Source organism: Choloepus didactylus, chromosome 6, assembly GCF_015220235.1.
Source record: "Choloepus didactylus isolate mChoDid1 chromosome 6, mChoDid1.pri, whole genome shotgun sequence".
NCBI lineage: Eukaryota > Metazoa > Chordata > Mammalia > Pilosa > Megalonychidae > Choloepus > Choloepus didactylus.
The window spans coordinates 150,545,630-150,688,758 of NC_051312.1; the positions used below are offsets into that span (position 1 = coordinate 150,545,630).

Here is a 143,129-nt window from a genome sequence, read left to right on the forward strand (position 1 = left end):
TGTCCCTTTGACTGTGGAGCTGTTGTCAAAGAGCCTATTGAAAGTTGAGCATTTCTAATACTTCCTGCCCAACTTCTACCAGGTGCTGTGGGAAAGCACCACTTTCTAGTCTATCCAGGTTGAAGAATGAATTCCTGCTTTGGCCATTCAGACTCTTTAAAATCAGGTCCCAAACTACCCATCCTTCCTGTGTTCTGACCACTGGGCCATGGCTTTTGGCCTCTATTCTGAGTGGTTTGGTCTGCCTTCTGTTCTCCGAGGCCACTGGGGCCCCAGTATCCTCACCGTGTGGTCTCCTCCCCTAGAAGAGTGCCTCTTTCTTCCTAGCATGGCTTTTCTATCCCTCAGGACGGGGGTTTAATTCCGCTGCCTCCATGACCACGCCCAGCTGCAGGTATCTCCTCATAGCCTGGAAAGCATGTGTTGGCTCTACTATTTACACATGAGTAAGGTGTGGATTGTGGTATATTCTTTATAGCCTTACATACTGATTGGAAGTGACCTATGGGTCCATCTGTCCCCTAGACTGGAAATCCCATGAGGTTGGGGTCATGCATTCCCTTCTTTGTAACTCCAGTGTCAAATACCATGTTCCCTAAATAAGAGGAGTCAGGAAATCCTTGGTGATTAAATGAATAATAATTCACCCTTGAAAAAAGTAGACCATTGACAGCACTGAGTGAATTCAGTGAGCTTCTCTGGCTAGGCACTGGAAAATTGGAATATATGGTAATAATTAAAATGATTCTCAGGTCCAGAAGGGAGCCCAGAGACTGTTGCTCCATTGAGGTTCCCTGCAGCCTTCTAGAATGTCAGCTTAACTCAGCTTCCAGATTGCGTTGCTTCCAAAATTTTGGATTTCTCAGGATTCTATGCTGTGGACTCAGAAGACCTGATTTTTTCAACTGTCATCCCTCAATAGGGCTTCATCTTCAATAAATACTTGATTTGAATTAAGCAGGGAACTATATGTCTAACTTTTTCTAGATATTGTGGAGAACATTTGGGATGTTTGTGTAAGACACAGATGCTTTTTAAACAAAAATTAGTTTTTGAACAATGCCTTTGGAATTCCCTAAGTACTTGAACCATATAGTCAGTGGTTGCAAAACTTTTTCTCAAACAATTGGATTTGATTTTTGAAAACATCTAAATATCATTTTTAGCTCAATCTGATTAATAAATTGGAGACATCTATGGTAATGTCATTTCAGTAGAAAACAAGGAATACCAAAACACAGAAGAAAAAAAAAGCCCTAGTTTTTGCTTGTGGCTTATAAAAAGGCCTTGAAGGTTAATTCCAAAAGAGAACTTTCAGAAGTGTATTAAATTATTAAATCATGGAGGCATAAGAGCATCCACTTATTAAGCCTTTGCTGCAGGTCAGATAGACATTGAGTACTTGATGTTCGAAATCTCATTTAATCCCAGAAACAACCCTTTGGAGAGGGATTTTGTTAGCTCAATGTTAGCAGTATGGAAACTTAAAGGTTAGGACAGCTGGTTGCTTGTTCAGCTGGTAATGGCAGAGCCAAGACTTCAACTTGGATTTGTCAGATTCCAAAGTCCATGTGCCACCCTGATGAAGGAAACAGTGGTTCGAAATGTTCAACTCAGTAACAACTCAGTGTTTCCTCCCTCCCTCCTCCTTCCTCCCTTCCTTCCTTCCTCCTTCCCTCCCTCCTTCTTTCCCTCCCTCCTTTCCTTCCTTCCTTTCTATAAATTAACCCATTTATTATAGGCTAGATATGTTTCAAATTGTGGTGCTTCTACTGGTATTTCAATTCCTTCGGTCATCTGATGGCCGACTTTCCTGTGACTGTGGAGGTGGGGTTGTAGGTGCAGTTTAAGGCCATGTAGGGCTGTGGGTTGCACAACCCTAGGGGGTGCTACTCACCTCCTGCTCATAGCATATTTGGATAGTTTAATAACACATTTCTAGCAGATGGTAGTAAGTGTTTCACAGTTGTTGAAAAACCAGTGTCACTCCTCAATACTGGAGAAATTTGAAATCCTGAGCAGCCTCTAGAGGAGCCACCTTGGAACTGACCAATGAGAGCTCTTATTACTGAGAGTCGGAAATGATATCTCACCTCCTGCTTATCCCAGCACTGCCTTTCTCTGTCTTTAAGGGAACTGTATTCTGTCCCTCATCTTAGTTATTAATTTATTTTAATGGAATGAACAATGTGTTCATAACCTATTATGTGGGAGATGCCGTGATAGGCTGGGTTGGTCGGGGTGTGTGTGACGTGGTGGAGGTGGGAGTTTCAGGGAGAGCACAAAAATGAATAAAACTGTGGAGCAGACAGAACTAGGGCTATACATAGTGTTTTAATGGCAGGGGCCATTAAAGACAGAAATCCTTTGGGAACATTTGGGAGAGAATTAATTCTCTCTGGGAGAGCTAGAGAAGCCTTCCTGGAGGAGGTGACATTTGAGCTAACTCTTGAAGGATGGGCAGGCCCCTGACAAATGGAGAAGGAAGGAAAAGTTGCAGAAAAAGACTTGAGGTGAAAATGTAGAGTGAGGTGTGTGTACATGTGTTGAAGCAAGGAGGAGTGGGGGTAGAGACTGTGGCTGGAGAGGTAGAGAATGATGAATATCTCCTTAGAGGGTTTAGATTTTATACGGGCAATGGGGAGCCACTGAGGGTTTTTGAGCAGGGGAGTAGCATCTTTTGATCTTTTGATTTTCTTGAGGAGGCTCCTTTCTGTGTATGCAGGTACTTGGTAGGAGTGTTGGTTACGTTATGTGGTATGAGATTACACATTTACTTTTCCTTTTCAGGGGAGCCCTCTCAAGGAAAAGGACAGTGCCAGATTGGATTTATTATGTCCCCCCAAATGCCATGTTCTTTAATGCAATCTTGTGGGGGCCAATGTATTAGTGTTGATTAGGTTGGAATCTTTGGATTAGGCTGTTTCCATGGAGATGTGACCCACCCAACTGTGGGTAATACCTTTGATTAGATTATTTCCATGGAGGTGTGGCCCCGCCCATTCAGTGTGGGTCTTGATTAGTTTACTGGAGCCCTATAAGAGCTCAGATAGAAGGAGCTCAGTGCTGCAGCTGAGAGAGACAGTTTGGAGACGGCCATTGAAAACAGACCTTTGCCAGTCCAGAGTTTGCCTGGGAGAAACTGAGAGAACACCCCCAGATGCCTAGAGAGAAACGTACTGGGAGAAAGCCATTTTGAAACCAGAACCCTGGAGCAGACCCCAGCCACATGACTTCCCAGATGACAGAGGTGTTCCAGACGCTATTGGCCATCCTCCAGCGAAGGTATCTTGTTGATGATGCCTTAGTTTGGACATTTATGGCCTTTGGACTGTACACTTGTAACCAAATAAACCCCTTTATAAAAGCCAATCCATTTCTGGTATTTTGCCTAACGGCAACATTAGCAAACCGAAACATTATTGTGCTTCTATTCTCTTTCATCCCTCTGTTTTCTTTCGTTTTTCTCTTAACATGTACTTAAATCACATTACCAAATGACTATTCATTTCAATGAATTAGATGAGCCGGTAACTAAGTTGCCCTCACTGTCCATGGGTTGAAAACCCAAGGAAATTTAGGGGTAAAAGAGTTGAAGAAGCAGATAGACAGAGAGGTGGGACGTGCACCAGTAAGCCGTGGATTGAGAGAGGTCTCAAAATAGCAGGTGCTGTTCTTGGGCTTTGGCTGGCAGCCTGTCCTTATCACCATCAATTTTCAGAGTTCAGAAATGGGCACTGCACGCTGGTGTTAAGCTGTTAACCTCCAGTATCAAGAAGACAGCTGCTGGGAAGAACTCTTTTGGGCTGTGGCACCATCAGAATTCTTTATCTGGACACACCACAGAGGGTAAATGTTCCATCCAGTCCCATGATTTGGGGACTAGCTGTATATTTGGACATCTCCTGCTCCTGCACTTGCTGCCACTGGCACCTTCTCCTGGACACACACACGTACACACAGAGCAGAGGTTTCCTGTAGAGGACCATGGGCTGTAATTATAGAGTGTGTGTGTGTGTGTGTGTGTGTGTGTGTGCGCGCAGGAGCACGTGTGTGCATATGCAAACATAAGTGGGTAGTCCTTTCAATGCATCGAGTACGAACCCCATTCCAGAGCCTTTTTCCTTCTACAGACTGAAAGAACAGAACCCGAAATAAGGTGAACAGTTTGACGGAAATTAAGCACATTTCTAGAGCCTGGCTTTTTATAGCAAAAGCCTACTCCAGCTCGAGAGACAGATTAAACTTTAAAGGTTTGGGAGGTCTTCAGATTTTATCCAGTTCTCCTGCTACATGCTCTGAAGTTATACCCAAGCCACCGGCAGAGGGCACCCTCAACCCTGTAAGGCGCTCTTAATGCTTGGAAGGCCAGGCAATGTCAATGAGTTTCTTCACCCAGAGAAGAAATGCAGGTCTGACAGTTTAAATTTCAAATGCCCCGAAGTACTCTTGTAAGCCATCCTGAAAACGGACCACTTCAGCAAGAAGGTATTTGTTAGCGTTTACATTAAATGACACTGTTTAAATTCCTGGATCGAGGTCAGCAGAGTGTTTATGCTTGCAGGAGCACATGGCTACGTTACCCTTCAGAGAACCGAAGGAACAGGGCAACTCCCCAGCCAACGGTTTAATCGTTTCTGGACCAGTGGCTGGAAGGTTCCTAAATACTGAATCACAGCCCCACTGGTCACCAGGTCTGGACCAAAGCTTGCAGATATCAAAGCTCTAATTTGGAGATATTTGCCCAGCTTCATGCTGGCTGCACTTAGAGAGCTTGATTGATAAAGCACCTAATGCCTAATATCTGTTAGCGTGATTGGAGCTGATCAGAGCATCCTCCGGACGGTGGTGGTGGGGTTGGAGTTCCACTCTGCATACTAAATTAAAACTGAGAAGCCTGCTTGGTAAAAATGGAATCAGGAAAAGGAAATCGATCCAACAATATCTATCTCATGTTAACATCTCTTGGGGATGGGCTGATTTTCCAGTTCTGTAGACATAGCCGTCTAGGATCCAATATGAGAATCAGGATGCTCTCTCCCTTGGAATTTGCTGGGCAGCCATGGTCCGACTTTTACACTTTCACTCTTTTTTATCTTAGCTCTGGGCAAATAATCACTCTCATTACTATAACATCATCTGAGACATGTTGCAATGAATGACACTGTTGACTCATTTGACATTGGGTATGCTTTTCTGAGGAAATTACCGAGCACCCCAAATTCCTTGACTACATTTGGGAGGTATCTTGGTCTTTTATTTGGGGGTGATGAGGACATACCAGGTCAGTGGGTGAGGTTATCTGAACATTTCAAATTTCATGTTGTGAACAAAATCTACCTCCCACCTATTTCCTATAAAAACTTATCAGCATATTAAGAAAGATAAACAATCACTGGACAAACTACACCCAAAGTGCTGAGGGGGCTTGAGGGCGAGCAGGGCTTGTGTTGTGAGGGTTAATCTGTAGCATCTGGAGAAGTTTCCAGAAAGAAGGTTGTGTCCTCCTTGGGACAGCAAGACAGAGGCGTAAAAGTCAAACTTGGGGGAAGTCACTGCAGCCTACAGCAGTGGGAAACTCAATTGCTTCTTGTACTGGCTCCTCACATGCAGATGTTTCTCATCAGTTATATTCAGATTGATTCCATTTGCAAAACTCTCCTGGCAGTCCCGGCGGAGGAGATTGGTGGCAAGATCTCTGGCGTTTTTTGATCCTGCCTGCGCCCTGTGCAGTTTCTTGGCACTTTAGCTCCTAAGCAGAAATTGACTAAGCAGAGGCTGCTGCTGGCCCAGCCAAACATAAACCAGAACATTGGAACGCCCCCCATGAAGTGCTCTTTCTAACCGTGGGTGGCAGGAATGCAGCAGAAGACAGAGAAGGACGAGAAGAGGGAGGAACTTCCTTAGAACTGGATTGAATCACACCCTGGGAAGCTCTGTCCTCGTCCATCTCGTCTGCATCCTTACTAGTTGTGCAAGATCAAAAGTTGCATCCCTTCTACTTTTTGGCCTCGCTATTGGACACAGTATCAAACGCCATATCTGGCAGCATCTGTTACTTTGCTGGCTCTCACCAAAGTTTGTGACCCATGACTCCCTGACATCACTTGCTTTCTCATGATCCTTCAGCTCAGTCTCGCTGTCTCATCAGCTCCTTCTTGGCATCTACCTCCCAGCGCCACTGTTCCACACATGAGGCCCATCTTAGATTCCTCTGCTGGGAGAAGGCTCACCACCCGTGAGGACCTCTGGGTGGAGAAGGCTTACAGTCCCCCACTTCCCACTGCCAAGTGTGGGAAAGCGCGCTGCTGTCCACAGCCCTCAGCTTGCTTTCCTGGGGCCTGGCAGCCTGTGTTCTGCTGTCTGGACCCAATTTCCCCACATGTGGTCATGAGGTCTGAATTTAGGGTGGGGACCCAAGTTAGAAACTAGCAGGAAGGCCATGGACTTCAGGTCCAAGATGTTTGCCCACTCCACTAAAGCTGGTTTTATAGCTAAGACAGACAGACAGAGAGATAGACAGACAATGCAGTCTCGTAGTCCCTGTGGCTCAAAATTCAAAAGGCACAAAAGGGAGGATAGTAAAGTCTTTCCCCCAGTTTTGTCCCCTAGCTTCTGAGATTTCCTCTGTGGAGGCAGCCAACATTTACAGTTTCTTGTGTGTCTTTCTGGAGATGTTTTATACACATAAAAACAAACTCTGTGCATCATTTGCACACATATTCTTCTCCATAATCTGTAGCAAAAAATTTATATATATGTATATATGTAGTTCAGCACCTTCCTTTTTTCACTTTTTAAATGACTCTGTAGGATTTCATTGAATGAATTTGTATACCTTATTTACTTACTCCCACACTGATGGGCATTAAGTCATTTCCAATCTTTTGCTCTTATAAAAATAATAGAGCTGATATTTTAATCCCCCTAAATTGTGTTTAATTTCCCAGAGGTTCAGAACCCAGAAGGGGGTGACTGCCGTCTACACTCCACCTCTCTGCCAAGCCTGGTATGGACTGAAGTTCCACCGGGTTGAACACTCCAGGTTTGCTCTTTTGTTCTCAATTCTCTCCAGTTTGCCATCATGCACTGGGGGGTTGGTTGCAAACAATTTATGCAACCGATCCTGGTATTCACAGAATTAGGGAATTTTATGCTTTTCTTTCTCCTCCTCTACCTACACCCTCCTTCAATCCAGGAATTTGGTCCCAGCAAGTGCCGTTCTAATCTCCTGCTCTTTAATTTGTGCAGCGTGTTATAATTTGCAAACACCGTCAGATAATAACATTTCATTTGCTTGCCACGCAAATTCTTTGAGGCAGGCAGGGTAGGCAGTATCCTTCCCATTTTATAGATGCAGAAACTGAGGCTTATGGCCCAAGCTCACTACTTGGTAAATAATTGGCAGTGGCAACACTCGGAAGCAGATCATCTCACTCATGTTTTATTGCTTTTCTAACATACACGGTGACCCTTTTGCCATGTACATGATGTCAAAGTCAGCTTTCCATTTGCAGTGGGGTGGGAGGCTGACATGCTAGCAAATCCTCCCCCACATTTCATTTCTATGCGCAGATGGAGTGAGGATACTCAGACAAGAGAAATTATGGACTGGTTTATCTATGTACATCTCTAGCTGTAAACTGGGTTAGTGCATAAAACAGCTGCTTTCCTTCTGGAAGACTTGGATTTTGGTAGCTTCTGGGCAGCAGGTGTCTATGTGACCAGTCCTCATCAAAACCTCGGGTGCTGTGTCTCTAGGGCAAGGCCAGTGGTCCAGGGGGCAAGAGTGAGTGTGTTGGTGAGAAGCACCGGGGCCGGGAGCCTTGACCTTGAAGTCAGGGGAAGGGCTTGCAAGGTGGGAAAGGAGAGGAAAGGAATTTCTAGGTAAGGGGTGTCTGTTAGGTGTCTGTTCACCACGAGTCCCTCCCACGGGGGCTGGACTTGGGAAAGCCACACACAGAGCCATGACAAGGCCTTGCTGATCCTCTCAAGACTTCCACCTCTGCTCTGTCCAACGGCTCAGGGGAGACACCCCCAGGGTGGAGAGACACTGTGCTGGTCTCAGACGACCTCCTCCTTCTGCAGCCCAAGATTGGGCTCAGTGTGTGCAGCAACGTCCCCCTCAGGATGAGTTTCCTCATGGGTAGCTGCCCAGCTCTGAGGGACGCAGGTTCTGGCCATGCTGCCTCGCTGTCCACGGGCCATCCTCAGATGATGGCACTTGCTCAGTCATCTGCGCTGCAAGAGGGATGAGATCAAGCTCATGCCACCTCCCCGGGAAAAGTAGCCCCAGGGAGGCTGAGGTTGGAAGGAAGATGTGGCCACTGGGCAGACCCCAAGAGGGAAGAGGCCGCCTTCTGGGTGGGCTAGGCAAGTGGGAGGCAGGGTCCGGGTTATCACGCACCCAGGTGCTGGGCTGAGGACTTCAAGAAGTACCCCTGTGGTAGAGGGACTCATGTACCCCCTCAAAAGTCATGGCCTTAATCTTAATCCTCATTCCTGAAGCTGTGAGCTCTGGGAGATGTTGTTTTTGTTTAAGGTAGGTGAGTGATTATGGGTTTTTATCCATATGATTTATAAAGAGAAGAAACAGGAAGCCAGAAGTTAGAAAAGGCCACAGAAAGGAGCAGAAACCAGAAGAGGTGAGGCAAGGGGAGGGTGGAAGCAGAGATTCCAGTCAAGGAACCCTGAGGACAGCAGCCAGCCAGAGGCAGAACAAGATAGACTTTGGGGAGGAAGCAAGCCCTGCCAATACCTTGACATTGGACTTCTAGCTTTCTGGATCATGAGCTAATAAATCCCCGTTGTTAAGCCAACCCATTGTATTAGTCATAGCAGCCTGGCAAACTAACACAATCCTACAGGCAGTGGAGAATTATTGAGGCATTTTGAGGAGTGGAGTGGCATGCTTAGATATGCATTACAGATATTTGGTCTGTCAGCAATTTACTAATTTGCTGCCTGAGCCCTTAGAGTGTACAAACCTTGTGGCAGGCAATAGTTTGGCTCTGAATGTACAGGGGTGAGCAGAAAGTACTTGCTTTTGTGGAGCTTACACTCTTTGAGTGGAGGGGAGCAAAGAAATGAACAATTGACACAAGATAGATTTAATTGGTAATTGTGAAAATGAGAGTAACGGAGACCTCATCTAAGATGGTGTGTTAGGGTTCTCCAGGGAAACAGAACCAGCAGGAAATATCAGTAAATATTATGAGATTTTATAAAATTGTTTCATGCAACTTTGGAGATGCATGGGTCTAAATCCCACAGGGCAGGCTGCAAGCTTGGAACTCCAATGGAGGTTTTTGATTAGCCAGGAGAAGCTGGCTAATTGAAGTAGAGATGGAAATTCTCTCTTCTGACTGATGGAGTCATCACTTTTCCTTTTAAAACTTCATCTGATTGGATGAGACATCTCTCACTGCTGACGGCACACTCCTTAACTGATTGTAGATGTGATCAGCCACAGACACAATCAACTTACTGATAATGTAAGCCCACGAAATGTCCTCACAGTAACAGGCAGGCCAGGGCTTGCTTGACCAGACAGCTGGCAACATCGCCTGGCAAAGTTGTCACATAAGAGTCATATTTACAGTTGGGAAATGCACGGGGCAGTGAGGGTGGGTGGGTTGGAGGGGTCCTCCTGAGGATGTGACCTTCAAACCAAGCCATGAGGATCAGTAAGGGTGAGATGGACAGTGAGCAGGGAAAGAACATTCCAGGCTTGGGAACAGCCTAGGACCTAAGTATGATCTGAGGGGAGAGTGACAGAAGATAAGACTGGGAGTCTGGAGGGGAGAGCTCGCTTAGGAAATTCTAGGTCTTGTGACATGTTTGGAGTTTTATTCTTAGTGCAATGGCCAGCCATGCAGGGTTTAGCGGAGAAGGGCAACGATCCAATCTCCCTGTTTACAAGATGACTCTGAAAACAGTGTGAGAACCAGATTGAAGGGATGGTCCTGCAGGGACATGGCCATGACACCCCCCCCCCCCCATTAAGGAAGAGGCAGTGGGAATGGCAGGGTTTGAGAGTCATTGAATATGATGGGTGGGGAAGAAGAGGAAACAAGGAAAATAGGCCACAGGAGGGGCCAACTGGAGGAAGAAAGTGACTTTGAAGTTGAGCATGTTTAGTCTGGTGGGAAGTTGGAAAAGTATGGGCTTATGGCTCAGGAAACAGATCAGGCATCTGGGAACCTGGACTTCAGGAGGGTTCTCACTGTTCCCTAACTGATAGGGTGGCTCCCTGAGCCAAGAAGGTGCAAACAATGTGGCCTTTGCAGAACATCTGCTTTCCTTCTGGAAGACTGGGATTTTGGTAGCTTCTGGGCAGCAGGTGCCTATGTGACCAGCCCCCATCAAAACCTCGGGTGCTGTGTCTGCAACATGTTTAGTACATGTGTTGCTGCAATTTCCTTGCTGGGGGCAGAGTATATTCTGTGTGACCCTTTATGGGAAGGAGAGAGCATAAAGATGCCTGTTCATGGAGTCCTCACCATCCAACTGTGTGTCCTTACTACCCACTGTAATAAATCTGAGCCATGAGTACAACTTGTATGCTGAAATCCGTGAGTCCTTCTAGCAAGCCTCTGAATGAGGGGTGGTCCTGGGGACCTCTGACACCAGCCTCAAAATTTAAATCAGCATGTAGATGACTCCCAGGGTTGTAAATCTCCCTGGCAACGTGGGACATGACTCCCAGGGATGAGCCTGGACCCAGCATCATGGATTGAGAAAATCTGCTTGACCAAAAGGGGGAAGCAAAATGAAACAAAATAACATTTCAGTGGCTGAGAGATTTCAAATGGAGTTGAAAGGTCATTCTGGATGTCATTCTTACGCATTATATAGATATCCCTTTTTAGTTTTTAGTGTTTTAGAATAGCTAGAAGGAAATACCTGAAACAGTGGAAATGCAACCCAGTAGCCTTGATTCTTGAAGATGACTGCGTAACTATGTAGCTTACATGATGTGACTGTATGATTACGAAAACCTTGTGGCTCACACTCCCTTTATCCAGTGTATGGACAGATGAGTCGAAAAATGGGGGACAAAAAGTAAATGAATAATAGGGGGGAAAAAGAAGTATGAGATGTTTTGGGTATTCTTTTTTATTTTTATTCCTCTTATTTTTTGGAGTCCTGAAAATGTTCAAAAAATTGTGATGAATGCACAACTATGTGATGATACTGTGAATAATTGATTGTACACTTTGGATGACTGTATGGTATGTGAACATCTCTCAATAAAATTGCATTAAAAAATAAATCAGCATGTAGAAGAAACAGAACCCATGGAGCAGATGAGATCACTCAAGAAGGGTGAGCAGAGGGAGGAGGCAAGACTGCTCAGAATAGCACCCCGAGGAACTCCACACCATAAAGGAGAACCATGGGGGGAAGAACTAAACGAGGCCCAGGACTCAAGCCATGGGGCTTGAGGAATGTGTGCTGGATGTAGCACAGGGTCACTGAAGACCCGGGCACGGCAGTCCCAGTGGCTAGTGAGGGGGAGGAGTGGCTTGTGGAGGTCACAGTTGTTAGTGGAATGAGCAGAAGGGAGTCATTCTTTCAGGAGGTGTGACTATGAGGTGTGGAGAAGTGGCTATAGAAGAATGCTGGGGAGGCTTAAAAATATCTATTTTACCATGTGAAAGAAATCATTTGTCTTCTCATAAAGTGTCTACTGTATGCCAGGCCCCATGGTAGACAGGATCGGAACAGTGGAAAAGAGACATGGTCCCAGCCTCATGGATGGACAGTCTGGCTGAGTATTCGGGAAGCCAAGTGCATGGGGCCATGGAGCGATTAGCCTAACCCGACGGAAGTGACCTTTAACCTGGGACTTAAAGAATAAGTAGATTGCTGAAGTGGGAAGAGGAGAAAAAAAGAAAAGGGCCATTTCAGGAGGAGGGCAGAAAATCCATGAACATCTGGAGGGAGAGGAGAATCTGTACTTTGGAGAAACAGCTGGAGCTTAGTGTACAGGGGGTGGGGTATGGGGAGATAAGGCTGTGAAATGACAGGAGCAAGATTGTGCAGCACCTTCAAATAAGGATGGGGCTTTATACTGAGAGAGAGGGAGAATTGCTGAAAGACTGAGGACTGCAGAATGTCATGGAAGGCTGTGGTGTACAAAATGAATTAGTTTTTTTTAAAATTTAATTTTGAAGTAAATTCAAAGTTATAGGAACAGTTGCAAAAACAATACAAACCCCATACACAGAGCTCCAGCATACCATGACCCCCCTCCCCCGATACCCCGATCCACCAACTTTAACATGCTGTCACACAGCCATTTCTTTCCCTCCCTGTCATCCATCATCTATTGCTCTGTCTTCTGAACATATGAGAGTTAGCTACACACATCCTTGAACAAACACTATAATTCACGTATACGCTTCCCATGAACAAGAACATTCTTTTATGCATGGATTAGTTTTGACAGGAGGAAAATACCCCATCAAATAACAGGAATGGATGAATGGATGGTGTGCTGGTTTGGATCTATTATGTGCCCCAGAAAAGATTATGTTCTTTTAATCCAATCTTGTGGGGGCAGACCGATTGTGGGTGGGACTTTTTGATTAGGTTGTTTTCATGGAGATGTGACCCCGCCCATTCAAGCTGGATCTTAATCACATTGCAGGAGTCCTCTATGAGAGGATAAAAGGCAGGGACATTTTGGAGAGAGCTCAGGGAAGCTAAGATATGTAATACAGAGTTTGTCCCTTGGAGAAGTGAAGAGAGAAGTTAAGACAGAAGCCCAAAGACATTTTGGAGAAAGCCATGGAAACCAGAAGCTAAACCTGGGAGAGAACCAGAAGACTCCAGCCATGTGCCTTCTCACATGACAGAGGAACCCTGGATGCCATCAGCCTTCCTTCAGAGAAAGTATCCTTCTGTTGATGCCTTAATTTGGACATTTTCATGGCTTAGAACTATAAATTTGTGAACTAATAAACCCTCACTGTAAAAGTCAATCCATTTTTGGTATATTGCATGCTGGCAGCTTTAGCAAACCGGAACAGATGGAAAAAAGGATGTATTGAAAAAATGATAGATATAACTACAGGTAAGTTAGAGTTGGTGGCAAGAGCTGGGAGAGGTTTTGTATGACGACATTGTTTTTCTTGTGGGGCAGGTTCCCCTTGGGCCTCTCTCCCCCATCTCCCTTCCTGAGATCAGGCACATTTGGAGGTTAGGAGGGGGTTTTGGTAATGTAACTCAAGGTGGGGATGAGGGGACATCCGTTCTGCATTGCAACACACCAGGGAAATGCTGGCAGGAGGCCAAGGTTAGCTTTGTGGAAAGTCTACTATCTATGAGGCCCTTTCTCCCCTTCCCTTCCTCCACCCTTGGGAGCTGAAGACCTCACTTCATCTGGCAGTGAGACTGGATGAACTGAACGGCTGGTGATCATGTCAAAGGCCAAGCCCAAGAAGAGGCATTGCTCTGGGTCGGTGGTGGAGATTGGAGGGGTCACCCAGGGCAATGGGGAAAGCTGGGCCATGGGGAGTCCCAGATGCCTGGTCCTAATGTTCCATGCCCTGCAGGGGAGCTGGGAGAGTCATTTAATGAGGTAGAGGAATCACAACTAGAAACTTCACCCTCCCATGGATTTGGTAGAGATAGGAGTAGGCCTCTCGAATCCCAATTAAGCTAGAATTCCAGTGTTCCTCTAGGTTTTGTGTCTGTGCTCGACTGGTTAATGGTGAGTGCAGAGGTAGACCGACTGTGTACCTCTCTCCTTTCCATTGGGTTCCAGAGACCCGTAGGAGGGCAGGTCATCTTCTCAGAGCCATGGGGCTGTGGCAGGGTTGTGAGCTTGAGGAGAGTGGAGGCAATGTCAAATAATCTCCACAGAGCACTAGGGAAGGCCACTTGGGTTGCTTTTCAGAGCTGACACTGGACACCTTAACTTCAGTCATGCCTGTGGCTCAGGGGTGTGATTTTCCTTAACAGCGTCCAGCCTGGTTGTTGGCACAGTGATAATGAGTGTGAGACAGAGAGCCAAGCTGCCAGGAGTGGGCTCTGCTTGCTGAGTTGGTCAATGGAGCAAGGACATCGAGAATATCGGCAAGATTGAGGTGGAAACATGGGGACCTGGAATCCAAGCAGCAGGGGGAGAGTAGGAGGAGAGATGGATGGTGCAAAGTGTGTTTATGAGGGTGGTCAGGGATCTGGGGGACCCAGTGTGGAAGAAGGAAACGTTTAGTGGGAGCTAGTGAGAGGCCTGAAAAGATAGGAAGTTGTGGTCATTGGGGAGGAAGATATTTAAATTTACGACTTCAGAGGCAGAGAAGTTCTGAGTAATGAGCAAGTTCAGGAAGTGGCCTTGGGGGGTGGGGTGGGGCATCAACTGAACTTTGTCTTCACTGGGACCCTCCTTCGATCCAACGTTGCACATGGCTTTTCTCTCTCCTTTCAGCGTCACATGCACCTCCCATCTCTGTCGCCCTTCTCCCACTTTCTGGTCCAGCGAGAGGAACTCACAGCATCTTTTCTTACTTCCGGTGAAATTTATTCCACATGTGTCTGATTCATTTGCGTTTTTTACAGAAACTCGAGATCTCCAGTGTCCAAAAATCCTTTCAACTCTTTTTTTTTTCTTCCCTTTCTTAGAAACAGGAAGTTGTGTTTGGCAGAGCACAAACCCTTCCAGTGCCCTGGGATGGACAAGATGTTTGGAATGAGGAATGGTGAGGTCTGAGGAAGGCTTCTTTGAACTCTTCTTTCCTGGGGCAATTGCATTCCTGCCAGGGGCAGGCAGGGAAGCTTGTGGGGATAGAGGAGTAGCCAGGACTTCCCTGGCTCTGTTGGGGAAAGTAAGTACTAAAGGAGACAGGTGGCTTTAAAGGTTTCTGCGTTTCTGTCTCCCGAGCACACTTGTACACTGGGGTCATCTGCCTCTTCCCGACATATTAGGCATGTCAGGAGGAACCCCGCTATCTACTTTTTTGGGAATGTGGGTTGGCTGACACTCAATTTTAAGCAAGGCCAACGACTTCCTAAGTGGAATGTCAGAGAAGCTGTCCATCTGACAAAAAATGTCATAGGGGGATCTGGCACAGGTTTTAAAGGGACACATCAATTTTGAGAAATCCGACCGATCATTCTGAAGCGTTACCTGGAAAGCAGACAGGTGCCTGGGCGTGGCTGGCTTGCTGGGATTGTGGTGGGAAAAGGCACGTGAGTCACGACCCAGTGACTCTACTCACGTGGTGCTCAACATCCAGTCCCAGTGTCGTGCATTGTTTTTGAGTTTTTTCATATGTAAAGTCAATATGACCACAATATTTGTCGCTTTGGTGACCACCAGCAAAAATGGCCACTAAGATGGGTGATTTCTTTCTCTTTCCTGAAGCTGCTAGCTGAGCCAGAGGACACAGGGAACTTTTCCCTGCTAGAGGAGAGCGTTCCAATGTCCCTGGAACCAAATGACAGCAAACCCCTACTTCCATTAAGGCAACCAAAGGACCTTGGTTCTCAAGGGCAGAGTGCTGCTGGGCCTCACCCTTCCTGTTTTCTGTCCTGGAACCCATTGACGGTGGAGGTGCAGGGCTTTGGGGGGCTGGTTATCTAATCAATGGTGGAAAAGGAGTGGGCAGTGTTGGGACAGGGATATCCTTTTCTTCACTTAGGGAATGACCTCCCATTCTCCGTAAAGCAGAGCCAGAGTGGAGAAGGAGGGGCGTCAGGGACTTCCACCTTACCAAAAATGTAGTCCTTACTGTCTTCATCTTGCTCACCTTATATCATGATTCTTTTTGTGATGTATTTGGTAGTTCAGCTTTAACTCCTACACGAGGCTGTAGCAGCAGAAATCTGGAACTCCAAGGACAATACCGTGTGTGATTCTCTTTGGTAAATTCCACATTTCTGCTTCCTCCCTCTTATAAAGAACCTGTTTCCAACTCCCAACAATACAGGGGACACTATTGCTTCCTGGAGGGACCCACCAACATGGGGCAGGTCACAGGGCTTGGAGACGGCTGCAGGCCCCGTGGGCTTTGCCTCCTATGACCAGGGGAGACCTGGACTGTGTGTGAAAGCCTGAACACCAGCCCCCACTGCCTCATCAGCTGGCAGACCCCAAGCTGCAGAGGCAGCGGAGCCTCTCTTTTGATGTGCTCTGGGCTTCAAGTTGGACACAGCAAGACAAAGCATGGGAGTTGAACATGCAATAGCCAACACGCTCTTGAGAACTTTCCTTTGGCTCTTGCCATTTGTTATTTTCTCTTGGGGGAAGGGGATGGGGGTGTTGAAAAAATGAACAGGGCTCCAGAGCAAGAAGAACCACATGTTTGGACACTAGGAACCAGGATCAGTCCTCATGAAGAGGGCCCAGTTGGTTACAAAGCCCAAATGTGAAGGATACAGAACCCAGCGGGCATCATCCGAGAACAAGGCGTGCAGCTAGTGGGACGATGGTCCCACTACACCTGGGGAATGTTCCTGGGAGAGGGGGGTGCTTTGCTAAAGTGACGCAGTGTACTTCTGTATATTCCTAAAAGCCTCTGGTCACCTTCAAGGGGAGGGAATCCCAGACTAGGAGCTGCTCATCTTAAGGATGAAAGCCTGGAAATGAACTTTGATGCTGATGCATCACTTTTGAAATATCCCTGGCAGGTGCAAGGAGGAGCCAGGTGAGTGTCCAAGTCACCTGCAAAGTTAGGGCCTTAGGGGATTCCCAGGAGAAGGCACCTGTCCCTGGAAAAGGCAAACTCTCAGCAGAGGGAAGGCAGCCTGCCCTTCTCTGGTTGGCTGGAGGGAAATAATGGTGTGGGCTCTCTCTGCAGATCTGTTTTCTGAGTCCCTGAGCTGCAGCTGCCGCATTTCCAGACACAAACAAGTACGTCCTCTGTGAGCCTGGCCGAGCCCACACGGCGCAGGACTGCCAAGCTGGATTCCATTCTGCTGTGCACATAGCGGCTCGGCTGCCAGCTGAACTCTGGGGCGCAATTTGTGACCGGGAGTGACGGAGGCATCCGGGGTGGCACAGCTGGCCTGGCGGGGGCCGCTATGGGGGAATACACTGGAACTTGGCTACTTTGGGGAGAGTGAGAATTGGAAGGAGATAAAGAGTTGCAGAAACACACACCAGCCTCCACGAAACTGGTGCACGGCGAGGAGAAATCTGGCTTTACGCATAAAACAGCAACGGCATGTGTGTGCGTGAGCTTGTTTAGGTTTAGTTAAGCCCAGTCTCCCACTCGCTAAAGAAAGGAGGCAGCCAGGGAAAAGCAGTCAACTTGACGTCAGCCACCACTGTGCAGAGTGGTGCAGTTTGGATACCAGGGCCCTCACCAGCCAGGGGGTGAGCAGGGGGTGAAAACCCCTTTGTGCTCCAAGGGGCTGGGGCACCTTTTCTTAATTCATACAAGGGCCCCAGAGAGCATCTTCTCTGCCCAGATCACCGGATATGCTGGGGGTCTTGAGAGGAACCTAAAGGGAAGGACAGAGGGGTCAAAGGGGGTGAAAAAAAGCAAGATGTGTGTTTAGATAGTTTCCTTCTTTCGCTAGAATGCCATTTCTTGATGTTGTCTGTTTCTTCTCACTCATCTGCGACAAAGGACGATGTGCCTGCCACACCAGACCCTACAGAAGCCCCAACCAGAGGGTTCCTGAGCCAAGGAAAAGATGAGGAGATGTGTCGTCGAATATGGGACTTGGGGAGGCTCTCAGGTAGATGGCAGGTGGCTGATAGGGGATGTCCTTCTGTGTGCATGGGTTCTGAGTGGGATGGCTGCAGCTTGCTTGGGCCAAAAAAGATGTGGAAGGGGGATGAGATTTGGCATGGGTCGGGCAGAGAGAAGGGTCTGAGGTCACTGGATGATGTTACTTAGACACAGGCTTCGAATTCCTGAGATCCTAACAGTGGGGTCCCCAGACCAGTGGCCTTAGCAACACCTGGGAGCCTATAGATTGCCAATTCTAGGGCCCCACCCTGACCCTCTGAACCAGAAACCCTGGTGGCAGGACTCAGTCCCTCCAGGCGACTGTGATGCAGCTAAAGTTCCAGAACCACAGGTGTAGATTAGGCAGATGAAAAGTTGCCCCCGTGAGCTGGGTTCCGTTGAGATCCTAGAACCCAAAGTGATGACATTATTTGCTCAGAAAGAAGGTCTGAAGACTCAGGCCAGAGGTGGCTTCCCTGAGAGTGTTCAAGCCAATCTTGCTGGGCTCTGCACCCCCTTTCCAAAGAAATGACAACCGCGGTGAGACCACTGCAGCAGCACCAGATCCCACTTTTGTTCCAAGACACGTTTGCTTAAATCCTTGAAATGGATCTGTCCCTGCAGGCGGAGGGCGGCCTGAGCCTGAGCTCCCACCACCCTGCAACCCTAGGGCCCCCGTGGCAACTGGCAATGGGTTTTAATCCTGAAGATGCCGCCCTTTTCTAAAAAAGCAGCTTGGGGGGGGGGGGGTTGGTGATGGCGATTGCTTCGGAATGCACCAAGACACTCCCTCCCCAAACTTCTCTGTGCCTAAATTTTCCCTCCGTTGGAGGTAGATTATTTATTGGGGAAACCAAATAGAAACAAATTTTCATTTAATAGTCCTTTGCAAAGTGGCTGACTCCACGTCACCTGCTGGGGTCGATACATGTGCTTTGACCTTTAGCCTAGGCCCTCTTCTTGAACCCAAGTCAGGTCCAACCAGATGGCTGGCTTTAGGAACTGCAGCTGCACCCCCTCCTCTGCTCCCCTGTGGACTCACGCAGGGCCTGAGGGGCCACGGGGGCATGGTGGTCCCCGCCTTTCCCCCAGCAGCCCGACTCCAGAGCACCAGAGCAGCCCCCTGCCACGTGGTCACAGGGGGCACGGCTGGCTCTCGCAGGCCTTGGTCACCTCGGGTTTCAGAGCCTCGTTGCAGGCGGTGGAAGCCTCACCACTGGGGTCCCGGCACTCCACTGTCCGCCGCTGCCAGCCGGTGCCGCAGGTTCCAGAACATTCCGACCAGTCCCCCAACACCCACTGCGCGCTGAGCAGCGGCTGGATGATATTGGTGGTCGCTTTCTCTCTGTCCATGTCGTTGGGGACGAAGAAGGTGTATTTGACTTTGGGGGGGAAGACCTCTCCGGGGATGGTGAGGAGCTGAACGGTCAGCGGCTCGGGCAGCGGCCGGACGCTCTGCAGCCGCTCCAGGGTGGCCATGGAGCCGCTGTACTTCAGGACGGTGTCCTTGACCAGGATGTCCTGCTCGATGGCTGAGATGGACATATTTCCGTTCAGCAGGTATTGCCCGTCGGCCGTCTTCAGCGCCAGGTAGTTGCCGTCGTACTGGGTGCCGGGGTGGCTCCGCTGCTTCACATCGATGTTCGTGGCACCAGCTGGGATGGTGACGATGTCACTGTAGCCATAACTGCGGAAGGGATAGAAACAGGCACCTTGAGGACCAGCGGCTGCCCGGCCAGGGTCGGGAAGTCAGCACCACGGGGTGGGCAGATGAAAGCAACTAGCCAAGAGAGAGGCGAGGGTCCTGATGTTTTAATCAGCCACCTGCAGAGTCAGACAGCAATGCTCTGTGTGCTGGGATTTCAAAGGGGGTTGGCTTTGCCTTGCAGCTCTATTCCAACTGTCTGGAGTTTGGCTTTTGGATCTTGACCATAGCATGGGGAGGAAAAAAACTCAGAAGGGTCTGCAAAGCTGCCTCAGGGCTGAGCTCAGATGAGCAGGTGCATTTAGTTCCTTGCACTGGTATAAAATCCTTAGAGCTCAAACCCACATGGAGAAAGCTGCTCCACAGATCCCCTCCAGAACTCTGCAGGGGTCAAGTATCACTTGGCCTCTTTGAGCCCTTCAGCTCCCATGCTGGATGGGCCCCTGTATGGCCCAGGGCAGGCACCAGGGAGATGAGCTTGTCTCTGGGCCGGGGGGTGGGGGAGGGACTTCACCTGGGTGCGGCCACACGCCATGCCCCTGTGGGTGTCTGGGTGCCACGAGCCTGCTCTGGGGAAGGGTCTCAACTCTATTACAGGAACAGGGCTTTAGGTGGGGTGGAGAAACCTTAGTTCATGGTCCTTCTCTTCTCGGGGGGGGGGTGTCTGGGTCATGTAGGAGTATGTAGGAGGACCGTCAGCCAGGCCCTTTGCTTGCTGCTCAGACCTTAGGCCCAGCTGGGGCCACCTGCTTTGTCTGGGGCAGCTGTGAATGTGCCCAGGCCAAAAGCATCTCATGCCTGAGCGCGCCAGCCAGTGTATAGCTTAGGAGGTTTCCTAGGGCCTTGGTGTTTAAATTTGAGAAGATTCCCACTTTGTCTTCTGTCAACAGATTATGTTCTCTGAGCCTGGTGGAATGACACAGGGAGAGAGAGGGAAAGAGGGAAAGAAAGAGAGAGAGAAGAATGGGAGGGGTGAGGAGAGAGGGGGAGAGAGATGGAAAAAAGAGGGAGTGAGAGAAAGATGGAGACAGAGAGGAAGAGGGAGAGAAAGTGGGGAGAGGAAGAGAAAGAGGGAAGAGAGAGGGTGTGGCGGTTTGGATATATTATGCCCCCCAGAAAAGCCATGTTCTTTAATGCAATCTTAAGGGTGCAGATTTATTAGTATTTTGATTAGGGTGGAACCTCTTGATTGAGTGTTTCCATGGAGATGTGACTCCCCCAACTGTGGGTGATACTTTTGATTAGATTTTTTTCCATGGAGGTGTGGTCCCACCCTTGATTAGTTCACTGGAGTATTTAAGAGAGAAGCTAAGAGCCGACACACACCCAGATGCTTGTTGACGCTTGGAGATGCTGGGAGATGCAGACAGAAGAACGTTTGGAGATGCTAAGCTAAGAGATGAAGCCCAGAATTTGCCCTGGAGAAGCTAAGAGAGGACCCCCAGATGCTTAGAGAGAAACATCTTAGGAGAAAGAAGTAAGGATGCACCGGAGCTGATAGAGAGGAGCGAAGACAGAAGCCCAGAGACATTTTGGAGAAAGCCATTTGAAACACAGCCCAGGAGCAAAGGACCAGCAGACGCCAGCCACGTGCCTTCCCAGCTGACAGAGATATTCTGGATGCCATCGGCCATTCTTCAGTGAAGGTGTTCTCTTGTTGATGCCTTAGTTTAGACACTTTTATATACTTAGAACTGTAAACTTGTAACTTAATAAATCCCTTTATAAAAGCCAATCCATTTCTGGTATTTTGTATAATGGCAGCATTAGCAAACTGGAACAGAGAGGGAGGAAGAGAGAGAGGGAGGGAGAAAAAGATGGAGAGGGAGAAAGGGAAGGAGAGAGGGAGAGAGTGGGCAGGTGGGGCAGGTGTTCTCTAGGTCGACACTAGTAAGAATGTTCTTTTCAAGGCCTTGGGAGGACTGTGGGTAGGAGGAGTGGGGGGAGGGGATGCTCACACCCCCTGAGGGACAAATGTACCAAGCGTGGCCACACAAACCCCTGACCTTGCCTTACTCTCAAGGAATGGCAGGGAAGAGCAGGGAAAATGGTTCAAGCATGAGGAGACCTGGGTTTTCCCCCTGGCCTTGTCATTAATTCCCAGTGTGACCTTAGAAAAGTCACTTAATCTTTCTGTGCCTCAGTTTCTTCATCTGTAAAATGGGTACTAACAGGATTGGCCTTGCCTGCCGCGCTGAATTCCTCCCAGAATCAAATGAGACCACGGAGGTGAAAGACCTTTGGAAATCCTAGGAGCTCTATGAGCACAGGGTATTAAGAGTTGAGAAAAGCCCCTGGAATTCTGAGATTTGCCCAAACACTGAGGCTCCCCCCCCCCCCCCCAGTGCCTTCTACCTGTGGAGAGGCCAGGCCTCACCTGGTGCAGGTGAGACATCTTGCACAGGACAGGCCTGGGAGAGCTGCTTTCCAGATCTGGGCCAGGTCACCCGGAGCGGCTTGACTGCTAGTTGTCACAGAGACCACTGGCCTGTCCCAGGGCCTCCGGTTCTAATAAAACCCCTGGTGGTACCTCAGGGAGCACTTTCTCTGGTCCAGAAGCTGGGCTGAATATTCTGCACGTCCCCTCATGAAATCCTTACAAGGACCAGTATTTTATTGAGAAACTGCAGCTCAGAGAGTTTAAATACCTTGCCCTGTCCCCTGGGGCTAGGAAGGAGCAGCCACGGTTCCAGAGGCCCCGTGGAGAGGCTCACCTGGAGGGGCTGTGGGACCCCGAGACCTTCCTGCAGGTGTTGCCTTTGCCACCGCACACCCCGCACTTGTCCAGCTTCCGGGGCGAGTCCAGCACGTGGTCGCAGCCGGCCTTGACGCACTGGCCGCGGACGCAGATGGCCAGGGTCTCGGGCCCGCACAGGGTGCCGTCGATCACCTGCCGCAGGGAAAGGACAGACGAGGGAGGGCGCGGTGAGCCCGAAAGCAGCCGCAGGTGGGGGGTGGGGAGAAGTGACGCCCTCCCGGCCCCCATCCCCCATCTCCGGACCGGGCTTCCGGGGGGTGGGGTTGGGTCTTGCCTTGGCCTCGAACACTTTGAACTCGCTCCTCCCGCGCGCGCGGCAGAACAGCTTGCAGCGGTCGCGCGGCGACACCCCCGCGTACTTGGGGACCCACTGCAGGAGGTTCCCGTCCAGGTCGGTGTAGTTGTAGGCGTTGTACTTCTCACACTGCTGCTCTCTGAAGCTTCTCCCTGAGAAGAGGAAGAAGCGGCTTGGATGTGACATCACGCTGAAGCAGGGTTGGGGTACAGAAGCACAGGGACGTCCTGGGGGTGGGGTTGGGGGGCCTCGATCCAGGGCACCTTTCTCCCTTTTGGCTTTGCACCCCGCTCAAGCACGTGGGGCCACACTTGATCTGTGTGTGATGCAAGGAAAGGAGCAGCCGGGCCTCCATGCTGGGGTCTCTGGGAGAAACAGCCTTTCCCACGTGGGAAAGCTGTTAACTCTGTTTTACAGGTGAATAAACTTGAGTGGGAACAGGGAGTGATTCAGTGAGCTCCGAAGGCACCGAGGGATGCCTGGAAGTTGGCCCTCTTCTCCTTATCCTCTATCATGACTTCCTTGGTGACAGTGAATAAATATCCAAGACCCCCAAGTCTATGTCTCTGGCTCAGGTCTTGCTCCTGCACTCCACTTCCTGTAATTCCAGATGCTTGGGGGAGAACTCCATTTGGGTGTGCTCCTATCTCCCCAACTCAGCAAGGCCAAAATCCCAATGGCTTCTCCACTAACTGGTTTGATTTTCATTTGGTGAATTCCTGCATTCTGCCGGATGTCTTAGCATCGGTATCCCCTATTTCTAAGCTGTCACTAAGTCTTATGTTATACTCAGGACAACTTATAACTGACCATGTCTCCCTCCCACCGCACCAGCCTCAGGGTCTCCCAAGTATACCCTGCCTCCTCTCTAACCTGCCAGTGTCTGAAAAAAGACTTGGCTTGTTTCTAGCACAATCCTACAATGAAGCATGCTCCTACGATGGAGCTTCTCCACTCCAGCTGTGCACTGGACTGACTGGGGAAGAGTTTTCAAAACTCAGACCAGCTGCACCCGAAACCGGAAACGGTACATCTGAGGTGTGTCTGTACCTCAGGCTTTCAAGAAGCTTCCCAGGGGACCTGACAGTTAGGTCAGAGAACCCCCAGTGCTATTTCTAGCTTGCAAGGACCTTCAGGGTCTGCCCTTCCCACGCAATTACATTCTGCTTTCTCCACCTAACTACAGCTCTTCTAAAGCCTTGCCCTCCATCCTGGCCTCACACTTCTGCATCTCAATCCTCCTAGCTCTGTCTTAACTCTGCCTTGACGCTTTTGACTAGCCCAGGCTTTTCCTTTCCCTGAACTCCTCATAAAACTAAAGTTTGTGCCACGTGGATTAAGCCTTAATTGGTGTGTAAACGGGGTTTGTATTTCAAACACGATTGCCTGCATCTTTTAATAGCACTTATAATATCCACCATACCAGAGGTACTGAGAAGTTCTAGATGCACAGGAGGTACTAAAAAGCACTTATTAACTGAACTGGCTTATCCTTGTGCAACTGAAATTGCCATCTTTTGCCCTGCCTCCCTTTTACCCTGTATTCATTTGCCTTCCACCAGCTCCCCCGAGGATCAGGAACCACCCCCACCCCGCCTTGTGTCAGGCAGACACTCCCAATTTCCAGGCAGATTTTCTGGAGCCTCATACCATTCCTGATTCTTCCCATCTTGCAAAACTGCAGAACCTTCAGAGTCCCCTAAAGTCCTGCTTGTCTTTTCATGCCAGACAATATGTCCGGAGCTACACAAAGGGGGCATTGGAGGGGATGGTATGGAAAAAACTCAGGATTCTCTCATATGAGTTATGTGGTGGCCCCTCACTGCCTCGAAGTTAGTATGGGTGCTACCTGGTGGGTGAGTGGGAATATGCTGGGGGGAGGGAGAGGTGGGCTTGCTTCCTGGGAAGGTGCAGTCAGGCAATGGCCAAGGCCAAGGGAAGGAATATGCATGGGACTCAGACTTGGAAATCCTCCCCCAACCTTGGGCTGAGTGGTGGCTAGAAAGACCTTGGCTCTGGCTCTGAAACTTGCTTTGGAAAACACTTCCATCCTGCACATAGATGATGGCTTGGATGCCTGCAGGCTGGTGCCTCTGCAAAGGTATCCTTGGATGGGGGGTGATGACTTCTGTCCCCAGGCCTTGGAAGACCAGGACAGTTTCTCCCCTGGACTCGGTCAGGCTCCTCCAGCATGATGAGCTGGCATGGGTCCCCAAGTGCTGCCCAGCAACCTCGGTGCCTTGCAGCGCCCCTCTGGGTCTGGATCACAGGCAAAGCCACACCCCGGGATACCTGGCCTCTGCCTCCCCTGGGGAACTGCTGCAGCCACAGCGGCAGTGGCTCCGGCTGGGGTTACCGTCAGGCGGGCACTCCTCCGTGCGGCACGACTGGTACTTGGCTCTGCGGCCCAGGCAGTAGCTGCCTCCGTGCTGAGGCATGGGGTCCTTGCACTCCCGGCTGGAGAACTGCACGCCTCCACCACAGGTCCGTGAACATTCTCCCCAGGGTCCCCACGGGGTCCAGCCTCCGTCCACAGGAGCCTGCAGAACACACACACACACACATATCCGACACTCAGCTGGGGGCAGGGCAAGGAGCCTTAGCTCTCACGGCCCTGATCCCCTCACCTGGTGAGGTTTGGCATGTGGTGTCGGTCACCAGCTGCCACTATTTGTCTAATGACCAATGGCCTGATTGGAGGCAGGCTTCGGCAGACTTGCTGACTCCTCAGCATCTGAGACTGTGTCTTGCTCTTGTTAAAGGGCTCGATGGAGTATTTGTTGCAGGAATGAATGAATGAATGAATGAACTTGTATGGGAGTCAGGCTGGGTCTAATGCAGCGATTCTCCATTGGGGCTATAGCAATGATTGGAGACATTTTGGTTGTCACAACTGGGGGGGAGGGCTGCTCCTGGCTTCTAGTGGGTAGAGGCCTGGGGTACTGCTTACCACCCTACAAGGTGCAGACAGCACCCCACAATCGTGAATTATCTGGCCCCAAATGTCGAGAGTACTCCTGTCGAGAAACCCTGCTCGAGAGGAATAATCACCAGAAGGTTTTGCTGCAAGTCTCCCGGCTCCCCATTCCAGTGGTAGCATAATACTTGGGAAACAAACAGAGTTGCTTCCAATTTTATCACTGACCTAGGACAACAAAGCTCTGCCCTTGGTGGGTTCGTCTTGTTTTCAAAAATGCAACTACTTAAAAACAATTATTAAAAGAAATACTTCCGCATGTGAAAAAAATAAGTAAAAATAGAGAAAAGCATATTAAAAAAAGCCCATTAAAAAAATATCACTACCCTGATAAAACCATGGACGTGGATTTTTGTCAATGTGCTGTCATATTATCTATGCACATAAAATCATAAAGATCTCTTTTTTAAACAAAGATATGCTTCCATCATATACGTAGAACTTTACGAGCTGCCTTTTCCCCTTAGGAATCCAGCATAAACATCGTCCCCACCTTATCTGGCTTAGCTCTGGTGCCACAGACTGTGGGGCACATGGAGGGCATGGGAAACACAGGGGTGGGTGGGTACCTCGAAGTGGGGCTCAGGATGCATCCTCTCCCTGATGAGGCTTGGAAACCCGGCCTGAGGTTTGTCAGACCTACTCCGTGCAAAGCTGGGGGGCTGCCCTCTGGTGTGCCCTCGGGCCACTGTGGTGATCCAGAGCTGGGTGGGGACCAGGCTGGGAAACTCAGCAGATGCTGTTTCCCGGGGATGGCTCAGGGACATGCAGCCAGAAAAATGCTATCAGCTTTGCAGTCTTTAAGTCTTCAGAGCTGGGCAAAGGAGCAAATGGTTTAAAAGCCTGCCCTGGCACTGCCTGATTTCTCTTGCAAGTTTGCCTCTGCAGTTCTGGTTCCTTCCCCCACCTGCTCTGAGTTCCCACAATACTCTCAACGAGAAGTAAGTACAGGTTCCACGGATGCTCCAGACTCACTGTTTGGGAGATGCATGCTTTGGTTTGTTGCTAACACATCAGGGCTGTGGCTTTGAAGCCACACTTGCAGCCTGGCTTCAGGGCTCTCTCCGGCCTTGTCCCCTCCCTCCTGCCCCCTGCAGCCCCTCACCTTGGGCTTCTCCACATCGCCCTCGGGCACACAGCTGCCATCCCAGCAGAGGAGCCCGGGCCCGCAGGGGGTCCCGTCGGCCCAGGGCAGGCTGCCATTCTTGGTGTGGCAGAGGGGCTGCGCGCTGCTGTTGTGGCACCAGAGCTGGGTGCAGACGTCCTGCACAGACGTGTTGGGGCAGTGGCGGAAGTGCGGCCCAAAGATCTGCTTGCACTGTTGGTCCAGCTCGTAGAGGGGCTTGCGGCCTGGGAGGCCGGTTGGGAGGGGCACGGTCACCGAGGGGATGTCCAGGAGACAGTCTCCTGAGCAACGGAGGGAGAGGAGGACAAGAATCAGGCCTTCCCCTGCTCGAGGCCCTTCTGCAGCTGTCCCCCCCCCCCCCCCCCACAGCTCCCAGAAACTCCTATGGACAGGACTGAAGGTCTACACAGCATGGCATCCTTGACCTCAACCTAAAACCTGCCAACACTCAATCACCTCTCGGAACATACCCAATTTTTCATTATCGACAGCAAATGCATATTTAGGACTCCCTTTCTTTCATCATCCAGAACACCCAGGGTGCATTTCCCCCTGACCATCAGGGTGTATCTAGGTTAAAATTGCAATTAAGCTGGCATTCCCTAAGTCACAAGGTAATTGGGGATGTGAATCTGCTCTTCAAGCCACAGCAGGCTACACTTAAACACAGTTAAAATGGCAAACTTTGTTTTCTATATGTTACCACAATCAAAAAAAGAAAACTGCACCAAACAGAAAATGCATATACAGCACGCAAAACAAAGCCATGGGACTGAAGTTTGCATAATCTCTTATTTTTGCTTCTCCTTCAAGGGGAAGAATCAAGAATCACTCGTGTTTTCACTGCTCTTTACTCAGCAACTGTTTTAACCAGTGCCCCCCACTTCCATCCCCTTCCCTCTTGTGACTCGTTTGGTGCTGCTTGGCTGCTTATGAGCTACCATAGGACCTGCCACTCCAGCCCAGAACATTCTCTTCTCTCTGCTATACTGCAAACATCCTTCTGTCCCTTTGTGCTCCGTTCCAACCACCTCCTCCAGACACCCTTCCCAGACTAATTCCATCTGCTTCACAACTAGTAATCTTCCCAGTCATCCCAGATACAAGGTTGCTGGGAGATGGGGCAAGGCCCCCACAGGGAAGCCTGGGAAATGCATGTGTCCCTGAAGTCTCCCCTAACCCTAACTGTTTAAGACGCCTTAGGGTGCAGCCTGCTGGTGTCCCCAGGAGTGAGCCCAGAGGCTGACAGACAGCAGCCCCAGGAGGTCCCCGGGGCAGAGCTCGGACAGCGGCGGGGAGAGGGGCCGCCCGAGGGGCCTACCGTGCCCGCTGTCGAGGAACTCCGTGATGTACATGGCGCTGCAGGGTGACCAGGGCAGCGTCTTGTTCAGGTGGACGAAGAGGGGTGCCATCATGTGGTGCTTGTCCATGGCTCCGAAGAGCCGCTCGCAGGGCTTGGAGTCATCGTGGGGCATGCTAAGGACGTGCCCTGGGGGAGGAGAGGCTGTTCTCAGCGCCCTGACCCCACCCCAGCTGCCCCACTCCCCCCCCAGCCTGCCTTGGCTTGAGCACGCCCCCCAGGGCCGATGGGATGCCAAAGTGAACCAGTAGCAAAAGGCAGCCCCTTCCTCCCTCAAGATTCTTATCTCAGGCTTTGCATGCACCCTCTTCCAAGAAGCCTTCTCAGATTACTCAGGAGCCTTTCTTTTTGGCCTCAGCTGGTTCCCAACTTGCATCCAACTCCATCATTGTTTTCCCACATGGCACTGTCTTTACAACTGACCTTCCCCTCCAGTCCTTACTGCTTAGCTTTACCCAAACATTTGCCTCATGTTTGGGCATTTTCCAGGTGACCTTTCATGAGGGGCCAGGGCGATAAATTTTAGTGTTTTGGCCTTGAGCTCTGGGTGGGGATGGAGTTATGTCCAACTCCCTCTGTCAAGATCAGGAGGGCGAACGGCTAAGCAGGAGGGTGGTGGATTTCTGAGAACCCCGAGTCCCAGGGATTTGGAGGGTCAGCTCCTTCCGACAGGGAGAGCGGGCCTCGGCCCAGCACAGCTTACCCAGCTCGTGGGCCAGGGTGTAGGCCGCCTGCAGGCCCTCATCCTCAATCACCGAGCAGCTTTTGCTGGGGTCGCAGATGGTGCCAATGTCCGCCACGCCCAGGGTGTCACACGTGCCCTCCTTCCCACAGAAGTTCTGCTTGTGGGGTGAGGGGAGCAAGAGAGGGATAAAGAGAGCAGAAGCAGGTGAGAACCAGTGAGAACAAGTGAGAGTGGGAAGAACGAAAAAGAGAGAGGGAGAGCAAGCCAGTATGAACAAGGACAGAGACAACAGGAGTGAGGAGAGAGAGAGAGAGACAATGAGAGTGAGTGTGTGTGAGAGGGAGAGCAAGCCAGAATAAGTAAGAGCAGAAGGCAGGAGTGAGAAGAGAGGGAGAGAGTGAGAGAACCAGAATGAGCAAGAGCAGAAAGTAGGAGCGAAAAGAGAGAGAGCAATCCAAAATGAGAAAGAGTAGAGAGATCAGGAGGAGAGAGAGAATGCAAGCCAGAATAAGTAAAAGCAGAAGGCAGGAGTGAGAAAAGAGAGTGAGGGAGAGAGAGAAAGTGAGGGGTTGGTGGGGGGCAGGGGGGAAAGCAAGAGCAAGTGGGAGTGAGCGGCAGGGAACGAAAGACAGCAGAAAGGGAGAGAGCAAGAGTCTGTGTGTGTGTGTGTGTGTGGGGGGGGAGGGGACAGCAGCCCTCAGGAGGGTGAAGTGGGTGCTGCCACGCCTCTAAACCCAGACACCCACAGTCAAATGTTCCAGAAAGCACCTGCCTGTGCTGATGAAACTTTTTTAGGGAGAGAGAAGGTGTAGTTGGGTTTCACAGGTCTGGGTGTTAGGCCCCATAGCCCTGTATCGTGGGATTTTCTGCCTCATTTCTCTGGTCTTTGGACAAGCCAATTCACCCACTGCCCTGTCTCTCTAACTTGGAGAGTGCCTCATGAAATTCACTTGTTAAAAAGCAACATACACAGCGACCCAAGCACAGAAAACCTTCCCCTTTCTGCTTTCCTTGAGTTGAAGGAGAATTTTTAAGCCAGGCCTGTTATTTTTTCACAGAGGCCGTGCATGTAAGATGGCCCTATTTGAGGGCTGGCCGGGGCCTGGGGGCAGGGGACACAGTGGCTGAGAGAGCTGACCCTGCAGTGAGAGGCCGTGTGGTGTCTTGGTGCCTCAGTTTCCCCAATTATAAAAGACAGATAATTACAGAACCACCCCACGGGTTGACTGCGAGGACTGAAGGAGGGCCTGGCATGTCTGATCATGTTCTCTTGCCTTCCAGAAGCTGTCCGTTTGAGTCACACCACACAGATGGGCAGCCCTCCGGGTGTGTGGGAAATCCTGCGCAGGCCCCCTCGGTTACCTGCCCCACTGTTTAACAGCCACGAAGATGGAGCTTTCCTTAATCCCAACTCTGGGGCTCTCGCTTGGCAGCCTAAGCCCCTCTGCTCTTGCTATGACCTCAGAAGACAGCTGGTGACAAGCTTTTGGAAAAGAGCCCTCATGAGATTCTTCTCCTTCCTCGCAAATACCTCACACTCCGATTCTTGTCCTCATGACCTCCTCCTCCTCCTCCCCCACTCACGAGGCTCTGGCGTCCAGCTGGGGCCAGCGGGGAGCCATTTCCCATGTATGGTAGGTGGCTGTGGCCCTTCCTCTGGCCCCACACCCCGCACTTCTGCCCCCGGGTTTCCGGCTGGCCCGCAGACCTGTCTGGTGAGCAGGATGGCCGTGTCGTAGTGCTCAGGGTGGCGGTCGCTGGGCTGGTTGAAATGCTGCTGCCAGCTGCAGAAGCTGCGCAGTGTGAGCCCCCCATTGTTGGACACCTCCGGACCCCATTTCTCGTCTTCCACGATCAGCACTTTGACCACCACCAGGGTGATGGAGTTCCGGATGCTGGGGTGCTTGTAGATCTGGGCCGCCATGGATGCGAGCGTCAGGATGTGGGTCTGTTGGGAAGGAGGGGACAGGCAGAGGGATGTGTTACCTCTGTGGTTCTCCCCGGCCCTGCCGTGGCCACCTCTGGTCCCGGAGCCCTGGCGGCTGCCACGTTCAGCGCCGAGCATGTGACGTATGTTACCTCCTTTAACACCCACCCAAACTTTGAGACCTCGGTCGTATTCCCCTTCAGTTATATAGATGAACAGCGAGGCTCAGTGACTGGTCCAAGATCACAAAGTGAATAAGTGCAGAGCCAGAATTTGAACCCAGACTGCCTGGCCTAAAAGCTCGTGCATTTAACCTCTAGACCCGAGCTGTCTGACACGACAGTCACCAGCTCCATAAAGACTGCTTAAATCTAAAGTTAGTTGAATTAACAAAAATCAAAATTAGGTCCTCAGTTGCACGCAAAGAGCCGAGTGCACAGGTTACAAGAGTTCCCCTCTTAGGATCCAGCCCAACATTCTCCTGATGTCTGCTGGTAAAACCACCACTCTTGAGGAATGGGGATGGGGATGGTTGCCCCAAAGGCTTCACTCAAATAATCACCACTCATAGTAGCTCCTTTGCACCAGTTACAGGATGGGCCCTTGGGATACGCCACCTTAATCCCTTTATTATGGTGCTAATATAGCATCCCCCAAAGAACGTCCACCTCCCCCTAAAGAGCAGGTGGTTTGCCCATCCCTGGGCAGGTGCCATGATCTCCCTTTTACCAATGAGGAGGTGGCTGCTCAGATCTTGGAAAGCTGGGGTGCCGTCACAGCTGGGTCTGCCCCTGAAGCCCACACTCCTTCCGGCAAGTCTCCTGGAGCTCGGCTTCCTGGTTGTGCCTAGGCGGCCTTGAAGGGTTTATTCCCTTCCGCTAGGGGCTTGAAAGAACCCAGTGGGGGGTCCAGGACCGCCAATGACACCTGCTGCCAGTCCCACCCAGGCCCCTCAGAAGGAGCCTACACCACTGCTTGGCTTCCGGCCTCCCCTTGGGCTGCCAAGCGCTCCCATGCTGGATTCCCAGGTTTGGAGAGGATGCCACATGGGAGCTTGCTCTCCTGCCTCGGGGACCCTTGAAGTGGGCCCTCTTGGATTATTTTGCAGAAGGGGAGACAAAGGGGCAGAGCCAAGTGTTGCCTCCCCCCCACCTGGCCCTGGGCTGGGTTGAGCCCTCGAGCACCAGCTCCTACAATCCTCCCTGCTCCTCTATCCTGAGGTCTGGAAGGTGGGAGGGAAAGACGGGGAAAGGTGAGGAAAGGCTAGAGAGGGGCATTCCATGGGGCGAGGCCATGTGTGGGAGTTCCAGACGAATCCCATTATTTGTGAATGGGATCTGTCTGTTCACCCCGCAGGCAGCCAGCCAGGTATTTGGTGATCCTTACAAACGGGTTGGCAGGTTACGTAGCCTGTCAAGCACTCCAGCTATGTTTAGGCTGATGTAAACATCTTATCAGCAAAGCTGAAACCTGGCACTGGCTCCTGGAGTCGGATTCCTGAGGAAAATAAGCAATCAAATCATTATGCAACCGGGGGGTGGGGGAGGGGGCGAGGGCTTAGGAATGGCAGCTTGCTGAGGCCAATTCCTGGCCCAGCCGTCCCGTCCCTGCTTCCAAGGGGTGGAAAGGCTCCTGCTCTCTCATCTTAGGAGGGGAAAGGGTCTGGCGGGCCAGGGACCAAGCCCTGGAATTTTTTCTGAGGCAACCTGTGTCTTCTCTTTGCTTCTCAGTTTCACAAGCTGAAAAGTGGGGAAGCTGATGTCTTACAAAGAAAGTGTGAAGACAAGAGATGTCAGCTGCCAAAGCATTGATCTGAGCAGGGCCAGCACTGAAGACATGAGACTGGAGAAGGTTCTGTGCTCCAGAGGAGACCATGGTGCATCCTCAGCGAGGACAAAAGGGTGTCAACTGCTGCACTATCATCCGGGGAGGGTGTCGGCAGCTCCCAACACTAAAAACTTTATAGAGACTAACTTTTTTTAGGGCTTCTCCTCTTCTGTAGTTCAGGGAGTTCCTACCATCACCTGTTCTACGGTGACAGGTGCGAGAGCTGTTTTGCTTCAAGGCAGTGACTTGAACTTGAGGACACTCCCAGGTCCCTCCTGGCTGCCAACTGTCTCAGAAGAAAATTTGCATTGCAAGAGGGTGGAGAAGACTACGTGGTCCCCGCTCCTTTTAAAATCCCAAGTCCTGCTGCCGTTGACCTCCACCTAGGTCTTTTTGTCTCTCTGAGCTTTCAGGGGCTGGTTGCACTGCTGCCCACCATCATCCCTCCCTTAGCTCTTTCGAGAAACAGTAGCAGGAAGGCCCTATGTTGGCAGCTCAAGGTTCCCGGGAGGCAAGAAAGCACCGAGCCCAGGGCAGGGTGGGTGGCACAATTCCCTGAGACTCTGATTCTCTGCCAAGCCCTCGAGCCAACAGGGCAGGCCTGACGTAGGGTCACTGGGAAGTGGGCTCAGAAGGAGGTCAAGGAAAAGGTCAGATCACTAGCTCTACCATCTGGTGCCTATTTATACCCTCCCTTTTTACCACACAAGTGCCCAGTGCTGGCTGAAGCATGTGAATGTCCACTCCCTGCCCCTAGGAGGAGAGGGGGCCCAGCTCTGGGTACAACCTCCAAAAATCATGCTGGGGGCAGGGGCAGAGCCCATCTTCAGCCCTGTCCAAGATGGTCAAACCACCCTGCTCCTGCATGACTTTAAGTCTCTTTAGGGGAAGGTGGGCATTCTTCTTTCCTGGGAAAGAGAAAAATACCCTGGCCAGCTTGATTCTTTGACATACAAAATGGGAGATTCCTCCCATGGAGCCCCCGGGGCCACCCAATCCAACGTGCTTCCAGCAGGTCCTTCTCCCAGCCATTTTGCTTTGCTTCTTTGCTTTCCCCGCTGTAGGTCCCACCACTTTTCCCTGCAGCCCTCCTGGAGAGGCTAGGATGGGAAGAGTGGCCCAATGGGGATGCCCTGACCCCAGCAACTGTCACCGTTGCTTTTCTTCCCAGGGTCTCTCTGGGGCTGAGACCATGTTGGGAGAAGGTACGGGAGAAGCAGAGGCGGAGAAGGGCGATGGGGGAAAGAGACGGATGGGCAGCGATGTCCTGCATCTCTTCTCCTCTCTCCCCTCAGCAAAGGGAGATGTCCCTTCTCCAAAGCAGACTCAACACAGAACAACAAGGAGCCATGAGCCTTAAATACTGCAAGCTGGGGCAAACTGGAAAAGACGCATCCCTGCCATGCTGGACAGCAGGGCTTTAGCAGCTGGCCCTCTGAAGGTGTGTGACCATGCCACCTTCCAGGGTGACAAATGGTTCCTATCAGCAGGGGCAACTGCAACTCAAAGAACGGCTGTGCTTTGTTGAGCACCTACTATGGGCCAGGCACCGGGGTGGTGCTTTCCATATTTTATGGCCTCCTCAAGACAATGCTGGGATATTGGTATACTTGGTCCCATTTTGCTGGTGAAGAAATAAAGGTCCAGAGAAATGGGTGACTTGCTCAAGGGCATTTTTCTATTTCCCCCCAAACTCTATGCTGCTACTCGCCACATCAGCTGCTACGCGTCTCTGCTGCTGTAAGGAAAACTATGGCATAGCCCAAACAAACCCAAAGCATGCAAGCAAGCAAGCTTGCCTCTGCCTTGTCTATGTTCCCTTGGGGGTGGTGATGAACAAAGCGACCTTAGGATAGTAAGACATCTTCCTTGGGAAATATCCCACCTCTTGATCTTTCTGATTGTGGCAGACACAAGGGATGGAAAAGACCCTCACAATTTTGCCAGTGGGCGGAACATAATTCACACAGATATGATACTTGTCTTTTGCCCATGCAGACCTGGGCAGCTACAGAGCTAATGGTTGAAGCAGGGTGCCTCTATGGTTTATCATCCAAGCCAGCACACTTTTGAGAGCAAAAGAGGATGCTAATAATAATTATGCCAGAACAGACATAAACTGGGACTGTGTGGGGCAAACCGGGACATAGGTCACTTTTGTATCAGGGCTTGTGAGAAACACTTTCCCCGGAGGATGTGGGTAAGGGGGAGATGAAAAGGCTGTGATGTCTCCCTTCCCTGGAATCCCCTAGCAGCCCAGCATCTCAGGAATCTTCTGCTCTGCTTTGGGAAAGATGAGCCTCTGTGCTGAGAAGAGAATTCTGGAGCTCAGCTCAATGCCTGTATAATGGCAGGACAGACTTTCCAAACCCAGTGAGGGGCACTGACCAGCCCACCACCCACTGCTTTCCTACTTTGGTTTCATCCAGGGTTCCAACTAGTGGTGACTGGATGTAAAGAGTTAATGGACTTGTGCAGTGGTCCCCTCCTTTCAGAAGGCCCCTTTTGTCTGAGCTCCTTAACTCTGAAAACCAGATAAGAAGGTGGGAAGCAGGGGCTGCTTTTCAAGGGATTAAGTGAACTCAATGGTACAGGGTTCTGGAAAATGTCGTGGTGGCTCAGCAGTGTGAACAGCCTCGAGTGGCTTATCCTCCTTTCTCTCATCTTCGGAGGTGGTTTCTTTTCAGGTTAGGGACTCATGTTTCAGTTGGACATCTTTGGACTGCTGGATTTAATGACCCATTTCTGAAACACAGACGGGTGCCAGAGGGTAAACAAAGTCCCAGAGTCCCAGTCCCTCCTCATGCTACACCTGCAGCACAGAGCAATAAAAGGAGTGCTGGATTCTGAGTTGGGAGGCTTGGGTCGCTGTCCCAGCCCTGCCAACTTCCTAGCTGTGTGACCTTGGGAAAGTCCCATGTCCTTGCTTTTTTCCTCTGAGCCCTCTGCCTCCCTCGTAGGCATTTCCTTTAAGATGCAGTGTGTGAAGCCACTCTGCAAAGTGTGACCTCCTACATAGTGTTGGGTCTTCCAGAAGGTTCATCATGAACCAGTATGGAAGCATCTAGAAGCTGTGCCAGAAGCTAAGGATAAAATTGATGAATTGATTATCTAGTCCAGTTGTCTCACTTTACAGAAGAGGAAGCCCAAGCCCCAGCATCTCTTCTCACCCTCACCTAGCTGCTCATTGCTAATCCATCACTAAGTGCCTTCCTTTTGTGTGCATGAAGTCTCCTTGGAGAAGTCTCCAGGAGACGCCTTGGAAAACTACATACACAGAGCAGGATTCTATGGGGGAGATGGTCTGGGCAGGCAAGACCCCTACCCAGCAGCCACTTGAGGTTTCAGGACTTGATATTCCCTCTGTTCATGGACCAGATTCAGGAATCCTACGTGACTGAGCTGAAGACTCAAGACTACCTTGAAGCATCTCCAGAGCTGGTGAGGACATCAGTCCCAGTAACCACTGTGCCTCAGCCCTCCCTCCTCCTCAACCCAAGGACAGTAAGGGGGAGAGGTGAGCCAGGACCTAATGACATCAAGGTATGGGGGGGGGGGCGTATTTTTCTTTCTGGTGAAAGCCCTAGAAGTAGACTCCTACAGAGAGAAACCTATCCGGATCAGCCCTCCTGCCCCACATTGACGGGCTAGGTGCGGAGGTGCCCGTGAATGTGGCTGTGAATGTCTGAAAATGTGTGTACGTGGGGTTGGGGAATGGGCAATCAGAGCCAGCCATGAGTCGCCAAGGATGGCAGTGCTCCTGGGTAGCTATGCCCAGGGAAAGCTAGCCTCTCTGGGGCAACACCTGGGTCTCAAGCTGAACCTCATGAGGCCTTGTGCAGCCCGGTGGGTGGTTTCTGCAGAACCCGGCATGGAAGCACGCCTGCCTGGGGACAGCTGTGGTGTCTGCAGAGGTCAATATGTCCTTGAGACACACACCCCGGATGAGTGTCTAGGTGCTGAGATTGAGAGAGTGAGATGATAGGAAGGTTGTAGGGAAGATGCATTGGCCTGAAGACTGGAAGGCAATGACTTCTGCTGCTGTTTCCCCTCTCCTTGTTGGCTTTCTTATGTCTTCGGTCTCAGGCAGATGTCAGAAACGGGTCTAGATATGGGAAGAGGTCTAGCATTGCAAGGCCTGGTGGCTGGGAAAAGCCCTCTCCTCATCCACTCCTACTGTCCTCTTGCATTAGAGAAGGTGGGTGACAGGGGGACCTGGCGCCCAGTGGCAGGGAAACATATTAAATCAATGTAGACCAAAGCCCGTGGGGCAGATTGCCTGACACCTCAGAGCTGCCTCGCAGTACCCGAGAAAAGCGAAGACCACAGGAGTGAGAATGAGAGAGAGAGAGCGCAGGTGGGTCTTCTCTGGGTATAAACTGTGCAGCAGCCAAACGAAGTAGCTAGATGCACATCTCGCCCAGCGTTTGCTAAGCTGCTCCATCCAGAAGGCATTTCCCAGTGGCTGCAGGGTGGGGAAGATTGAGCAAGTGGCAAAAGGCACACTACCCCTTGTCTGACTATTCTGCCTGGGTGGTGCCCAGGCCTTTGGGTGTCTCTACCAGGTGGGCACAGACTGAGCTGGGAATAGGGACCCCGGCCAAGGATGCTATCATTGAACACGTGCTAATAGCCCTGAGGTGGCTGCCAGGTCTCCTGTTTCAGGCATCTCTACCCCTCTGGGTGGGTCACTTCTGGCAGCCCTCTCCTGGAGCCCTGAGACTTCACCGAGTCCTCGGAGGAAAGGGAAGGCTCAGGGTGACCCGGACAACTCCTGCCTAGCCTGAAGCATCTTCAAGTCTAGTTAGAGATGGTCTAGCACCAGGACTCATGTCTTGGACGCAGGTTTCCTGCGCCAGCTCAGTAGACAGCTGTGTCTCGGTCGGCTGAGAGCAGATGGCCTGGACCAAGTGCCCTTCTGGCTTCACCAGAAACATTCACTGAAAGAGTTAATCCCCAGCCCTTCTCCCCTCCCCCTTTCCACTGAGCTTGGGTTTCCTGGGCTGAGCCCCCAGGCATAAGTCCTAGTCCCCTCCCTTCTTGCGCTGGCTGCTGGCACAGCCAAGTTCTGCCAGGGCTCAGTGCCAGGTTGGGGAGGTAGTCCAAACCCCTTGATCAGAACCAGCCGGGTACAGAGAGGACTGGCAGCCCCTTTCCAGGTTCAACTCCCTCCAAACCATGTCTTTTACTTATGGCAGCCTCGGTCCTGTCCCTAAAGGGAACGAAACAGCCACAGCTTTCCATCGCGGCTGCCTTTCCTTCAGAGCCTCTCAGACCTGGGGACCTTAGAGGAGTCGGGGGTGGGGGACTGCTTCCAAAAGGTGCCATTTCAATCTCCATGGGGAGAGGCAGGTGCCTGGGGGGTGCTTTCAAGCCCTCTTTCAGTTCGCTTTGCCACGTGCTGCAGGAGACACGGGCGAGCCGCAGAGAAGAGGGAGTGCCAGGATCCTCGCTCTGAATTGGAAAGGACACTTGGGAGGAGGTAGCCCGGGTGGCGGAAGGGCTTTTTCAGAAAGCAACTGCCTTGTCTGGAGTCAGGCTTGGGAGGTCGAGGACCGTGAAGGTGCGCCGGGGAAGGGAAGGCTTTGGCGACGCCGGGGAAGGCTCTCGGGGTCCTACCTGCAGGTCGGCCCCATAGAAGGCGGCCATGGACGCGTCGGCCACCAACAGCGTCTCCACGAAGCGAGCCTCGGACACGAAGCGCGCCTCGGACACAAAGCGCTTGGTCCGATTCGTGGCCCCCAGGGGCGGTGGGAGCTGGCCGGCGTCTTCTGCCTCTTCTCCTCCCTCGTCCCCCACGGCCTCGTTCTTCCGCTCGCGGTCTCCAGGGGTCCCCCCCGGGCCATCCGGCGCTCTGGGCGCGGTGCCGTCCCCCCAGCGCTGCAGGAGGTGCGGCGCCTCGAAGGGGCCCCCGGGGTTCTGCGGCTGCACCGTGAACTCCTCGCCCGCCACCAGGAAGACGCCCCACAGCCCGCCGCACAGGCTCACGGCCGCTAGCGAGCCGGGCTCCCCGTTCACCGCGCCCGAGAAGAAGCAGCCGCGCAGGTTGTGCTGGGTGCTGACCGACCGGCGAGGCGTCCCGAGGTGCTGCACTCTGAAGGCGGGCGCCAGGAAGCGCGCGTCGGGGACCAGGCGCAGCTCGAAGGCCCGGCCGAAGGCCGACAGGTGGACGCTGAGCTGGCCCTCGCTGTCCTTCCGCAGCGTCGGCACCACCAGCTCCGAGGCCGGGCTCTGAGAGCCGGCCCGGGCCGGGGCGCCGCGGGTGAGCGGCGGCAGCAACAGCAGCAGCAGCAGGAGCGGCCAGCGGGGGCCGGCGGGGCCGCGGGGCATGGGGGCTGCGGGCGGTGGGACGCGGGGGCACTGGAAGGGCACGGGCAGAGCGAGTCAATGATCCGTGCGGCCACGGGGCGCGCGGTGGTGCGCGCGGGGCGGCCGGAGCTGCGCGGGGCTCTAGGAGTAGCGCGGTGCGCGGGGAACAGCGCCGAGCGCCGGGAGCAGCGCGGGGCGGCTGGAGCTGCGCGGGACTCTCCGAGCAGTGCGGTGCGCGGGGAACAGCGCGGAACGCCGGGAGCAGCGCCGGGCCTCCTCCAGCCCGAGCGCCGCGCGCGCCGAACGGACAGCTGGAGCCGCGCGTCCTCCGCCCCTTTCCTGCGCTGTGCTCCGGCCCCTTCCCTAGCGGCTCCTCCTGCTCCTCCCCACTTCGCCAGCCCCGAGTGGGCTGCCGACCTCCGTATTTATACTTCCTTCCCGGCTTTGACATAAGAGGTTTATTTTTGATCTCTCACTATTCCCGTTTCCCCTCCCCTGGGATCAGAGGGAGAAACCGAAAAGAGGGAGCGAGAGAGAGGAGGAAAAAAATTGGGACGAAATGTAAAACCAATCAGGAGTCAGCGAGACCCGTCCTCCCCCGCCCCCCCCCTCCCCTTAAGTGTCAACTCCGGTTTGTTTCCCCTTTCTTTTCCGCGCGCCACCCCACGTTAACTCCTCCAGTGCTGGGCTCCCTCCTCTGGGCCAGCGGCCGAGGACACTTCAGCTGAGAGGCTTCTGCACTGGCCTCAGCTATAGTGTTCTGCTCCCTGCAGTCACTCCAGAGACCCAACTGTGTCAGAAGAGAGGTCTAAGGAGAAGTTTCCAGAGCTTTTGAATGTAAAGCAGAAGAGGGATGTGGGAAAGGTCACTCTAGAATCATGGTCTCCACTAAAAACCAAGGCAGAGCTTTCCGGATTCTCTCCCCAAGATGGAGATCGGGGGAAAAAATACCATCCGGGTAAGGCTACCAATTACTGTCAAGTCCGGGGGCTGGTGGGGCAGCCCCGTCTACAAGTAGAGGTTACAGCTCCATGGGATCACTCAAGGGAGAATAAATGTTTCCCACGGAGGGAAGCAGGCCCCCAGGAACTGCATGGCTGGAGCCCCCAAACCTGTTTTGTCTTTTGGAACAACTGTTCAGTTGCCTGGGGCTGGAGGAAAGAGTGGAGGGGTGAGGTCTCCATGCAAGGTGGTGGCAAGCTCCTTTTCCCTGCCTTGCCCAGAGTTCCAGGTACAAATGTGTGTGAGGGTTTATTTATTCTGCTCCCACCTTGCCACCTCCCCCTTGGGTGTGGACGAGATGGTCTTGGAACCCAGCAACAGAGGGATGGCATGTTCTAGTCTTCTCTTTCAAGACATCACAGCCCCTGGAGCCAGTCTGGATGGCACGGCTTTGGCTTGGATTCTGGCTTTCCAAACACAGGGCCTAGGGTCACCCTCTCTGCCCTTTCTCTGAGTTGTCAGTGTGGGAAACTCCCTGAGGTCATCACTTAGGAAATCCAGGACTCCTTTTAGTCCTTTGCCGTCTCACCCACTCCTGGGCACTGACAGTTGGGGTCATCTCTGCTTCTTTTATAGCCCATGTGACTCCTTTGGGTAGCTGGTGAGGTTCAGAATTCATGTGAGACTCGGGCTCGTTACCATTAAAGAGGAGGCTAGTACAACCCCAAAAGCACTTTTGCTGAAACAGGACCCAGGGGAAGTCTTGCCTTGGGTTTCAGGAGGCAACCGATTCCCATCTTGTGTCCCTTCTCTCTGCTTTTTCAGAAACACTGCAGGAAGACTTAATACGATGAAATGCTGCAGAACCTCTTTTCCTGGCTAACTTACAGGATAGGAATAACTCGAGTAGATGATGTTTTGGGGAAACATTTCTGGAGGCAGAGGAGTGGAAAAATGGCCTCCTCAACCTTTTCCCAAAGATGAGCAAAGCGCTTCATCTCAGCACAACAGTGTGCTAGCCCTGGGACAGTCTGACCTGGTCGGGCAATGAGTAATTCCACTTTCCCTCAGGGCTCTTGTAGCATTTCAATCATCAGTCTTGGCTTCTTGAAGCCCCTTAGTCGCCATTTTGCAGAGTAAAGCTCCTGCATCTTCAATAGCCATGAAATCCTCTAGATTTTCCTACTTTATCCTTTGTAAGCATCAGAGAAGAGTGGGATCGAGGCGGTGTTTCCAGCCCCCCAACCCCCACTCTCCTCCTGAATGTGTATTAATGGGGGGAAGTGGGAGACTTAACCAGACTAGTCTCTGGAAATTTCTTTTTTTAATAGAATGACATGTTCCCAGGGACACTCCTTTGGAAGTTCTCTTTGGAGAGAGATGTCAGTTGGCGAACTCTGGACTTTATCCTGTCTCATTTCAACAGCAACAACAACTATAATTGCTGGCTGGTTCCCTGCATGGCTGCCCCCACCCCCGCCCCAGGGATTCACCCTCTGGGGGAAATGTGCTCTGCTGGTACCTTCCGGGGGGGACACCTGCCTCACCCAAGGCAACCACAAGGTGTCAGGCTTGCCTTAGCGATGCTTAAACCGCGAGCCCTTGCTGCTGGGCCTGAAAAAGGGTCTGTGGTTTGTAGGGAAAGCCCTTGGAGAAATAGCAGATGAAACAGTACAACCAAACAACCCCCAACAAAGCAGCCAGTGACAAGCCCAGAAGGGCTGCCAATTCTGGGTTTCCCACATTTCTGCTTTTTATCCCTAAATATATAATTACAAAAGAGGTTGTCAAATTGTGGCCTGCAAGCTAAATCCTGCCGGCTGCCTGTCTACTAGCTAAGAATTTTTTTTTTTAATGGTTGAAAAAAAAAATAGAAAAGAATAATAATATTTCATGGCACTTGAAAACTGTATGAAATCCAAATTTCTGGGTCCATAAATAAAGTCTTACTGGAATGCAGCCATGCCATTTGTTTATGTCCTGGGTGCTTTCATGCTACTAGGGCAGGGATGAGTAAGCCTAAAATATTTACTGTCTGGCCTTTTAGAGAAAACGTTTGCGGACTCCTGAATTACAGTAAAGCAGCCATTAACTTGGATTCCTCAAATTTGGAATGTGGGATTATTTAGACTCAGCGTATATGATTCTGATGGAATAAGAAGCTTGTAAACAATTTCCTGTTCTGAATGGGAAGGGGAAACTATATAAAAAATTAAAATAAAAATATCTTTATTTTGTCTTTAATTCTGTACGTAGCAATTCATTTTTATTTAATTAGTCCTTAAATAATTAAAGGACTTTTATGTTTATGGTGTTTATTGTGAAGTTTAAGCTTTTAATGAACTTGTATTATCTTAGTTTATAACTAGAGTTAGATATAGTGTACATTATAAATTTATAGTGGATACTTGGCTTTGGTATTCTGTAGAATTTGAAACTCTTTAAGACTGGGAGAGACATCTAATCTAATCTATTCCCACCCACAATTTGCAGGGAAGAAACAGATCCAGAAGTTTCAGTGTCTTGCCCAAAGTCACATAATCAGTGGTGGATTTTCTCCTAAAATATTATGGAACCTTCTGCATGAAGATACAGAAAGTGTGTTGCTTTAAAATTTTGTGATCCATACCTTCTCACTAACACTGAGTGCTTACTGTGGGCCAGGCATTGCTCTGAGTGCTCATTCTCATTTAATTTCATTTTCATTTAATCCTCAGGAATAATAGCTTCCACCTTTTGAGTGCTTGCCGAGGGTCAGCTCACAAACATCATTTCACACAATCGTTGCAGCACCAACTGAAAAACACATCTTACTGATGAGGAAATAAGGTTCAGAGAGAGTAGGTAACTTGATAGGATTTTTAGCCCAGGTGAAGATCCATAAACATGCCAATGAAATATTTTTTTGGTAAGATTGGCCTACCCTGAATTAGTTTCCCTTTAGTAGAACCAAAGACAAAATCATTGGATTACAGAGCTGGAGGGACGGACACTTGGAGCTCATGTCAGCTGGTCTACTTCAAGATCTCATAGAAAGGAAGTGAAGAGCTTTTCTCAAAAGCCTGTTACAGCACTTAAATATAAACACAGTTGTTCTTTCTAAACAAACCAATACCCTTTAGGCCACAATTTCTGTCAGTTTTCTGGAACTTTGGCTACCGTGCAATGCCTGTGACCGCCCCCCCACCGCCTACTGAGAACATGTCCCAGCCAGGCTGTGCTCCCGTTTGGACCTCCCAGTTGTGCAAAACCATTCATTCATATGCTCGAGCCCCCTTTACTTTCAGGTCTGTAGCCCCTGTGAAGTGGCAGTTACTCTGGTTATTTTTCCTACATTCCTTTGGCTGTTCCAGAGTTCACAGAGAAAGTCTTGGCGTGCCATCCTGTCAGCTATATCATTGGTGACCAGATGCAGTTCCAACTTTAGTGCAATGTTGTCATTGACATTTCCAGCTAAAGAGATTTTAATTGATTCGAATACACTGAGAAACTCACTCACACGCACATTTTTGTTCTTGCAATTTGTTTTATCAGTGACCAACTGGCAAGTATGGGGCACCCTGAGGTTGGATGCCTTATGTTGTATAGGAAAGGATCCCTACCCTCCCAACGTACTGCGCGAAATGCACCTGTGAGGACTACTGTACCTGGCCAAGGAGGGCCACTTGCTCATTTATGAGTGTTCCACGCCATCAGAATGGCCAGGGAGATGACAACGGAGAGGCGTGGCCACACGCGCCTAACCACTTTACGGCCAGCAGGTGTCACTGTTGGAACTTATCTTTTTTTTTAAACTATTTTCAGAGAAACTTTCTTGAAAGTTAGAAATCTCTACTGTCAGGCCATGCAGGTCTGAAACAGCAATCCTTCACAACTAGACAAATAAACAGCTAAGTGTTCGTAATGTTTCTTGCAATCCCTGGAGACGGTCGCAGGAGCCATTGTCTTATTGAATGTAACTTGGGTCTCTCCCCTTCCTATGGCCCTTTCTTCCCCTCCATGTCTGGTCTCTGTTAGACCAGTTTTTCTTGATTCAAATGACCAAGTAGGCTGGGGGAGCTGGCCAAGCTGAGCGGTCTCCAAGGCCTGGGACCCCCTTAATCATGAGAATAACTTAGTTTTTATCTACCCTGCTTAATTATTAACACAAACAATATACTTTCCCTAAATATTTGCTATTAGTTCCAACCACCAGATGGGAGTCTCGTCACATTTACCTTTTATAGCTGATAAAAGAAGAGGGTCTGAAATCGCTCTAAACCATTGGTCTAAACACTTCTAATAACATATTTTTCTTATTGGATCCACTTGCAAAGCTGCATCCATTTCTCCTTGTTTTGGAAAGGAAGAAAAGAAGGGGGAAGGCAAGGAGCTGGGATCTTCAGAAGGGAGCTGTGCTGCTTTGAAAGTGTTACGTACTGCGGGAAAGACTATGTGCTTTAATGCAATCTTGTGCAATCTTGTGCGTGCAGACTTACTGTGGGTGGGACCTTTCAATTAGATTGTTTCCATGGAGATGTGACCCACCCACATTTTGATTAGATATTTCCATGGAGGTGTGACCTTGCCCATTCAAGGTGGGTCTTGATTAGTTTACTGGAGTCCTTAAAAGAGCTCAGGGACTGACACAGATCCAGACGCTTGCAGATGCAGACAGAAAGATGCTTGGAGATGCTAAGCTTGGAGATAAAGCCCAGAGTTTGCCCAGAGTTTGCCCAGCGAGGCTAAGAGAGGACCCCCAGATGCTTAGAGAGCAATGCCTTAGGAGAACAAGGAAAGATGCACAGGAGCTGAGAGAGAGTTGCTAAGAGAGACAGAAACCCAGAGACATTTTGGAGAAAGCTATTTTGAAACCAGAGCACAGGAGCAAAGGACCAGCAGATGCCAGCCACATGCCTTCTCAGCTAACAGAGGTGTTCTGGATGCCATCAGCCTTTCTTCAGTGAAGATATCGTCTTGTTGCTGCCTCAGTTTGGACACTTTTATAGCCTTAGAACTGAAAATTTGTAACCACACAAATCCCTTTTCTAAAAACCAATCCATTTCTGGTATTTTGCATAATGGCAGCTTTAGTAAAGCAGAACAGGAGGGTAGTTTCTCAAGGCCATCAAGAAACTTACACCTCAATCTAGCAGTGACACTGAGTAGAGCACTGTCCTTCAACTCAACATATGAGAAAAACAAGTGTTTCTATGTGCACGTACGTGTGATATATCCAGTTTTTATAAATGACATATGTCCTCACAGGGAGTTGGAATGTGAAGTGCTAAGAAGAGTGCAGGGTATGTAGCAAGCACTGTATAAATGCTAGTTATTTCTGATCATCATCACCAGCAACGTTGTCTCCCACCTGACCTGGTAGAATAGTTCGTTGTAAGGAAGCTGCTGTTTGTGTTGGTGTTTCAGAGTTACCAGGCCTCTCAGCAGCCTGACCTTCTGCTCTTATGGGCAGAAGCAGATCCAATAAGTCATGTGCACTTTGGTTTGAGAGCAAGAACTACTAGGAATGCTAGAATTTTTAGTGACCAGAAGGAAGGGCACTAAAGGAAATAAATAACTGATTATAGAATTTCAGACATGGTGACAGAGAATCTGGGGTCCCACCCATCCCACCTGTTCCTGCTTGTCTCTCTGCAGAACTCTGTGGAGGTAGGGCGTTCCCATCACTCCCAGGCACAGGCAGGGGTGTTAAAAGCGGATCCTAGGACGGGTGATGATATTATAAGACCTTTATGGCCCCATCTGCTCTAATTTTCAAATATTCTTGAGTAGTGTCAAAAAAGAGCATTGTTTTGATCCTAGCTAGGAAGCCCAGCTGTTTTTGATTGTTTGTTTGTTTGCTTTCAGACATCTAGGCCCAGGGCAAATTGTACAGCTGCCCACCGATGTCACTTCCTGAGACTTCTGGAGTGTTCTCTTTTTTTCCCAGAACATTCTTCCCTGCACTCCCCTCTGCCTGGGGTCTCTTCATGCCTCCTGGCAATATCAGCATTAGAGGAGAAGGAACCGAGAGGGCCCCTTCTCTAACCTCTTGCTTTACGGATGGGGAATTTGAGACCTAGTGGAGTTGGCACTTGTCTGGAGTCAACAGCTGGTTAGAGCCGGAGATCCAGGGCCAGAGACCGGGTTCTCAGCTCAGTGTCCTCTCCATGTCACGTTGCCTTCCACTCTCTCATACCGAGCTGAAACTGTGGGTTCGCGGGATGTGGCCAAGGCCACAGGGTTCTCTGCAGCAGGCTGGCAAAGGAATCGAAGCCCACCAAGTGTGTTTCAGCATCACAACTGATGAGGCTATTTTCATCTGGACCTCTTCCTCTTTGTTTGGTTTTATTATTCAGTTAAAATACCTTCTACTATGGAAGCATTCAAAGTATGTAGAAGTTAGGCATATTTAGTGACTTGCAAGGAGCGTTTCATCCTGTGTGAAAATGTCAAAGAATGTGAAGTTTTTGTCACGTGGCCTTAAAAGACGATGGTGCCAAAGGAAAGGCTTTAGGAATGGAGTGGGATTTAGGGCCCCATGTGGTGGGGGTGGTGGGGATAACATGACCTGGTGCACTGTGTGAAAAAGCTTTTCAGTTAGTATTGAAGCTTCCCACATTGAAGGCTTTTTTCATATCTTACTGTGTGTACACGTGTGTGTCCGTGTGTGTGCCTACACACATATTTCCATGGGGTGGAGGGAGAAGTGGTAAACCCTTTCATTTCTCCTCTTCCTTGTACTTCTTTTGTTCCCATCTCTGTGGCTTCCTCCCTTCAGTCTTCTGAATGTTATGCAACTTCCTCCTCTTTTTGATTTTTCTCCTTTCTTCCTTACCCGTCTCATCTCCCCATTCCCTGTCTTTACACTTTGAGTAAGTAATTCTATGGACCTACTAAGTGCCTTAAATGGTCCTGAGCATCAGGAGCAAAGAAATGCAAAAGACCATTCATGTGTTTTGACCATCTCTTTCATCAAGACAGCTCCTGGTCTGATTGAAGAGAAAGTTAAACAACCTAATAATTTTAATATCATGTTGTAAGAACTATAATAAAAATAGGCCAAAAGCCCAGTATACAGAATAGGAATTCAGTAAACATTTGTTGATTGAATTAATTAATAAGTTACCAGAGTCCAGGGAAGATAGTGATATTTGTGTTTTGGTGGGCAAGGAGTGGGTTGGGAAAAATTCCATTTGAGTAATATTTTTATTGGATTTTAATAAATGAGTAGGAGTTCTCCAGGCAGTGCAGGGGGAAAAAACCATTTCAGAAAGGAGTATTTGAAATACACTCACACATACATGTTTCAATCTACCTGTATGTGCCATACATATATACAAATACACACATACATTCAAAAATGTCAATCCATATATGTATATATCTGGGCATGAAGACAGGAAAGCCTGGTGCATTTGGGAAGGGGAGGGAGTTGGGTGCTGATAAAGCTGGGAAAAGTCAGCTTGGGCCACTCTAAGAAGGGGGAGTACCTTTTACCCTGGGTACTGTGAGTTTTCTTCCAAAGGGCAATGCAGACTCGTTAAAGAATTTTAAGCAGGGAAATGACATGACTGTATTTGTCTTTTGGAAAGACAAACCTAGCAATTATGTAGAATAAGAATTGCATTAAGGGAGAGCTTGGAATATGGGGATCTGTTAGGACAGGATTTTAAGCGGTGACATGGGCTTGAGCTAAAGAAGTGGCAGTGGAGGTGGAGAGGAACCCTCTAGGTTTTTTTTGAGTTAGCGCTGTGGGGACTGGGTGATGAAGGTAGGGCTGGGTGCAGAGAGGGGGTTGATTGGTTAAGGGGTGAGACAAATGGACATGCCATTGGCTGAGCTGAGGAAAATGGGAGGAAGGAGGCAATGTGCATATGTTTGTTTTTTGGGGTATAATCATGGGGTGTGTATAATAAGCTTGGTTTTTTTACCTGCAAGGACCTTCTGGGCCTCTAGACTGAGGTGGGCCCATGTAAACGAAGCCCAGGCAGTGATGGGGATAGAAATACAGATTTGGGAGCCCATGTCAGGACGGTGTAGTTGAAGTTGTGAGCGGGAGCACGTTCTTTCACCCAGATTGGGCTCTCTGGGCCACACGTGTCCTCCCGTTGGGCTGTTGGCTGATTCAGAATGTCAGGGAGGGATGTCCCGAAGGAGGAGATTCTTGACTAACTTGGAGAGGAAAGGCGGAATCTTGACTTGAGTGACTTGACTTTTGGAACTTCCCCAACCACAGCTTGAAAGTTTTGGACAAGTTACTGGGCTGCTTCTGCCAGGTTGGCTAAGAAGTGACATCACTGGATCCCATCATGTCTTGGCTCTGAAGAGTGACAAAAGAGGCTGCGCAGAGGGGCAGAGAGGAGGAAGTGAGGAAAGCAAAGCAGGGAGAGACTTTATGGAGGAGATAATGTCTGGCTTTTCAGCAGAGCATTGGGGAACCCAAGGTGGGAGAACAGCAGGGTCTGCTGGATACCTGGGCCCCGGTCTGTGAGCCACATGCAGCTGGGGAGTGGGCCTGAGCTAGGGCAGCCAGAAGCAGCTTTTGTCCTACCACTAGCCTGGGTTGGGGGCTCATGATGTGTTCTTGTTAGTTAAGTACCAGAGTTTTCTGCCCTCTAATTTGGAATGTCCTTGAAGATCAGAGAAAACTCACACCTTTAAGCCTCATATATATTGGGTTGTGGAGGTGCCGTTGGAAATTTTATTTGCCATTTTGGGTTTACTGCTCTTCTCTCTGCTGTCATGATGCTCATTTTCATTGCTCGTTCCCTTCTCTACTTCCAGAGTGAAGCAGAGAGGAGTGAGGTCTGGAGCAGGGCAAGTACACTAACTCTAGGTGAATGAAAGATAGAAATAGATGAGGCAAGCATTCTACAAAGCATTTCTAATCAGATGCTGGACAAAAAATTCGAGGGCAATAACATAATAAGTGGAAGCATTCCCATGCTGGCACTGTCGGGATGAGGAAGTGGGATGGCTGAGAGCAGGTTGAGCAGATGCAATCGGTTGCTGCGCATGTGGTTTGTCTCTGGGGTCTTCATTTATGAGAACTGTGCCCCCCAAGGCTGTGCTGAACACAACCTGCACAACCGCTAATGGTGTTCCTGTCTGGGAAGGGCTTTCTGTCACTCTTTTGTCCCTCCTCTCCACCTGAAGATGCTGCCCTTGTTGGCTGTTGGCTGAAATTCTACTATCAGAACTTTGTTTTTTTTAAAAATTTGATCCTTTGAAGGTAAAGATATATACAAAAGGGAAACATTTAAAATCTGTTATCAGTGATTTTTACCTTAGTGTTAATGAAGGTAAACTTCCCATTAATTAACACTAATGAGAGAGGAGAGTGAGGATGCATGAGAAGAATTAGAGAGAGGAACAGAAAGGGTGGTGGGGGGTGGGGGGGGCAAGGTGGGGAATGCAGTGGGTGGAGGGGAGATGAGAACAGAGGGACGAGGAAGGATTTGAAGTCTCTGGGTTTCCACAGACTAAATGCCTACCCCATCATTTTACCTAGATGAAGAGAGTGAGAGTCCACAGCTCACCTCAGTTTTTCTTGGCAAATCAAATCAAAGAAATTGCAAACTCCTGAAGGGCAAGAAGTGTATCATGCTTTGTAATTACAAGAGTCCCAAAGAATGCTATGCACTCTGTGGGCTCACTGTGCCCTAATGGATGATAATAAGGACATTCTTCCTGTTTCATAAACAAACAATGCAAAGCTCCAGGAGACCAGGTCATTTGGCTTGCATCCCCAAATAAAACAGCATCAAATGGAGCTGAGGCTGGGTCCTGCCTTGGGACTCTGCAATTTGGGGAAGCAGCCGGACTGATCTCTGCTTCTGATCTCTCAGTCATATAAGGGCTGGTGTTTCAATGCAGGAGCTGGCTCAGCCTTATCTCATTTTCGAGCATTTTAATAACTCACTCTCTGTGTGAGAGGGGCCCTTCCCTCCTCTTTGGGCATGAGCAGGGCTTGCTGAACCTTTAGGAGTTGGGGAATGGGTCTCTGAGAGACAATGGATCTCCCAAGGTTGTGTGCATTTGTGTGAGCACACGTTGCTGGTGTTTTCCAGGGGGAGGTTCCATGGTGTTTATGACATTCTCAAAGGCCCCTAAATGGCTGAGAAATGCTTTATTGGGGCAAACTGTGATCTCTTCCATAGCTGGAGAAAGGGAAGTGGAAATGAATGAAAGAAAAAAAGCTATCTTAATGCAAAGTAAATAATCCTCCCCTGTTCTGGAGAGGAGACTCAGTCGTTTAAGGACCATAAAGTTAATTGTTGGCCCAGAGTAGGCTGAACTTAAAGGCAACTCACTGGATTCTTATAAATCCTGTTTAAATGAATTTGTGAGTATGTGTGCAAGGAGTGTGAGAATGAATGCGTGTATAGAAGATTGGGGTAGGAGCTAGATGTACATGGGAGTCAATAATGGGACAGGAGGGGGCACCACGATGTGAATACTAAGGATTTTCTGCCAATGGAACAGTCTTTTGAGAAGAAAGGCAGCTGTGAGATGGGCAACTAGCACTGGGCTGGAATTTACTACCGGACAGGTCTCCCATCTCCCTTCTGCTACTCACCAACAAGGTGATCTTAGACAAGTCACTAACCTCGTTCAGTCTTAGTTCTTCTTGCCTAAAGTGGAGATGTTAATAATTCCTGGCCTCACCTTCCACCCCCCTCCACCCATGTTTTTGTGAGGAGGAAGTGAAAAACTCCAGTCGATTCTCCTCATTTGCATTAGTTCTACAAAGTTTCCTTGAACACTGAATTGGTGACTATTGAGCTATTGCTTCTTGGGGAAATACAGGCTTAAATTCTGTGAGCCTCGGGTCACATTTTGTCAACCGATCAATACTTAACCTGGTTTTCTGTTGTTTCTGTTTAAAGACAGATATCTTTTGCTTCCTCCTTAAATTTGCATACAATAACTACCTAGGAAGTTCACTGTTTCTCCAGATTTTTAGAGGACACCCCCATTTAATCCCATCTAGAAACAGTATCATTGCTTTCAGAACGTTTTAGAGCAATATTGAAACAAAGCCTCCAAACATAAATTTAAGCAAGTTTAATCATAAATCTCCTTGGGAGGCAGGTAATTAGAGCTCACTAAATAAGGTACTGGTTCATTAACATTGAACTCACGGCCCACAGCAGTGTAACTCACATCTGAATGAGGCTTATTTAGCACACAGTCTCTCCAGAAGGCACCTCACAGCCTTCTTGCACTTAGGAACACCAGACAGCCCTTCGGCACTACACTTGGGGGCCATTTTAAACAGTGTGATCACACAACAAAAGCACAAAATGCAACAACAAAAAAAGTGGCACTAAATCTACTGCAGAAAGGTCATTTGTTTACAGTATGAGAGCTGAAGCTAGAAGGCAGCCCATGGCCTTGTGCAACCTCAGCTGAGAGCCTGCGCATTGGGCGAAACACATTTTTTTGCCACTCTGCACATGTTTTTGAATGACCAAGAAAATGCTGCGAGTATTGATTTTGGGGTTACAAATGCCTTTTAGTGAGTAGGTGAATTTAAAAATACAGAATGCCCAAATTACAAGAATTGATGGCATAGACGAACTTATTTACAAATGGTGCAATATTTTGCATATTCAAGTATTTCTGTTAGGAAGGAGATGCATTGAGGGAAGACAGTGGGGCACCTGGGAGGAAGGATGACTTTCGTCCTGGGACAGACTCTAACATTCTGAAGCAGTAGTCTGGAGGTGGTCCTTTACTATGGACTGGGGTGGAGGCCTAAGCTCAAGTTCAAGCTCAGTCTCAAGCTACTATTTTAGATGCCGATGGCAAAGGGGAAAGGGGTTTACTGGGAAGAGTGGAGCACATGGAAGCTTGTTTGGCAGAAAGGATTAACTGCTTTCTAATTCCCTAGACAGGAGCCTGAGGATTTAGTATTTCTTTCACCTCCATTCTAGACATTCCTCTCTCAAACAGCCCGAAGCTAAAGGTGTGGCTATATGCTGAATTGCCAAGAGTTCCAAAGTAATTTACAGGGGCATGCATGTGTGTAAATGTATAAAACAGATGACTAAATTGAGGGTTCTGAGATATGAGGTGGTGGCTGTTATCTACAGCTGTGTAGGGGGACTCAGATGGGAGAAAGGGGCAGACAGGAACTATTTCCTGATGAGTCCTTCTCAAGCCAACTCAGGGCCCTTTGTTCTAACATCCTGGCATCCAAGAAAACAAGTACAGGAGTTAAGCACCCGAGACTCTTTTATTTAAATACTTAGCCCCAGAGAAGAAAGGCAGAGTGGGTGGCTGAGAAGGAAAAAAACAGAATTACATATTTCCTGTGAACAATGAAGAATGGACCCAAACCCAAGGCTCTAATTCCTGGGGCCTTAGATGAATCTCCAGCTGCTTCAGTTGTCTCTGCATCTGGGAAAAAAGATCAGCCAAAGGGCTGCAGAGCTTGTGGCGGTCAGAGGATGCTTCTGCTGGGTGTTTTAACATTCCCTGAGCCTTCCTTCCAAGCAGTTCCCCACAGCCTGCGACTTTCTACATGTCCTGCGCTTTGCTGATCTCTGTGGCACAGTTTCCAAGAAGGGCAGATGAAACACAACTAGGACTTTAAGGAATCTTTGACCAAGAATGATAAAAACATAAACTACCAAACAAATGATAACTTCTTAAATCTATTTCCATGTTGCTATGTAAAAATGGATCTAAATCTAATACAGTAAGCAAGTGATTTATAATATCTGATCTGAGGAATAAGGAGACTTCTTTTTGTCACTTCCCTCCCCATAAATTTCTTGCCTAGATCATAAAGCTCATCTTGGGCCCCCCCACCCCCCGCTTTTCTCCTTCATTCTTTTCTCTTGTTTCACAGAGATACTCCAGGATGTTTGATTTTACAGGTAGGCAGAAGTTATCCTGTGTATCTCCCCAAACTTCTTCTGGGGAGGAGTTGCTTTTTATTTCCCAAAGACTTCCAAAAGACATAGAGGACAGAGGAAGCATGAGGTGGGAAATTGCAGAGCCCCATGTGAAAGTAGGGCTACAGAAGTGAAGTAGAAGGTCCTGGGTAGAGGTGGGAGAGGATGTTCCCATGAGCTTTCCAGAAACTTCTGCAAGTGATGACAGTAACCATCTTGGAGGGCCATGCATGACTTGACATTTATATTAATAGATGCCACTAATAATATTAATGGTAATATGCAATAACATTGAATGAAGATGTTCTAAGCATCAAACACTGTTGAGCACTTTATGAGCATTAACTCACTTAATCCTCATGACAGCCCTTGGAAGTGGGTAGTATTATTATCCCCATTGTAATAATGGACAAATCGAGGCTTAGGGAAACACCTTACCCAAGATTGCACAATTGAGATCTGGTGGAGCTGCCGGGATGTCTCTTGGTCATTAAGCTACGTTGCTTTCCGTGGTCTTCAAACAGTCATGCAATATGTGATCTGGAAATGATTCTAGATATTATCTAGACTGGTGATTTCTGTTGCAGTCTTCCAGCTGAGGACCTCTGATCTGGGATAATCCCTCCTCTTTTGACAGATGACAATATGAAGAGGCAGAGAATTGCTGAAGAAAACAAAGAAAACACAGTCTCCAGCCTGCCTTCTCTTGACTCCCACTCAAGCGCTCTCTGTACTCTCCTCCGCCAAAGCCCTAGCCCTCAGTTCCTGGTTAGGAAGCCTTCCTAGCAGGATTGGACAGAACTGCAGGAGACAAGCACCCTGTAAGATTGTGCAGAGCCGTGTCCACAGCAAGTACTCAATACGTGCTTATAGATGGGGAAGGGCTTGTTCTCCCTGGCCCTGCCATCTTTATTGACATGCTCAACCCTTGCCAAACCCCAACGATTGCAATGAAAGTAAAATGTCATTGGAGACCTCATAACCCACTGTTTACTGGGTGTAGGAAAACAATCATTGGCCATAAATAAGTGATTTAGGACTGCCCTTGGTTGTATGAATTTTTCCTTTAATTACAGGCCCTCTTGGAGCACTGAAACACATGGGGCCTTTGTAAACTTGAACTTCCTCCCTCACTCACACAAACTCTCTCATACGTGTCCTCTCCCTTTCATTTACAGAGCACAGACACCCATCTCTTACTCATTCACGTAATGAATTTCAGCCCCCTGCATTCCAGTAAGGAGGGGCCCTAGCAGAATTATGAGAATTTGAACTTCTTTTTCCAGGGCCCCCGGGGATTCGTCTAAGAGTGGACACTTTATGGAGGGAAGAGAATGCACAGAGTGCTCTTCACTGATGGAGCAGTTCAGCCTTCCTCTTCTCTTTACACCATTAACATCCCTTCAACAATAGAATTGTTTACTTATGCAGCCATCTTCTTTAGGAAAATTCCAAAGTTATTCCCCACCACCCCCTTTCTGCTGAAATCATTGCCTACTTCTCTTCCTTGCCCTCTCTTTTTGCAAACTCCACGCAGAGCCCTTTGGTTCAGGCAAGATTTTCCAGGTATCAGGAGAAACTAGAAAAACTGTCCTTCTTCCACTTGGCCTTGCTTCCTTGTCAGAAGAAAGAAGTCCATGCTACAGAGAGAAAAGGATCTCAAGGATTGGAGCCAAAAATGGGGCTCCCCTTTCTTTCCCCTCCCAAACTGGTTGGGAACTTATGGTTTGATCGTATCTTCCCCTCCTGATCCACACTCGGCTTCCCACTCCAGTGCCTACCTAACACCTGCTCTCAGGATCCAAGGAGACAAACTCCAGGCACCTGTGCAAGTAAGTGTTTAACAAAGAGCTCCTAGCCCACCCATCCTCTAAAGTCCTTATTGGTAAGTTTACCCATGGAGGTGGTGTAAATACTCTCATCAAGACGTATTTCAAGCTGCACTTGCACACCATTTCCACCATTTCTGCATTTCTGCCAGCTATACTTCCATCTCCCTCTCCTCTCTTGGAGCTTGGGGGTTGAGTGGGTAATCAAGAGCATTGATAATAGTAAAATCATTAGGAAGTGATGGGTTTTGAGTATTACCTTTGTTTTCAATATATTTTAATTGCAAGTTTATATAATTTACTTTTTATTGGTGGTCGTGTGTAACAACTGGCTGGCAAAGTTCCTGAAAATTTAGCAATGGGCACCAGCTGGATCCAGCATGCCACCACCTTCTGGACAGACCATGAGCCCTGGGTTTTGAAAAGAGCTCTCCATGCTCCTGGGAAGCCCCCCTTCTGATAACAGGACACTTACAGGGGGATTTCTTGGTGCTGGGCTTTTAGGGGACACTGCGATTAAGAGCGAGCGGGAATGTTGCCAGGAAGGGATGAGGCGGGACTGGGAGGAGCGGGCGAGTGGCTGGGCTTCATTCCCAACTCGCGACCCGCGCTGCTTGGAGATGACGGGCAGACTCGGGGAAGATGGCAGATGTCTGCCAGGGCAGCAGTGACAGAAGCGTCGGGACGCCGGGGCATAACCGAGGGCAAGACAGCGAACCGCGACTTTAGCGCGGGTTCGCCCCGCCAGCCCCCGCCTCCCGCCTCAGCTCAGCGCCACTCCCTCCTTGCCTAGTGGCTCTCAGCTCTGGAGGCGGGGCCAGCTCTCGGGTGGCCCCCGGAGGAGGTTCGGGGCCGCAGGCTCTGGGAGGCTGGAAGGAGAGGAGGGGAGGGGCGCCGGCTGGGCCGGCCACGGAGGAGGGGGCCTTTAATAGGCTCGCCCAGCGCCTGCTTTGCAGCCTGCGAGCGGCTGCGGCTCGGAGCAGCCGCCCAGCACCTCCCGCTAGTTCGCGGCTACAGATCTTCGCCCTTGCACTTGACAGAGGTTGTACTTAAGCTCCCCGAGAGCGCTTCGCTCGGACTGGCACAGGTAGGAGGCGCGGGCTGCCAGTGCCCGCCCGCTGCTGGCTCGGGAGGGAATCTCCCAGCGTCTGCACTTCTTGCTGGAGCCGCGCGCGTGTTGTCCCGGAGGGCTGGTGGGTCCTGTGCCGGCTGCGCGGAGACCGTGCCGGCGACGGGGAGCCGGGCCAGCCCCTCTCAGAGCAGCGGCTGAGCGCTGCCCTGCGCCATGCTTCTGCTGGGCATCCTGACCCTGGCTCTCGCCGGGCGACCCGCCAGCGGCTCTGAGCCACAGCGGGAGGTGGTGGTCCCCATCCGACTAGACCCGGACATCAACGGTCGCCACTACTACCGGCGGGGTCCCGAGGACTCGGCGGATCAGGGGCTCATTTTCCAGGTCACAGCATTTCAGGAAGACTTTTACCTCCACCTGACGCCGGATGCCCAGTTCCTGGCTCCCGCCTTCGCCACGGAGCATCTGAGCTTCCCTCTCCGGGAGCTGTCGGGGAGCACTCAAGACTTGCGCGGTTGCTTCTATTCCGGGGACGTGAATGCCGAGCCGGACTCGTTCGCCGCACTGAGCCTATGCGGGGGGCTACGCGGGGCCTTCGGCTACCGAGGCGCCGAGTATGTCATTAGTCCCCTGCCCAACGCCAGCGCGCCGGACGCGCGGCGCAACAGCCAGGGCGCACACCTCCTGCAGCGCCGGGGCGCCCCCGGCAGGCCTCCCGGGGATCCCACCTCTCGCTGCGGGGTGGCTTCAGGCTGGAACCCCGCCATCCTGCGGGCCCTGGACCCTTACAAACCGCGCCGGACGGGCCGGGGGGAGGGTCGTAGCCGGCGTAGGTCGGGGCGCGCCAAGCGCTTCGTGTCCATCCCGCGGTACGTGGAGACGCTGGTGGTGGCGGACGAGTCCATGGTCAAATTCCACGGCGCGGACTTGGAGCATTATCTGTTGACGCTGCTAGCCACCGCGGCGCGCCTCTACCGCCATCCCAGCATCCTCAACCCCATCAGCATCGTAGTGGTCAAGGTGCTGCTTCTCGAGGACCGCGATAGCGGACCCAAGGTCACGGGCAACGCGGCGCTGACGCTGCGCAACTTCTGCGCCTGGCAGAAGAAGCTGAACAAAGTGAGCGACAAGCACCCCGAGTACTGGGACACTGCCATCCTCTTCACTAGGCAGGTGAGTGGATCTGTAGCCTCTTTTGGGCCTAGATGGCCCCATTCTCTTAGGGTCACCGCCATAGGTCTCCAAATCCCCTTCGTGCCGAGCAGTGCCCCCGGGCTTAAGTTTCGTTGGTCTCTTCCGACTCCTCCTTTGGGGCTTCCCGGGAGGGCCAGGCTCCCAGTCTCGGCGGAGCTCCGCTCACGTGCATCTGCGAGGTTGGAGGAGAACCTGCTGGTTCGGAAGGTGTTGACCAGGGGCGGCCAATCAGCGCCCAGGAAGTTGCCTTGTGGGAGCTGCAGTTTGCCACTAAGGCCGGTAGGAGGCGCTCTGAGGATGGTTTTGGAGAGGGCGGGAAAGGTCTGCCTTTGTATGGGGGCGTCTGAGTCCCCTCAGACACCTCCTCCGAGCTTCCCTTCACTGGCTGTAGAACTGGAAAGCAATCCCAGCGTCCCAGGACAGGCTGGCTACATTTCTCGCGGGTAACAGGTTCAGTTGTCCTCTCTCTGTCCTGGGCCTGGAAAACCTTGAACTGGGAGGGAGGTAAGAATTTGGGAGATTTTGTGGGCTTTAGGGAAAGGACAGATTCAAGTGCCCTTGAGTCAAGGAAGCAGCCTGCTCTCCTTCCTTGCTGCTTCTCCTGCATGCTTTTCTGCTGAGAGTCTTTCTTCTTAGGGGATTCTTAGGCTCTTGTTCGGAGCTGGGGCTGTGTCACTTGGAGATTCAAGTGGACTTCCAGTGGGAACTGGGTTGGGAGCATCTCGTACAATTTTCCCATATTCTTGCCCATGGAAGGTAACTCTTTTCCCTGATGTGCCCAGCTAGTGAGTTACTCACTAAAATTTGCTTGGACCCTTCTTGACCGTCAAGCAGGCTCCAGCTTCTGCCCTGGTGCCGGAGTGGACACTGTGTGAGCTTGGTAGAGACCATTTGGGAGACTCCAGTCTGTTGGGATTAGAAAGATGGATGCAGGTCAGAAAAGTGGCTTCTCCTTTTGCAGTGACATCGTATGGGCTTCGAAATGCCCTGTCTGCTCCCTGTCTGGTGGGCACTAAGGAAGTCCCGGGTGAGTGGTAGCTAGGATTCTCTCAGCAGACCCCAGAAGTGCCTGTAGAAACCAGATCTTCACCTGATATTCTATCTCAAATAACTTATGAGTTATTGAAAGTTTAGATTCATAGATGTTGGAGTGATTGGGTGCTGTGAAGTTTTTAGATTCCTGACATTTCTCAGATATAGGAGACCAGGGAGAAAAGGGGCGTCCAAGTCATCCGCTTCCTCTGACTTGGGGGCTGTGACTTGACTCTGTGCCCTGCTCTCATTTTCTCATTATCCTAACCATGGTGTTCTGGGGATGGCACAGAATCCTCAGCTGCTTCCCAGCCTCAACTGCTCACTCCACTGTCTCCAAATGGCCAGTCAAAGCTGGCCTGGTGTTTGGACTGGAACTGGAGTCTCCCACACTAACCCATTTGGCACAGCGAGTCCCTTCCTGGAGTTGAACTTCTTCCCTTTCCCAGCCTCCTTCTCCTCCCACCACCTGGCTCCTCTGGGGAGGTCTTTGGCCCAAGTCTGTTTCCTTGCATGCATTCTTCCAACTGAGGTCTGCAGAGCGGCCACTACCCGGCCCCTGCAAGTACTGCCTGAGTCAACTTCAACCTCCGCACACAAACCAGCTCTGCAGGCAGATTGCTGGGGAGAAAAGCAAAGGCCAAGAACAAGATGATGGGCAAAGCAGCTGTGGTCCCCTCCGCCATCCGAGATGCCCCTGTGGAAGCCACTTACAGGCTCTAAAGCAACAGACCTCAGTCTCTGCTGTCTGATGGCTCGGCTGACTCTTTGGAACCAGCCCTAAGGAGAGGACTTCTGCTGGGGACACAGGCCGAACAATCAGAAGGATCCTGCCTTTTGAAGAAGCAGCAATTAAACAGCTTGAGGGCTTCTGTTTCTCAGTGGGGTCTGCCGGCGGGTGCAAGCTGTGACTTTTAGAAGGTGTCTTTGTCTGTGGAGTCTAGAGGGCACAGCCAGAGTGGGGAGGCTGTGTTGGCAGGTCTGTCATCAGGGGACGTGCTTTACTTCTCCCTGCCAGCACAGACATCAGGGCATGCTGCTTTCTCAGGCTCAGGAACTTCTCATTCCTGAACAACCTGGGGCATGTACCGTATTTGATGGGAACACGAGCATGCAGCTGCTCTTTCTAGACTGAGGCAGACGTGGTCTCCGGAAACCTGGAGGGGTTTACTGCCAAATACTCCAACGCAAGAAAAGAAGAGGGATTTTTGTTTTACTTTGTCAGGGTCAGTAGTAATCCTTTAAATCAGAAGGATGAACTAGTTGGCTTACTGTAATGTTGTAATCGATGCTTCTTCAAACTAAAATTTGGCAAACATCTATCTATCTATATATGGTTGTTTTGGTAAGAATATATATGTGTGTGTGTGTGTCAACTTTTTTTTTCTGTAAGGGATCTTGAAATGATAGAACTTTTAGAGTCACATATTCCTGGGTGACTGGTGCCTCTTAGTGACTGATTTTAGCTCACGTTATGGTTTTCCTAGGGAGAAACTAGCCAGGAAGGGGTCTGGCTTGATCAGATGGTATTTCTTCCTTTAACAAGAGATGATAGCAGCTCCCATAGAGCTCCAGGGTGCCGGAGGCCCCTGGAAGGAGAGCAGTGGGAGCGGGAGGACTGGCGAGTGGGGAGCTTTCCCTTTGACTGACAGTCAGAGTTGCTGTGTATGAAAACAAGTCTGGGCCAGGCTGTGTCCTCTTGGCAGACAGATGGAGGGGTGAGGGGTGTTGAAATCAAAACACGGAGAAGACAGGCCCGGGGAGGACCCTACAACCGTTCTACAAGGAGAATACATTGATCATCCGACAAGCATCTTGACAATTCAAGCAGCTTACCTAGAGATCCAGAATAACTTCGTGGAGGAGCAGCGCACGTCTTATTTTGCAAAGTGCCAGGCCTCCAGATGTTCTGCAGAGACCTCAGCTGACAACAGCAGGGTGAGATCAGCTCAGGGTTGGAACCGGGATGTGTGGAGCATTCGAGCCAGCCTTGTTCTGGGTGGACATTTACTTCCATGGGGAAGAAAGTTCCAATGGCTCCTTGTGGCACTGGGCAGCAGGAGCTAGTCTTCCGTCTCTTCAGGTCCAAGGCCACTGACGTTTGGGTAGCCCTTGATGGTAGACTGGCTTTCGTTCATTCATTCATACATTCTTTCAGTAGTTACCGAGCAGCTATGATAGTCAGGTGGTCCACGGGGTGCCTGAGATACAACTGTTAATAAGATGTGGCCCCTGGCTCTAGGAATTTACTGGGGGTGGGGTGGGGGTGGGGTGGGCGGGGAGACCCACAGGTAATCAGCTAATGACAAGACAGTGTGCCAAGGGTGGTAACAAGGCGTGGACCATTATCTGTGAATTGGGCGCCTCCTCCTTATTGGTGGAGCTGCCCGGGACCCCGCAAGGGACAGGAGGCAAGGCAGGCTCTGGGTCTGGGGAGCCGAAGGAGGCTTGTTCTCGGCTTTATGGGCCTCCCTCTTCTCCACTCAGTCACCTGTTTTGCTATCTGTGATATTTCCTCCTCTGGACTGGCTTTTCCTAGGATCTGTAATTTATGGCTTCTCTGCCTACTTATTCCTTCATCTATTTTATTTTTTCTGTGGTGCTTAGTGCCAGTGTACCCCTTTCCAAAATCCTTCCCCTTCTCTTCTCACCGTTTCATCCTTTCTCCCCTCTTGGAGTGGCCCCTTTCGTATCTTCCCTTTTTCTTCTTTCTCTTCACTCTTATTTTCCTCATCCATCCTCTTACCTTTCCATCTCTCACAATCTCTTACAATCCCAGGCTCGGCACTTACCTTCTCACTGTGGCCTTGAGCAGTACTTTGTTTTGTAGGGGAGCATTCTACACCATGCCAGGTGGGACAGATTCTGGAACCTACCTGTGTACGGAGGCCAGTTCTTGATATAACAAAGCACGTGCTAAACAGCAGTGAAATTTCATGCTCATATAAAAGAATAAAGTGTCAATAGTAAAATGATAACATGCATTTTATAGGTATCTCCCAATATAATAAAAAGTGCCATAGTTTTGCCTTAATCTCTTCTGAAGTCAGCTTGGGAAACTATTAGGGAGGAGGGGCAATCTATAGATTGGGTGTGTGTGATACTGAATCATTGGATGGAAACTGAGCACCACTCCTTTGGAGAGGGAGGAAGGGATGGACTGTCTCCTGATTCTTGGGGTGAGTGCTCCTCTCCCCTCATTCCTTACGTACCAAATAAGTAAGGTCACTGTTGATGAGGAAGGATGAGAGAGGAAGGCTGGAAGGAGGAATGAGCAGCAGAATCTTTCTCTTTCTCTTTTTGTACACATAGCTTGGAGGCAGGAAGGCCAGTGAGGTTTTCTCCAGCCTTAGGTCTGGCTCTTACTCTTCCTTTGGACTTCGCTGTAATTGCTTGTCTCCCACTGTTGGCACTTTACCTCCCTTTGCCTTGATGCCTTGCCTCGGTTGCAGTGAATGAACAGAGCTTGTCGCCAGGCAGGGCTGAGCTCTTGCTCTTTCTAGCAATGGACATTGGATGATTTTGCTATTTCATCCTTGTTTTCCTCATCCTTAAAATGGGAATCATGATGATGATGACAATACCTGATTTTCAGGGCTCCTGTGAGGGTAAGCTGCCGAGTGCTCCATAACGGGAACCCAACTAATGCCCTCTAGTATTATCTGTTAAAAGTTGCTCAACTTATACTTGTCATTGTTGACTAATTACCTCCAGACCCCTTGCCACAACTTAAATTGGGGGTAGTCCTGATTTAAAGCATTCTGTCCTGCTGCCCTTGCAAGTATACTGAACACTTCTCTGATTACATATTCCTATTTTTAGCTTGGAAACTATGGATGTCAGCATTTGCCAGGGCCACTGATCTGTGAGCTGCTTTCAGACAGGGCCCTCGTTTATCTTTGCAGCTCCTGTAGCTGACTGTGTGGGCCCCGACGTCACACATCATAGCTGTTCAGTGCATGTTCACAGGGGAAGGTGCTGACATCAGTGATAGGGCTGCACGTAGCTGGGAAAGCTCAGGTACTCTACTTCCCTTCCTCGGATCGTTAAGCCAAGCTCCCAAGCTGTCAGGGGCAGGCTCCGGAGAGGGCATGTAGGTTCTTCTGGCTCTTTGCCATCAGGTTTCACCCTGGGGCAAGTAGGCCCCATAGAGGGGCATGTTTAGTCCTTGCCTGGAGTCAGCAGACAAGGTGCACAGCCGGAACGGGGTCAGTGTGTCAAGGCAGGTGTGCGGCAGGGAGCCAGGGGCCTGCTCAGCAGCGGCAGCAGTGGACACTTCTCGGGAGCGCCCTCAGCGTCACCCCACTGGCTTCCTCTCCTGAATTCTCCCAGGACTCTTCCCACTCCGGGAAGGAGAGGAAGTCCTGCTTCCTAGACCCCTCATTCCTGGGAAGCAGGCTCTCAGGTGCATGCTGCACCAGACCCAGTGTGGAGTCATGGAAAGAGCCCAGCTCTGAGGCTGCACTGCCTGGGAGTCCATCAGGAAGTTGCCCCTTCCTCTCTGTTGGACCTTGGGCTTGCTGACCCTGTGTGTTACAGTCTGTAAAAGGGGGATGAACAGTGGCTTCTCCCTCGATAGGCTGTTGTGAGGACTAAATGAGCCACTACAGGTAAAGCTCTTAGAGCGCCGTAGAGGCTCGATCAACATTAGCCATTTTCATTATTTTTGGTAGGCACCCTTTCTTGAAGTGAAGATTTCTAGAGAAGGTTTAGGCTTCCAGCAAGTTTGGGCTCCCCTCCCTCCTCACTGGATAATTCTTGTTGTTTGTGTTGCCTCAGTTTCTTTCTAGAACCCTTTCTGGTACATCTTGAGGACTTGATATTCTGTTAACAGCAGTAACTAACCCTCTCTTCCAGGCTGTTATCTCCTTCTTCCCAAGGCAGCCTTAGTCACATTTCCCAGGCACGGAGTTACTAGATTTCTTTTTCTTCTAGAAAGCGAGGCCCTCCCATCCTTGGGGATTACAAACAGAAGTGGATTTTGGGCTGGACGAGGAAATACCATGATGCATGAGAGACAGCCAGATGGGAACAAGTTAAAGGGGCAGGTCCTAGTGCAGGGCGGTTTTCATCTGTTAGTGGAATTCCGAGGAGAGGACGCAGCTGGCCTCGGCGGCCAAGGGCCTGGGTGGAAGGCCCATCTGCTCTTCCCTGGACGGTCGGGTGACTCCGGGTGGGTGACTTTGACTCACCTGCCAAGTGGGAGGATGGCGCTGAAGCTCTGTGATTATAAAACTTGGATGCTGTGATATGGCTATGAAAATTAGCCCCGGCTCACGTGCCTCAGAGAGCAGTGTAATCAGGAAGTTGGCTGCAGGAGAATGCACATATTTTCTGCTGCGATTCTTTTTTCAATTAAGAAAAGAACAACTTTCTTCATGCTCAATGTTTATGGGTCCGTCTCTCCATTGTGCTGGAAAATATTGAACACCTCGGTAATGGCGTGGGAAATGAGGGGAGGTGGGGAGGAGGTCCAGGGAAACGGGGTCTGTAGGGAAGATAGAAGTTGAGTGTGTGGGGATGTAGGAAGTGGCATTGGTAAGTATGAATCAGGCCATTTCAAGGTGTTGATCCTTTATTATTATTAATATGGTTCCAACTCTACAGTATTTTATAGGAAGGAACAGCTGGAAAAGAATAAACCAGGAGGGTTAGATTCTTGGCCAGGTTGCAAAAACCGCTGCAGCTGCAGCTACAAAGAGAAATGGCAAGTTGCTAAAACAGTGAGGCAGGTAGGGGCTGTGCTGCAGAGCGCACACATCCTCCCAGGCAGAAGGAACCTGCGTGGTTGCAGTTTCTGGAGACAAGTGCCTGAGTGGAAGAGGTTAAAGCAATACGAGCACTTCTGAGTTCATTCCAAAAGGGTGGAGGCCCTCGGTGCCACAAATGAGGCATTTGAGCTGGGTACTCCCGGGTGCCGGGCAGCTGCTTGTGGATACTTAGGGACAGGCAGAGCCTCTGACCCCAAACAGCTGCATCTTCCCACAGCGGAGACTCCGGTTTTTGCAGGAGGCTGCTCTCAGCTCCACCCTTGCCCTCAGGAAGTATGCCGGTTCTTTCCCTGTTCCTCTTGTTTGATCCGGGGGAACTGGGGTTTCTTGATGGAAAGAACAGGTTGCTCCTGGCCAGAAAGGGCCTGCAGCTGTCTGTCCTTGCTCCAGTGAGAATCCCTCCTCCCTCATAGCCACGGGGCGGGTTGTGGACTGCCGGGCTCCAGGAATTGTCTGGGTCTCAGTAGAAGCTTTCGGTCTGGTCTGGCCATCTCTGATGAGCGGGATGGAGGGATAGAGTGAGCTCAGGACTCTGAGTCCCCACCTAGGTGGTCCAGGGAAAGCTGCTCCGCTTTTCTGTGAGTTAGTGATATCAGCTCCAGAAGATGATGTTTTGTAGGGTTCTTTCCATTGTAACAGTGCTTCATTTTATGAGGTCCTTTTGTAGCCTAGAGGACCAGAAGTGTCTGAGGTCCCGGGGATTGGGGATGGGATGGAAGGCGTAGAGTATGGTACTGTCAGGGTCCTAAGTGAGAATCAGCTCTTCCCCAGAGGAGGAAACTGAGGCCCCAAGGAAAGAGTTGGCTTGCCCCGAGTCACACATCTACTTAGTGCTGGGACCTGGGCCAGAATTTAGGTTTCTTCATTCTCATTCCTCATTCCTGGGCCCTCTAGCTCTACCCAGGGCTAGTGGTGAGTACTCATGGTGCCCCAGAGGGAACCGAGTGTGCTTTCTCTGGTTCTCCCTGCAGACTGCAGCCTCCAGGCTAGAATTCCCAGACTGCCATCTTTGTAGGGTGCAGACTCCAGTGTCTAGGAACGTGTGGCTGCACTGCCTACCTGTCTCCATGAGCCTCCTCCGAGCCTTCTTCCTCGCTGTGGCCCCCGTCCCTCAGCATTCCATTTCCCAAACTTCCCCTCCCCAGGTGTTGACAGCAGTTGTTTCCTAGGTTTCAGAACCCTGGAAAAGGAGAACTTTCTGGGAGATTGAGCCTCTGGAGAGAGAAGGGTGCTGGGAAGTGAAGGGAATTTGAGGTTCACCCCGTGGGGTTCACAGAAGTGGCAGAACTGAGCTGTGCTGGCCCAGGACAGCAGATCCAGGACAGGCACCTGCCTCCCCCACAGTCGACTTTGTGTCCTCCGAGATCATCTGATCACCCCTTGGGGCCGCGGCCAGAATAACTAACTCATTCGCGAAGTGTGACCGGCACCTGACCGTGTGAAGCCAAGTTTGACTGCTCGGGTGGTAAACTTCTGAGAGCTTTGGATTAATTTTTGCTGATTTTCTGTACTCTGACCACATTTCCTCCTATGCCCCTTGCACCTGTGAACTCTACTACCCACCTTTCCCCCATGTCAAGATGCACGTGCTTGCAGATGCATGCACGCACACACACGCAACAGATGTGTACATGCATGCATGTATGCACACATGTCCACATGGACACACATGCATACACGCACATATGCAATGCATGTTCATACTTACACATATGCACATGTGCACACATGCATGCACACACATGCAGCCCTAAAGAGAAAAGAGATTGAGAACAGCTCTGTGCGAATCTTTTGCTCCTGCAGGGGGTCCCAGCAGCCCCCAGCAGCCCTTTCTTTGCGTTTGCTCAGAGGTTGCTAGGCAGTTAGCTGTGAGACCGTGGAAAGAGCACTGCAAGCGAACTCCATGCACCCTGAGGTCATGTTTCCACTCTGCCACACCTTAGCCGGTGACTTGAACCACTCTGAGTTCTGCATCCTTGCAGGGGAAGGTGGGAATCTTAGTCACTCTCTCAGTGGGATAGTGCCAGGATGAAAGAAGCTAATGCATGTGCAGTACCTGTCCAGTGTTAGCATTTAATACACTGGGACCAGGATTGCCTAGGATGACAGATCTCAGCCTCCTCCTTTTAAAACCAGATAAAATAATATGTGTGCCTCTTAAGATCAGGGTGAGGATTAAATGAGGTGATGCATGAAATGAGGGGCACAGTGAAGAGAACACCAACACTGCTGATTCCACACATTCTTTGCAAGGGGAGCAGAATGTGGACACAGGCCTTACCCTATTCCCATCTCCTGGGCTCTTGTCTAGATATGTTGCTCGCCCATAGTGCTCAATAAGCTCTTTGAGATCCCCACTCAGGAGCCCCCCATCTTGTCCTTCCACGTCTCCTGAAATGATTCCCTGCCAGGGTTTGCTACTGGAAGCCCCAGCATCTGCTGCAAGTTAAGCTCCAGAACAAAAAGAAGGGCCTTCCTGCTGGGTCACAAGCCATTTAATTTGTCTTTTCTTCTAAGCAACCACTGAGTTCATGGTCCCCTTGCACTTCGGACGCCAGCGGAGCTGTGGCTAGCTGGGGGGCTGGCATCTATCTCTCTCTGCCTCATCCCAACCCAAGGAAGCCAAGTCTCTGCCTATGTGGGCAGGTCCTTGGTTGGTGACCCTTTGGCTGAGAACCTGAACTTAATTCATGAGTGTCCAAAAGGCATTTACTGGGCAAGGCCCTTGGCTGCCCAGAGCTGACTGTGTAGGGGAAAAGGCTTGCCTTCTGCCCCATATGCCTCTATCAACCACTGCCAGGACCTCGTCCAGCTGCGACAGTCACCAATTTTCTGGTCTGGATGGCCAACTCTATATAAAGCAATGGCCCTAGAAGTTTAATTTTGTACCTCCTTAATTCCTCGCATGGGACCTCCCTGGATAGCATTTGGGCAGACTTTTCTCAGGAAGCCACAGAACTTCTGTCCTGGGTCTACTCCCTTAGCCTGGGTTGATTCCAGGCATTGTCCCGCATTCTCCTGGGAAAAAGGGTCTGGCTGGAAAGGGGCTGGGCCTGGTTGGGGTTAGAGTGGGGTCGACTTGGAATTTCCTAGGGGATGCCCTCTCTTCCCTTCTGGCCCCTTCTGTTGCTGACTCTGACTTCTGGCACCTTCTCTCCCACCTGGCAGGACCTATGTGGGGCTACCACCTGTGACACTCTGGGCATGGCTGATGTGGGTACCATGTGCGACCCCAAAAGGAGCTGTTCTGTGATCGAGGACGACGGGCTCCCGTCAGCCTTCACCACCGCCCATGAGCTGGGTAAGGCCGGAGGAGCAGAACTCCTCGCCGGGGGTCTCTCTGGGGATCTGCTTTCCTCTGGGATGGTGGACTTTGGTCTTTGCTCCCACCTGTTTCTGAAGCCCTAGCTGCCATTTCTCAGGACCAGGGTCTGCCTTAGCAATGCCTTTGTTTTATTCTTCCCTGATCATCCGAGTACTCTGCCGTCACAGATTCTCATCTGTTAGGCACTGTGGGGACAATATCTTAAAGAAAAGAGGAGCCATGTGACACATCGCTGGCTGCACTGAGGGCTGGTGGAGGGGATGGGACACAAGAGAAGGTGACACTGAGGATGCCTGCAGTCTACCCATAGGTAGAAATGACCAGCCTGAAAGCTGATATACGAGCCTTGTAGCTTCCCCATCGGTCCTCCCCAACACAGGCCTTTCCTGGCCAAGTCCTTCTGCCCTCTGAGTTCTCCGATCTGTCCCCCGCAGGCCATGTGTTCAACATGCCCCACGACAACGTCAAAGTGTGTGAAGAGGTGTTTGGGAAGCTCCAAGCCAACCACATGATGTCCCCAACCCTCATCCAGATTGACCGCACCAGCCCCTGGTCTGCCTGCAGTGCTGCCATCATCACTGACTTCCTGGACAGTGGGCACGGTGAGCTGGGGGCAGAGAGCGAAGGTGCCTGCTGAGGGGATCCCTGCTGTGGTCACCAGTGGACCCGTCTCCTCTTACCTGGGAGGCCCTCAACTCCTGAAAGGGCTTTGAAAGGGTCTGTGCCGGTTGTCCCTTTGTTCTTTCTCTCCCCACCATTTAGATGCTGGGATGCCAAAGGCCTCGCATGGCCGCTGAAACCCTCAGCTTCTTGGGTCAGCCCTGGACTTCAGTTGTTGTTAAGGAGCCTCTCTTAGCTGGAATGTTTCAGAAAAAATGCCTGGCTGGCAGTCAGGGGACCTGGGTTCCAGCCCCATTGCAGCCCCTAACTGTGCCGTGGTGGTGGTTTAGCCTTCCTGGACTTTGTACAGTTTCTTTAGAATGTGGTAAAAACACTCCTTGCCTTCTCCAATCAATTATGAAGGTGAAAGCAGCTAGTAGAGGGGAGCATGTAAGCATACAGTGACTTTGGAACTGTCATCTCCAGGCTGCAGTCTCCTGCTGGTCCAGCCAAGCCCTGTGGTTCCCAGTTCCTCCATAACAAACGATGTCCTTGCTCTCTGCAGGTGACTGCCTCCTGGACCAACCCAGCCGGACCATCACCCTGCCTGAGGACCTGCCGGGCTCCAGCTACACGCTGAACCAGCAGTGTGAGCTGGCCTTTGGTGTGGGCTCCAAGCCCTGCCCCTACATGCAGTATTGCGCCAAGCTGTGGTGCACGGGCAAGGCCAAGGGACATGTGGTGTGCCAGACGCGCCACTTCCCCTGGGCAGATGGCACTGGGTGTGGCGAGGGCAAGTTCTGCCTGAAGGGGGCCTGTGTGGAGAGATACGACCCCAACGAGTACAGGGTGAGTGCCCAAGCCTGCTCGCCAGGGGCTGCTGGGTGGAGGGGAGCTGACCTCAGGGTTCTCTGAGCTCTGGGCCCAAAGCGGGGAAGCTCCCACAGCAGGGCTGCTGTGTGTGACGTTGGCCATATCTCACTGCTACCCTGGGCCTTGGCTTCCCAGCCTAGGGTCCTCTCCCCATCATAAATCTAAGGGTGGAGAGAAAAGAGGGTCAGAAGACTTGGTGTGGCCTTAGACACTTGGTATGGCCTTCTGAGTGCTGAGCGTTGTCCTAGCAGTGGAGGAACTCTGGGTTCAAAGCTCAACATGGGGTGTTAGGAGTTGGCTTCCTCTTGGTTCCTTCATTTCTTGCCTCATCGAATATCTCTTGAGTGTGCTCCCTGTGCAGGGAGCTGGGGGTCATACACATGGAGAAGGGTTGGTCATGGCCCCCTAGAGAACTTACAGTTTATTGGGGGCTTCCTGCCATCAGGTCTGGGATTGAAATGGCACCAAACCATTTGCTATGTGCTGAACCAAGCTGCAGGTTTCATTGTAATACCTGCTTTTTACCTGGAACATGGTGGAAAGAAGTTTTTTTCTCCCTCCCTGGTAAATAGGAAAGGTGATCAAACCAGGACAAGTTCAGAACCCCAAATATTCTCTTAATATAACAACTTCATATTCTTCCAGTCTTGGGTTGAGGTAGAAAAGGGATTTGCAATTTACTGGCCAGGCATGAAAAGCCTGTTCTCTCCCTTAATGTTGGTGATTCTCACACACCCTACCTCCAAGTCGAGCAGCAGTTCTTGTGGACTGTCTTCAAAAAAGATCCAGAATCTCACCAATTCATTTGCCACCACCTCTCCCTGAATTGGTACTGCTGTCCCTGGCTCGTCTCTTGCTTCTGGTCTTACTCCTTAGGGACAACTCCCACCACAGTGGCCAGAGGGGGCCTCTAAAATGCCAGGCAGATCATGTCACTTCTATGCTCGGGGTCCCTCAAAGACCTCCCGTGAGACCTCAAGGGGTTCGCTCCCCACATTCCCTTTTTCATCACCCATAATACAGAACCCCCCCGCCCCCCAGCTCCCATTCCCCTCCTGCTTTCCTCCCCATCTGACACTGTCTCCGGGTGCTGGTTTATTTGTTCCTTGTGGATCTCCTCCTGCTAACCCCGAGGATGTCATCGCTTTGAGGGTGGGGGCTTTATTTAGATGGTGCCTGGCACGTTGCAGGACCTGAACAGAGGGGCGGTGGGTGGGTGGATGGATGAGTGGACTTGTTAGGTGCACTGAGAATGTGTGTCGGATGAATAAGTGGGGAGAAGATACAGCAAGTCACCCCTGTATGGTCCCCGAAGCCACAGCACAGTGTTAAATACTGAGGAAAATTGGAGGCAATGAAGCCGAGGCACAGGCCCCCACAGTCTTTGGAAGGTCCTTGGGGCCTCCAGGCGTGGTGGGGATGGGGCTATGCTGCAGGGCGCCCGGGGGCAGAAAGGGTGGATGCGGACGATCCTTCTTGGGGAGCAAGACGGTGGACTGAATGGGGCTCTCCTTGGAGAAGAGGGCAGGGCCAAGGGAGAACATTTATTTAGAGGACAAAACAGACATGCTGACAATGAAATGAGCTCTGTGACCCAGGAACAGAAAGAATAAATGGACACTTACGTGAGTTCAAGAGTTCATGTTGCACACTGAGCTCTGCGTGCCTTATTTGCTGGAAGGATTATCTGTGGTTTCACTCTATTCAATTGAGCTGCTTCCTCTATTGCCCGAATGATGTTGTCTCAGGGAATGAAAACTCATTTTACTGTCATCTTAAGAAAAACATAATGAAACCTGTACATTTCCTATCCCCTTTCCACCCTCTTAAAAACAATAACAGCAACAACAACTGCATAATTCACTCCAAAGCCAAACAGAGTTTTAGGATGGCTTAGGAGTCTGTAACCTGTATCCCCTCTTAATGCAAACATTAGAACTACTTTAGTGACACTTTCTCAAATTTAGTCCCTGATTTAATTAAGATCAGTCTGGTTTGGTGAAAATTCTGAATTCTGGAACACTGACAAATCAAAATACGCCCATATCCATGGCTGTATTGCTTTCTGGAGAGGCCGGGGGCTAACCTTGCCTTAGATTTAGAGAGTCTCGTAAATACACTAGCAGATAGATAATGGGAAACCTTGAATTCCTGCTCTGTGGAAGGCATGGTACTACAAATTATTTTTATTTTTTTAACCATAATCTTTTTTTTTTTTTAAGAGCAGTTTTAGGTTTGTGGAAAATGTGCAGAGAGTACAGAGGTTCCCATACATCCAACCCACCCCCACAATTTCCCCTACTATTGACATCTTGCATTGGTGCAGTACATTAATTATAATAGGCGAATCAATATTGATAGATTATTAGTAATTGAGCTCCATAGTTTCCATCAGGGTTCACTCTTTGTACAGCTCTGCGGGTTTTGACAAACGCATTAGGCCGTGTATCCACCGATTCAGATGCTGTTATGCAATTTAACTTTTCCGTCTAACTTCAGACCCGACTGCTATTAGCTCCGTTTTTGCAGAAGACGCATCTGCAACTGAAGAGGACTTAGCTGCTTGCTCCAGGCCTCCGGGCTAGACTGGGCAGGACCCACTGGGAAACAGGCCTTCCTGATCCCACAGCCCGGGGGGGGGGGGGTGTCTCCGCTGAGCATCTCTTGATCATTTTCCCCTCGTGAAACAGAGTGAATTTTATCCCCGAGGGAGGAGAACTCGGGTGTGCACGGGTTGTCTCTGTGCGGCTCTCCCATGGGTCTGGTGCGGCTCTTGCATGGGTCCGGAGCACAGGTGTGGAACTGGGTGCCCCCGGCGAGGGCTAACGGCGGACTCTCCCGCGCAGGTGGACGGCACTTGGGCCAAGTGGGAGCCCTACGGCCCCTGCTCGCGGACCTGCGGCGGGGGCGTGCAGCTGGCCCGGCGGCACTGCAGCAACCCCGCCCCTGCCAACGGGGGCAAGTACTGCGAGGGCGTGAGGGTGAAGTACCGCTCGTGCAGCCTGGAGCCGTGCCCCAGCTCAGGTGAGGGCCCGGGAGGCAGGGCTGGAGGTCCTTGCGGTCACTCAAGATTCTAAACCCCCGGCACAAGGTCTGGCAGCCTGGAGGTGCCATCCCTCTTGGAATCGTTCTGCCCACCCACCACTGGCCGTCAGGGGGCTTTTCCTTCTGGGTGGTCCATCTGGGAGGCTAAATGGTTCAAGGGAAGGTGACACTCTTTTCAGGACTTGCAAGCCCATTTTCATAAACAGGAGTTCCTGATCCAGGGCCCTTGAACTTGGGTGGGAAAGAAAAACATCTCTCTTTTTACTAACCTCTCTATCTAAAATTTAGTATTCCCTCCTGCTAGAAATGTAGGCAGACAGCTGCAGCTGTAGTAGCAGGGTGGGTGAGTTCCCCATTACTAGAAACTGTGGGTGTTTTCACGTCACATTTCAAGTGTCACAGAGATCTCAAAATGCAGTTTTGCCTGTCACTACATCAAAATTACAGTAATTAGACTGACTATGGAGCCTTGTTACTTAATGTTTTAACAAAGAGACACATGTCACAAATACATTTAAAAAATCTACTGATAGTTGTATAACCTCATTAGTGTTCCTTGTTATGTAATGTAATTTATTTTATGCATTTAATAGCATTCTAAAAATAGTTTTGCTAGTCTACTGGAGGGGGTTGGTAGTCCAACAAATGTTTAGGTTACCTGTCCTCAAGGAAGGGTTTAAGGTTAGGGATCTTTAGAGATCTTCTTCGAGAAGGTGGTGTGTTGCTTGGGGTTCCTTAGCCTCTGAGATCTGTATCCTTTGGGACCAGGCTGCTTTAATCCTTTGAGATGGGGAGGCTGTAGCTTCAACGATGAGGAATGCCGGGAAAGAGCTGTTTGGAGCCACGGGCAAGCTGGGCACCCCTGGGTGGGTTTCTCTCCTTGGCTGCCCCCCTGCCCCCACCCCCACCCCCCAGCTCCTCCCTTAGCTTCCTGGGTCTGCTTTCTTCCTCCCAAGTCTCTGGCAAGAGCTTCCGTGAGGAACAGTGTGAGGCTTTCAATGGCTACAACCACAGCACCAACCGGCTCACACTCACCGTGGCTTGGGTGCCAAAGTACTCGGGCGTGTCTCCGCGGGACAAGTGCAAGCTCATCTGCCGAGCCAACGGCACCGGCTACTTCTACGTGCTGGCACCCAAGGTGAGCAAGTCAGGGCAGGCGTCCAGATCCGGGACGGGGGTCTGTGCGGGCTTCCTGTGGGTGGAGGCTGAGAGCCCCCAGCTGAGCTGCCCCTCTCCCCTTTTCCTCCCCTCCTGGGGGGGGGCACTGCAGGTGGTGGACGGGACACTCTGCACCCCTGACTCCACCTCGGTCTGCGTCCAAGGCAAGTGCATCAAGGCTGGCTGTGACGGGAACCTGGGCTCCAAGAAGAAGTTCGACAAGTGCGGGGTGTGTGGGGGAGACAACAGGAGCTGCAAGAAGGTGACTGGGCTCTTCACCAAGCCCATGTAAGTTCTGGGCCCCTCAGGGTGCAGCTGGGAGCAGGGGGCAGCGGGGAGGGAGTTTCTCCAGGCATAGGGGCTTGGGTCGGACTGCAGGAGATGTCAGTTTCTGGCCAGAACCCCTGCTGTGGAGGCTCTAGACCGCTCCAGGGCTGGTCTTCATGCATTCATTCATCCCTTCCTTTATTCAGCCAACACTCAACAGGCAAAAAGGAGTGAACACTCAGTTCAATATTGATTTGGCAGAGTCATTAAGAGCGAGACAGACGTGAGCACCACAGTTCAAAACTCAGGTCATCATTATTTGGATGACCTTGGGCAAGTGACTCAGTCTCTACGACTCTTGATTTCCTCATTTGTAGAGTGGGTGTAATGCCCATAGATATATTTCATGTACAGCTATAGTGAAGATTGAGTGAGCTAATCGAAATGAAATGCTTAGCATAGGACCTGGTGTCTCCCACCCAGTAAGTGTTAATGATGTTGATAAGTTGACTCTAAGTGGAGGTCGAAATGTCACAGGCTCAGGCACCTCCCAGGGCCTAGGGCACTGGCCTTGGGATGGGGTTGAAGAGAGAAGGGCTGTAGACCTGCAAGGGGCTGGCAAAATCAGTGGCTGTGACTGTAGGAGTCTCTGCTTCCTGGGAGAAGTGCCCTGGGATCTAACTGAAGGAACATTTGGAGCCTCTGGATTTCCCAGCCCTAGGGCCTGGAGCTCCCGAACTTTGCTTGCAGAGCCTGAGTACATTCCCTTTTATTTCCAGGGGAAATGTGCTTCTTTGAAGGTCCTGACCCATTTTCTGGAGAAAGCGGGGGCAGGCAGAGGGCCTGAGGTCTCCATTGGGGTGGGGGAAGGTTGACACTGAAAACTTGGGAGTCCCAGTGGCTGATGACTGGAGAATTCTGGGTGGCTGTCTGGGGAACGTTGGGGTCCCTCTGCTGAGTGCCTGGGAGATGGAGAGGGAGGACAGCCAGCTCCTCTCTCAGGAGGTGGAAGGCGTTCCAGACTGTCCTTCCTGAGGACCTGCAGGGGGTGTTCCTGCAGGGAGCAAAAGGCAAAGACCCCCAGATTTGCTGCACTGGTTAAATGGCAAGTGCTTCTTTCACAGACCATTAGAACTGGCGGGAACCCTGGCTGTCATCTCCTTTCACCCACCCATTGTGCAGACGAGGACACTTGAGCCTGAAGAAACTCACGTGCTTAAATCACACAGGGAGCTCAGGCTAGATCTCCTTTCTCCTGAACCCAAGGCCAGCACCCTTTCACCAAATCAAGCTTCCCAGCCTGAGGCTCAGAGTCTGGAGACTGATTTCCTTCTTCTCCCCTCCTCCTCCCCATCTTTCTCCTCCTCTCCTTCCCCTTCCTCTTCCCCATCATCATCATAGCTAATATTTATTGATGCTTTGTATCCTTTAGCATGTATGAGCTGTGCATATTATGATCTCTAATTTTTAAGTGAGGAAACTGAAGCTTCGAGAAGCTTAATAACTTATCTGAGACCAGTGGCTGAGCAAGTGGTAGGGATCTGTCTGACTCTGAAATTGTGCTTTTCTCTCATGCTAACATTGACCAAGAGATATAGTTAGTGAGGAAGAAAAAGATCCCGAGGTTATAAAGCCAGGGTATTGCATTTTGGGTTACCTGGCAATAACCAGATGCACCAGCTCTACCCGTGAGCTTTGCGGGAGGCGATGGCTTCCAAATGTATGCTTAGGCAGCCTGGCTGGTCGTTGTCCTCTGCCAGCACCAGGGCTTGGGACTCTAAAGGGGGATGAGGTCTTCCCAGCCTGACGTCCCGATGTGGGTCTGATGTGCAACCCCCTCTCCCTGCCACAGGCACGGCTACAATTTTGTGGTGGCCATCCCAGCGGGCGCCTCGAGCATCGACATCCGCCAGCGGGGCTACAAGGGGCTGGTCGGGGACGACAACTACCTGGCCCTGAAGAACAGCCAGGGCAAGTACCTGCTCAACGGGCACTTTGTCGTGTCGGCCGTGGAGCGGGACCTGGTGGTCAAGGGCAGTCTGCTGCGCTACAGCGGCACGAGCACCGCTGTGGAGAGCCTGCAGGCGTCCCGGCCCGTCCTGGAGCCCCTGACCGTGGAGCTCCTGTCCGTGGGGAAGATGACGCCACCCCGGGTCCGCTACTCCTTCTACCTGCCCAAAGAGCCCCGGGAGGACCGGCCCTCCCTGCCCAGGGACCACCGGGGCCCCTCCGTGCTGCACAACAGCGTCCTCAGTCTCTCCAACCAAGTGGAGCAGCCTGACGACAGGCTCCCTGCGCGCTGGGTGGCGGGCAGCTGGGGGCCTTGCTCCCTGAGCTGCGGCAGCGGCCTCCAGAGGCGGGGGGTGGACTGCCGGGGCCCCCTGGGGCTGCTCTCGGCCTCGGCCTGCGATGCTGCCCACCGGCCGGTGGAGACACGAGCCTGCGGGGAGCCCTGCCCTGCGTGGGAGCTTGGCGCCTGGTCACCCTGCTCCAAGAGCTGCGGCCGGGGCTTCAAGAGGCGCCCACTCAAGTGCGTGGGCCCTGGAGGGCGGTTGCTGGCCCGGGACCAGTGCGGCCTGCGCCGGAAGCCCCAGGAGCTAGACTTCTGCATCTTGAGGCCATGCTGAAAAGGACTGTCTCTTTCTCCCCGGTGCTCTCTCTCCTGCAGGTGCTGCCAGCTTTCTGGCCAGTGGGGACAGGGGGGCAGTGGGTAGGAGCCCACCCTGAGATGCAGGGACAAGGACCATGGACCGGGCCCCTCCCTGGCCTGGGTGGGGTAGGGGGAAGTGAACACAAAGTCTACCTCATGCCCGGCTCCTCCGGGCCCCGGTTGCTGGGTAGAGGCTGAGGGGTGCCAGGTCCCCGGTCAGGGAGGCTGTGGGCTACTAGGAGAGCCGGGCCCAGCAGCTTGACACCCATGGGCGGCCCCTGGGGCTCTGAGCCACTTCCGAGCAAGGCAGGTTTTTCTGTGGTGCTTTCTGCTCATTTCCCTCTTCTGGCTGCCATGGGACTGAGAACAAAACCTGGTGGAGGTGGGACGAAGCCGGCTGGAGGGCAGAGGAGGGTTAGGTGTAGCTGGGGCCCAGGCCACTGCCACTGGAGAAGGGTGTGTGTGGAGGGTCTCCTGAGGCCATTTCTTGGCCCTCCCTTAAAGAAGCATCCCCTTCTCCCTGAGGGGTCTGGGATGCCAGCTTAGTGGGAGGGCTTCCACTTAGGCACCCTCCATAGAAAATCAAAAGGGACCCTGCCCTTTACTGCAAGAGGGATCAGGCCATTCTTTTAAAAAAGACGCTGAAACTTCTAAGTGGAGATAAATGCTTGGCTGGAGCAGGGAGTGTGAGGAGAGAGCCAGGCACCGAGCCCCCCATGCCTGCAAATCTCTTCTCCCTGACCGCTGAGTGACACCTGGCCCTGGCACGGTGCTTCACCTCCTGAGACCCCAGCTTCCCCAGTTGGAAAACGGGGTCTGCTGTTTGCTACCTCAGGATATGTCTCTGGGATCCCCCCCTTGTCCCTCCCTGGGGGCAACGGTGACTGTGGTGCTTCTATCAGAGCATGCTGTCTTCCTTCATGGTGGAAGGCTTGTCTCGGCTTCCTGCTCCCGCAGCCCCTGGGTGCCCAGGCCGGAGAGCGGAGAGCCAGCTGCCCTTCAGCCTCCAGGAGGGCGGATTTCGGGAAGAGTGAGTTAATGGACCTAGGTGCTATTAGCAGCCACCAGTTTAGGGGGTGCTGGAGACCTGTGCCTTGGAGGTGGGTTTGGGGAGTGGAGACAAGGGCATGTCCAAGAGCTCCCTTTGGGGAAGGTATTTTGGGGTTAGAGACAATTGGCCAAGCAGGGTCTTTCTCGAGGGTACCATTGCTCCAGCCAGCATATGTGGGATTCTGTTTCTGTGTGTAGGTGATGTGATCGTCCTTTAGCAGGGAGATCAGGGCCTCGATGGAGGACGTCACTGAGGCCAGATCAGAGCAAGGGCCTTCCCCAGGGACAGGGGTTTGGTCCTTTTATTTGGTTTCCCCCTAATGGTCTGAATCCACAACCCAGCCGGCCAGGCCTCTGAGATTGCTACAGTCCTAGAGGTGTGGAGGGCACCTTGAAACAGGGGTGAAGAACCTGGTGGGGCTTGAGGGGTGAAGGGATCTGGGGTGCTGCAGATGGCAGTGACAGCCGCACCTGTGCTTGGGGCATTCCACCTAAACTGGGAGGGGGCAGTGCACAGGTGCCGGGCAGGATGGGCAGGGGGTGGGGGTGGGGGTGACGGGAAGGCCACCTCTGGGGGACCGGGCCCCCTGGCACAGCAGCTCCTGCTCTGTCACTTTACAAGTCCTTTCAAGGAGGAACCACAACCCATCTTGAACATTCCAGCTGGTCTGACTGTGTCATCCAGGGCTAAGCAGAGACAGTGATCAAGGGACAGGTTTCTCCTGGCGGTGGAATAAAAAGTGAGGGTGTATGTCGGGTCTGTTGGGGAAGAGGTTCACTCTGGAGACTCCAGCATCTTCTTTGTTGGGACGTGGACCAGTGAGGATCTGGGCTCCTCCTTCCCCGGCCCCTTTGCCCGACGTGCGCTCTCGTGGACGGACCCCGACCCCAACGCTGTCCTGATGGGCCTCGCCAGGCTGGAAGGAGTTGAGGACAGCTGGAGGGCCGTTAGTGTTCCCAGCCCGGGACTTGGCTCCAGAGGCACCGGCCGCCATCGTGTATGGAGCTCCCCACCCGCTTTGGTGCACGGTTCTTTTGCCTTCCGTGCACTGCAGAAGAACGTGGGCCGCGGGCCCCAGCTGGGCTGTGTATACTGTGTATACACGGGAGCTGGCTGCCGAGCTGAGAGCAGCCTACTCGCTCCCAATAAAGTTGTAAGGATTTAAAGCCTGCGTCCTGCCTGCTTGACTTCATCTTGAGCCCCGTGCCCTCGGCATGGTTGCAGAACGCCTGCCACATGCCAGCTGCGGCACTGGGTGCTGGGGCACAGCATGAATGAGACAAGCACAGCGCTGGAAGGTGCGTGTGTGTGTGTGTGTGGACAGGGAAGCCCTTTAGAGGATATGACAACAGACCTGCGGGTTGAGGACATACCCAGCCCCGTGAAAACACGGCAGGGGCTCTTAGTGGGGCACAGGTGCAGAGAGGGGTGCACCTGGGGGTACAGGAGGACCCAAGAGGGCCTGTGTGGGTGGCCTGTGGGGAGAGGGGACAGCAGGGGACAGCAGAGGTAGAAGGACCCCGGGCCCCTGCCTTACGAGGAAACCCCAAGTTCCCTGAGGGAACTTTTCCTTCTGTTTGGAGAATGTTTCGCTCTTTCCAGTACTGGTTTGGTCTAACAATTTTAGCAAATATCTGGGCCGGGGAGGAGGATGATGCATTTTAAAGGCCATTGAAGTAGCAGTTCAGAAACCTGAGGATTGGTCCCAGACCCAAGAGGCCCCCTTGGATTTTCAGTTCCTATCCGCTTAGTGCTCCCTCTGGGTCCTTCCAGCTTTAGCAGGCTAGGTTTCCAGCTCTGGTTTAAACTTTGGGAGACAGGACCAATTTCAGTTTGGGGTCCAGAGATGAAAGGGCCTCTCTCCATGCTCTCCTTGGGAGCAGGGCTGTGGGGTGAAGGACTTCAGGGGCTGGGGTAGACGGAGAGCCCCTCCTTGGGGTGTGTGGGTGAGAGGTCCAGAGCAGGGGCTCGGATCAATCTTCTGCACTTGATAGAAAGTTCTGGTGGCAGGAAAAGCCAGCCAGAAGTGCCTGCATGATTCTGCAAGTTTGTTTGAGGCCTGGAAGGGTCCTGGGGGAGTTTGGGGGGTAATGTCTAAGCCAGAAACTAGGAAACTTTGATCTTCCCCAAACTCTTCAAAACCTTGTGACCTTCCCAGGGCTGTGCCTTTTGTTATCCTTTCTGGTTTCTATTGTAGCAATTACCAGCAAATTAGGAAAAGATCCGGTGGCGGTTTAGGGGTTGCAAGATCAAAGAAGAAGCAGAGGAGGTGGGGTCTCACCCCAGGGCCAGACCTGGGGGCCCAGGACAGGCTCCAGGTAAGGGAATGGGTGAGTGGATGTGGGGGCACCTCTCTTCAAATTCAACTGGAGCAGAGAAGCCCGGCTGCATTTTGAAGCTTTCTGGAGAAGAAAGGGGGGAGTTCCCTAACCTTGCTGGCCTTTGAAGAGAGGCAGGGACAATTTGCTTTGTAACCCACCCCCGGCTGGGGAATGTTTTCTTGCCCCGGTGGGGAAGGAGCCTTGATAATTGCAAAAAGGTCTTGACTCCCTGGGCTCCGGGCCCTCTGCCAAGCAGCCTGGGCTGGCACGCAGCGGGCTGAGCTGGCATGCTCAAGTACAGCGGGCGTGATCCTGAGAGTCTTTCCATTGCTCCTTGGACTGCGCCCAGACCTCGATGGGTGAGTCAGCCCTGATGCCTGCAACCCAGCAGCAAAGCCGTGAAGAGCAGAACGTCTCCGTTGCGTCTCTTCAGAGCCACCGTGTCACCCACTCGCCTGTGGCGGCGTGAGAGGATTGCAATAGGTTTCTCTGCCCCCAGTCCCTGGACTCTCCAGGAGGAGGGAGCAGAGCTGCAACCCCACCCTCACCCACCCTCTCCCACTCGGGCCCTCAGCAGCTCTGCCCTTCCCCACACCACCCTCTTTCTGCTCCACTCGGGGAGTCCCACCGTTGCTAGTTCCTGAGGCCTCTGTGCTGTGGCCAGTCAGGAAAATCATCTTCTGAGAATTGACTGGAGGGGTGAAGGAGGAGATAAGTGTTTCTGGCTTCCAGAGGCATTCCAAAGGAGAAACAGAATGATCTGTTTCCGAAGGAGAGTGCTTTTTGGCAGAAAAGGCCAGATAGAAGGAGGGGAAAGAGAGATGAGAAAGGTTAGATTCGAGGAGATGATGGAGATAGTATCGCGGTGAGCGGTTGGAGCTGATGAGGTCCCAGCCACTGCTCAATGATGTCCCTGAGTGGTGGCAAAACATCCCCTCCCCGTCCCCACATCTGGCCACAATCCCGGGCAGCATGGGGGGCTGTAGCCGCCTTGCCTCAGGCTTTTCACCAGCTGTTCCGACCTGATCTCATGGGGCTGGGATTCTGTCACCCATCGCCCCTGCCCTGGGAGATCCATCAGATAGTCCCTGTGTGATTTGGTGTTGTCGTTGTTTTGAAGAATTTGAGAAGAGCATGTTTGGGAAATCCCAAGGAATTGCGTTTTGGGAGGATGGCACAAGCTCTTGAAGAATCCTGCAGTGCCATGGGAATCAGCAGGTACACACAGCACCCTACCCAGGGCCTGGTTTGTGGTCAATGGTCAATGATATTTCCAAGGTGGAGGCTTCTGGGAACGTGGATCAGAACAGGAGGGATGAAACTGCCCATCTTCTCTGGAACTGTGACCGTTCTCTGCCATGGATACTGGTCTACCCAATATGCGTGAACCCATCTGATCTTCACAACAGCTCTCAGAGGGTTTATCAATCCAGTCTTACAGCTGCTGAGATTGGACTCTCACGATGTGAAGGAGCTGCAGAATGCAGCCCCAGCGGGAGGTGGATGCAGGATCCGAGCTCGAGTTTGCTTCCTCCCAGCACCAGGCTCGTCGCCCCTCTGCTTTACCTCAGGGGTCCCTGCCAGAGCCTCTTGGTGAGGCAGGGGGTAATTACCTGCTCCTCTCTTTTGCCTTGTAAGATTTCTTGGAGTGACTCATGGCATGTGCTGAAGGCAATGCTTCTTGTTCCTAAAAGGACCTATTAACAACCCAAACTTGTCCTAGATTCCCATAATTTCCCTTAACAGGAAACCTATTCACCTGGTTTCTTTTTTTTTTTAATGCAGTTTTATTGAGATATATTCACACACTGTATAATCCATCCAAGGAATACAATCAATCTGACTGGTTCTTGATATGTTTCTCAGTAAGAGCTTCTTCTGAGATTTTTAGGGTTAGAAATTGGCTCCAGGAATCACCTGCCCCCAGTTGAGCCAAGAGTTCGGAAACCTCAGATGGTTTCAGCTACTTTGAACGTCAAAGTGTGAGAGTGGGTAAAACTCTGGCAATGGGATCAGCGACCCATGCGGCTCTGCTTTTTGTAGAAAACTCCAGAGGTTTTCTTTTTTTTTCTTTTTTTTCCTTAATATAATTATGAAACATTCAAGTCTAATGAAAGGTACAAAGAATAATAAAATGAAACCTAGAAACGAATCCCCCAGATGAAGAAATATAACCTCACCAATAGAGTTGCAGCCCCACTTGTGCCCTTCCCTTCTCTGCCAGAGGTAACTATGACCTTGACTTTGGGGTTTGCCATTCCCAATATGTGGATATTCTTTTACTTCATATATTTGCATCCCTAAATCTTGCATTAGTTGGCTTTGTTGTGTTTTTCAACTGTATAAACAGGGTAGCACTTTATATACATTCTCTGGCAACTTGCTTTCTTTGCTTAGGATTACCCGTGGGAGTGATTCAAGTGGATGTATGTAGTTCTAGTTCCCTTGTTTTTCAGTCTGGAAGAGTATTTCGTTATGTGGATACAAGTGATGAATTTAGGTTGTTTCCAATATTTTGCTATTATAAACCATACTGCTGTGAAAATTCTTGTATGTGATTTTGAGGGCATGCATAGGAGAGTTTTTTTGGGGTGGAATTTCTGGACCACAGGATGTGTGCGTTTTCAACTTTATCAAGAGCTGTTTCCATATTGTTCCCCAAAATGGTTTCACCTTGCCCCGAGTTTTGCTGATTTGCCTTTCTTCCTTGAAGCTGCTTTCTCAACCCCCTCACCCTGCATTTACGTTCTGGGGTTCCCTCCTGACCCACCTTCCTGCTTGGTGGGATTTACATTTCTCTAGTTTCTCTCTCTCTCTGTATCTGTCAGGGTTTCAGCAGGAAATGGTTGGCACACTCAGGTTAGGATGATTCCAGGAGAATTGAATAAGACCAGTTTGCAAAAGTATGGGCAGGGGTCTAAGATTACTCTTTTCCTAGTTGTTTCCCTGACGACTTGTGCTTGTCCAGGACTCAAGCCCTGTATCGAGCTCCTTAGGGGCCAAAGAGGTCCTGGCTTCCCGGCTATGGTAGAGCCATTTTGGGGTGAAGGATCTCTAAGGTTCAGGAGAATAAATCTCTAATTCCTTCCCCAAATATTTATTATGAGAAATATCATACATCTAAAACATGAAAGAAAAGATTTAATGGACACCTATTTCCTCTATCTGTGATCATATTTGCTTCATTGCTTTTGGAGAGAGGCTTTTTGTGTGTGTTGTGAAACTATTTGGAATTTGCTGAATCCCAACACCTCACCCCTAAATACTTTAACATGCATTTCCTATGAATAAGGGCAGTGGGTTACTCAATTCATAATGCCATGATCATACCTAAGAAAACGAACAACTCTTTGATAGCATCTGATATCTAGCCCATCTTCAAATTCCCCCACTTGTTCCAAGAGTGTCTTTTATAGGATGCAGTCAAGGTCCTCACAATGAATTTGATTCTCTGATGGTTTCCTCGTGCTGTCTTTTGACTCTGTCCTCTTTCCCCTGTATTTCCTGTAAACTGATGTTAGTTCTTGAGGCTTGATTTAATTTAGGTTAAATATTTTTGTCAAGAACACTGGTTATCCTGAAGCATTACAGATGGAGCCTCATAATGCCAGTTCCCTCTGGTGGTGAATGTGTTCATCTGCTTGGTCTACCTGCTCTTTTCAAGTGACCCTGAAGAAATGCATGCTATCTTTCCGTCACTTTTTCTTCCAGAGAATGGAGTTCAGCCAGCCTCCTCCTGTCCATTTCTCTACTCTTCTTTGGAAGTCTGGGTTCCCTCTCTCCAGCTTAAATACCCTGAAGACTCTACTAGGGTAAAATATTAGGTGTGAACTGAAAGGCCTTCCATGGGTCTTCAGCTATTCCTTCATTTGTTCTGCAGATACCATCTGTAGATCGCCCAGTAGTCAGGCTCTAGGAATATAAAGACTCATCCCCTCTCCACCTCCTTGGCTGCTTCTGTGCTGGTTTCCTCTTTTCCCTTTGGTCGTCCCTCCCAGTTGCCCTCTCAAACTCCTTTTCCTTCTTCAGCCCTAAAATGCTGGTGCTCCTCAGATGGTCTGCTCAGCTCAAAGGATACACTCTCCTTGGGGGCCACGTGCTCCTCTGTTGCTTCAGTTGCAGCCAACACATTGATGGCTCCTGAATCTGCCTATCTAAACCTCTCCTCCACCCATGCTCACCCAGACTCCTCCCCAGTACAGACGCTCAACATCTTGTCATCCATCTAGTCCCAAGACTTGATTCTCCCTCCTTAGTGTCTTTAGAATCTGCTCTCTCCTTTCTTTCCCACTGCTGTTGCTTCACCTTTCACCTGGAGCACATCAATACAACAGCCCTTCCTGGATCCAGATCCATCCCCTTTTCCTCAGGAACAACTTTCCACCCTGGCAGTGGAGGCCTCATTTTCTGCACTCGTGGCACCCTCTGTGTCCTTCTGACATTGCAATAATTACTTTTCTCTTCAATTGTACTCTAAGGACCTGGAGGGTAGGTCTTGATTGATCTGGCACTTAGTAAGTGCCTGGCACATAGTAACAATACAATAATAATGTCACCATTTATATTAACCATACTACAAGCATCAGGGTAAGGGCTTTACCTGTGTTGTTGTATTTATTCTTCATAATGATGCTATGAGTTAGAGTCTATCATGCCCTTCTTTTGCATACGAGGAAGCTGAGGTCCAAAGATGTCAGGGGCCTTGTGTGTGTTCCCCCACCTCGTAAATGCCAGAGTCAGGACTCTGAACTCCTTGGGTATTGAATGAGTCACTTTTCCTGCCCCTAAAAGGACTCATGTTTTAGCAAGGGAGATAGGCATAAGCAAATGATTATGCTGCAGAAGGAAAAGTGTGATAATAGAGACATGTTCATAGATCCATGGGATTATGGAAAAAGCAGTTGCAGCAAGAACTTTGGACTGAACTGGAAAGTGCTCACAGAGGACATGATCTTGAGCTGGGTCTTGAGGAATGAATAGAATTTGTTGAGAAGAAGGAGGGAAGGGCTTTCCCACAGTGGAACCCACATGTACAACGGCATGGGATGTTGGGGAAGGACAATAGCTTGGTATGGATGGAACCTCAAATCCATGGGGGAGAGAGGTAGGAGATTGGCTTGAAGATGGGGCTGGTGTCCAATCCTGAAAGGCCTTGTGTGCCATGCTAAGGAGTTTGGACTTTGTTGGCAGGCAGTGGAGAGTCAAAGAAGGATTTTAAATCAGATCTGTCACGACTCTGGTGGACTGGTAGTAAGCATGGGCTGGGATTGGAAAAGACCTGTTGGCAGAAAGATGGGGCACGAGGATCCTGCAATAATCCAGATTTAAGACCACGAAAGCCTGGACTTGGGCAGTGCGAGCAGATTGGTGAGGATGACATGGGTTCTAGAACCATGTAGGAGTAGAGTGTAGAGTGAGCCACTCTTGATAACAAGCTGTGTACAGGATCTGGCAGTGAAAGAAGTGTTTTCTGAATCAATGACACCCTGGCTTTACAAAGGAAGGAATCAGGCCCTTTCTTGACACATTGATATGGCCATGTAACAAGGGGAGAGGAAAAGTGAATATTCTTGATCTCTTCTTGGGATTAAGTTTCTAAAACACAGTACTTCCAGGATTCAGAAGTTATGGCATGACTGGTACTTTTTTTTTCCAGCTGCTTTTCACTTCCGACGACACCTCATTACTCACTGTCTTAGCTCTTGGCATTACATCTCCTACCTTTACTCTTAAAATTCTGTGGTTAGCTTGGCACCAGGAAAACATAAAAGGAGGCATGGGAGAGAGTGAGGAAAAAGTATAGGGAGATCAGAGGAAAAGATAAAGAGCCAGTCCACATATATTAATGTGGAAGCAACAACATGGTATTTCAAATGTATTTCAGCATAGGCCATATAAACAGATTTATTTTTTAATATACCCCCTGTATCTTTCAATTAACCATACACTGTATATAATATATTTAAATACACCTATCTCAGGATGTGAATAGTAGAAACATATGCTAACAGAGTTATATTAACTCTAGGGACAATACCACTGGGTTATGAGGTATCACGGCTCCATATGTTAGAGCCACATATGTTACCCATAAGGAATCCTGTGGCTTTAGTGTGTGACATGCTCTGGACTGGATTGGCAAGTGGATGGGAGTCAGGCTGAGAAATACGAGGATCTTCTGAATGAGCAGGTTTATGTACTATATCTGGGTAAGTTCCCTTGCAGCCAAGTCTGTATCTGCAACGGAGATGCCAGAAGTTTGGCCACTGCTATGTTCTCCCCACCACCGTGGGGAAGTTTTAAACCTAAGATTGCCTTCGAGATAACTAGACATACACCTAATTGCTAAATGGGAAAGTCTCTTCTAGTTCCAGGGAGTACAGGGTATGATGCTCTTGTTTCCTCAAAAGCCACCTATTTGTACATGCCCCGGGCAGCCTGACAAGTACTGTGCTGGGCGTTAGGAGACCCAGCTAGTGTCCTGACTCTGCTACCACTGGCTCAGTGACCTTGTGCAAAAAGCTTGTCTTCTCTAAGCGTCCATTTCCTCATTTGTTAAGTGAGGCACTGGACTTGATAACTGATTATATGGCCTCTTCAAGCCTTAAGTTTCACTGATTCTTTAAATTGAGGATCTCAACTCCAGTGGAATTTTCAAAAGCTTTCGTCTGAAGCAAAAGGAGTTGTATCTTTATGACATTATACTTTGGAAACTCCCAAACTCCTCCATTCCTATTGGGAAGTTTCCTGTCCAAGGCATGCCTACCTGCTTTTCCATTTGTACACAGTCCTTTGAAGGAGACTATTTATTTGAGAAATCTCAGCATGTAGGTTTGCTACTGCCTCTAGGGTTTTCTTGGTCTCTCTTGATCTTTTCTTTCTTTCTTTCTTTCTTTTTTTTTTGACAATGTAACCATTTTTATGTGTACAATTCAGTGGCATTAATTACATGTTGTACTACCATCACCACCATCCATTACCAATAGTTTTTCATGACCCCAAAGTTAAGCAATAACTGCATTCTCCCCTTCCCCTGGTAACCGCTAATCTACTTGCTATCTCTATGAATTTGCCTATTCTAGATATTTATTTCAGTCAGCATAATGTTCATTTCACTGAGCATAAGGTTCATCCATGTGGTAGCATGTATAATAACTTCATTCTTTTTTGTGGCTGAATAATATTCCATTGTATGTATATATCATATTTTGTTTATCTGTTCATCTGTGGATGGACACTTGGGTTGTTTCCACATTTTCATGGTGAATAATTCTGCTGTGAACATTGGTGTACAAGTATCTGTTTGAGACCCTATTTTCAATTCTTTTGGGTACATATTTAGAAATAGAATTGTTGGGTTCATATGATAACTCTATTTAACTTTTTGAGGAACCACCAAACTGCTTTCCACAGTGGCTGCACCATTTTACATTCCCGCCAACAATGCGTGAGGGTTCATATCCTCTCCAACACTTATTTTCCATTAAAAAAAAATAGCTTCCTTGTGAGTGTGAAGTGGTATCTCATAGTTTTGATTTGCATTTCCCTAAGGGCTAATGGTGTTGAGCATCTTTTCCCATGCCTATGGGACATTTGTATATCTTCTTTGGAGAAATGTCTACTCAAGTCTTTTGACCAGTTTCCCTCTTGACTTTTAAAGTAGTTTTTAGGTATCAGGGACCAGGAAAATGATACTTGAATATTTCTTGTATTTCTTTGCTGTACTTATCATGCCCATACTTAGAACTTGGAGGAAGCCCAAATCTGGTTTGACCTCTGCACTGCCACCAAATGGGTAGCTCTCATCTTTGCATTCCCTTTCTGCTGGACCTTGGGGAAGGAAGCTTGGTGGAATTATGTTGCTGCTAACAGAGGATTGTCCATGTCCAGGCACTAAATTTATATGTTGATTATATGTTACAAGTGCTTATAAGTTATGTGTTTATATGTTATATGTTGTTTATCCTCATAACAACTTGATCAAGTGGGTTCTATCATTACCCCACTTTGCAGATTAGAAAACTCAGGTTTAAAAACTTTGGTAAGTGACAATTGGCTTAGTAGGATTTAGGGCTAAAAACCATGAGAATGGTTTCTCCCAGGCCTCCAATCTCACAGAAATTCTCAACAGCCGTGTTTCTGTCTCAAATGCTGTCTCAAGCATCAGAGAAGAATGGATTTGTTGTTGAATTCAGTAAGTATCTATCTTCTGTGTGTGTGAGGCTATGAGGATTAATAAAGAAGCCTAAGGTATGAGGTATGGTCTTTGCCCCTAAAGGCTTTATAAGACATTTCAAGGGATTGTGTTTATACTTAGGAAATAAATAGTCCAAAAATGTTGCACAGAGGAGGAGGAGTTAGGATGAATGAGGAAAGCACAGCTATGACTCAGAAGCTAGAGGTTATAGATGGAGGATGGCTTGGGTATGGAGGGTAATCTCCTTGAGGCAGGGATCATCCTCCCCTGTTCTTTTTCTCCTTCCAAGTTTTCAATATTTATTACTTGCTCACTATATTCCAGGAATCTGGAATATGAGACATAGGATCTGCGCTAAAAGAGTTCGCAGTCAAATGCAGAGACTGTGTAATTAGCTGTAGTTGCAATACATAAGGTGATAGGTACTTCAAAAGAGGAATACACACTAGTGTCGGGACAGTAACTCCAATCAGCTGTGCAGTAAAAAGGTGAGGACACATTTCACAAAGGAGAAAACTATTCAACAGGGTGATCTTAAATAGGTGAGTAGCAGTGGTATGTGAAGGCAACTGGTAGATATGTGATGAATGTTGATTTTAATTAAATAGCACATGCTGTGTAGCAATATAGAAAATGTACACTCTTGGGAAAAGTGTAGATCATTTTCCTAATGGATCACATCTTTCTTTACATCATCCATTTCTACAAATGGTGCAAGAACATTTAAAGCTGCTTTTAAGCATAACTTAGGTCTTCTTTCAGGCTAACTCAGTGTCTCTGAGTAAGTAGCAAACCAGTTCTAATATTAAACGCTATCTTAGGGTTGATTCTCAAGCATCAGAGAAGAGTAGCTTTCCTTGATCCTTTCCTTGATTGCCTTTATGGCTGGCTATGACTGAGTGTGCATCTATATCTATGCCTACACCGTGTCTACTCCTGTGACTACATCTATGTCTATGCTGATGACTATGTCTGTGTCTATGTCTACATCTGTGTCTACAACTATGACTATGTCTATACCTATATCCATATCTACAACTACCACTATGACTATGTCTATGCTAATATCTGCAATTGTTCTACAACTATGAGTATGACTGTGCCCACATCTATGTCTGTTTCTACATCTGTGTCTACAAGTATTACTATGCCTATGTCTATGCCTATGTCTACATCTGTGTCTACAACTACTAGTAAGTCTATGTCTATATCTGTAACTACAGTTGACTATGAGTATATCTATATCTACATTCATATGTGTAACTACTGATATGACTATGTCTGTGTGTATGTCTATGACTACATCTGTATCTACAACTACCACTATGACTATGTCTATGTTTATGCCTATGTCTACCTCTGTATCTACTACTATGAGTATGACTATGTCTGTTCTGGTTTGCTAATGCTGCCATTATGCAACATACCAGAAATGGATTGGCTTTTATAAAGGGAGTTTATTTGGTTACAAATCTACTGTCCAAAGGCCATGAAAATGTCCAAATTAAAGCATCAACATGAGTATACTTTCACTGAAGATTGGTCAGTGGTGTCCAGAACATCTCTGTCAGCTGAGAAGGCACATGGCTGGCGTCTGCTGGTCCTTTGCTCCCTGGTTGTGTTTCAAAATGGTTTTCTCCAAAATGTCTCTGGGCTTTTGTCTTAGCTCCTCTCTCACAGCTCCTGGGCACCTTTGCTTCTTTCTCCCAGGGTGTTTCTCTCTAGCATCTGAGGGTCCTCTCTTAGCTTCTCTGGACAAATTCTGAGCTTCATCTCTTAGCTTAGCATCTCCAAACATCCTTCTGTCTGCATCTCTAAGCATCTCCAAGCATCAGCATCAGCTCTTAGCTGCTGTCCAAAATGTCCCTCTTAGCTGCTCTGAGCTCCTTCTGTTTGTGAGCTCTTTTATAGTTCTCCAGTGATTAAATGAAGACCCACCCTGAATGGGCAGGGCTCACATCTCCATGGAAATAATTTAATCATATGTTTCAGCCATAGTTGATTGAGTCGCATCTCCACAGAAACAATCAAAAGATTCCAACCTAATCAACACTAGTAATCTGCCCCCAAAAGATTGCATTAAAATATATGGCTTTTGGGGAGACATAATATATCCAAAGTGGCACAATTCTATATGTACTTCCGTATCTACGACTAAGACTATGACTGTGTCTGTGTGTATATGTATGACTACAGCTGTATATATAAATACCACTATGACTATTTCTATGTGTATGCCTATGTCTACCTCTGTATCTACAACTATGATGATGACTATGTCTATGTCTACTTCTGTATCTACAACTGACTATTCTTATGTCTACATCTATATCTAGGAGTACGACTATGACTGTGTATACATCTATGCCCATGTGAACATCTGTATCTATGACTGTGATGATGACTATGTCTATGTCCACATCTGTATACACAGCTATAACTATAACTGTGTCTATGACCATGTCCATGTCTACAACTGTATCTACAACTATATCTATGATTGTCTATGTCTATTTCTATGTCTACATTCGCATCTACGATTATGACTATGACTATGCCTTTATCTGTGCCTTTGTCTACATCTTTATCTAAAACTATGGCTCAGTATATATCTACATCCATAACTACAACTACAATTATGACTATGTTTATGCCTATGTCTACATCTGTATCTATAAATACATCTATGACTCTATGTCTACATCTGTATCTGCAATTATGACTATCACTATGCCTATGTCTATGCTTTCATAAGTCTATATCTAGAAGTATGACTATGTATATATTCATGCCTACATCTACATTTGTGTCTACAACTATGACTATGGCTCTCTATGTCTTCATCTATATCTACAACTACTAAGACTATGTCTATGTCTATGCCTATGTCTATCTCTGTATCTATAACTATGATGATGACTATGTCTATGTCTACACACGTATCTACAACTGTGAACATGACTATGCCTATGTCTATCCCATGTCTACATCTGTAGCAACAACTATGACTATGACTCTGTCTATGTCTATGCCTATGACTACATCAGTATCTACAACAACTACGACTATGACCATGTCTATGTTAATATCTACTTCCATATCTATAAGTGCAACTATGAGTATATGTAGAATATGCCTATGTCTACGTTTCTATCAACAACTATAACTCTGTATATGTCTATATCTGTACCTACAACTATGTCTATGACTATGTATGTCTTCGTCTGTATCTCCAACTATAAATGTGACTGCCTATTTTTATTACTATGTCTGCATCCTCATCTACAACTATGACTATGCCAATGCCATAATTATGCCTATGACTACATCTTTATCTACAACCATGACTATGTATAGGTCTATATCCATATCTAGTACTATGACTATGACAATATCTATGTCTATTCCTATGTCTATATCCATTTCTACAACTACAACTATGACTATGACTATGACTTTGACTATGACTATGTCTGTCTATGTCTACATCTGTATCTACAACTATGAGTATGAATGCATCTATGTCTACATCTTTATCTACAACTATAACCATGTCTATATGTGTGTTTACAACTATGTCTACATCTGTATGTACAATCTACAACTGAGTAAGACTGTATCTATGGCTACGCCTATGTCTACATCCATTTCTACACCTACGTCTATGACTATGTCTATGTGTATGCTTGTGTCTGCATTTGTACCTACAAGTGTGACTATGACTTTGTCTATGCCTATACCTGTGTTTACATCTGTTATCTACACGACTATGACTTTCTCTATGTCTATGTCTGCATGCTTCTGTCTGTCCTTGCTGCAGTCTTTTGAGTGTGGTTGTGATAGTCTGTTCTTGGGAATCTTTTGTGCGTCTCTTGATTCATGGGCTCAATCAAAAACGTACCTCTTTTTTTTTTCAAGCTTCATACTATCTTTTGCTGAATGATAAATTAACACACCCTCAGCAGCTTACAATAACACACATTTATTATCTCCCATTTTCTGTGGTCAGGAATTCAGGCATGGTCCTCTGGTTGAAGGCTTCCATCAAGAGATCAGTCAGGACTGGGGTCTCATCTGAAGCTTGACCAAGGATCTGCTTCCAACCTCATGCAATTGTTATGGGATTCAATTCCTTGTGGGCTGCAGGGCTTGAGGCCTCAGCTACTTGCTGGCTGTTGGCTGGAGGTGCCCTCAGTTCTTTGCTACATGGGCATCTTTGTATGGTGGCTTCACTCAGCAAGGAAGGAAAGTCAAGCAGCCAACAAAGTGCTAGCATGATGGAAGTTACAATCTTATATAACATAATCAAAGAATTGATATCCCATCACCTTTGCCATATTCTATTGGCTAAACTCAAGCCCCATCCACACTGAAGGGGAGGGGATTACACAAGAATGTGATTTTCAGGAGGCAGGGATAACTGTCTGCCACAACTGGAACCTGCTTCTCTAGGTCCTGAATCTGCCTTCTGTCATGCCCCGCTCCCCATTCCATCCTGACCTCAGGTCCCTGCCAGCCACATGCTGGGATCCCCCCACTGAGGCACGTGGGGCTGTGGGTCTCCTGTCACTAATGCTAGCTGCATGTCTCAGCCTCAGTCTACCCTTGCTGATCTATGCCTTGCCGTCTGGATCTCACTGGGAAGGGGAGAGCCAGTTCAGATATTCTCTAATCCCCCTCAACCTGCCAGGGTTTCTGTCATCTTGCATTGCTGACTTTAATTAGGGGAGTACTAGGGAGGTGTGAGTGGGGGAAAGGGGGCACTGGTTCCTTTTTCAGTAACAGGCTCTATTCTCACCCTAGGGTGGATCTCCTGCCTTCTTCCCATGGCTGACAGCTTTCTCTACCCTCTTCTTGTTAGGCGGAGACTTCCCATAGACCATGACCCCATTCTCCATACTCTGGCTCTTGATATATAAAGGGGAGCATTCAAAACATAGAAAGCTCTATAGAAAACAACCAATCCTGACTATGAAGTCAATTTTCTCACTCAAGACTCAAAAACCCCAATTTGGAATTCAAAAGCTGAGTATTGTCTCTTATTCCTCACATTCCTACGCTGTGAATCCCTGGGACATGTGAATGCCCCTGGGTAAATTGGGGGCATTCACCTACATGGGAAGCCAACGGTGAAAGCACAAAAATCCATTTCAAGGATTATAATCTTGCTACATAAGGAATATGAACTTAAGCAAAGGCATAAAGCAAGGAGAGCTGAGGCTTCTTTGCAGGGTGAGAGGCTGGCTTACAGCAGAGACACTGTGCCCGAAAGGTGTGGATCAGTAGACGAAAACCAGACCGTGGAGGGCTTGGTTTCCTGCACCAGAAGTTTGGGCTTTGTGCTGAGCTGTAGCAGTGGGGAGCCTGGTTTCTAAGCAGGGGATTAGCATTCTGAAATCACATGGTATTGACTTTTTAAAGTAAGAGAAATGAAGAGAGGAGAGAGGAATCTACATTATATGCTTTGTGTCAAAAATAGGCCTGCCCATTAATGTGCCAGAAATGGGTTCTCTTTCGACTCTTTGAAACCAGTGCTGGAAAACTCTCCAACACCGCCCTGCCGGTGCATTTCTCCACCCGGAACTGTTCTGGGAGAGACTTGGCAATGATGGCAGCCATACCTTCGGGAGCACCTCACTTCTACATTGTTTGGTCTCTACAAGTTCAAGGACTGGGAATTCAGGAGCTGATGGCCCCAAACTGAAACCAGAGACAGAACAGTTTCCTTGACTTCCAATGGGCGGAGGGGTCTGCCGTTACACAGAGTTGGGCACAAGATGGATTCTTTTTGTTTTTTTTAGCTCCCTCTCTGAAATAGTTGACTGCTATCCAAAAAATGAAACAGGCAACATAGAAAGGGGAGCAGGAAGCCAATATAGTCCAGGGAAAGAGCTGTGATGAATTCTTTAATAAACTATATGCATGCAAAGCTCAAAGCTCCCAAGCAATATTTACTGAATTATAAAATATGCTTCTTATTTGACCTGGGACCTGCTCTTTGATGAATCTGTTCTGCAGAAGCACTAACTCACAAATGTGCCAGGAAATAGCTACAGGAGTGATTATTATGGCATTGTTGATAATTGAAGGGAAAGAAAGAAAGAGGGAAAGAAAGAGAGAAAGAGAAAGAAAGGGAAAAAAAAAGAAAGAAAAAATGAACAAATGGACCAAGATACCCACTAAAAAGAGCCTGATTTAAAACAATTATGGTACATGTATAAAATGGAATTTTCTGTGGCAGTTAAAAATAAATATACTAGAGCTACATATAATTGATAGGAAATGTGTCTAGAATTTTTAAAAATAAATAAATCACAGATCAGTATAATAAGGATGATACCCTTTTGAAAAAAATGATACATGTGACATGTATATGTACACACACACATACACACACACACAGAGCAATAAATGTTTGGAAGGCTAGAGTCTAAACACTTAAGAGTGGAAGTTTGTGAGACAGGCATGGGCACCTAATGATACAGATGTGGCAGTGGGGAATTTTTCCTATTCTTTATTGTCTGAACTTCATTTTAAACATTTTGTAGTTTTGGTAAGCATTAGTTCAGTGATGAAGCACAGAGGACCAAGAGTCATATTATTTAACTCTTGTTTTGAGCACAGGCTCAAATCCTGGCTTTGCTCTTTTGTAACCTTGAGGTAGCTACTTCTCTAAGCCTCTGGAACTCCATCTGTAACAGGGAAAATAGTGATTGGATTGTGAAACTCAAATTAGACAATGAATGTAAAGCATCAGGCATAGTGCTTGGCTCCAAAGAGCAACAAATATTAACTACTTTTATTATTGTTACTATAGTAATAGAGAAAAAAGCTCTCATTTGCAACTTAGGGTAAAAAGATGTGGAGTTCTTAGTCCCAGAGTGTTGCTAATTGGATCCAGTTCAATTTAATTGGCCAAATAATTGAAGTCTACCCTATATTTAAGGTGCTGTGCTAAAATCTGCAGAGGAACAAAGGTAGGTAAGACAAGTAAATAATCTAACAATGTGGCTTTGTCTATACAACAACCCTAACTCAGAGGGATATTGAGATTGTTTAACAAGGTAATATCTATAAAGCACTTTGTAAGAATTTAATACATGGCAACTATTATTGTTGTCGCCGTTTTCCTCTGTTTCACAGCAAAACTTACATGGAAAATTTAATTTAGGAGGCATCTCAGGAAGTATAGATTCAGGGAAAATTACTTAAGGGAAGCATCACCAAGCTGTGCACAGCCTGGCTCATTCCAGAGTTAGGAAGTCTCTAGAAGAAGGTTGGAGTATCTATGACGACTGGACCGGATACCACTCCCAACACCAGGCGGGGACATCTGACACATTTCCTTTTCAATGTGCTTTTCCAGTGACCCAGAGCTGCTTCAAATATAGCTTCATCCCAGAGACAACTTACAGCTGCTGAAGTCATTGTCCCAACCCAAGAGATGGGCTTCCCTTTGGCCCGGCCTTCATGAAGAATGGAGTATTTCTGCAGATTCTTTGTGCCTTGTCCCTGTGTCTTGGGGCACAGTTTTCTTTGTGGGACCTTGTTGGCTAGTCCTCCCTTATCTGCACTGTGCTAATGCCTAGGTTCTTCATTTTCATTTCTAGAGTGCCTAGCCACCTTGGCTGCACCCATCCCTGTACATTCCAAACACTGGGTTCTGCTGCCATCGGGCACCTCTGCTTAATCCTGAGTCTGGCTCATCAGCGTCGACTTGACAGAAAATAAAAAGAAGTGTTGGGCTAGCAATGGGGAATATTCCATTTCTTCTTTTTCTCCATCTTTTTATTTGAGGGAAACCATGTGGAATTGGCTTTTTAGTGGGAGAGAGGAATACATACTTCATGCTTTGTGCAGAGGTGGAATTGGAAAAAAGATGGTGCAGGGTCAAGGAGACATGCTGGCTGAGCTGAGGCAGGTATAACCGCAGCAGACTATGGAATCCGGCAATGGGGACCCTGATATAAGTGGATTGAGGGATGATGTCACATCTGGAAGGGGAGGAACTGAAACCAGGTAGGGGGTGGTGAGAGAGAGCTCAAGACACAAGGATTGGCTCAGGCTCAGTGTCAGTGTTGGAATCCCAGCTCTGCTGCTTGTGAACTGTGCATGACCTCGGGCCTTCCTGGGTGTCAGCTTCCTTATCTGTAAATGGAGATGATAACAGCCTCTGCCTGATAGGCCTACTGAGGGAACTAAGTAAGTTAACACAAGCAAAGTCTTAGAACTTATACAGTGCCTGGCTGTCGTTAGCACCCAGTAAAGATCTGCTGTTGTTATCATCACCCCAAGCTTGCTGTGTAGATGTGAGTGCAGAGGGCAGCTAGAAGCATGTGGCTAAGTGGGGCAGGGGGGGGGGGTCCCCACGTTTGGGGAGCCCCATGAGCCGGCTCCCTTCCTGCCTCTCACTTACAGTTCCTGCTCTCAGGCTGGTTCTTCCTGGGGAACTTTTTTTCCTTAACCAGGATGCTTTTCCAACCCACCAGGGGTGGACGGAGGGTACCCTTTGGGGATCTGCCACCTTTTGTGTGGATCCGCCTCTTCCCGTGCTGGATCTCACTGGCTCCGGACATTCGGGCCAAGCTGGCAGAGAGGCTGGCCAGGGTCACAGCAGCTTTCCCCGGTCAGCTTGTCCGGCCTCTTCTACTCTCTGCCAAGTGCAAGGCCCAGCCCTCCTGGGCGTTCAGGTTGGAAATATGAAGTGTGACTTCCCTTGCCGGGAAGTCGGAGCCAAGTCCGAGCCAGCCCCGGGCTGGGCTTATCTCCTTCTTCAGCTCAGCGTTTGTTTTATTAAAGCCAAAGCACTTTCTTTTTTCTGCTTTCTTCAAGGGAAGGACAACTGAGCCACTGCTGCAGGGGCTGCTGAGTTCAGAAATGCCAGGTGGGATAGTTCCACTGAGACCCTTTGTCTCTGGGGCCTGTCACATCCCTTTCCTGGGTTGATCTCTCTGGAATTAGATTGTATTGGAACATTGACACTCAGAGGCCTATGTCTGGCCTGCACTGGTCTGGGGAGAGGAGCCTGCCCTTGAAGCCCCTCACCGTGCAGGTCATAACCTTTGCCCTCCAGCCTTCCCATCACCCTCCCCCTATTCCAAGCTTGGAGTGCCAGGTTCTTCCTGAGCTGTGCCTGCAGGTCAGCTGCAAAGCATCTCCCATGTCTGCAGCCCCAGTCATTGGCCCCACCGGAAAGGTATCCCCCACCTCCTCCCACTCCTGCTCCTCTCTCCTCCATCCCCTGACCCACCACTTTCCCCCCCGAGTAACTCCCCTCCCTCCCGCAGTCAGGGTCAGTGTTCCCAACTGCAGGCCCCGAGAGGGCTGAAACCGGCCAAGGGCTGGGAACAATCAGCTCATTGTTTGAGGTATTTCTAGGAGCATTCAAAGCCCACTGGGTCAGCGGGTCTCCTCGGCCAGGCCCCAAGACAAGGCCTGTGTGTGTCATCTGCAAAGTCACTTCATGCCTTGCGGGCTGTTGGGTCACGGCAGCTGCAGTGAGTTGTCAGTAACCCCTGGAGAGGGCTTTGCAGGGATCAAATCACTTTTCACACCCAGAACTTTGCATAATAAATTGCAATGCTCTTATGTTTTTGAAAACTGTTTTTATATACACAAATGCAGAGAGAATACAAGGAAAGCCCAGAGACTCATCACCCCAATTCAAAATGCCCCCCACTTTCCATGGGTGCAGTCTCCTCCTTCTCCTACCTCTCACCCCACTCTTTGCACTACTCTTCACTTTAACTTGCAAACCACTGATGACTTTTCAGATGAATTTGGCGCATGCCCTTCTGCCACAGTAAACAAGGAACCACTGCTACTTATCCTGGTTTATTCTCAGGCTTGATTCTTTCACACTCTATGTGCCATGATTTGTTTTATTAAAGAGCTTAATCCAGTGGCAGATTATTGTCAGAAAGAATAGCCCGACTTCATGTCAAATTGAAAATAATTGTTGTAGACAGACATTTTGCAACACATAATCAGATGACATCCACTAACGACATGAGCAGGCAGGGCAGACAGCCGGCAGCTGCTTGGGGCTGGAAGTCGACTGGGGGTGGCTGTTTTTGGTGACCCTTTCCTATACAGGGAGGTCTTCTCTCTTTAGCAGCCTTGCTTATTTGGTGATGGGGCAGTAGAGGATATTGCCCACAATAGTATTTGTAAGCCACTTATTAAAGCTATGACACCATAAATTCCTCCAGAAGGCAGCTCCAGGAGAGGGTTTGTCTTTCCTGATAACTGGTATGATTTTTTTTTTCTAACAAAGAGAACTATGCACACTTTATCTTTTGCTTTTTGCCTTGGCTACCAGGAAGCTTAGAGCTAAATTTAGGAGTAATCACAATGACCTATTTCATGTATGGTTCAGTTATACTATCTCCCCCCTCGTTGTCTCTTTATGATTTCCGATTTCTTCATTTTATCTCTATCTGATTTGGGCATGTAGGCTTTACTGAACCCAACCTTCATTTTCTTGCCTTTGAAATTAGGAGTGGTAGAAACTAAAACTAAAAGTAAGTAGAACACACCTGCCCCTTCTCCATGCTCCTTGACCATAGAAACTTGCTTTTTAGAAACCCAAAGGGGTTAAAGTACCAGCTCAAACTCACAGAGTAAGTGGTAGGGTAGATAATCAGAACTCACACTTTCGTAGTGCATTTATGCTCAACAATTTACGAGTTTTACTTTTAAAAAGTCTTCCTCATAGCTTGTCTCAATTTCGTCTCGATTTTATTCTTTCAATAAATATTTGTTGCCTATGTTATCTGTATCAGACTAGGCATGCTGGGTGCCCAAATGAAGATAAAACAGACATTTGTCCCTAGGGAATTTATAGTTTACTAGGGAGTATATCAGACATGTTCATCTAATCATAAAAGAAGATAAAAAGTGATAAATGCCATAGGAGGGTTTCAGATAAAGTTTATAGGAGTTGAGAGGAGGGACAGATGCTTTGAAGATGAGGAGTGAGAGCAGATTTTGTGTAGATAGTTGGCATTTAAGCTGATTCTTGAAGGTGAGGGGAAGTATAGACACATGAACATTGTATTGTTACTATTATCCCCATTTTACAGAAATGAAGTTGACACGGAGAGAGGAAGTGAATTTCCCCAAACAGTCTGGTTAGAAGTGCTCCTGTCCTATAGCTGTTATAACGGATCCCCTGCCCCCCCGTGTTGGAGGTGGATCCTGTGGCTTTAGGATTACATTTGTTTATTAGGTGAAAAACGTCATAATTATAGGTACTTAAAATGCCAAAGTACTTAAACTGGTATTCGAGGCAATATTGTTTTTAGTTGCAAGGCACAAAAATGATCCGAGCTAGCTTAGGGTAAGAAGCGAATTTATGGGAGTACGCTGAAATATCTCAGGTAAATGAAGGAGGGGTTGAAGGATGGCCTGGGGCCCAGGGTCAGCGGGAACCTGGCTGCACAAGCCACCAGGAGCCTCTCTCTGTATCTGTGCTTCTATCAGTGTGTCCAATTCGATTTTCTCTCCCCGAGGCCTGTGTTCCTCCACCCAGCAGCAAATATGGTTAAGCATCTCCTCTGACTGTCTTCTCTTCACAGTTCCTGTTTGAAAGCTGCTGATTGGCCCAGCTCTGGGCAGGATCATACCTTTTTGATCAATGCTTAACGTAAGGTTACTGAGGAAATTGCAAGGAATACGGAGCATGCACGATGAAGTCGTGGAAAGAATCTCTGTTCCCAAAAGAAGGGGATGTCGTTTCTCAGAGAAGGTGCTTGGGGCCAGGAGACGAAATAAGAGATATCTGCTACCCTCTATTCACCGTGCTGTGGATAGACCTAGCTAACTAAGGCTCACCACGGCGCTTGCGTCCAGCTTTTGATGGGTCTTTGGCAGAGCAAAAGCTTTTAATTTTGACAAAGTCCAACTTATCAGTTTTTCCTTCTATGCATAATGATTTTGGTGTCAAGTCTAGGAACTTGTTGCCTAGTCCTAGATTGCAAAGATTTTCTCCTAAAAGTTTTATAGTTTTATGTTTACATTTAAGTCCATGAGCTAATTTTTGTATAAGGTGTGAAACCTGGGATGTGGTTCATTTCACTGACTCTGAAAGTCTCATTGCTCCAGCACCATTTGTTGAGCAAACTATCTTTTCTCCATGAAATGGTGCTTTTGCACTGTTATAAAAAGTCAGTTGGGCATATATGTATAGTTTTATTTCTGGGTTCTCTATTCTGCTCCATTGATCTATATGTCTTTCCCTCTGCCAATACCACACAGTATTTTTTATATTTTTCAATCGGGTGGACTGATTTCTTTCATTTATTCTTTTTCAAAAATTGTTTTTCAGCTATTCTAGTTTCCTTGCCTTTCCACACAAATTTTAGAATAATCTTGTCTATACCTAAAAAAAAATCTTTGATGGCATTTTGATAGAAATTTTGTTAATTCTGCTTGTTAATTTGAGGAGCTTGTGATTTTTTACTATTTTGAGTCTTCCAATCTATGGACATGTTAAGTCTCTCCATTTCTTTAGGTCTTCTTTCTTTCACAGAATTTTGTAGTTTTCAGCAAAAAGTTCTGTACAGGTTTTGTTAGATTTACACCTATTTCATTTTTTCCCAGCTATTAGAAATGGTATTATATTTTGTGTGTCCAATACTAGTATATAGAAATATGATTAATTTTTTTATGTTTGTCTTGTATCTTGCTACTCTGCTGAACTCACTCATTAGTTCTAGGAGTTTTTTTTTTTTTTAATAGATTCCTTGAGATTTTCTATGTAGCCAATCATGTCATTTGCAAATAGGGATCATTTTATTTCTTCCTTTTGGGTCTATATGGATTTTCTATTTCTTTTTCTTACCTTATTGCACTGGATACAACTTCAGCACTATGTTGAATAGAGTGGTGAGAACAGAGAACCTTATCTTGTTCCTGATCTTTGGAGGGGGTGGGGTGGGAATTGTTTTTCGTTTCTCACCAGTAAGTATAATGTTATCTGTAGGTTTTGTGTGAACTGTCTTTATCAAATCAAGGAAGATACCCTCTATTCCTAGTTTTCTGAGGGTTTAAAAAAATCATGAATAGGCATTGAGTTTTGTTAAATGCTTTTTCTTTATCCATTGACACAATCATGTGATTTTTCTTCTTTAGCCTGTTAAAATGGCATACTTGGAATGAACCCCACTTTGTGTGTGTATACGGGCATGCCTTGTTTTATTGCACTTCATGTTATTGTGCTTCACACATATTGTGTTTTTTATAAAGTGAAGGTTTGTGGTAACCCTGCATTGAGCAAGTTCATTGGTGCCATGTTTTGAGTAGCATGTGCTTGCTCACTTTGTCTCTGTGTCACATTTTAATTAAGTTATGGACATTTTTTAGATATAGTGTTTTTGCTCATATAGTAGGCTAAAGTATAGTGTAAACATAACCTTTATATGAAGTGGGAAACCAAAAAATTCATGTGGCTCACTTTATTGTGGTGCTCTGTACCAGAACCCACAATTTCTCTGAGGTATGCCTATAATTCTTTTATGTATTTCTGAATTCCATTTTCTAATGCTTTGGTAAGGACTTTGGCATTTGTATTCATGAGGTATATGGGGATGTAGTTTTCTTTTTCTGTACTGGTTTTGCCTGGTTTGGCTATCAGAATAATAATAGCTATTTTACAGAATGAATTGGGAGGTGTTTCCTCCTCTTCTATTTTCTGGAAGAGATTGCATAGAGTTGGTGTTAATTCTTCTTTAAATGTTGGGTAGAACTTTCCAGTGAAATCACTGGGACTTGGAGATTTCTCTTTGGGGAGTTGTAAAATTACAAGTTCAATTTCCTTAATAATTATAGGACCATTAAAATGATCTTTTTCATATTGGGTGAGTTGTGGTGGTTTGTGTTTTTCAATAGATTGGTCCATTTCATCTAAGTTGGTAAATTTATGTGTGTAGAGTTGTTCATAGTAGTCCCTTATTTTCTTCTTGGTCTTTGAAAGACCTTTTATGATATCCCCTATTTCATTTCTAATATTGGAAATTTATGTTTTTTTCCCCCTTTGGCAGTCTTGCTAGAAGTTTGTCAACTTTATTGGTCCTTTCAAAGAACTAGCTCTTTGTTTAATTGATTTTCTCTATTTTTGTTTTCAATTTCATTGATTTGTGCTCATATATTTATTATTTCCTCTCTTCCACATGCTTTGGATTTATTTGCTCTTCTTTTTCTAAGTTATTGAGGTGGGAGCTTAGAATATTGATTTGAGACTTTTCCTTTTTTTTTTTCCCAAGTGAATGAATTTTGTTCTACAAATTTCCCTTGAAGCTTTCCTTTATCTGTATCCCACAAATTGTTGTATGCTATATTTTCATTTTTTTCAGTTCAATGTCTTTTTTGATTTCCCTTGAGACTTCCTCTTTGACTTATAGCTTGTTTAGAACTATGTTGTGTATTCACCTATCTTTCTGTTACTGGTTTCTAGTTTGATTTCCTTGTGGTTTTAAATTTGTTGAAGTTTGTTTTATGGTCCAGATAAGGTATATCTCTTTTTATTAACTCTTTTTTATAATAACATACACAAAACTCAAAATTTCCAATTTTAACCACCCTCAAGTGTATAATTCAGTGGTATGAATTCAATTTACAACACTGTGCTGCTGTCACTAACATCCATTAATCCAGTTTTTCAAAACATCAAACAGAAACTCTATGCCCATTAAGCAATACTATCCCCTTCCTCTTACCGTTCAGCCACTGGTAACCTGTAATCTATGATCTGTCTCTACGAATTTGCATATTTTAGGTATTTAATATGAGATCACGAAGTAACTGTCTTTTTGTGTCTGGCTTATTTCACTCAATATGGTGTCTTCAAGGGCCATCCATGTGGTTGCACGTGTCAGACTTCATACCTTTTTGCAGCTGAATAATATTCCATTGTGTGTGTATACCACATTTTGTTTATCCATTCATCTTTTGATGGACATTTGGGCTTCTTCCATCTTTTGGCAATTGGTAATAATGGGACTATGAACATTGGTGTACAAGTACCTGCTTTCAATTCTTTTGGGTATATCCTTAGAAGGAGGATTGCTGGATCATATGGTAATTCTATGCTCAATTTTCTGAGGATCCACCAAACCGATCTCCACAGTGGCTGCACCATTTTACAATCCCACAAACATGTATAAAGTTTCCTTTTTTTTTTGCGTCCTCACTAACAACTGGTATTTTATGTTTTTTTTAAAATTATTTTAAATTATTGTAATTTTGACTTACATTTCTCTGAGGACCAATGATGTTGAGTACCTTTTCGTATGCTTAATGGCCATTTGTAAATCTTCTTTGGAGAAATGTCTATTCAAGTCCTTGACCTATTTTTAAATTGGCTTATTCATCTTTTTGTTGTTGAGTTATAGCAGTTCTTTATAAATTCTGACCATTAAGCCCTTATTAGATATGGTCTATCTTGGTGTATGTTCTGAGGGCACTTGAAAAGAATATATGTTCTGCTGTTGTTGGATGGAGTGTTCTATATATATACATATAAATTATATATATTGTATAAATATAAATATAAATTACTCCTGTTGGTTGATGATGGTGTAGAGTTCTTCTATATCCTTGCTGATTTTCTGTGTAGTTTTTCCATCGATTGTTGAGAGAGGGTTATTGAAACCTCCAACCATATTTGCCTGTTTGCCTGTTTCTCCTTTCAGTTCCATCAATTTTTGCTCAGACATACATTTTGACATAGACATTCAAGATTGCTATGTCTCTTGGAGGATTAACCTTTTAATCATTATATACTGTCCCTCTCTGTTTCTGGTAATTTTTTTGCTCTGATGTCTACCTTATCTGGTATTAATATAGCCACTTCTGTTTTATTTTGATTAATGTTTGCATGATATATCATTTTCCATTACTTTACTTTCAGTCTGACTATACTGTTATATTGGAAGTGAGTTTCTTGTAAACATTATATAGTTGAGTCAAGTTTTTGAATCCATTCTCACTACCTCTGTCTATTAATTGGTGTACTTAGACCATTTATATTTAATGTAATTATTGATACATTATTAGGTTTTATGTCCGAGATTTTTTTCTGTTTTTTTCTCACTTTTTTTTTTTTTTTTTTTTTTTTTTTTTTTTTTAGTTTCTCTCTTTTCTTTTTTCCTGTCTTCCTGTGGTTTATTTGAATATTATTTTGGAATTATATTTTGACTTATCAATGGTGATTTTGAGAGTATCCTTTGTATATCATTTTTAGTGGTTGTTGTAGATGTTAACTCATATATGCATAACTTCTCACAGTCTACTGGTGTCAACATTTTACCAGTTCAAGTGAAGTGTAGAAATTTTACTTCTCTTTATATCCTTTTATCCTCCATCATTTACGATACAATTGTCTTAAATATTTTCTTTCCATGCATTTAGCACCACATTAGACAGTGTTATAATTTTTATTCAACTATCAAAAATTATTTAGAAAACTCAAGAGGAGAAGGAAAATGTATTGTATTTATCCATATTTTTATTCTTTTCCATTCCATTGGTTTTCCTTCCCAATGCTCCAAGTTTACTTCTTTTTTCTTTTTGTTTAGAGAATGTCCTTTAGCCATTCTTTTAGGGTAGGCCCACTGGCCACAAAATTTCTTCAAGACATTGTAGGATGTCTTGATTTCCCCTTCATTCCAGAAAGATATTTTTGCTGGATATAGAAATTCTGAGTTGACACTACTTTTCTTTCTGCACTTGAAAAATACTGTGCCACTTCTTCCTGGCCTTTCTAGTTTCTGGTAAGAAATCTTCTGTTATTTGAATTGTTTTACCTCAGGTAAGGCTCCTTTTCTCTTGCTGTTTTCAAGACTTTTTCTTTGTCTTTAGTTTTCAGACCAAAACTATGATATATTTGATGTAGGTTTCTTTGATGTATCATAATGAAAGTTTCTTTGGGTTTATCCTTTTGGGGCTTGCTCAGTTTCTTGAATCTGTATATTTCTCTCTTTTATTTTTCGGGGTATTTTTTCAGCCCTGCCCTCTTTCTCCTTTGCTTTTGGATCTCTGATGACGTGAATGATAGTTTTCTTTTTCTTTACTTTTTTTTTTTTTATTGTTGTTGCAATCCCACATGCCCCTGAGTCTCTGTCCATATATTTTTTTTTCATTGCATTTTCTTTCTGTTCTTAAGATTGGATAATTTTTATTGTTCTATCTTGACATTCACTGATTCTTTTCTATGTCTCTTCTATTCTGCTGTTGAGTCTACTCATTGAGTTTTTATTTCAGCTTTATTTTTCAGTTCTAAAATTTCCATTTGGTTCTTCTTTATAGCTTCTATTTCTTTGCTGAGGCTTTCTATTTTTTTTTTTTTTTGTTTCAACCATGTTTGTGAATTGCTCATTGAAACACTCTTATGATGGCTGCTTAAAAATCTTTGTCAGATAATTCCAACATCACCTTTATCTTGGCATTGGTGTCTGTTCCAGTTTCCTAGTGCTGCCATTATGCAAAATACCAGAAACAGATTGGCTTTTACAAAAGGGATTTATTGGGTTGCAAATTTGCAGTTCTAAGGCCAAAAAAGTGCCCAAACTAAAGCAACAGCAAGATGATACCTTCACTGAAGAAAGGCTGATGGCATCCAGAATACCTCAGTCAGCTGGGAAGGCACGTGCCTGGTGTCTGCTGGTCCTGGATTGTGTTTCAGTACCTCTATTTCAGCTTCTGTGTGTCCTTGCTTCTTTCTTCCAGGGTGTTTCTCTCTAAGTGTCTGGGGGTCCTCTCTTAGCTTCTCCAGGGCAAATTCTGGGCTTCATCTCTTAGCTCAACATCTCCAAAAGTCCTTCTGTCCACATCTCCAGGAATCTCTAAGCATCAGCAAGCATCTGGGTCAGCTCTGGAGCTCTCTGAAGTAGTCCAGTGAACTAATCAAGACCCACCCTAAATGGGCGGGGTCCACACCTCCATGGAAATAGTTCAGTCAGAGTTTCCACCTAATCAACAGACTAATCAGTCTGCCCACGAGATTGCATTAAATAATATGGCTTTTCTGGGGACATAATATATCCAAACTGGCACAGTGTCTATTGGTTGTCTTTTCCTTCAAATTGTTTTCCTGGTTTTTGGCATGATGAGTAATTTTCAATTGAAATCTGGACATTTTGAGTATTATGTTATCAGAATCTGGATCTCATTTAAACCTTCTGTTTTAGATGTTCTTTTCTTTTCTTTTTCACACTATTCCAGCAGTGGAAGGGTACCTTGTTACTGCCAGGTGGGAGTAGAAGCCCCTACTTGGCCTCCACTGATCACGAAGGGGGCAGTTCTCATTACTACTGTGCAGGGATGGGATTTCCAGCTCCCCACTGGCTGAATGGAGTAGGAATGTGTTATTGCTTCCCACATGGTCTCCCACTTACACCATGAGGTGGGGGGTGGAGAGTGGTCTCATTACTGCTAAGTGGTGGTGAAAGTCCTGACACAAACTCAGTAGGCTGGGGGAGGGGGCACTTGTTGCTGCCACAAAGTCCAGGTCCCCATTTGGTCACCCCCTACATAGTGCTTTGTAACTGCCCAGAGGGGATGAAGTTCCTGGTTCCCTTCTTGGTTTTCTCTGCCACCACCACGGGATGGTGTTGGAGGCTATCATAGCTTGGTGAGGGTGTTGACGTGTAGGCTCTCCACTTAGCCTGTGTGGGCATGAGTGGTGGTGGGGCCCCAGATTTTTTTCTGTGGTTTTTGGCTGGAGGACCCCAGTTTTGTCTACAACATTCTTTCTAGGCTGCCCCTTTCCTGATACTTTGTGTTCAAAGCCCCTTGCTGGGGCTTTGTTTGTCTGTGCCCATTGGTTGGCTTCTTCAGCTCTAAGTCTAGATATATGAGCCAAAAATAAAGCCCAGGGGAGTCTCCAAGGTATTGTTCCTGGAGTCCCAAGGTCCCCATCCAGCCTGTCTTTTCTCCTCCTTTTAGAGTCTTCTTATGTTTGCTTTATATAGTGTCCAGTATTTTTAGCTGTACTCATAGGAGGAATAGGGAAAATTATATCCATCTTACTGAAAGTGGAAGTTCAGCCCTCCTTTTGAACCCTCACAAAAGTTAACAGAATAATCTAAACTGAGGCCGGAGACCCTGAGTAATAGCAGCTTTTAAAATTTATTTTTTTATTATACTTTATTAAATGCAAATGTATTTAACATTTGATACTGATTTAATAGTCAAGAACTGTGCTAGTCATCTTATTTTATTCTCATTCTATTTTCACAACCACCCTTTCATATAGCATTGCTATTACCCTAAATTTACAAATCAAGAAACTGAGGCTTCATAAGGTGGTGAATGGCACAGCTGGGTTCTGAAACTGCTTCTGATTCAAAGCCCAAGATTCTAACCACCATGTTATTCTGTCTGAGAGGCCTGGCAGGCTGGTAGCTCACGGACAGATTGTTGACCAAAGGAGTTATGTGGTTTGGCCAAAATCTTACTTGCTATGGTTATTGGTGCCTTTCAGAACTTCCACTGACCCAGGAGGGAACCTGGGGACAACTCTTAGAGAGTCAAGGGTTGGCCTTGGATCTCAGGGCCATCTCTCTCTCTTTTCCAGCCTCTTAACCAAAACAAGTCATTTTCCCTTCCAGGGTTGGTCTCTTCTGCTCACCTCTCAGGGACTTGGGCTTGCTTAAGAGCTTTGGCCAGGTAATTCAAACTAGTACCCAATTTTGTACCCTGGAGTCTCTAAATAAGAGAAGGAAACCTTCCTCAGTCCAAAGAACTCTCTCCTTGTGCCCTTAAATGCCTGTAAAAGGAGATTTTTTACACCCTTGTAATAAGCTTGCTTGGTTTTTAGCCCAGGAGGCCTGGTTTAAGAACAAACATCAAACATTTGTCTTGGGCCTTAACCAACTCCACCAATCTGGTGCTCTCTTTAAAGTGCAATTGTAACTCCAAAGTACATGGTGAAGAATCAAAAGGAAACCCCCTTCCTTCACATCTCTGACCTTGGCTGCTGCTAAGAACCTGTTTCACATGCTGTCAGCTGTGTGGGCCATGCTCATCCTGGGGGGCTTGGGCTGGGGGGTTTAGAGGGATGTGGTAGGTTGAATTTTGCACCCCAACAAAAACATATTCTGAATCTTAATCCACATCCTGTGGTTGTGAACCCATTCGTTAATAGGACCCTTTGCAGATGTATTATCAGTTGTAGACTTATTCGTGAAGAGGATCTTCTGTGATCCTATTTAAGTGCGTCCAAACTGAATCAGGGTGGGCTTAATCTGTTTCTGGAGACCTTATAAAGAGAAGGCTCCAGAAAGAAGCTGGAAATCAGGCACAACTTAGAGAAAGAGAGATTGCCATGTGTGGTAGTTTGAAGCCGTGTGCACCCCAGAAGAGGCCATGTTCTTTTAAACCATTCCTGTGGTTGCAGACCTTTTGTGGGTAGGACTTCTTTTGTTTTTTTAAATTCAGTTTTATTGAGATATATTCGCATACCATACAATCATCCATGGTGTACAATCAACTGTTCACAGTACCATCATATAGTTGTGCATTCATCACCTCATTCTATTTTTGAACATTTGCCTTATACCAGAAAGAATCAGAATTGGAATAAAAAATAAGAATAAAAAAGAACACCCAAATCATCCCCTCCATCCCACCCTATTTTTCATTTAGTTTTTGTCCCCATTTGTCTACTCATCCATCCGTACACTGGATAAAGGGACTGTGATCCACAAGGTTCTCACAATCACACTGTCACCCCTTGTAAGCTACATTGTTATACAATTGTCTTCAAGAGTCAAGGCTACTGGGTTGCAATTTGATAGTTTCAGGTATTATCCTTTAGCTATTCCAATACATTAAAACCTAAGAGGTGTTATCTATATAGTGCATAAGAATGTCCACCAGAGTGACCTCTTGACTCCATTTGAAATCTCTCAGCCACTGAAACTTTATTTTGTTTCATCTGGCATCCCCCTTTTGGTTGAGAAGATATTCTCAGTCTCACAATGCTGGGTCCAGATTCATCCCCGGGAGTCATATCCTGCGTTGCCAGGGAGATTTACACCCCTGGGAGTCAGGTCCCATGTAGTGGGGAGGGCAGTGAGGTGGCTTAGCTAGAGAGAGAAGGAATGGATAGGACCTTTTGATTAGGTTGTTTCAATTGTGATGTGAGCCACCTCATTAAAGGAGGGTCTTAATCTTACTGGAGCCCTTTATAAAAGGATAAAAAAAGCCCCACAGAAGCTGAGAGAGGAAGCCACTGAAGCCAGAAACTGGAAGCAATGAAACTAGGAGAGAAGGACCAGCAGACGTTGCCATGTGCCTTGCTACCTGAAAAAGGAGCCCAAGATCACCAGTAACCAGTCTTCAGAGGTGGTATCATCTTGTTGATGCCTTAATTTGGAAATTTTAACAACCTTAGAACTGTAAATTTGTAAGCTAATAAATCCCCATTGTTAAAAGTCAGTCCATTTCTGATATATTGTATTTCGTCAGCTTTAGCAAACCAAAACACCGTATATTGGGAGACAGAGATGCAACCCAGGAACACTAAGGATTGTGGCAAGCCAGCACCAGAGTGCCACAGCAGGAATCACATGCTTTGCAGTACAGCAAGCTGCACTGTTTTTTGGGGACATATGATCAGACTCTTTTGGGGACAGACCAGGCTCATGGAGGGACTGTTGCCAGGAAGTGTGCTGTCTGGGGAAGGCCAGGCTCTCTATGAGCTCCAGGGACAGCAGGCAGACCCTCTGCTTGCCCCACAGTGTGGCAGGGTCCTGGGTCCCCTTCCTGACCCTCACCCCTTCAGTGTCTGATCTCCTGTTCCAGTTCTGACAGAGGGAGAGGAGATCGGAAGCCTGGACCAGTGGTTCTGAAACCTGAAGGACTGCTTAAAGCACAGACTGTTGGACCCTAACCCCAGAATTACTGATTCAGCAGGTCAGAAGTGGGTGCCAGTAGTTTGCATTTGATATTGATGCTGTTCTGGTCTTGACCTTACCTGGAACTGGGCACCTGCTTTGGAAGGTTAGAGGGGTACAGGGTAGAAGTGAAGGGTTGGCTGGCTCTAGGCTGGGCAGATAAAGAGTTGATTTGGGTGAGGAATCTTTGAGAGGCAGGGACTCAGACTGCCAATTGCCACGTGGTTCTGGAATGTAGATTCTGCAAAGTTCAGAGTAGGGTTGAGGCAAATTGCTTTTATTGATAGAAGCGGGAATTATCCCCAGAGAAATCTCAGAACCCAAAGAGTAGAATCAAGGTTGAGCCTGCTCAACCTTGTCCTCGAGGCCAGTGACCTTCCCAGTGGGTCTTGTGGGACTGAGTGCTCTGTGCGGATGTTGACACATCTCACAGAAGGATTGTCTTCTGGAGAAGCTGAGGGACGCCAGCATCGCCTCCCTGACTGCACTCCTGTAGGACTCTCTGTCTTGGACCCCTGCCCCACATCTTCTGCCCAGCCCTTCAGAATGACTGGAAGGCAGGGTTGCCTTGTTTACACAGCCAAGCACCTGCCCGCCAACCAAGTCTGCTCAATGGTCCCTGTGCCTCTGAGCTCCCTGCAGGGTTTGGGGGCTGTCATTTCCTCTACCACTAGTGCATCTTTCTAGATCACGAGCTGTTAGGAGGCTGAACCTGTGCTCTTCATTCCCCCTTATCAAAGTGCAGGGGCACTCAGGCTGAGACTGCAAAAAAAAGAAAAGCAAGAAAAACAACCAACCAAAAAAATGCTGCCGTGATTTGAATTGCCCATGCTTTTGTAGAGGAAGGAGGTGAAATCTGGCCAGCCCAGGCGGGTCAGTTTTCAGCAGTGCTGAGGGAGCAGGGGCAGGGCAGGGCCGTGGACAATGAGTCAGCACCCTCAGACCATCACAGTGCACAGGAGGTTGGCCTGTGTGAGACGGACATCATGAAAAGTGACACGCCGCTCCGAAATCCATCCCTTGAAAGCTTTCTGGCTGGGGAAAGGCCGTGTGAGGACACCCCTCTCCTTGCAAACGCTCTCTCTGCCCTCCTCTTTCTTTGCTCTATCTGCACCCAGGTCTTGCTTGTTTGGCTTTGCTAATTCTTCTTTCCGAGCTGCCACCCCCTGGGTGAGCCTGCTGTGCACCCAGGCATTGGCGGGGTGCAGTGGACGGGTGCAGGTGGCAGTAAGGTCCAGTTAACTCTCAGGAAGGGAGAGCAGAAGGACAAGTTTCCTGGGCGTTTGCCTAGGGTGTGGCTGGGCATCACAGGGCAAGAGCAGCTGCAGAAAAGAACACTGAGGCTCAGAAAAGTGACTGACTCACCCAAGGAACTCTTTGTTGGTGGAACTGGGATTTGATTCCAGAACACGTGGCTCCAGAGTCTGGACTACCTTTCCTCTGCTCTCAGGTTCCCTGATCTGATTTCTTCCCTGGGGTTTCCTTCTGGTCCCCCATATGTGCAGGCAGGACGAGATGGTGTTATCCTTTGCATTTGATTTGCCTACACCTGTCCAGGTGTTGAAAGAGGCTGCTCTTTCTACACAGGTCACTGTTTAACCAGGGAAGCAGAACCACTCCAGGTTGTGGGAGGAGAGATGTGTTCTGGAAGTTAAACCTTATCTACTGTGGGAGGGGCCAGACCAGGTGGGAGGGAGGAGCAGCCAATTTGAGAGGCCACAGTCCTTCCTTCCGTCACTGGAAAGGCACCAGAAGGGGAAGCTGGCGGTGAAGCCAAGAGGAAGCCAGGTGTCTGGTGATGGGCTGAGGCTCTCACGGGAGGGCAGAAGAACTGGATGTGGAGTGTATTGGTCAGGGTTCTTCAGAGAAAAAGAATATATACTTACATCTAAGTATTGAGAGATTTATTAAGGAATTGGCTCATGTGACCATGGGGATTGGCAAGTCTGAATTCCACAGGGCAGGCTAAAAGTTGGAAACTTGATCAAGGTGACATTGAATTTCCCAGAAGAAGCAGTGAATGAGCCAAACAAAGTAGAGATGGAAGTTCTTTTCTGACTTCTGAAATTCCTTGGTTCTCTTTAAGGCCTCCAACTAATGGGATGAGGAGACTGTCCTCATTGCTGAGAGCAATTTCCTTTGTTGATTGTAGATGCAGTCAGTCATAGATGCAATCAATTGAGTATAGATGCAAATCTGTCTATGAAATACCTTCACAGAAGCAGGCCAGTGCTTGCTTGACCATCACCTGGATACGGTGACCCATGAACTTAACTAGCACAGGAGCAAAGAGTGTGAGGACAGGCTGGGACCCCCCGGTGCTTCTCTGCATGTTGCTGTCCCTGCATCTAATCCTGATGTCCTTCACCCAGCCATGACTTCTGCTCCACTTCTCTCTCCAGAGCTCATATAAACTCCTCTTTTGAACAGCCTTAACCTGGAGACATCCAGAGAAGGGTATTTGGGAAATGCAGCCCCAAAGGAATCAAGCTGTCAATAGAACAATCTGCCACAGTATATTTTTCAGTTTCTGGGTTAGTAGTCACATTAAATTATCTCCTACCTGTTCTTACTGTCTATAACCTCTTACATGGGAGAAGAGAAAGAGATGAAGCTCTGGGAGGTTCAAAAGCTCTTTGGGAGAAGTATTTTTCCACCAGTAACAAAAATGGACTCACTTTCCTTCAAAGGCAAAGGCCTTGTGGCTAACCCAATGGACTTTGCCTGAAACCCTCTGCCTAGTGCAACTGAAGATTCTGGTTTGCCCTGTTCCAGTTTGCATCTGTTATCCCAGCAGAATCACCAGCAATGCCCCTTGCATTCACTGGATGATAAATTACACAACCACCGGGCCCTGAGATGATACTTCAGGGGAGGTGAGGAGGATGGGGGAGCTTGGGGTAGAAAGACTGAGGCTGTCAGGGTTCCCTGAAGCCCCCAGCTTCCAATGGGCCACTTTGTCTCTCAACCCACCAGGGCCCACCGGGGGAATAAGGCCACTGAGCTGCCACATCAAGACATAAGACCTGTAACCAGATGGGAAGAAAACTGAAAGAATCCCCTGGCCTCTGCTCCCCTCTGCTTCCAAGGCCTTACCCAGTCCCAAGTACTGGGGCTTGGAGTTTGATCCACAGGGGGAAGCTCAGGCAAGGCCCCCGCGGCTCGGTGTGGCCGGTGGCGTCTGCTGTCCCCAAGGCTAACACACTGAGTCCTGCCCAAGGTCCTGATGGCCCTTACTTCCCTTGATCATTTTCAGAGGTTCTCTGTGGGGGAGGGGAAGGCCCCACAGGATACAGGCGTTGGGAATGGGGGAGGGCATGTTGTCTCAAGGGATCGCCTGAACCACAGGGGTTAGGGCTTCTTCCTGGAGGTGGGGTCCCATCTACCCTCACCCTCTCCAGGGCCCCAGGCCCACATTGCCTAGAGATTTCAGCAAGGCCCCTCTAAGGAGGTGGAGGACAGCTGCTTGCTGCTGTGGAGGGGAAAGAGCTGATTATCTGAGAGTGGGTTGTCTCTCAAGACAACTCCTTCATCAGTTTCCTTTGGCAGCTCAGGCACTGAAACCTATACAAAGTACCACATTCTGTAGTAGTAAAAGCCCAGGTTCTGACATCAGGCAGAATCCCAGGTTGACATCTGTGCTCCACCCTTCACTTGTTATGTGATTTTAGACCAATTGCTTGACATCTCTGAGCCATGGGGGATCTTCTTCATAAAATGGGGATAATGAGAATTACCTTGCAGGTTGGTATTAGGATTAAATTAAACTATGGCTGGGCTCCGTGCATCACACACAGAAGGACCTCAGTCACCATTTTCTTCTTGCAGCTCAAAGCCATTAACTTAATTCAGCTCAGTTCAGAAGACAGGTATTGAGCAGGGCAAAGCTCCACCCAGCACTTCCTTGGAGAAACATGGCTGGATTCAGTCAGTGGTTTAGAGTCAGGATTTTTAACATCTACCTCCTTCAGGTCATGAAAGAATGAGTGAACAAATGAAGATATCACTTGGTTTGTTAAAGGCAGAAAAGGGGGAAAATGAAGATGAATCTTAGCATCAAGTCTGACCTCAGGGAACTTTCCAATCCAGTAGGGGAAAATATTCCTCTAGTTGTAGAAACTAGGAGAGTTGGAACCAAATCAGCGCAGTGATTAGAGAGGAGAAAGCTGAGGCTTTGACTGGGGGGAAGTTGGTGGGAAGAGGTAGAACTAGGACCAGGGACTTTGACCCTCTCTGAGCCTCGCTTTCGTCCTCTATAAAATTGGGATAATAGTACCTACTTCCCAGGATGATTATAAATACAAAAAGACGTCATTTATATAAATCAGTTATCATGGTGCTGACATAGAGGAATCAGTCTACAGCAGCCCTTGATGACACTGGTGCGTGTTCTCAGCTGCAGTCCAAATGTTGGAACTAGCATCCTCTCAGACCTTCCTGTATATGTACTCTTCTCTGCTTCTCTGTGTTATATTGTCCCCACCCACTGTTTCCTGCCTCAGGGCTGTAAGATCCTGATGGAGTCCCAGCTCTCTCTCCTCTGTGTCCCTTCCTTCCTTTGACACTGTGTTTGACACTGATGACATGTGGCTGTGGGTTGATCTGTGCCTTCCCTCAGGGCAGTGTAGGGGTCACATCCTTGTAAATGGGAGGTCTTTCCACTTTAGCCCCCCTCACCACTAGCACTGCGTCATGTTCTTGGTGGCATCTAATGCCGGTTTGCAGGATGCCCATCAGATGTGTCCTCCTCCTGAATATTAATCCCTCACTGGATGGAAGGACTTTATGTGAAGCCAAACTTGAGGACAGCTGATTGCTTATTCCACAGACTCCTCTATTTCCCAACAATGTTCTCAAGATTGCATCTGGCCTGTCCTCCACCCTGAACTCCTCACCCTCATTTCCCAACATGGAACTCCAGGGTTGCAGAAAACCAAAAATGTGTGACCCCAGGGTATGAGCAGGCTGTGGAATGTTGCCTTTCAGGTAAGTCAGGAACTTTCTGCTGGAATTAGAGACATCATCCCCAGACAAAATACTGGTCCCTGAGCAAAGATTTGTGGCTAGCCTGGCCTTCTTGGGTCTTTTAAGCCTGGTTGTCTTCAGGGAGCCCTTTCCTCCCCAGAAGGAACCAGCCACATCCTGGGAGGAGCAGCCCCTGTGAATGTGTGTGCAAGTGTGAGCATGTGTGTGTCCAGAGAGGGACAAAAGGAGGGGAAGTTGGTGGGGCTAAAGCTTCATCCAGGTGGAACCTCTATCTTTGGATATATGATACAAGTGGAGGGATGGGAACTGCAGGATAAAGTACACCCCTTCCTGAACATTAGTTTTTAGCTATGGCTTCCATTCTTCAAGTTCAAGTTTACTTAGAAGTTCATATATGAGACAACCTAAGATGAGCTTGCTCCGGCTGCACACCAAGATAGGGAGATGGTCCGTGAGAGCTCCACCACCCACACTGTAGAAGCTCCTGCCTCATTCTGGAACACTAGTGTCGTTTTCACTACCGGAAAGTGCCCAGCATGGGATGGGACCTGACAATTAGTGCACACTCAAGTAATTTGAATTGCATACCTTTCTATGAGGGCCTGCAGCCAGAAGGTGCCTCTCCTTTCTGCAAAGCTCCAAAGCGCTGGAGAAGGACGGAGGGTAGAGAGCAGGTCCTTCAGCCTCAGGAAGGACAACATTAAGTGAGCTGGGTACTTCATAGTGTTGTTTTGGTCTCAGGGCAGAGGCAACGGATCCCCCTGGGAGGGGCGTTTGTGTGCAGCCCAGTGTGCGAGGTGTAGTGATGTAGGTGTCTGTGTGAGGCCTAGGTGGGGAGAGAGACGCGAGGGGAGGGGTGTGCTCGTCCTTCTCTGTGTGTGTGTGTGTGGTCTTTGGAGCACTGCACGTCACGGGAGGCTGGGGTTTGGAAGTCACTCTCAGCAGTGGAGGAGTTGGGCTGCTTCCAGCGGAGCTGCTTGGTGTTGAAGGGCTATGGGTGACGGCTGTGGGAATGGCACGAGCTCGCTGCGCCTCTGAGGTAGCTGATTTTCTCTGAAGCCCTGGGAGTGGGCAGGGGCTCACTCGCTGTGTGGGAAAGGGGGGCCGCCCAGGGTGTAGCCTGAGTGTAGCCGGAAGGGGCCAGGAAAGGGAGACAAGAGTGGGAGCCTTGGGGGAATAAGGAGAAAAGGGTTTGAAAACTGGGGTAGGGCATTTCTCCAGTACTTGGCTCTCTATCTCTTAAAATTAAAGTCAGGCCTTTATTGGAACGTTTGGGATTCTGCTGGGAAAGAGAAAAGATTGGGGGAGGAGTGGGTGGTGAGTTGGACTTTTCTGCCTCAGTTGACAGCAGATGTGCTGAGCTGGGCAGCACAGGACTTTGATTTTGATTCCTTTTTCAATTTGTTATTGAGCACCTACTGTGTTCCAAATTCTGGCTTAAGAGATCCGGAAAATAGAAGTCGTGGTCCCTGCTAAGAACTCACTGTCTAATGGAGAATGCAGAGAAATAAACAGATGATGATAATGAGAGCATCTTCACATTATTCACGCTAGAATGATCTCGATAGTATTTGTATGTACTTACATGTGCATACATACATATGTGTATGCATATATGGGCACATACATATACACGCATATGTGTATAGAGAGGTGTTATTCATTGTTCTTCACCCCTAACTCATGTAATCCCTGAAACAACTCCATGAAGTAGAAACTATTATTACCATTATCCCATTTGAGGAAGAGGAAATTGAATCACAGTGAGTAGCTTTGCAAGGTCACTAGCCAGTAACTGGCAGAACTGGAATTGAACCCAGGCAGTCTTTCTCCAGGGTCTTTCTCTTAATTGCTCAGCCTTGCAGCTTCTTGATGGAGGTACTTTCATGATGCCAGAGGAGCCTGGAAATTAAAACACTGAACTCTGCCCAAGGGAGTTGGGGGAGGAATGAGTGGTGTTCGAATGATGTGTTTTCCGAGACCGTGTGTGCAATTCTCTTGGGGGTGGGGTGACAAGCATTCTTGGTAGGGAATCTGAGCATCCCAAAGCACAGATGTGAGGACAAGCAAGGCACTTGAAGCTGGGGACAGCTCATTTCAGGTCGTCCCAGGCCAGTTACCAGACGCCGGAGCATCTCCTACATGATCTGGTCCAACCCTGTCATCCCATGCGTTAGACAGCAGCGTCAGGGCCCCCAAGCACATCCAGGGCTGACTGGACACACTCCAGTACTCCTGATGGCAACAGCGCTGAATCTAGTCAGTTTGGGAAGGAAGGGAGTAGGGAAGGGAGGTTAGGAGGAGGGATTTGAGCCTCTCTGTTTCCCAGCAGTGAGGCCCTGCCCAGCCATCAACTCTTTGCCAAGACGGGTCAGCACATGGATAGCGAGGGGGAGTTTAAAGAGCTGTCTGAATTATTGCTCAACCTCCGGCACGTGGCGTCCGATGGCTGGGGTCAGCTGGCCATCTGCATCTTGTTTAGCATCTGTACTCCTGTGGGCTCTGTTCTCCCGGCCCATCTGTACAGCCCAGGGGGATGACAGCAGGCAGAGGGACTCTTGTGTGTTCTTGCTGTGTTCCTCTAACCCAAAGATGCTTGGAAAAATAAACAGACAAGCAAACCTTAGGAGAGGCTGTGTCAGGCTTAGTTGTGACATGCTCTCCCTTTGAAGGTGGTTGCTGTGCTTGAATGGATCCACCTCTGGGGCCAGATAATATCTGACTGGATATTAAGGATTCTCAGGCCATAGGCAATGGAGCTATCTAAACTTTGTTTAACCAAAACTGTAAGTTTCCGGAGTCCCAAGATCTCCAGTCCACAGAGAGTTAACTGGGGACTTGAATTTGAGTTCTTGCACTCCAAAAGTTGAGTTGTTTTCCACCCTGTTGTGCAGACTGTCAGCCTTGTATGTCAGTCTAGATCACATGAGCGGTCCCCTTGGAACTGACAAGCTGTGTCTCGCTGGTGCTTCCTTTAGGGGAGCTGCCAGAGGAAAGACCTAGGAGAAGGTTTTGCTCCGAGGGGTGGGGAGGCTCTGGGGACTGATCCCTACACCCATCCCTTTACCATCCTGGGCTAATGGCATGAGCCAGGGCTCGGGCATCCAATATATCTGGGTTTTTGAACTCTGGCTCCATTTGGTAGGACCTTGGGCAAGTTACTCAACTATGAGCCTCAGTTTTCCCATCAGTGAAGTGGAGATAACGCCTTGCTCATGGGGTTTTGGAAGGATGCCACAGGGTGAGCATTCAACAGCTGTAATTTTCCCTTTTCTTTATTCCCTGGCTTGGTCCTCAAGCCTCTCTGGCAGGAAAACCATATCCAATTGCTTTGGCCCCTTTCTTTTCCTTTTACTTGGCTGCTTCCTTTATAAGTTGCTCTGTATGCTTAACCAGCTTCTTCTTAGACATCTACTAGATGGAGCTCCCACCAAAACATGGAGATATGGGCTTGATAAGCTTGATGACATAACCCCTATACTTAGTGGACTGGCTGACTTGCTAACCACTCAATAAATGTTAGCCATGACTATTATCAATGGTAAGTGGAATTCATGAGGGAAAAATGTAAACGATTCACAAGATCTTGGGACTGGAAGGGACGCTTGGGATCATTTTCCCCCATTTCCTCTTTTGGCAGATGAGAGCTCAGAAGCAGAGCAAGTTCTGATTTGGGAGTAGGTCCCAGTACCAATTGATTCATTTGTTCATTCATTCGCTCACTCATTCATTCATTCAACAAGCATGTATTGAGCATTTTCTATGTGCCGATTACTGTTCCAAGGGTTGGTCTGTGACTGTGAGTAAGATGCAGTTCCAGCATTCAAGGGGCTCACAACCTCCTGGGGAGACAGAGAGATAGAGTGCAATACATTATGCTAAGTGTGGTGATTGCAATATGCCCAAGGGTTTTGGCTAGTGGAGAGGAGGGCCCTCTACTATATCCAGCAAATGCTTCCTGGAGTTGGTGGTGCCTGAGCTGAAGTTTAAGGAAGTGGAAGCTACTCAGGTCAAGTGGAGAGCATGGGGTGTGGGGCCTGGTGGGTTGTCTGGGTAATTCTGGTGACGGCTTCAAGGAGAGAAACAAGATGGTACATTCAGAGAACTAGGCAGCTCCCTGACTTCTGGAACCAAATTTCATAGAAGAAGTAAATCTTGAGACAGAGTTTAAAAAGGGAAAGAACACTTGTTAGAATAGAGTGAAATTTCCCTCTGAATAAGGCCTTGAAGACCTGATCCACTTGTGTATTTACAAGTGTGCAATGTGTATGGGTTGTATGAGTGTGTCATCTCCTGGAGGACAAAACGTTGAGTTGTGAGTTACAAGCAGGCTCCCAGGTGGTATGTGTAGTTAACACAAATGCAACACTTATCTCAGTGACCTACTCAGCTGCCCAGAGAGGACATGGGGAGCCTCACCCTGGCAGTCTGGGGATTAGGTGGTAAACCCCACAAAAAGCAGAGGATTCTCTTCTGATACATTTCCTATTGTAACTCTATGTAAGTCAGGGCTTTTGGGTGAAAATAAAAGAAACCAATTTGATTAACTTAAGAAGAAAAAACCTCACTGGCATGGTGTTTGGTAGCTCTTGAGATCTATGGAAGACTGGAGAACCAGACTTGGGCACAAACCAAGGAAGGCAAGGCTCAGCCAAAATCCTACCATAGGTGCCTTAGAACCCTGGAGCCACACCCTGACACTATTGCCCATGGACACTTGGCATCAAAACTCTAATGACTCCTTGGCTTGGCTTCCTGGGTGGGAGGTCTCTGATTGGCCACACTTGGGTGAGACATCCTTCTTCTAGCTGCCGAGGGGTAGGGGAAGAGGACCGTGAGCCTCTTTGGCTCCTATAGCAAGGGGGCTCTGTTCCACCTAACTTGGGATTTCATCTCCAAATAGGAGAGTATTTGGATGCTGGGTGGCCTTACATGACAAATGACTATGATGTTCTTTGACCTTCCAGACCTGTTTCTGATAGACATTTTTCTCTCCAATGCTGCCTCCCTTTGGTTTCAGAGTAATTTTGAGAACTGGAGGACTGAGAAGTTTTCTTGGGCACTTTTGGGAGTAGCCATCTCACAAATCCTACATTAAAAAAAATTGTTGTAAATTATATTTGACATAAAATTTTGCCATTTTAACAATTTTTAAGTGTGCAATTCAGTGGCATTAATTGCATTCACAATGTTGTGCAACTATCACCAGTATCTACTTCCAAAATTTTTCATCATCCCAAGGGGAAACTCTGTGTCCATTAAGCAATAACTCCTCATTCTTTCCCCCACCAAGGTCCCTGGTAACCTCTAATCTACTTTCTGTCTCTGGATTTGCCTATTCTAGATATTTCATATACATGTAATCATGCAATATTTGTCCTTCTGTGCCTGGCTTATTTCTCTCAGCATAATGTTTTCAAAGTTCATCCATGTTGTAGCATGTGTTAGAACTTTGTTTCTTTTTATGACTGAATAATATGCTATTGTATGTATATACCACATATTGTTTATCCATTCATCTGTTGATGGACACTGGGTTGCTTCCACCGTTTGGCTATTGTGAGTAATGCGTCATTCACTGGTGTACAAGTGCCTGCCTGAGACCCTGTTTTCAATTATTGTAAGTGTATACATAGAGGTGGGATTGCTGGCTCTTATGTTAATTCTATACTTAACTTTTTGAGGAAACACTAAACTGTTTTCTACAGTGGCTGTACCATTTTATGCTTCCATCAGCACCTCCCATCAGGGTTCTCTACATCCTCACCAACTCTTGTTATTTTCTGTTTTTTTTTAATTAATTTTTTATTATAGCCATACTAGTGGGTATGAAGTAGTACCTCATTATGGCTTTGATTTGTATTTCCCTAATGACAAATGACATCAAGCATGTTTTCATGTACATATTGGTCATTTGCATATCTTCTTTTTTTGTGCAATTTTATTGAGATATATTCACATACCATATAATCCATCCAAAGTATACAATCAGTGGCTCACAGTGTCATCATATAGTTGTGTATTTATCACCACAATCAACTTCAGAGCATTTTCATTACTTCCCAACAAATAAAAAGATAAAAATAAATAAATAAAAAGGAACACCCAAAACATCCCACACCCTTCATCCACCCTCTAATATTATATTTTTTGTGTTTATTTTATTACTCATCTGCCCATACACTGGATAAAGGGAGTGTCAATCACAAGGTCTTCACAATCACATGGTCACACAATAAGTTTCATAAGGGCAATCATCAAACTGTTGAAACTGCATTACAATTCAACAGTTTCAGGTACTTCCTTCTAGATATTCTAATACATTAACACTGAAAAAAATCTACATAATGCATAAGAATAATCTTCAGAATGACTTCTCAACTCTATTTGAAATCTCTTAGCCACTGAAACTTTATTTTGTTTCATTTATTTTCCTCCTTTTGGCCAAGAAGGCTTTCTCAATCCCTTGATGCCAGGGCCAGACTCATCCCTGGGAGTCATGTCCTGTGTAGGGAGGAGGGTAGTGTGTTAATTTGCAGAGTTGGTTTACAGATACAGGCCACATCTGAGCAACAAAAGAGGTTTTCTGGGAGTGACTCTTAGGCATAGTTACAAGTAGGCTTAGTTTCTCCATTGTAAAGATGAGTTTCATAAGAACAAGCTTCCAGGTCAAGGACTTGGCCTACCAAATTGGGAGACCCAATTGCTTAAGAGAATAGCAAGAATTCCCCAGGTTGGGAAATTTAATAATACCACATTTTCCCCTGGTCTCTCAAGGAGATTTTGCAAATGCTTTTTTATTTTCTGTCCAAAATATTCTGTGATGTATTGGAGTATTACATTAGCCTGTTCAGAATAACAAGAACTCATTCTCTATTCTAGCTTCCATGTAGTTATGATGTTTAAATAAACTTACCAGACAGGTTAAATTAGATAGTGTGCTACAGGAAATATAAATTTTGTAGCAAATAAATCTCTCTTCCTTTGGTCTCACACTGAAGTTGGAGTTTTAAAATACAGTCAATATCATCCTTTACTGTGTTAGGGTTCTCTACGGAAATAGAATCAACAAGAGATATCTATAAATATAGGATTTATAAAAGTGTCTCACACAACTGTGGGTTCGCATGAGTCCAAATTCCATAGGGCAGGCAGCAAACTGGCAACTCCAATGAAGATGTTTGATGAACTCCTCAGGCAGTGAACTGGCAACTCTGATGAATGTGTTTAATGAAGTCCTCAAGAAACGAACTGGCAACTTCAATGAACTCCTCAGGAAATGCTTTGCTGGTTAGCTGAAGAAGAAATTAAGGTCCTCTATCTGTCTTGCTTAAAAGTCTTCAACTGATTGATTGGATTAAATCCAGCCAACTGCATTCTCTCATGTACACCCTTCATTGACATCATCAGTCACAGCTGCAGCCAATTGACTGATGATTTAATAAACCATCCTGGTTTATTAACCAGCCACAAATGTCCTTGCAGTAACCATTAGGACAGTGCTTGCTTGACCAGACACCTGGGTACACTCACCTGGTCAAGTTGACACATGAACCTAACCATCACACCCTGTATTCTAATTTACCTTAGTCCTAACCCAATCCATCTCATTCATAGCTCTAATTGTAGTCTGATCTCTTTCTCAGCTTCTCTAACAGTTGCTGTATGGAGTAATGCTGACTTTCAGAGCTGCAGAAATCTAACTCTGAGTCTCAGGTGTCACACAGATACTCGAATAGCCAGGGAACTACCAGATTATACACAACAATCTCAGCATCTCAGAATTTATAAATAACAGAATTTATAAACATCTCTTCTTTTGGCCTTAAACTGAAGTTGAAGTTTAAAAATACAGACAATATCATCCTTTACCCTGCATTTTGATTTACCTTGGTCCCAACAAGATCAACTTTGTTCATATCTCTAATTGAAGTCTGATGTCTCTTTTGGTTTCTTTAACAGTTGCCATATGGAGTAATTCTGACTTTCAGAGCTACAGATCCATAGCTCTGAGTCTCAGGTGTCACACAGATATCCAATGTTCTGGGGAACTACAAGGTTATGCACGAAGAGTGCAACATCTCAGAATTTTGAAATAATAGTTAAAACTCAGGAATAGATGTGACTACTATAAGAGCTTACAATCTAAGAACCTTTACAATAAGCCTTATTGAACATTCTGTACTCCTTAATCATCGATTGCCCAATCTCTGCCCCTGTTCTATCCACAGAAAACCCATGCTCTGGAATTTAATTTTCAGCATTTTCTCATTTTAGCTAGTTCATATTAGTGAGAACTCACAATATTTGTCCCTTCATTTTTGGCTTTTTTCACTCAACATAATGTCCTCACATTTGCTTTTGAGGGAAAAAAGATGTAACTGTCTAATTGTAAATGACAGTCTCATTTCCTCTGAGACATTTCTGCCAATATCTTCTTCTTACCCTATTTTCATCCTTTAGAAATGATGAGTTGGGAAGGACAGTCAGGAACCAGTTGGTCTGTCTGATTTTTTCAGCATTTCCCTGCTTTAACAAGTGGCATAAATTCACTTTCTCTCACTGATTAGGGCCCAAGTTAAAAAATTCTGAGTCAGCTAGACCCTTGGGATCTTACCCACTTCTTTTCTTGATCCTTTGGAAGGTCTAGTTTAGGTAGACTAGAAACTCACCTGTCTATGGATTTACCTTCTAGAATTGAGGGGGAAGATTTGGGAACCTGGGTGGAGATATGGGTTTTGAACCTCCTAGAGTTCAAACAATACTTGTACTAATTTAGTGGAATGAGAAAATCTGTTTCTGGCCCTAATATGGAGTGAGAAAATCCACTTTAAAGGGGCCAGCTCTGTTATTTGCCAGGGTTTTAGGATGTCTAAGTGGGGGATAACACAGACCTTTTGTTTTGCTTCCTTCTCCTTCTTGCTTCTTGATCTTTGTCCACTTTATTACTTCTTAATTCTGCCACTGGAAGATGAAAGAAGAATGAAGAAGAGGTCAAACTCATTCCCTGCCTTTACATCTTATGAGCTCTCCAGAAAACATTTTCATGTGGATGGCTAAAGATGCTTTATGTCAAAATAAAGTCTACACAGTTTATTACCCATGTCTCTTGGTTGCCCTAAAAATTTTCTTCCCCTTCATGTTATCTATTTATTAAAGTCTTCGTACCTTGCCAAAGTCTGCATGATTGTGAATCTTGCAGCTTGAGGTTTCATTAACAGGAACTATGGATGTTTCAAAAACAGAAGGGAGATAAATCTCCTGAGTGCCCCAAATTTCTCAAAATGGCAGAGTTAAGTCTCCCACTCACAGGACTTCTGTGGGATAAAACTTTCCTCACAGGGGATGAGAGAGGAGGGGTAACCTCCCCCAACCCATTTCAGCAGATCATGTTTCCAAGGCCAATCCTCAATTCCTCAATTGCCAGGGGCTTTGTGGAAGTTCCCGATTACTTGAAGACCAGAACCACATCCAGCTTTCAACCCAGGGCTTGGTAGGTGTCTGAGTTTACCAGGGCTGCTATGACAAATACCACACAGTGGGTTGGCTTGAACAATAAGAATTTATTGTCTCATGGTTTGAGGCCAGAAGTCCAAAATCAAGGTGTCAGCAGGGCCATACTTTCTTCCTGAGTGGTAGCATTCTGGTGATGACTGTGCTCTGTCACATGGCAATCTCTGTTTCCTCTCTGGCTTCTACTGACTTCTGGCTTCTCCTGCTCAGTCGCCTGAATTTCCTTTCTTTGTAAGGCCTCCAGGGATTGAGACCCACCCTGATTTGATTTGGACACACCTTAACTAATAATAACATCTTCAAAAGGCCATATTTACAAATGAGTTCACATCCATCGGACTGAGGATTAAGATTTGAACATATCTTTGGTAGGGGTGTTATTTAATCCCCAACAGCAGGTTACGTGGAGCCCAATGTTCAAAGCCCCTGCCCCATATTTAACTTCAATGTCACAGCAAGATGGGATCATCAAGCAGTAATTACTCATGACCTTTGACTCTGCTTCTCCTCCTTTCTCTCCCTCTCTCCTCTTCCCTCTGGGATAGTGACCAGAGCCACATTCCTTTATTATCACACTTCCTTCCACAGATGGAACAGGCCCATTCCAGGACACCGATCTGTGTGATAGCTCGCCAGGGCTGGTGGGAATGCCACACCCAGAAAGAATCTGACTTGTTTCAGAAGCTTATCTTCTGGCACTTGCTTTTCTGAAGAAAAAGGCTCTGGCAGGAGAGAAGAGGCAGTTCAACCAAGAATGCGTGAAATGGAGCTGGTTATATGCAGACTCACAGCCCACACCAGGGACGATGGTGAGAAAGAAATGCAAAGTTGCCCAAGCCCCTCACATACAGTTTGCAGGAGATTAATTAACATATCCAACTTAAGTTTCAGCCAGCCACACTCAGGGTCATTTGTTATAGCCCTTTGATTAGCTTGGGTCCAATCAGCTGTGGCTTGGGTGGGGGTTCCCAGGTGTCCTAACAGCTGTCTATCAGGGGTTCTGCATGGGGCAGTCTCATTGGAAGAGGCAGTAGGAACAAGCTAGGTTTCATGGTTGACATCTCTTTGAAGTTAGGAAGTGTTAGAGAGGGATAGAGAGCTGTATGTGCATGTATGCACACATGCACATATATACGAGGGAGTATGTTATTTGTTGGGTCCTTATATTGGCTTCAGACAGATGCTCATGTAGGAGGCCAGAGATGGAGAATGGCTGGTAGAACTGGGGAGGGTTAGGACGGGGTGGGCACTGGCATGGTGTAACGGTTGCCTAGGAATGAATGATGGCGGTGGGACATTGTGAAACATGGGCGACAGGAGAGCTGATTTTACAGCTGAATGTAGTTTGAGAATCCTTTGTCTGGCTAAATTAAAGGATAAAAATTTTTTTCTATGCTGAAGAATTACTTTATTTTTCCCTTTGTCTTCTTTTTTTTCTTTTTGCATAATAGTTTTCCAATATCCCTTTCCAAAAAAAAAAAAAAAAAAAAGAGAAAAAGAAAACACAAAGAAAAACCAAAACCAAACCCCCAAACAATGGGTTCAAGGTGCAGAAAGCACAGCTGAGCTCTGTGGGAAGGTCAGCCACGGGAGAGCACGGGCTGGGGCTGGGGCTGTGACATGTTCCCATGCTGCCCCCTCCATCCCTGCCCGGTGGGGCCAGATGCCTGCCCACCCATTTGGAAAAGCTGCTCTTTATCTTTATCTTTTGTTTTGGTTTTTATTGGCATCTTCTTTCTTCCCTTTTAACTGTGTCCAATCACATTGGCACTGATGAGGCTTGGGAAGACTGGCTGGAGCCATTCCATTCCTTCTGCCTATCCAATTCTGGGATATCGTCTTCTCCTCCCATCCTGTCTTCTGTCCCCAGCTCACCCTGCCTGTACAGAGGTCATGGCTCTATCCTTCTCTTACTGTGTTTGTAAAATTCTGCCCATAATTTTTGATATTGGGGGTGGGAGTGTGGTATAGCAAAATGTTGAGGGAGAGGAACACCATCAGTGTACTTAGCCACTCAGATCTTCACGTACCCCCATACTTTCTCTAGTTTGCAGATATGGAACACTGAACTTTGGGGAGACAAAATAAATTGCATGGGAGTTTAATAGAACTGGTAATGAATGTGGAGTTTTTATTCCTCGTTTAGTTCTCTGGGCACTTACTTCCTTTCCTTATCCAATTTTAGTTCTTGAGGGGACAGTAGAATCATGGAATTTTGGAGTTGCAGAGCTTCTTAAAGAATAATTGGAATACAGGGGTCTTCATATAGTGCCCTGGGAAGCCCCCTCGGAAGCCAGACATGTCTGCTTCAATCAGAGCAGATCCGAAGCTTCCTGATTTCCACCTTTTGAGCTTGAGCAAGTGGGAAATCCCTTTGGTGTGTTTCATGCACCTCCCTATCTAGCAGATGAGTAAAACTGAGGTTCAGACACTAAAGGGAAAAGAAAAGAAATATTTTACTTCTAAACTGCCTATTTTTTTTAAAACAAGAAAAGCCCTGCTGTATTTTATTTATATTTTTCCTTTTATCCTTTTTATTATTTTTTTGTTTCAATTCTTTTTTTGGGTAATGAACATGTATAAGTGCTAATTGTGGTGACGAATGCACAACCATATGATGATACCATAAACGATTGACTGTACACTGTGGATGATTGCATGGTATTTGAATATATCCCTATAAAATTGCAGGGAAAAAAATAAACAGAGGGACACAAGTGCTGGAGAGAGATGTATGTATTCACTGTTGGGGAAGTAGCATGGTGTCGCCTGTCTGGAGGACAGTATGGTGGTCCCACAAGAAGCTAAGTATGTGGGGGTTTCAAGGTCCTGCAACCTCAGTATGGGGTATATACTTGGAAGATCGGAAAGCAGGGACATGAGTGGACATTTATGCACCAGTATACATGGTGGCAGTATTCACTATTTGCAATAGGCAGAGGTGGCCTAAGAGTACATTGACTGATGAACAGAATGGTGAACAGTAGTGTATGCATACAATAGAATATTGAGCAGCTACAAGAAGAAATGAAGCTGTGAGACATGCAACTAGGTGAATGGATCTGGAGTACCACATTTTGAGTGAAGCATGCCAAAAACGAGAGGACAAACACTATAAGGTCTTACTAATATGGACTACCTATAATGTGTAAACTCTGAGAACGGAATCTTGGAGCACAGTGTATCAGGGAAATGCTTATTGTAATGGTCCTTAGATTGTAAGCTCTTACAGTAGTCACATCTATTCCTGAGTTATAATGGTTATCTCTAAATCCTGAGATGCTGAGATGATGTGCGTAACCTGGTCGGTCTCTGGAACCTTGGGTGTATGTGTGACACATGAGACTTGGAGCTAGAACTTGGCAGCTATGAATGTCAGTATTATCCCATATGACAACTGTTGAAAGAGCTGAAAAAGAATTCAGACTTTAAGCAGAGATATGAATGAAGAAGATCTGGTTAGGAATAACGCAAATCAGGCCCAAGGGTAAAGGATGATATTGACCAGGAATTAAAACTGCAACTTATGTGACAGACCAAGGAAGCAGATGTTCATCTGGTGCTAATCTATATTTTCTGTAGCACATTTGATAATCTAACTTGTACGATCAGTTTGTTTGAACACTGTAAGTGCATGGAGCTTTGAATGGGAAGTGGGGTTTGGTGAGTCTGTACAGGCTAGGGTGACATCCCGACACTCCCCAGAGTGATATGGGTAGACAGTATAATTAATTTGCGGGGTCCCCCTGAGGAGCTGGGGCGAAATGTGGAAGTGTTGTTCTTTGCCACCTGGGCTATTGCTGATTTTTCCACAAACATTGAGGACTGCCAATTTGGTGGCCCGAGCCCTCGATCTGGGGGATTTCCCCTGTGAGGTTAGTTGCTGCAAGGGAGAGGCTAAGCCCACTTCTAATTGTGCCTGAATCCCCCCCAGAGAGCCTCTTTGTTGCTCAGATGTGGCCCCCTCTTTCTCTAAGCCCACTTGGCAGGCGAATTCATTATCCTCCTCACTACATGGGACGTGACTCCCAGGGGTGTAAATCCCCCTGGCAACACGGAAAATGACTCCTGGAGATGACCTGGACCCAGCACTGTGGGATTGCAAGAATCTTCTTGACCAAAAGGGGAAAGAGAGATGAAACACAATAAGGTTCCAGTGGCTGAGAGATTTCAAATGGAGTCGAGAGGTCACTCTGGAGGGTATTCTTATGCGCTATATAGATATCACAGTTTAGTCTTTAGTGTGTTAGAATGGCTAGACGGAAATAGCTGAAGCTGACAAACTGCAACCCAGTGACCTTGATTTTGAAGACGATTGTATAACATGAAGATTGTATAGTGTGACTTTGTGACTGTGAAAACCCTGTGGCTTGCACTCCCTTTGTGCAGTGTATGGATGGATGAGTAGAAAAAGGGGGACAAAAACTAAATGAAAAATAGGGTGGGCTGGAGGGGATGGAAAGAGTTAAGGGTTCTTTTTTACTTTTATTTTTATTTTGGAGTAAGGAAAATGTTCAAAAATTGATTTTGGTGATGAACACACAACTGTATGATGGTGCTGTGAATAATTGTACACCATGGATGACTGTAGGGTGTGTGAATATACCTTGATTAAACTGTATTAAAAAAAAAGTAAATAAACAATGGGGGGAGGAAGGGAATGGGATGTTTTGGATGCTCTTTTTTATTTTAATTTTTATTTTACTTTTTGGAGGAATGAAAATGTTCAAAGTTTGATTGTGGTGATGAAAGCACAACTATATGATGATACTGTGAACAACTGATCGTACACTTACTTTGAATGATTGTAAGTTATGTGATTATATCTCAATAAAATTGCTTTAAAAAAAAAAACTAACGTATTACTGTAGCCAAAAGGTCAACAATAAACTGAAAGTAACCAGCTTAAAAAAAAAAAAAAGGAAAAAAAAGAGAAAAGCCCTGATGTTTTAATATTTAGGTGACATTTATCAAAACAAGAGTGGAAAACCTTTACATAATCCTGGGGATAAAAACTGTTTGAAGTTAAAAATGCTTTCTAAATTTTATTGGCAAGGTGGGAAAAGATTGTTGTCTTTATAAACAAACTGCAGCATGAGACAAGCATCATTTTTGTATCTTAAGAACATAAATGGGGTGACAGAAAACAAGGCCCAATTCTGGGGATAATAATGGCAACACTGCTGATTAAACTTCTATGTTGGGGACAGGTGATTTTCTTCATGGTAGGTTAAATTATGTACCCCAACAAACATATGTCCTTAATCTCAATCTGTGTCCCTGTGGGCATGAACCCATGTAAATAAGATCCTTTGAAGATGCTACCAACTGAATCAGGGTAGGTCTTAATTCATATTACTGGAGGCCTTATAAAGAGAACCTGGAAGTCACAGAAGCCAGAAGCAAGAGGATATTGCTTGTGACCTGAGGCAGAGTTACAAGCCAAGCATACCCAAGGATTGTTGGCAGCCAGTGCCAGGATGCTAGAAAGCAAGCTTTGCTGATATCTTGATTTTAGGCTTCTTCTAGCCTCAAAACTGTGAAGCAATAAATGCTTACTTATTATTGACCCAAAACCAGTTTGTGGTAATTTGTGATAGCAGCTCAAACAAACTGTGTTGAAAGTAACAGAATCTGAGATGACAGACTAGTGGAAAGAAGAATTTGAAGATGATTTGGTGATATTTCCCCCTTCATTACACCCCTGCTAGATACACCTTGCTGTTGAAACCCTAAATTTAAAGCTCCTGCTTGGCCTCCAAGGGTGTGGGTGTCTATGATTAAAACAAAACAAAACCTAACAGTTAGAAAACACAATGTGAAACTCATCCATGCAATTGTGCAGTGAAATTCTGATTTCAAAGCACCCTAATGTCTTCCCTTGCCCAAATTTTCTCTTCCTGGGTAATGGTTTGAAATAATAATTCAGAATTCTTTAAATTTTAGACTTCCAGGTAGTGAAATTACCATTTCATTCATCCATTCCATCTACCTATCATTTCTATCATTCATTGGTTCCTATGCTCATTCAAAAGTATTGGAATGTAGGGATCTTTCCATCATAGAGAGCAGGACTGCATATCATCTAATTCAGTAGTTTTCAAACTGCTCTCCAAAGGGAGAGAGCTCATTCATACAAGTGCATGAGAGAGAATAAGAAAGAAATAAGAGGAAAGGGGTGGTGCTAAGGGGATGTCTTTGGGCTCCCCAGCCCTGCTTCAACCAGAGAAGTACCTATCACAATTGCCTGGTAGACTTTAGAAACTATATTCACTGGTATATGAAGACCTTATTTGGTTAAATTGTGGTTTTCAAGCTACAAGTTTAGCAATGGAATTCTTTTCCTTTTTTTTGCACAAAATCTTCTGATTGTATATATGTATACTGTGTATAAATATAGATACACATGCTGTATATTATATATGTTATATATGATAAAATATGAGGTAAATAAAATATATAAAAACCAGAATGGACCTGATTGAAGAAAGGGTGATGGGCCTTGAGCCCTCCCAGCTTGGCTTCCCTTGGTTTGCTGAGATACTTTCATGTAACTTTAGGATTTTGGAGGGCACATCATGGAAACCATTTCTCTAGACAAAAGTATGCACATAAAATATTATGTGTAAATGCAATTTTTACAGGTGAAATATATCTTGTATCACCAAGGATGCCTTCTATTTTTTTAGTTGAGGCAGACCAACTGTAAGCATGGAAAAGCATTTTAGAGACTGCGAAGTCACATTTCTAATGAAGTAGCATTGTGGCAGCCCCTGGGGAAGCTAAGGTGGCAGATAAGCCAATCGTTCAAGACATCAGGTGACAGCTGAGAATGGATGGTGATGAAGCTCATCCTGAAAGGGATTGAGTGAGGCCAAAAAAAAGATAAAGAAGCCAAGCTGAAAATAGCACCAGGTCCCAAACTAGTGGTAGCATCAGCAAATCTCAAGGACAGTTGTCTTGGTGTGGCATGGAAAGACTTCAGGTCATTGCCAATACCATTGGAAGTTCATTCTCTTACCACTGTTTTTTGACTACTAACTCTCACTCTGGCCCCTTCAGCTATTCCCAAATGGCACACATCCTGCAGTCAGGCAGTGTATCTTTCCCGGGTCATTCTAATTGTATGTGGAAATCAGGATTTCCTAAATGGACCTGGCCAAGAGAGAGGCAGAGTATGACTGAGGTAAAGCATGGAGAGGAGAGTCACAAGAAATTGGTGGGATTACTCAAGACACAGGCTGACAAAAGTATTTGATTTTACATGGAGACTAATGAGTAGTGAGTGTTTTTTGAAAACCCAACTATAAGACTTTTTAAATAAAACCAATCGAGGAGAGAGCTCAAAAAAAAAAAAAAACCATCCTGGCTAACCCCATTGTTGTTTTAACTCTAGGGTGGTCTTTGAGCATCTCACCTGGTCAATGTCGTATCTGTACAAGTGGACCACTGAGGATGTGTTAACCCTGAGAAGATGCTATCTCCAACCCTCTCCCAGTGATTTGAGTGGTTTCATTGTTTCTCTTGAGGCATTTTGCTTTCTAGCATGACCCATCTTGTTACTCATATAAATCATTTTCGGGTGCTTGGTTGGGGCTGGGGGTAAAGTCTATGATGTAAGAATAAACTTTTTCGAATTGGGGTAGCTGGTGGTGGATACCTGGAACTATCAAACTACAACCCAGAACCCATGAATCTCGAAGACAGTTGTATAAAAATGTAGCTTATGAGGGGTGACAATGGGATTGGGAAAGCCATAAGGACCAAACTCCACTTTGTCTAGTTTATGGATGGATGTGTAGAAAAGTAGGGGAAGGAAACAAACAGACAAAGGTACCCAGTGTTCTTTTTACTTCAATTGCTCTTTTTCACTCTAATTATTATTCTTGTTATTTTTGTGTGTGTGCTAATGAAGGTGTCAGGGATTGATTTAGGTGATGAATGTACAACTATGTAATGGTACTGTAAACAATCGAAAGTACGATTTGTTTTGTATGACTGCGTGGTATGTGAATATATCTCAATAAAATGATGATTAAAAAAAAAAAAAGAATAAACTTTTTCTCTGTGGGAAGCTAAAAGACTTGTGGTATAATGATCCCTGGCCTGGGCCTCATTAGCCCAGTTAATTAATTCTAATGACAAATATTTATTGTGCATCGGACATACCGGGCCCAGGCTTTCACAGATTTGAGATGATCTGATATGGCAATGGAGAGTGGCTTTGAAGTCCTTAATGATTTTAAAATGCAGCTACCAACCTCAGATCTGGACATACAATGCCAGGCATTATTCTTTGCACTACGATCCACTCTTGCTGGTGGGAGAACTCGTCCACAAACTCTGGGTGGGTGGCTTTGCCTCTGTTCCATGGTTGGAGGATGGGAACCTGCCCTTGGCCCTAAGCCAGCGTTTGCAATGCACCCAGCAGGCTCCCATGTCTTCTGGGTGGGCCTGTGTCTTTGGTTACTTATTTGTTCCTGAATCCTGACCATTTCTGAACTCTCTTTGGAGAATGAGTCCAGGCGCTGTTCGGTGGAAGCCCTCAGGCCTAATTTGTTCTGCTTCCCTTCAGGCCTTCAGCACGAATTTGTTTGTTTGTATTTGGAGGGAAAAATCTCTCTCATTATTGTCTATCCTTTATTCCCCAGAATTTGACATGAAAGTCATCATTGTTTTAGACAGAAGCCTCCAAAGGAATAAAGCGTTTGAACAAGAACGACATCAGCAACGACTGACTCCCTGTGTGGGGGGTTTCAAGCTGTTGGATTGTAGGTCTGGGGTTCATTCTGTTAGAACTGAATGTGCACTGAATTTGGGGTGCATGGAAGGGGGCATGTATTTCTTTTCAAACTGCTTTGGCTATAACAAAATCCAGCTGCCTTTCCATAAGTGCATTGCTCTTCCAATAGACAGCTTAGAAGCTGAGCTAAAGCTAGAGGGGTTTCCAGGGTTTTGACTTTTTCTGATTTAACCTCTTTGTGTTTGACCTTTTATCCTTTTATCTTTCAGTCCTGCAGACTTTGATCGTGAACTGATGAATGCAATCCTTCTTGATTCCTTCTGTACTTGTGGCACCTGCTAGCATTTTAGTTTGTGGGAGACAGATGTGGCACCTCTCCATCATTCCTTATTGGGGGGGGAGGTGATGGCACCCTCCTCAGAACGGTGGCCCCACTGAATTTGAGTCTGGGGCAAAACGCAGCTTCCTGTCTATTGCACACAACCCCAACTCCAGGTCCAAACTGGGCACATTGTTTTGGATGCCAGGAAAACCTTTCATGGGGCCACTCCATGAGGCAACTCTAGTCACCTTTTCTCCAGAGGAGAAACACTGAATTGAAACTCTTACTTGAGGCTATAGACTGGGGGTGGGAGGGCTGGGGGAGCAGGAACACAGCCCTGTGGGGACAGATGGCAGATAGTGTTGTACTGGCCTCATCGGTTGGTTTGGCCATGTGGGAGTGGCAAAGAATGATTTACTAGGTGTCCCCTTCACCTCACATGGACCTTGCAGGGAAATGATGGAATGCACTTATTTTCTGTAACAGAATGCTTTTGGCAGGAATGCCTCCCAGTTATTAAAAATGGGGCAATGAGGTGCACTATAAATGCAAACAGTATAGGAAAAATCCTGAAGAAATAAGTGAGGCAAAGAAAATGGAGTGGAGACAGCCAAAGGAGAAAGAAAATGATTAAAAATGGGTGAAGAGAAGGCAGAGAAGGATTGTTGAGATTCCATGGGAGATAGTAAAAGTTCTGAAAAGGTGGGTTAAACATCAGTAATGGAGCCAAGGAAAGCATAGGAATGACTTTGCTCCTTCCCCAAACTCCCCGAAAAAAGAAAGGGTAGGGAAAGTGTTGAATGGGGAGACTGAACTTGTAGGTCAATGAAAGAAACAGCAAGAACAAGAATAAGGAGCTCAGGGATTTTCAGGTCATTGGACACCCTGAAGCTGTGGGTTAATGTGCATTTCAGAAAGAGTTGGGCAAATTTCCATAGAACCAATTCAGAGAACATGATATAGTGTGTCTTGAGTCTTTATGGAGGGACATGCTCTGTAGACCAGAGACGCAGACACAGCTGAGCCTTTACAACTACATCCAGTTTCCATGTAGTTCTCTTTCTTTTCTGGTTTCCGTAACACTTGTTTGTGTCAAATGTATTTAGCTCTTGATTCTATTCAGCTTAGCGATTGTTTCTATTATTCTCTCCCAGTTCATTTTAACGTATTTTCTCATACTTAACAAGGCTGTGAGTTTCTTAGGGGCAAGGAGAGAGTTTTCTATTTCTCTTGTAGTATTCACAGCCTTGCAAGGTGATAGGCAAATGGTAGGTGAAGAGGGAGCAGCAGCAAAACGGAGATTTCATAGGAAAAATCTCCCCTCCCTTCCTCCCTCTTCTTGCCTCGCTGTTCCTTCCTACCCCCTCTCTCCCTTGCCTCTCTTCCTTCCTTCTGCTATTTATCAAACACTTACTGTGATGATTAATTTCGTATGCAATCTGGCTAGGTTATGGTGTCCAGTTGTTTGGTCAAGTAAGCTCTGGCTGATTGTTAGTGTGAGGGTATTTTATTTTACAGATGGACTTAGAAACATCATTAGTCAGTTGCTTGCATTTAAGGCTGATTGCATCTACAATCAACAAAGGAGATTGCCCTCAGTCATGAGAGTAGTCTCTGCAACCAATCAGTTGGAGGTCTTGAAGTTAAAATTGAGGATTTCAGCAGTCAAAAAGAAGAATTTCTATCTCTACTTCAGCCAGCCTGTGTCTCCTGGAGAAAACAACTTCATCTTCATCACTTTCTAATTTGGGGCCTGCTGTATGGAATTCAGACTTGCCAAACTCCGCAGTCACATGAAACAATTTCTAGAAGAAATCTCCTAAAGTTTAATATGTGCATACATTGGTTCTGTGTCTCTGGGGAACCCTGACCTGCTAGACTTCCTCTGTGCCATGCACTGTTCTGGGTCTTGGGGATGAGCTGCAAACAAACCAGACAAGCTCCAATGAAGCTTGTATTTTAGTAGAGGAGAAAGACGAATCAATGACCACCATAACAAAACAAATGCCCCCATAATGTGCCATGTGGTGGTAAGTGCTGTGAGGGACAGCTGAGGAGAGAGAGAACAGCAGCAGCTTCCCCGAGATGGTGGAATGGGCCCTATTTTACACCGGGTACAGCAATGTCCTCTCAAGTGCCGTGGTCGCTGGGGAGGAGCACTCTGGGAACGAGGCCCTGACATGAGATGAGGCTGGTGGCCTTGCCCACTGGAGTGAGTCAGGAGGGGGCAGGTAAGATCTGCGAGGGAGCACCAGCCAGAGGGAGCATCAGCCAGAGGGAGCACCAGGCCAGAGGGGGTCGGCCCTCATAGCCACCATAAAAAATGTATGTTGGATTATATTCTGGGTGAGGTGGAGAGCTGAGTGGCATGATTTAAAAACCACTGTTGGAGCTGCGATCTTGAGAATAGACTGAAGCGTGGAAGCCAGGAGAACTTAGGGCTCCCGGAGTAGAGGCCGGGATGGTGAGGCATGGCCTGGGACAGAAGGGTTGGATTCCCTGTCTTTTCAGAAGATAGAACCGACAAAACTTGCTGATGGGTTTCACGTGGGAAGGAGGAGACGCAGAGGAGTGAAGGAGGGCTTGAGGTCTGTGCCTGATCAAGAGATGCATGTGCCACTTGCATTTTGTGACTTTGGACAAGTCGTTGAACAAAGGCGGCTCTGGAATGAACCAGGGCCACCATTTCCTCAGTAACATGTCTGGAATGATGAATACGTGAGTGGACGGTTGCCAAACTGTTCCTCAGCTCGCGGTTAGGGTGGCACAGGGGACAGGCTCTCGTTAAGTCATTAATTAATTTGCTCTATGAATATTTACAGAACATCTGTTATGGCATGGTTCCAGGTGATGTTTTAGGTAGTTTGCCTCATTTATCTGGCTAGAATTTATTACTATTTTTGGATTTGAACCCATTCTGGGTTAACAAATATTCAATCCAATTCCACTTCAGTGTTAATGCCAGGTGATTAGTGAATGCTTCCAAAACTTTCCACACCCAACGATCCTCCTTTTCCCTCCACTTCTTCACATACCCCATCTAATCCAAATAAAAATATAGATAACATCATGACCCCCAACAGTCTCAAATTCTTAGACACAACAGACACAAAGGAAGAAAAAAATATTTAGCTTCTAATTAAGTCTGCTGGAAGATTCCTGGGAGAGCCAGGCCTCCAGCTATTCTTTATTTTCTTGGTTGTTTTAATTCAGAGATGCGTATCTTCTCTTGACAGCCTCAGCTTTTTTATTACACTGTCATCCATCCTTGTCCCTTACCTTCCTAGCCCTTACCTGGGCTTCTCTCCCATTCTGCCCGAGTCAGGAGTAAACTTAGACAGAACGGGCTTTTAAAAACTCTTTTGGTCAAGACTTCTTGTCCATAACTCCTAAAAAGTTGACCGAGTTCTGGAAATGATGATTATCAAACTGATTGGTGTATTACATTCTGGTGCAATATTGTGAAAATGCTGAGAAAGCAGTTCATGAAAATCTTCAACCTCACCTGCACCTACAATGAAATTACAGGTTTTGCTCAAGTGGCATCAATGTCACCTTAATCCAGCTTGCACATAGGGATTGACTGCCAATTTCTTTCAAAATCCTGTGCTGACACCATAAACCCAGGAAAATGTGGTTTTCATTCCCAGTTGTCTTTATTTTTTGGCCTTGTTTTTGCCGTGTGCAGTGCATAAAACTTTTTTGTAGGATACCAGAGGTTTAACTTTGGCTTGTGTGGTTTCTTGTTCATGTGCCGTGATCGTGAGGAACCAGAACCCAGAAGTGCAATTATGGAAGACTCCCGAAGAATCGGATATTCATCCTCCTGAAGCAAAGTTCAAGGCTGGCTCAGAGATCTGGTAACTGTTGCATCTCTCAACACACAGGTAGCATTGCTAGGGCAGAAGCTGGTCCATGTTAGGCCAGAAAGACATTATGGTGTCAGCCAAGAATGGGCAGTGCAGAAAGGCCACAATTTGGAGGAACGCTGATCCTTTTGGCAAGTTCTGGAAGTGTGAGTTTTCCAGTTTGCTAATACTGCCAGTATGCAAAATACCAGAAATGGATTGGCTTTTATTTGGTTACAACTTTACAGTCTGAAGGGCATGAAAATGTCCAAATTAAGTCATCAACATGAGTATACCTTCACTGAAGGGAGGCCAATGGCATCTGGTAAACCTCTGTTAGCTGGGAAGGCATGTGGCTGGCATCTGCTGATTTCTGGTTGTGTTCCAGCTCCTCTCTCAGCTGCTCTCTTCAAAATGTTGCTCTTGGGTCATTTTGTCCTCTCTTAGCTTCTCTGGAGCAAACACTGGGCTAACATCTCCAAAGTGTCAGCAAAAATCTGCTTTCAGCGGCTGTCTCAAAAATGTCTCTCTCAGCTGCTCTCCAAAATGTCACTCTCAGCTGCTCTAAGGTCCTTCTGTTTGTGAGCTCCTTTATAGGATTCCAGTGATTAAATCAAGACCCATCCCTAATGGGTGTGGTTCATATCTCCACAGAAATAATCTAATCAAAGGTATTACCCACAGTTAGGTGGGTCACATCTTCAGGGAAACATCCAATCAAGAGGTCACACCCTAATCAAAAAGATTGATCAATCTGCTCTCACAAGATTGCATCAAAGAATATGGCTTTTTCTGGGGGATATAATTTATACAAGCCAGCACAATGGGCAAGTTCTGGACTGAAATATTGATAAAAATATCAAGTGTTTTTTAAAGGAATATTTTTTAAAAAGGGGGATGTGAAATGAAATGAAATAAAGCTTCAGTGGCTGAGAGATTTCAAATGGAGTCGAGAGGTCACTCTGGTGGGCATTCTTATGCACTATATAGATGACCCTTTTTAGGTTTTAATGTATTGGAATAGCTAGAAGGAAATACTTGAAACTATCAAACTCCAACCCAGTAGCCTTGACTCTTGAAGATGATTGTATAACAATGTAGATTACAAGCAGTGACAGTGTGATTGTGAAAACTTTGTGGATCGCATTCCCTTTATCCAGTGTATGGATGGATGACTAGAAAAATGGGGACAAAAACTAAATGAAAAATAGGGTGGGATGGGGGGGGATGATTTGGGTGTTCTTTTTGACTTTTATTTTTCACTCTTATTCTGATTCTTTCTGGTGTAAGGAAAATGTTAAAAAATAGGATGATGAATGCACAACTATGTTTGTGCTGTGAACAGTTGATTGTACATCATGGATGACTGTATTGTATGTGAATATATCTCAATAAAACTGAATTTAATAAAAAAAAAAGTAACAGACACATGACTAATAACATGAGCAGACAGGAATATTCGAGGAGAAACAGAGGATGTAGCATGATGAAAGTTGCTCGAGTAACATCATAGCTGATAAAAGAAGAATCCTCCGTGGGGAGAGGAGAAGGAGCCAGGCTGCAAGGGAAGTCACAGGTGTCAGAGAAGGTCTGCAGACTCACCTCTTGTAGCCCGAGCTGGTGATCAGCCAGCAGACTGGGTCCCTTCATCACCAGGAAGAGCTGTAAAAATTTACCTCAAAGACTCTGATTCAGTGGGTTTGGAATAGGGCCTAGGAATCTGTTTTTTTTTACAAGAGCCCCATCCCATTCCTAGATGAAGGCGATAAACATCCAGATTCCCGGAGCTGTTGGCTTGGACCAGGGTAGGCAAACCTGGGGCTGCAGCCTGCTTCTTTTACAGCCATGAACTAAGAATGTTTTTTGTATTTTTAAAGTGTGTTAAAGAAAAAAAAAAAAAACCCAAAACCCAAATCAAAAGGGAATATGTGAAAAAAATGAAAGTGGCCTGCAGAGCTTAAAATATTTACTACCTGGCCCTTTGCAGAAAAAGCTTGCCAACTCCTGGCTTAGGGAGGGAATAAATAAATGTGATTCTACAACTGGTGAACAGGTAATAGCTCTGCAACATTTCTACCTTGGGTTGCTCTCTGTGCAGGCAAGGGAAGGCTTGCTTTGCATGCGCTCTTATTAGAGTGGGACGCTCAATCATTTGATGCACCTACTGTGTGTCAGGTGTTGTTAGGTGGGTTATGTAGGCATTCGTGCATTCAGAGATTAAATGGGCTGTCCACTGGGGGGTTCCTTAAAATCCTTTTGAATCCTCCTTTGTTAAGCTAGGGGAGGAGAGAGCAGATGAGACCTGGGAAGTTCAGGAAACAAACTCTCAGTTAACCCAAATATAGGGCACTTAAGTAGGCTTCCTTTGTTCTGAGATAGGGGTATAACCACACTTTTTTGAAAAGTGGCTTAGCAAATGCTGTCTCACCTTTTGTTGTGCAAACCTGGTCAATAGGGAGAGGGGGAGATGGGGGGAAGGGTGTGAAGAAAGTGGATCAGTTTGCAAAAGGCTTTGATCTCAGGGCTTTCTTGAAAAGGAAAGGCCCAGTTCCCAACACCAATCTAGGTCTTCCAAATGCAAGACAAAGGCTAGGGTTTGTGGGCAAGGGTGGTGTTTTGTGTGCTAAGGGCCCCTTGCTCCTACACTCACCCAGGGACTGTTACTTGGGTTCAATGGCTGAGGATGGAATGTGAATAGAGATCTGTCATGCCTGCTGGTGCATGCGTCTTTGCTCCAGAAGCAGGATCAAGTCATTGTTGAGCTGTGCATGACAAGTCATTGCAGCATCAAGTGACAGCAGTGAGCTGCTCCAGCAGTGGTCTGATCAGACTTACTCTTTGGTTCAGGACAGGATGCCTGGGGATTGAGTAAACCTTGGGGTTCTTGGGAAACTGATCAACCACATAACCTCTCAAGGCAAACACTAGGCTTTCTGATGATATGTCACAGGGCTTTAAGAATTTCCTAATGACACCCAAAGCAATACATTTGCATTTTTACCCTGAGTTTGTGCAGATTGGTTGCACATATGTATTCATTCATTCTTGTACAAAGGTGGAAATGGAGGCTTGACAAAGTCATACTCTGGGTTTGGGGATTCAGGAATTCAAACCCAGTATGTGTGACTGCAAAGCCCACTCTCTTTCCACATCCTCCACAGCCCCTTGTAGACTCACAGGTCATTGGAGAGGTCTTACTGACTACTCACTATTTTCAGATGAGAAAACTGAGACTCAGGGTATTGAAGCAACTTGTTCAAGGTTGCTCAACTAATTACTAGAATTCCTTCAGCATGGTTCCCGAAAGAGGGTGATCTCAGTTGCCATGAACTTCTAAGAGCTTCTTATCAAAGGAACAGAGAATGTCAAATGGAGTGTGTTGAAACCCTTAGGGACAAAGAAACATTGAGGGAAAAGGAGCTTAGCAGAGTGAGCACATTTCACTTTTCTTAATGACCTGGCAATTGATGCCCTCTTTGAAAAGGCTTTGAGAAAGCAGGAAGGTCTGAGCTGCTTTTTGGCAGTTTAGCCCCTTTAAACATTAACTTGGCTAATCTAAAGCAACTGCCTCAAAGTTGAATGTTCATGGCTATAGGCCAGGTACACGAAATTCCTCTTCACCCAACTCAGAATCCCTAAGAGAGCCTGAATCTAGGTTGATACCCAGTAGTTTGGTGCATCTGTGATCTGGCTACCTGAACTTTTCTATTGACTTGTCTACTTATGAAGTGGAAGTGATGCCCAAGAAGGAGCTAGAGATCAACCAAGTCTTCATGTTCCTGTCCCAGGGATCCATGAATGTCTTTTCTGCCAATCAGAGTCAGTTTTCAAAGTGCTGAGGGGAGAGCCAGGCTTTGTGACCTGTACGGCTTCCTGTGGTATATTAGTGAGAATTCCTGTTAGAATGGAGTTTCTGAAGATAATATCGTATCTGTGTACTGAGCTACATTGCCTGGAGAAGTTGTCAAATGTTCTTTGGAGACTGTTAGGGGCAGGATCTAGCTGTCTCTTATGTGATCTTGGTATGGCCCTTCTAGAGGTGGGGAATGGTGTTCTCTTTAATATTCTGTCTTTTAGAGTTCCAAGTTTTGCCCATAAGAGCTAAGTGACATGAAGAGTCGTGTGAATGTGACATGAATTAAATTAGTTTGGGCAGCTAGGCTAGATGGGGGCGTCAGGCTGAGATCTGTCCCTCAAATTATTCAGGCAGTTGACCCAGTTTCCACCCTCACTTTATTGTCATGGGTAGATATGAATCTGGGTGAGAGGGACAGATAGCATGGACACCTTTTCTTCTTTTAGCTTGGGTCATTCCTGTAACCCAAAAAGATAAGCAGCTCAGGTGCAGCTGCCTCATCCACAGAAGTCTGAGTGTTGTGCTGCAGGTCCTTCAGTTAAACACTCCATGAAGGGTAGAGCTGTGAAGAGGCTCAGAGAGGAGATGCAAGGGACTGACTCGAGCCCACATGGAATGGGAGGGGCAGGGGGTGCAGGGCCAGGGCTGGACTCTTGGTCTGTGAAGTCTTAGGCCTGGAGGTTTAGAGCCTGCTGCCTGGTCTCTTACTGCTCCATAGTGAAAGGAGGGAGGAACCTCATTCATTCATTTGTTCATTCATTCAAGAAATTTCACTGAACTGCCATTGGGCACAACAAAGAACAAGACCGATAAGTTCTGTCACCCTCGTGGTGCTTACAGACAGCAGACATTTGCAGAGAACAAAGTTCTCTCACCTCTTCAGTTGCTGAGAAACAGGTATATAGAAAAGGAGTGTTTAGGGAGGTGGGGAGAGAGAATGAGGTGTATTTGGAGGAGAGAGGGAGAGAGTATCTCCCAAAGGATGTTCTCAGAGAGGGGAAAATTTGGCTGCTGCTTCTTTTTTCTTAATTGTGGTTAGCTGAATCGTATCACACCCCTTTAACTCTCTCAAATGCAGACTTTTCCACTTTCTGGTAAACTTGAGTTGCTATGGTGAGACAGTAGCCTGGGACAAGTCAAGTGTAAAACACTGGAAATACCCAGCCCAGCGCAACATGTCCGATAGTTCATTAGAATGAGCTGCCATGTGTTTCCCATTCCCTACAACAGATTTGACTGCTTTATGATTTATCATCTATTTTTATAAGCCCATTCTCAGCTCTCCTTTTTTTTTTGAATGTGTTAAGAATGGTTGGGGGTGGGGGGCAGAGAATGTAGGAGAAATAGACCAAGTGAGTAAGTTCCCTGTTGTTAATTCAAAAAGCTTTCTTAGACCAACCCAATGACCTTATTATATCTGTCACCCCCTGTCTGTGTTCCTGGTGCCACTACTAACTTAATGCCACCTGCATTGTTGCCTCTTTCTTGGGGATTACAAGAACTAACTTGTAGAAGGTGGCTTGGAAGTCCGCAGTGAAACAATCCACTCTGTTTACCTGATACTTCAGAGTTTACAAAACAGCTTCACATTTCATTCTGTCCCATCTTCATGATAACCTTGAGAAGCACAAAGGGTGGTGTTACCATAACTATTTCCTACTTATCAGAATAGGAATGGAGGCCAAGAAAGAGGTTAGTGGCTCTCATGGTCACTCCCACAGAAGTGGGTTCAAGCCTGAGTCTTCTGAGTTCAAGTTTATGACTCAGCAATTCTCCTTACAGCTCTCCTGTGTTGTAAATGATTTGTGAACTTATGCAACATAATAGGAATTGCATCTTATCGTAAATCACAAAAACCAAAGAAAGCTACTTCCCTCTAGTCTCAGATTTCTCAACTATAAAATAATAGAGTTGGAAAGACAGTTCGCCTCTCTGGTCCTAACAGGTTCTAACATTGTCTGTTAAATGGTTTTACTCTAGGAAAACATTGACCTAGGCTGGGTCACTCAGGGACTCTGAGAATAGTTCTCTAACATTAAATATTTTACTTTATACAGTGGTGTATTTATTCAAAAAGTTATCATTTCTTCCTGGGCAAACATGAGCAATCTTAAGGTTAGTCTTGCTGTTAAGAGTTATAGAGAGAAAGCATCTGGTTAAGCATGGACAACTGAATTTTAATGGGGCCAGGTAAAACTGAAACACTGGACAACTTTTTAGATCTAAAATTTGATTTCAATGGTTCATCCAGAGAAGATCAAACAGAATGATGCTCATCAGTCAGGATTTAATCATACTAACTAATGAAAATTTGCAGCATTTATTGGACACAAAATGCAAAGCATTTTTCCTGGATTATTACATTTTAATCTTCCCAATGACCAGTGAGGATGGCACTATTATCCCCTTGACAATGAGGAATAAAGACCAAGAGATGTTAAATGGTTTGCTCAGTCTTCCAGCTAGCAAAAGGTTAGATTCAGACCCCAGCAGAAGGCTAGAAAACCAATTTACTGATTTGCTGTGGACAAGTTCCCGTTACAGAGCTGAGTGAGGCCACTCATCTTTGTAAGGCTGGCCCTCTTGTTTAGCATCTCTGCTGAGGATACACTAAGTGACAGAGAAGATTTTCCTTGGAGATCTTGGAATTAGGCCAAAGCTAATCGGCTGCCCTCAAGGTGTGCTTCAACCTAACAGAACTGATGGTTGAGAAACAGAGCCCCAGGCTGGGGTGGAGACACCCCAGAGAGTGCTGGGCTCTTACTTTTCCAGACTCCTGGGGACCCCCACCCTCTGTTATGACAATACAACAGTACCTCATAAATATTGCAATTCAACTGAATGAGGTTTCCATAAGCTGCATTCCAATGTGTTTTCCCGGGGAGACACCCTGGACTTGGGGGATACTCTAGGATCCTTAATTGAATTTGTTAGGCATCTTGTTGTCCTTGGTGGAAAATGGGGAGAAGCACTACTGCCATCACCAGCCCATTTACAACCATCTCCTGAGTGATTTATTTAGACACATGGAGAATCTCAGTCATTTATGTTCTTATTGTTTTCAGTTTACTGACCAGATTCTGGGAGTGGACCTG

General features: G+C 47.4%; 2 protein-coding genes across 2 annotated transcripts; one reads left to right on the plus strand and one right to left on the minus strand.

The window, feature by feature from the left end:
• Nucleotides 1-18,545: 18,545 nt before the first annotated feature.
• ADAMTS8 (ADAM metallopeptidase with thrombospondin type 1 motif 8) lies at nt 18,546-39,040 on the minus strand. The gene is made up of 9 exons (XM_037839096.1): nt 37,967-39,040; nt 30,302-30,541; nt 28,612-28,747; nt 27,870-28,037; nt 26,528-26,829; nt 24,802-24,985; nt 22,425-22,597; nt 22,107-22,282; nt 18,546-19,374 (listed from the first exon to the last, which is right to left on the minus strand). Exons 1-9 carry the CDS (start codon nt 38,675-38,677, stop codon nt 18,822-18,824), a joined length of 2,643 nt encoding a protein of 880 aa, XP_037695024.1. The 5' UTR covers nt 38,678-39,040; the 3' UTR covers nt 18,546-18,821.
• Nucleotides 39,041-55,599: 16,559 nt separating this feature from the next.
• Nucleotides 55,600-76,850, plus strand: ADAMTS15 (ADAM metallopeptidase with thrombospondin type 1 motif 15). The gene is made up of 8 exons (XM_037841970.1): nt 55,600-56,556; nt 66,549-66,681; nt 67,140-67,307; nt 67,871-68,154; nt 71,025-71,202; nt 72,180-72,361; nt 72,494-72,669; nt 74,501-76,850. Exons 1-8 carry the CDS (start codon nt 55,600-55,602, stop codon nt 75,273-75,275), a joined length of 2,853 nt encoding a protein of 950 aa, XP_037697898.1. The 3' UTR covers nt 75,276-76,850.
• The last annotated feature ends 66,279 nt before the right edge of the window (nt 76,851-143,129 follow it).

Coding starts and splice junctions, on each gene's coding strand:
- ADAMTS8 (XM_037839096.1), bottom strand. CDS start 38,677: ATGCCCCGCGGCCCCGCCGGCCCCCGCTGGCCGCTCCTGCTGCTGCTG. Junction 24,986..26,527: donor GCGATGTGGAGAAGCCCAAG/GTGAGGGGCTGC, acceptor TGTGTTCTGCAG/GCTCCTGTGGACGGAGGCTG. Junction 19,375..22,106: donor GGGTCCCACAGCCCCTCCAG/GTGAGCCTCTCC, acceptor TCCCTTCCGCAG/TTATGGCTACAGTGACATCG.
- ADAMTS15 (XM_037841970.1), top strand. CDS start 55,600: ATGCTTCTGCTGGGCATCCTGACCCTGGCTCTCGCCGGGCGACCCGCC. Junction 56,557..66,548: donor CCATCCTCTTCACTAGGCAG/GTGAGTGGATCT, acceptor CCCACCTGGCAG/GACCTATGTGGGGCTACCAC. Junction 71,203..72,179: donor GGAGCCGTGCCCCAGCTCAG/GTGAGGGCCCGG, acceptor CTTCCTCCCAAG/TCTCTGGCAAGAGCTTCCGT.